This window comes from Cydia pomonella, chromosome 1 (assembly GCF_033807575.1).
Source record: "Cydia pomonella isolate Wapato2018A chromosome 1, ilCydPomo1, whole genome shotgun sequence".
Lineage (NCBI taxonomy): Eukaryota > Metazoa > Arthropoda > Insecta > Lepidoptera > Tortricidae > Cydia > Cydia pomonella.
This window is the reverse complement of record NC_084703.1, coordinates 33,477,883-33,595,008: the sequence shown is the minus strand read 5'-3', so window position 1 is coordinate 33,595,008 and position 117,126 is coordinate 33,477,883. Positions and strand designations below refer to the sequence as shown.

The following is a 117,126-nucleotide window of genomic DNA, read 5'->3' as shown; positions in this document are numbered from 1 at the left end:
GGTTTGTTTACAAATCCGAACACTACTAAATTTCAGAAAAATAGAAGCAGATATATCGAGTCGTCGTCGTGGCAGTCTCAACAGCATTCTGAAGCTATTATTGAACTTCATATAATTGATCCACAGGTTACAAGTGTATGTGTAAATAGTTTTCTTGACCCCCACACCCACAGTATGTACAGTCAGCGTCAAATACTTTGTAGCAACCAAAGTAGCCAAATAGTTCGGTACAACATATATTTAGTATGGTGTACCGAACTATTTGGCCACTTTGACTGCTACAAAGTATTTGACGCTGACTGTACAGTCAGCGTCAAATACTTTGTAGCAACCAAAGTAGCCAAATAGTTCGGTACACCATATATTTAGTATGGTGTACTGAACTATTTGGCCACTTTGACTGCTACAAAGTATTTGACGCTGACTGTACAACGCGCAACACGTAAGATTTTTTATTTAAACATAAATATTCGGTTTTAAGTAACAGAATGTAAATGACCATGTTAGCTTAAAATCATATACTGCGAATCAATATTATAGCTATAAATGTCAGTGCGCTGTGTTCCTTTTCAATATCCGCATCGTCCTTTAGATTCATAGTAATTATATGTCCTAGGTATTAAAAATGAACACTCTGCTCAAGGCAAAACCACCGAGTGTCACCGGTTCAATTATCGGTAGGATTTCCTGCTCGGAAGATGAGTATCTTACTTTTTTAGTAATATTGATGAGCCAATGAGAATCTGCATACGTGTCATACACCTTTATCATTTTTTTCATTCCACTGATCGACAGCTAAAGAGCACCATGTCGTCGGCGTTACTTATGTTTGCAATTTTTACCACCGGTTGAACAGCCAACCATGGTGCTGCTGAGCTCGACAATCAGCGGATTAACATACATGTTAACAGAGATGTGAAAAATATTTTATAAAAAGTATTTAAATACAAAATACAAATACTTCCTTGATATACTATTTCAAATGCAAAATACAAAATAGTTTTCAAATTTGTGTTTAAAATACTAAATACAAAATAGGTATTTTCAAAATGCTTGCGAAAAATTTTTTGCGATAAAAGGTACTCTTAAATAGTGGATACATAGTCTGAATTAAAAAGTTAGTATGGCTCGGAATTTACAAGTTGGAAAGGCTTTCTGTATTCTTTAAAAATAGTGTGTATATCAGTTCTCTAGAGTGCAAATTTTCTGTTTCCTCATGTTTACCAGTTGAATGGACTTTTAAGTGATGGTTTTTAACGGTCAATTATTAAAAGTATTAATTTAGATTTGTAATGTTTTACAGCTAGTATATACCTCTCGTTAATTGGTAAAAACGCCTCGTTTGTGTTTCACCAGGGCAGAAAAGTTTGTTTAACTCTCGTGCCTTGAAACCCTTGCAACGCTTAAGATTCCACATTTTTAATCTCTCGCTACGCTTGTGGTCATTTGCGGCGTTACTAAACAGATTCACCAGTTCCATGTTAAAATAATAAATATATATTATAGGACATTATTACACAAATTGACTAAGTCCCACAGTAATAAGCTCATTAAGACTTGTGTTGTGGGTACTAGACAATGATACATATTTATAAATACTTAAGTACATATACATAAGGTCGATATTTAAACGATAGATACAATGACAGCTTCGACAGGAAAACATAACTAAGTATGTAATAATAGTATTAAGCAAACGCGGATCGGTTTCGCCAACTATTACATAAACCCTAGAGGTTTTCAATAGTGGCTTATTATGTTAAACCCTGTTTCAAAAAATTCATAGTGAATAAATACACAAAAATGACTCAGGAACAAATATCTGTGTTCATCACACAAATAAATGCTATTACCAGGATTTGAACCCGGGACCATCGGCTTCATAGGCAGGGTCACCCACTAGGCCAGACCGGTCGCCATAAAAGAATGAGAGAGTTGCAAGGATTGTAACGTCAGAAGAGATGTCCTACTTACTTCACCTAATAAAAAGTATTTTGAAAATAGAAAATAGGTCCCAAAAACTATTTGAAATAAAATACAAAATAGTTTTCTTTAAAAGGTATTTAAATACAAAATAGGTATTTTGCATTTTGTATTTGTATTTTAAATACAAGTATTTCAAATAAGTCACATCTCTGGTGACAGTCGTAGAGTAGTCCTCCACACTGAGCTCTTTAACAGTTCGAGACTACCTAACGGAGCTAATATAACAAAAAATTTCTAACGGTGTGCTTCAGAACCAAAATAGCACTCTCAGTAGGGCATTATCGCGAAAAGAAATCTAATCAACTTATTTCTAAAATATGTAAATTTAATGTTTTTTCCTACTCATAATCACGAGCTCCTTCGATCCTACTAGAAGAAAAAAGCGTCCGAAATTTTAGGTTTAGTGTTTGAAATATGGTAACGGATTGGTTACCAGTTACCATATCTCAAACACTGTACGGCGGTTACAAAATGGAGAGTACGTAAAATCATTGAACATTTTGGGACATTTTCTTTCTCCTACCCTTTTTCTCTAAAGAGTTCGTTATTCTGAGTAGGAAAAATATAAATTTTACCTATGTTAGAAAAAAAATCGATTTTTTCTCGCGAAAATGCCCAATAAACACACCAGCTCAAAAACCAAATTATGTATCACCTAACACTGCGTATCTACTGAGGTGACGCTCAAGCACACCGTTGAGAACCTTCGCTGCAATAGGGTTGTTTCCATTTTGAAATGCTTGTATTATATAATATATATATTTACCAAATTATGGCCTAAAATTCAATTTATTTGTGTTGTTCTCAAGTAAAAGGTACCGCATTATCATAAGGACGCTCTTACAGGTTCTTCGTATACAGAGCAAGCAAATTTTATCCTTATGGTAAGCGACTATGTGGTACCTTATACTTGAGAACGACACATTTAATTATTTCTAGTAAGTACAGTTATAATAATATAAGTATTGAATAAAGAAATTACCTCTTTTGATAGTTTACCCTTTTTATTCCAACAATCACCTAATCTTGACAACTCAAAACTTCATATAGGTAAGTAAGGCTTACTTACAAATTACTACAAAAACAAATAAACCGACTACTAGTTGCGATTATGTTCGCAATTTCTCTTGCGATACTTCGCAAGTTAGGGAGTCGAAATGGCGACTCGCTCATTACATAATTTAAGTACTTGTTGCATCGTTTTCCTATTACATTTTAGGGTAATTTTTTGCGACCATGGTAACCCCATATTATGATGTCATGATGACGATTTGATGAAGTCATATATGTCTTTCTCTTACCCCTGGTCGCTCGGCTTGTCTAGTTATATTGTATGTCTATGTATTTCTATGATCAGTCAGGTCTGCCCTCTAGTGGATTAACCCTTTGAACGCCAAGAGCCCCTAAAGTGGTCGTGTGCTGCAAAGAGCATATAATCACTACGTTTTAGTGTGCTGTCGTGCCTACCACGCCAACGACCACTAAAGAGGCCATGGCAGACACTGTCAAAGCAATTTTACTGTTGACAGATAAGGTTTAAATTCGTTTCTCACTAGTTGAGATGTTGGCTTGTATGCCACATTTTGATGCGAGAGAGAAAGCGTTCTAAAGGTTAAAAATGGAAACATGACATAATGCTTCGCGCCCATTAATATGGGCCAAGAGAATTTGAAATAGAGGTGGATTGTCAAAGAAAATTTGTAGCCACAGTAAATTTACTACCATCTTTCGACACAATTAAAACTTTTAGAACGCCATTTGACTTTGATCTTATTATTCCACTGATATGTGTTAAATATCAAAAAAGGCGCCATCTTACCGGGTATCGGCTAAAGGTTGTGGCGCCATACCGTTTTTTTGGTAACAAATAAAAATAATGAGACAATACAACAAACTATTATTTTCAAATATTTGATAAGTATGTAACTGAAAGTAAAGTAAGGTCAAATGCAGCATTAACCCATTCATGGCCAAGACACGTCGAGCGTACACAATACGCCGGGCCATCATACAAACCGTTTTGAGCTAAAACGTATGACTCGGCTAATGGGTCGCTGGCCTGGCGCGCACGGTAAATAAATCGCCGCTTATGAAGCCTGCCAGTTGAACAACATCATGCAACATTTTTACTAACCACCTTTTTTCTATGACTATCAAAAAAAAAAATTGCACTTTGTAGGAATGAACATTTTTATTTTTTACATATTTAACTTATTCATTCATTCATTCATTTATTTCGTTGTAAAATCATGTACATAAAATCTAAAAGGTGTTAAATAAGTAAAAATGTCAGTCCATGACGCCCTGCTAGGGCACACAACATACTTATAACTAATTAAATTAGGCCAAAACAAAACAAAAATATTAAAATAAAAATAATTAAAACAAAATAATTTAAATTAAAGTAGAAATAACACAAAAATCAATAAATGTATAAAATAAATCAGATCAATCATTAATTAAAACAAATTCAGTCAAAGTAAATTTAGTAACTATTGCAGTCCAATTACTTAAAATAAGATTCAATTACGTTTATAATAAATTATTATCATTTAGGAAATCTTTTACAGAGTAATAACATTTTTCTATTAATAATGTTTCTAGCTTGTTTTTAAATACAGCGTGTCGAGGTTCTTGTTTAATGGAATTTGGAATCTTATTAGTAATTACGATACAATTGTAGTGTGGGCTATTTTTATACATTTGTAAATTGCATTTTGGGACCAAGAGTTTATTTCTGTACTGCTCTCTAGTTCTCTGCTTATCTTGCTTCACTTCAAATAAGTGGGGGTTTTCACGAACAAAGATGGCACATTGTAGTATATAAATAGAGGGCAATGTCAATAATCCATACTGAATAAAATATTGGCTACAACTGTTTGGAAAACGCACATTTGCAAGGACGCGGATACACTTTTTTTGCATTACAAACAGTTGTTTCGCTTCGGTGCTACCCCCCCATAGCACAACACCATATCTGAGCCATGCGCATGCGTTTGCGTAGTACGCAGATAATGCACATTCAAAATTAGTATTTGATTTTAGTATATAAAGGGCATATATAAATTTTGACATTTTACTTTTAACTTGTTGAATATGTGCTTTCCAATTTACTCCGGAGTCTATTGTTATACCTAAAAGATTAATTTCCTGAACTTCCTGTACGTTACTTGAGTTTACATCTAGGTAAAGTTCTAAAGGCTTTTTTTGCACTGGTTTGAACTGTATAATTTTTGTTTTATTTAAGTTTATTTCCAAGTTATGGTCGCTAAGCCAATTTTTCACATTATTGAAAATATTTTTAAGGCGATCGTTGCATTCAATGCTATTGTTACAATGAAATAACAGTGACACATCGTCGGCAAACATTACGCAAGTTGTGTTGGTGTCTAGGATTTTTGGTAAGTCGTTAATGTAGGCTATGAACAAGAGACATCCGCATACACTGCCCTGAGGAATAGAACATGTCGTGTAACGCATCTCGGATGTAACGATTCTTACTTCTTTTGATTCAGTGTGAAAATAATTTATTTCTACACATTGCTTGCGATTTTTTAGGTACGATTGAAACCAGCTATAAGCCAACCCCCGTATTCCCATCCCGTGCAATTTGTAAAGTAAAATTTCATGGGAAACTTTTTCGTATGCTTTTGTCATATCTAACAAGAGACCTACGCTATATGATTTATTGTTTATGTCACATAAAATGTTAAATATATATTGGTAAACCGCTAGCGACGTTGAGCGGTGTTTCCGAAAGCCGTATTGGGTTTTATCTAAAATGTGAAATTTTTCGAAAAACTCATACACACGATTCGTCATACATTTTTCGAAAATTTTTGACGCTGACGGTAAAAGCGCAATCGGCCGGTATTGACTCGGATTTTTTGGATCACCGCCTAGCTTTAGGATAGGTTTGATTTTTGATATTTTAAGCAATTCAGGAAAGATGCCTTCAATAAAGGATTGATTTACCAATTGTGTTAAAGGGGATGTTAACTCTTCTACACATAACTTTAAGAGAACTGATGGTATTTCGTCAACACCGAAACTATATTTATTTTTTATGTTTTTTATTAACATTTTAACTTCGGCTTCCGTAACTGGACGTACGAATATTGAGTTCGTGGCGGGGGTATGCACATAACGCGCGCGCGCTGGTATCGCCCCGGCACCTAAGTTCGACTCGCCTACCGATGCAAAGTGTTCATTAAACAGGTTTGATACCTGGTCGGGCGATGTTACGATCGCATGAGTTGTTTCAAGCGACATATTTTTATGCGTGCGGTCCTTTTGTTTCCTTGTTATGCTATTTATAACCGCCCACATACTTTTCATTTTATTTTTTGTCTTTTTCATTCTGTTAGCGTTGTTAATTTTTTTTGAAGCTTTAATACAGCGTCTAAGGATTTTTTCGTAAGTCTTGTAGTGATTTCGAATTGCATCGGTTTTACTTTTATTTACTATTATTTTAAGCTGCCTTTTGTGTCTACATGAAACGCGTAATCCCTTTGTAAGCCAGGGTTTGACGCTGTTCGATAAATTTAATTTTAGTTTTCTAAGGGGTATGTGTTCGTCTAATAGGGTTTTTAATGTAATAGAAAATGAATTGTAATTTGCATTTATATCGTTATTGTGTAAAAGTATTTTAGTCCATTTTTTTTCGCGCAAAGCATTTTTAAAAGATGTCATATTGTTTTCGCTAAATATTCTTTTTTCTATGTAATATGAGTGATGACTTTGTTTTGGTTTTGCACTTAAGTTTCGAATTTTATACAAAATACCCTTATGATCAGATATGCCATAGTCCGTGACTTCAACATTATTTTTCCTCGTATTGGTAAATATTAGGTCTATACAAGAACAAGAATCGTTAATCACTCGCGTTGGTTTGTTTACAATTTGCCTTAGATTATAACTTAACATCAAGTCTGAAAGTCTTCTTGCGACAGCAGTATTCGTTAACATGTTTATATTAAAATCCCCGACTAGAAGTATATTTCTACTCTGTTCTTTTGGTTTAATTTTTTTAAGTATCTTATCCAAGCACTCAAAGAATACATTAACGTCTTTATTCGGTCTATAAATGTTTATGATAATCATATTTTGCTGAGGAACTTCGATGCCACAACACTCAATTATACCCTCTTTTGATATTTCAGTGATATCTCGACGCTCCACGAAATTAACTTGTTTTGACGTAAGTATAGCAACACCTCCGCCCTGGTGATTTTGACGATAGTAGGCTGCTGCAAAGTCGTAGCCGTCAATCGTAATAAGGTCTCTTTGTTTGGATGATATCCATGTCTCCGATAAACATACAACCGGTATATTTTTTTCCTGTAAGAATGATTCTATAATATCAGTTTTGTTTTTTAGACTCTGTACATTCTGAATCAGGATTTCAAATTTCTGCACGAAAGGAACGTTTCTTGTCGATCTCATTTGCGTCTAAATTGTTTTGCTGCACCATTCGCTGAGTAGTTTGTGTTAAGCTCGGCACTGTCGGAGAGCTCGGACTGTTTGTTAATTGATGTGTTTCTCTTGTATTTTTTATGGTTTCGTATACTTACTGTGCTTGTTGTTGTTTTATGGGTCAAATCTCGGAAGTTCAATTTGACCCATTTCCCTTACCTTACCCCTCAGACAAAACAAGATATTTCTGTTTCTAAAACTTGTAAATATTTGTCACACACTATATTATGGTATTAGTATGGTATTATTATACAATATTAGTTAGTGGTGACTGTTTCAACTGCCTTGTTAATATTGAAACGAAAAAAAAAGAATGAATATTAACATCATTGTTAGTAGATAATTGCTAGGCATCGGAGTTTTTATCGCATGGTGAGACTAATAGCAAACTATGGAGTCGACATTAGCAATAAAATTCATCTCATATTCATACTCATTCACTTAATTAATTTGTGTTTTAAAAGGACAAGAGTGTTTGTAAACGATCCTTTGATTTTGTCTTTCAGGATATAAATATTACTAATAAAAAATAATGACCATTTTTATGTATAGATTAATTTACATTCATATTATTTTAAATTAAAGTATAGTATATATTGGTTATAAAATTAAAATCATTTATTAAATAGATGAATGAGTATGAGTATGAATATGCTAAAGTCGACTCCATAGCTGGCTATTAATCTTACCATGCGATAAAAACTCCGATGCCAAATAATTGCCTAAGATACAATACAACGATCACCAAATATAGTAACAAAGGTACAGTGGGAGATTTCTCGTTGCCTTACCCCTCACACAAAACAAAATATTATTATACTACGGTTTGGTAAATGTTGTGTGCCATCATCCAAACGGTAATCGGTTATAAAATGGTACAATATCAAACAGCTTCAATATGAAATAAGCTTTAAAACCAGCCAATAAAGTTTATTTTAGCCTGCTACGGAAATATTTGTGGTTTTTACAAGTAGGTAGTGCCAGGCCACGGCGACCCATACGTTGAGAAAATATACATATTTTTGATATCTTTTTAAATATGGATTTATCTGTTTGCTTGCAATGTGTATGTATCTAGGATTTCAGTATATTTACTTTATTGCACTGATAGTAAACCAAAATTGAATATTCTAGGCTCTATTTTCATTTAAAAAAACGCGTTTGTGCTTTTTATCGTAATATACCTTATTGAAATGGTTGTTAACTTAGTGGATACGTACGTTATTACGTCAAATTACGTTTACGTTATGTTTAAGTCAGAATTCATTCATGACTCACATGTGAGTCACTGGCCCTGCGGAACTGTTTGAGCATGACCCATAAGCTGAGTCGCTGGCCCTGAATGGGTTAAGTAAAATGACGACTAAACATGTATTAAGAGCAGACTTACGCCTCAAATCTAAATTAAAGTCGATATTAACATGCCAAAAATTCATATGTTTAAAGGCAAATGCGTGTTTTCAATTTGACAGCTAATGAAGATAGATGGCTCTGTACATTATGCGGGAACTGTAGATACGAAAATTTGTCGTTTGACAATTCAATTACTACAAAACATGGTGCAGTACGGCGCCATCTACTTCAGTCGTCTACTTAACTAACTATGTCATGATATTTTCCTAACCCTTACATCTTGTCTACAATCAACCACCCTTTGGTATTGCCCGCAGTAAAATAAAGTAGGTAAAACATACAAAGTCTCTAACCATGGTAAGTTTGCAATGATTTGCCACTCTTGACAGCAACATTGTACAGTCAGCTGAAGAGATAGTTGACCCCTTGCAAATAAATTTATATGCATCAGGTTGTTAGTTATCTCTGCAGCTGACTGTACTTACGACTTAGCGTGGACGGACTCTGAAGGGGGTTATTCAATCATTCTGAAAAAAGCTTAATCTAATTTTAAAGTTTATATGCGTGTAAACATTATGTGAGAGTTACACCAATTGAAATTATATCTAATAAAAAAAGCGGCCAAGTGCGAGTCGGACTCGCCCATGAAGGGTTCCGTACCATTTATGACGTATTAAAAAACTACTTACTAGATCTGGTTCAAACCAATTTTCGTTGGAAGTTTGCATGGTAATGTATATCATATATTTTTTTTAGATTTTTCATTCCGTTATTTTAGAAGTTACAGGGGGGGGGGGGGGGGGGGGACACACTTTTTTTCACTTTGGAAGTGTCTCTCGCGCAAACTATTCAGTTTAGAAAAAAATGATATTAGAAACCTAAATATCATTTTTGAAGACCTATCCTTAAGATACCCCACACGTATGGGTTTGATGAAAAAAAATTTTTTTTTTTAATTTTTATGACGTATTAAAAAAAAACTACTTACTAGATCTCGTTCGAACCAATTTTCGGTGGAAGTTTGCATGGCAATGTATATCATATATTTTTTTTAGATTTTTCATTCTGTTATTTTAGAAGTTACGGGGGGGGGGGGGGGGGGGGGGGGGGACACACTTTTTACCACTTTGGAAGTGTCTCTCGCGCAAACTATTCAGTTTAGAAAAAAATGATATTAGAAACCTCAATATCATTTTTAAAGACCTATCCATAGATACCCCACACGTATGGGTTTGATGAAAAAAGATTTTTTGAGTTTCAGTTCTAAGTATGGGGAACCCCCAAAATTTATTGTTTTTTTTCTATTTTTGTGTAAACATCATAATGCGGTTCATAGAATACATCTACTTACCAAGTTTGAACAGTATAGCTTTTAGTTTCGGAAAAAAGTGGCTGTGACAGAATCGGACAGACAGACGGACATGACGAATCTATAAGGGTTCCGTTTTTTGCCATTTGGCTACGGAACCCTAAAAAGCGGCCAAGTGCGAGTCGGACTCGCCCATGAAGGGTTCCGTACCATTTATGACGTATTAAAAAAACTACTTACTAGATCTGGTTCAAACCAATTTTCGTTGGAAGTTTGCATGGTAATGTATATCATATATTTTTTTTAGATTTTTCATTCCGTTATTTTAGAAGTTACAGGGGGGGGGGGGGGCACACTTTTTTTCACTTTGGAAGTGTCTCTCGCGCAAACTATTCAGTTTAGAAAAAAATTATATTAGAAACCTCATTATCATTTTTAAAGACCTATCCATAGATACCCCACACGTATGGGTTTGATGAAAAAAGATTTTTTGAGTTTCAGTTCTAAGTATGGGGAACCCCTAAAATTTATTGTTTTTTTTTTCTATTTTTGTGTAAACATCTTAATGCGGTTCATAGAATACATCTACTTACCAAGTTTGAACAGTATAGCTCTTATAGTTTCGGAAAAAAGTGGCTGTGACATAATCGGACAGACAGACGGACATGACGAATCTATAAGGGTTCCGTTTTTTGCCATTTGGCTACGGAACCCTAAAAAGACACATTTACAAAAAAAAAATGAAATATATGTAACTTGAAATTAATGTACATTTTTATTTATTATTATTATAGGCTTACAGCTATATGTGCAAGTATTTAACAATTATAAATCATATATAACAAACTTGAAATTAATGTTAATTTACACCTGGTTCATACCAATATATAATATAATTTAAATGTACAATCAATGTCAAAGATTATGTTCACATTCATCTTACAAGGAAAGGTACCCAACTGTCCGGTTCCGATTTGATTTATATATGTTATAGAGTAGTCTAAAATAACGGACACGTATTTTTTTTTAGCTGCCCAAACTCAACCTAATGGGAGAAATTGTCCTCCAAAGTACTAAAAAGTTACTAAATCTAGAAAAACTCCTATAGAAAGTGATGCTCAAGCAACTTGCTAGTTAATGGCTGGTTTGAGTATATGTTTGAAAGCAGCAAAAAATAATGAGCACGTGTTTTGTTATATCGGCTAAAACTCATTTTTTCCTTGGAAAAGTTGAGTTTAACTAGCATCACTTTCTATAGGAGTTAGAAGATTTAGTAACTTTTTAGTACTTTGGAGGACAATTTCTTCCAATAGGTTGAGTTTGGGCAGCTAAAAAAAATACGTGTCCGTTATTTTAGACTACTCTATAACATATATAAATGTAAATCAAATCGGAACCGGACAGTTGGGTACCTTACCTTGTTAGGTTTTACAATTTACAAAGGAGTAAGGTGCAACGTGTAAACATATTTTTGAGGTCAACTACACCCCTGTCAAAGTTTCATTGACTGAGAAATTAGTGTAGGACTTACACAACAAAGAATCTAGTTACGATAACTTAATTTTAACATAAAAAAGCAATTATAATATATCTTTCTTGGTATGCAATAAGGTTTATAGTTTATTAATTTCCTTTGCAGAATGAAATAAAAGCATTTTTACGCAACATTGGTGAGCTGCGTTTTTTTATTTTCATTATCATTTTTAACATAAATAATTTGATTAACCTTGACTGTATGGTAAAAGTAAAAGTAATATATTTAAAAACGACATTAATATAATAAAATATTAAGACTGCCACCTATATTTACATTGCAAATCTGATTTTAATGTTTTTCTTGTGGTATACAATAAAGAATATTTTTACTTAAGATTAAATTTTTAATTTTATTGGACTTTGGCAGCAAGTGTAAGTTCAGCTGAAATTTTTTTATATACCCCAAATAATATACCCAAGTGGCAAAAATGAAGCAACATACTAGATAAAACAGTACTTGGGTAAGTGTTCCATGAAAACTCTATAAGAGCCAAAATCAAAAACTTAGAAATTATTGAAAAATGAGTAGACCACAACAAATATGGCAAGCTGTGGAAGTACCATGAGTAAAACTGATAATGAAGACTCCGTGCACACACAATGCCAATGAAGTTTACTAAAAACATGGGAAGTATGAACATTTGAGACAGGATATCAAAGTTAATGTGGTATTTAGATGATTCTTTCACATCAATAGGCTTTTTGTGAGTCTTCTTCCCACTTTTTTGGGAAGACTTCTGCAACATATTCTCAAATGAGTTCAAAAATTCTTCTTGTTCCTTGGTTAATTTTTCAACTTCCAATCCGGCTTTAACTTTTTGTTCTTTTTTCATTTTACTTTTTCTCTGGTTTATTTTGTTTTCTAAATCAATTTGAGGTTGCACTTGTTTTTGTACATACTTTAAGCGACAGTATGTTTGAAAATATTTTGTACACAAAGGCAAAAATATCATAAGAAGTATAACATGTATTGCCAATAAAGTCAAATGAAAGCACTTGCTTTCAAATATATCAACATCCAAAAACCTGTAGTTAACTGTCCAAGTGTGGTTAAAAACTCTACCAATGTCAAAGCTACCTTTTAAATATGCTACTGGATTGCTGAACAAGAATGGTGCACCAAGTAACAACTGGATAAATCCACAAACAGCTAGTTGTTGCATGGTTTTAAACCAGCCTAAATTTATCAAGTAGAAGAAGAACAATCCAGGAGCATATAGTAGTATATTCATCTTTACTGAAACTCCTAAACTGTAGAAAACACTACCCAAGAACCATTTGTCTTCTAAAAACAAATTTAGTGCAGCATAAAGGAACAATACAGCAATTGGATCATTGAAAAGACGCAGTACATAAATGGAATGAATCCTATAAGATGTTAAAATTGTAAATGCCATGACGTATGGCGGGACCTTTTTAGTTTTAATATAAATTCGAAGAACAAGCACAAGTTGCAACAAATAGATAACTATAAACAAATACTGGGCCAGAATAATGTTTGTACCCTGACTTGTAAGGAAATAAAGCAATGAATAAATGTACACAAATCCTGCTGGGTATACCAAGGGGCCGGTGTCACCACGGAGTTGGCTGTAGTCAAAAGTTCCATTCAAGAAACCCTCACATTCTTGCATGTACGCTTTCCAGTCAATCTCGGTGTAGGGTACGCGCTCCACCACTAAAACGTTCACGACCAATTCAGTAGCGATGATCAGTGTGGCCACGAACCAAAGCTGCGTCGGATTCACTATTAGCCCCTTCATGTAGTTCCAAGTGAACATCTTTTTCCAGTCGAACTCCAAAAACATATCTTGTAGTTGGTTATGTTTACTCATTGTATAAAATTTTACGACTGTTTTTTACATGAAAATAGTTCAACTATAAATGCTGCCCACTAAAGAGCTCCCTATTTTTTCTATTTTTAGAGTAGGTCACCGCATGAGTTATTTATGCTCAAGCATTTTTATTTCCTCGCTGTGCCGCCGGTCAAAGATTACAGTAACGTCAGTCGTCAACATATCTGTCAAACAAGAGCGTGTTGTATTTGAGGTATGTTTTTTCACTCTCTTCAAAATCATGAAGAAATAAGGTTTTAACGCCTCTACAGACCATGCAATGCAACAAATCACATGCGATTTTAGATATAGCATTCGATAGGCAACATATATACACAATAGTCCCGTTTAAGCGACATAAAATTTTTATTACGTTCTAGAGCATAGAATAAAATCATCTATTACGACCCTATAAAGACTACGACTACGACTTAGCTATAAAGTTCAAAATATGCTATACAAACTGCCTCCGCCCACGCGCTCCCTACCGGCGCGCTCTTGACAGGTGCGGAGGAGTGGTTTGAGTGCGATTTTATTTAGTCTTGAAAAAATGCCTAAAATGTTGGATATTTTTTTCGAAATCAAAGTGAAAAGCAGAGTGTATTATTGTCACTCAGGCGTAAATGCCCATTTTTATCCTCGACTATATTGGTCTGTCTCGGATAACCCTTCGTGTGCGGAATTCTATTATACTTTCTTTACTCTTTGGCCGAACTCCCACAGCGGGAGGAATATAAAATGGCCACCCAAAGAATATAATACTCACTAGGAGGCCACGACCAAAGAGCATATAATCACTATCGTGAACAATCTGCGAAATCGACGCGAGGGCCACCACACTCGCGTTCGCGGCTTCACGCCTCGCTTCGCGCACGAGTGTGGAGGGCCCTTTAAGGCCAGGTTAGTATTATTTATTCTGTGCCAGTGCACTTCTGTGGAGGTATTATCAAATCGACCAATTTAATCAAGATTGGCATCAATCTCATCTAGCGTCGACATGTACATAATTTAATCACCAAGTTTATATTTAAGGTCCGACCGAGAACGCTTTTTTTGTCTCGGCCGAGACCGAGACCGAGATTCAATGGGATTCTCGGCCGAGACCGAGACCGAGAATTTATAAAATAGAGAAAAAATACGAATTTTGCACTAAAATTGTTTTTATAATCGAAATTCGACAATTTATCAGAAAAAAGTTATATGGCCAGGAACACGCTGTCGGTTTCCTCATGTTACACGCGGTATACCTGCTTATTAATGTTTTCAATTAACAACTATAATTATTACTCTAAATCACAATATTTGGCTTATAACCTATTAAAAATATGTGTATATTATAGTCTTTATAGCATATTATCATCATCACTAAAAATCAATAACTTACATAATAATATTAATGTAACAATAATCATTAAGGTCAACTCGGCGAAGACCGGCATACTTTATTTAAAAAGAACTTAATTGACAAATTTTAGCTATCCTGTTGCCTGAAAGTAAAATTTTCTGAAATTAGTTGATAAAATATTTCGTTGGTTTCTAATTAAACTTGCCAAATTCTCATTTAAGGCATCGGATAGTGAAATAAACACTCGTTTTTAAAACACGTCGCAATGGACGAACTCAGCGCCAATGTCGGCTAAGATCGTCTAATGGCGAATTTACCTACACATAGGCAACCTACGTAATTATAGATGTTTGTACGAGTGCGAACTACAATAACAACTGAATGTAGACTCTAATATGTCAAGAATAGGGTTTATTATGGCTGATTTCATGCAAAGTTTCGTTTGTCGGGTAAGACCGGCATACATCGCCATACAGGGGTCGAAAACACGCAGGTAAGTATTAATAAAACAATGAGATCAAACATTGAGATCAATACAAATGTATTTTAATCAATACAATTCTTAAGTAAAATACTAAACGAGTATTGATTTAAGTACTCTTAAAAATTGAGGCCAAGAATACCACAAAAAGTAGCAAATGTATATTGCATTGAAATGGAAGTGATAACATTCATCAGTGCAATAAACTGCTGATTCATATAAACTATTTCGAGGTAGACAGACACAAAATGCTTAACAGCTGACCAAGGTTGGTCCCTTACTGTTTTCACCTTTAAGATATGGCATTTTTAGTCTCACGATCTTAAATTCCATAGCGGCTGCTCTATCAAGAATTTTATAAGTATGTCCATTGTCCACGACCTTTTCTTGTCACATTTTGAGCAAGTATACTAGTTAACTATATATTATATACTAGTGGCTCTGTGAGCTGTTGACGCGTTAAGTTTAGAAAATGTAAAAATGATAAATATCATTATCACAGTTAAACTCATAATAGTCATAAGCGCCATAGACATTATTGGCGCTTAAGTTCTTTATGAAATTCTACATATAAAAAAAAAAAACTGAAATTAGATCGACAAAAAAGTCTATTAAATCTTAAAATCTGGCCACAAAATTTCACGAGAATCGGTTGAGAGTTGCGACCTGTAGAGGATGCAAAATGCCCGAGTCAAAACGTAGATCTTCGCTAACGCTACGGTCAATAATAAATAAAAAAAAACATATACAGAAAAGGTTGGCAACTTCTGAAAACGGTGAAGACCGGCATATGACGATATTAGCCTCCAAACTTTTGACGGACTTCGACACTACTACATTTTGAGGTTAGTTTTTTTCCACCAGAAATATCTTCGTGAAATAACCAGTTTAAGGTTATTGTAATATAATATTCATATAAATACATTAATAAAGAATAGACTTACCTGTATCGATCTTAAAAACACTTCAGTTTAATCACTTAAAAAAAAATTTAACGACAGCGTGTTGTACTCCCAATACGAGTTGCCAACCTGACTAAACTTGAAAGGCCGGTTTTTCTCTTCATGCTAGAGGTAGCGCTATCTGTGTAAATTTATAAGAACTAGAACTGTTTTATCATTACGTAAATTGTGTTGCCATCCTCGTAGCTGTACAGAATTTGCTGTAATTCTTGCTAGACGGCCTTCGCCGGCAGACGGTCTTCGCCGAGTTGACCTTACGAATTAAAATAAATCACATTAAACTTTCACTTTCAACAACTGATCGCAATCGAACGTGGCACCGCACCGTGCATCTACTCAACTCAACACGGCAACGTTAATCTGCCCGGCGCGCGGCGCAACCTGCGGTGTCCGGTGTGGCTTAAAATGTGGCTATGAAACCAATTTAAATCACAATAAAAACCGGCCAAGAGCATGTCGGGCCACGCTCAGTGTAGGGTTCCGTAGTTACTCTTCCGTCACAATAAGCTAAACTGAAGCTTAAAGTATAGTAAATTGTTAACCAAGGGATGAAACGGTACCTTTCACGCGAGTTAAACAAATAGGCAAATTTGCATAATCAATACCTAATTAAAGTAAGTCTTTTTACTATGAAGGGGAAACTTTTTGCGATAACTTAAAAACAGCTAAACTGATCATGTCCGCTATAGTTTTAATTTAATGTCTTCCTTAAGCTCTACTTCCATGATTTTTTTATATTTTTTGGACCTATGGTTCAAAAGTTAGAGGGGGGGGGACACATTTTTTTTTCTTTCGGAGCGATTATCTCCGAATATATACACTTTATCAAAAAATGTTTGTTGAAGACCCCTATTCGTTTTAAAAGATCTTTCCAACGATAACCCACACTGTAGGGTGGAAGCAAAAAAAAAATTCACCCCCACTTTACGTGTAGGGGAGGTACCCTAAAAAATATTAAATTTTTAGATTTTATTGTATAACTTTGTCGGCTTTATAGATTTATATATCCATGCCGAATTTCAGCTTTCTAGCACTAACGACCACAGAGCAAAGCCTCGGACAGACAGACAGACAGATAGACAGACGGACATGGCGAAACTATAAGGGTTCCTAGTTGACTACGGAACCCTAAGTAGTTGACTACGGAACCCTAAAAAACGTCACACCAACCGGGCGATGCAACCAACGAGTGGCTTAGACCCCGGCGCTCGTGCGCGGAAAATTCAAATTCACCAACGATAATTCATTGCTTATTCTCGGTCTCGGCAAGAATCTCGGCCCATTTTGGCCGAGTGCCGAGACCGAGATCTCGGCTCGATTTTTGGCCGAGAATGCCGAGACCGAGATCTCGGTCGGACCTTATTTATATTTATGGTGCCGCGTATCCGCATGTCTATTTGATCGTTCAAAACAAAATCGTTGCAAGTGGGATCAGCCATCATCTGATTTGACCAGACAATTTAATGAGATTGGGTGTAAATTGTCTTTTCTGGACTAAAGGGAAACATGATAATCGAAATTTCGTTATCTTCCTCTCTATCTTTCAAATATGTAAATGATAACCAATGATAACGGTCGCCCATCGCTCATCGGTGCGTTCGGCACAAATGTAAACGCGCTTATGTTTTGACTATATGATCTGGCTGGCTTCACAATACATGTCATTGTCAAAAAAGCAGCGGTGCCATTGTTGCCGTTTTTACTGTTACTGACATCTATTTATCTAATAACAGTCGCAAATATCGCAATTTTTTTGCGAGATATAATATCAAGATCTTAGTAGGTGTAGCTTCATTTTACTATATAAAAATAAAATCAAGAAAAATAGTAATATAAACTATCAAAATTCAGTTTTAATGAAACCCTTCTGTATTGAATTTCGTTTACCGCCCTTGTCTTAAAATGGCAGGCAATTTCTGGCAAAGTTCGCACCATCAACAGTGGATACTTGATAAACAAGATTTGATAAGAGATCGGCAACATGATCTTGCTATATTGACGGAAGAAGAGTATCAGAAAATATTTAATTTTTTCGCTAGCATAATACAAATCCTTGGAGAGCAATTGAAGCTTCGTCAACAGGTTATCGCCACGGCGACAGTGTATTTCAAGAGGTTCTACGCCAAGAATTCTCTTAAATGTATTGATCCTTTGCTGCTAGCCCCAACATGTGTATTCTTAGCGTCCAAAGTAGAAGAGTTTGGCGTAATATCGAACTCTCGTCTTATAACCACTTGCCAAACTGTAATTAAAAACAAGTTCAACTATGCATACGGCCAGCAGGAATTCCCGTACAGGACAAATCACATTTTGGAATGTGAATTCTATTTATTGGAGAATCTGGATTGCTGTCTTATAGTCTATCAGCCATACAGGCCATTGCTGCTTTTTGTCCAAGATATAGGACAAGATGATCAACTGCTTACTTATGCTTGGCGCGTAGTTAACGATTCACTGAGGACTGACGTCAGCTTGCTTTACCCACCATACCAGGTAACACATATTTGTTTATATCTTCAATCTTGACTTGAATGTATTTGTCAGTCAATCTAACAACAAGTATTGTTTCAGATTGCAATTGCAGCTCTTCATATTGCCTGCGTAATGTTAGGAAAAGAGAACCTCAAACCTTGGTTTGCAGAGTTGAATGTTGACTTGGATAAGGTAAATGCTGAACACTGCTGGCAATCAAATAATTATATGTATTCTTTATCAGGAATATCAGGATTACATCAACTTATTGTTACTGTTATTAGCACTAATATTTTTGGTGTTGTTGCAGATACAGGAAATTGTCAGATCCATTATCAATTTGTATGAAATGTGGAAAAGCTATGATGAAAAAAAAGAAATCCAGAGTTTACTTGGAAAGATGCCTAAACCAAAGCCAGCTCCACAGAGATAATATCTACAATAGATATAACCATATTTATTAAATGACTTTAGATCCACTGATGAAAGAAACCAGTGAATTATGAAAAGTTACTTTGAGTGAAATGAAATGAACACTAGTGATGCACAGTACTTGAGCAGTGATGGCACAGCTATTTAGTTTGTTGGAAAATGTTGCGTTATTCCTGGTGACAGATGAGAATGAAATTCGCAGTTGCAACCAGTGGAAATGAATTGTTGGTAACAGGCAGGAATAACCCAAAATGTTGGTATAAATAACTTTTACACTAAATAAGTATTTTCAGGAGATGTATTAGGTTTACTTAGGACAAGTGTTTGACTGAATCAAATTAATCATGAGAAAAGATGGATGTTACATTTATGTTTTGTGGATAGTTCAATTAAGATTAGGTATGCTTGAGTTGGTAGACGGTATTTTTAAATCAATTTTCCATTGTTTGAACTGTGAGTTGAGACTTATCATGTTGCTGGCCCGATATTACAGAGTTCTATGTTTCACTTTTATCAAACTGAAATTTGAATATTGTCATAGTGACATTCAGTTGAATTTAAACTATCTTGAAAATGTAACATAGAACCCTGTAATATTGGGCTAGCAATGTGTTAAATTTACAAACTTATATTACTACATATATGGTTACATGTTTGCATAAACTCTGTTTTTTAGAAAATTCTATAAAACTGCAAATCAATATTGGCATTATGGACCTTAAAGTAATTAGCTATGCAGCAGACATGTAATTGGTACTAGATATTTAATCTGGCAGCATTTTTTATTTCATTTAGAAGACAGATTTATTTTTGAATTTTTATCCATTAATATCTACATATGTAGTGTTTAAATATGAAATCCATTGTACAAATACACAGCATGAGCTACTGACTACAAAAAGTCATACATAGAATACTGCTGTATATAACTTTAAATAAATATCTAACATGATATACTTATTTCTATCAAATAGCTTTTAGTAAAATATTTTTTACTAAAAGCTAATTGATACAGTTTTAATATTGGTGTAAATCTAGAATCCATTGATATAAAAATTGCACTTAGATTATGTAATGAGTTAGTAATGATCATATTTTTATATTAAATTTAAGTAATTATTCAATTCACTTTTTTTGTGATGTTATCTGCCACATTTTAGTATGATTTAATTGACCTGTACAAGATAATAGTAGCCAAATGTTTCTGATTGTGAATTAGAGTAAAAAATAATATATAATTGTATTAGTAGTATAACTTTAAAGATATCCTTTCAAGTTGTATTTTTAATTCAATCAATTGATAAGTGGAGTTAGTCTCAAATTATGCAGTATAATAATGTTGACGACCGGTCTAGCCTAGTGGGTAGACTGGGTAGTGACCCTGCCTACGACGCCGATGGTCCCGGGTTCAAATCCTGGTAAGGGCATTTATTCGTGTGACGAGCATGGATGTTTGTTCCTGAATCATGGTTGTTTTCCTGTATATATTTAAGTATTTATAAATGTTTATATATTATATATATTGTTGTCTAAGTATCCTCAACACAAGCCTTATTGAGCTTACTGTGGACCTTAGTCAATTTGTGTAATAATGTCCTATATTATTTATTTATTAATTTTATTATAATTAATATCGGTTATATAGGATTATTTTAATCAACCTAAATTGTCCCTGTAGCTGTTTGATTCATATTCTTTTTTAATCTTATGCAATACTTACTATTGTAATAGTGTACTGCCAACTCAGCCTGGCTAAGCCAAATAGCGGTAATTTTATTTTTAAAAGTGATATATTCTCACTCGAGTTAGACACATAAGGAATTTCACACTGTGCACTGCGACCGTGAAGATGAAGCTGTGACCGTGACTTGTACACCAATAACTATATCTTATTTATTGTAAATCTATTCTTCTAAGTTCCAGAAGGTTTAGTTTTGTTTTTAAATTTATAATTATAACCTAGACTTATTTAATAAAAGTTAGTTTTGGAATAAGGCCTTTATAAAAGTACTTCTGGGACTTAGAAATACATGCCTAATAGCACATATAATAACTATAAAAGGTACTCATAGGGCACTTTTATCATTTTTAAATTTATAATTATAACCTAGACTTATTTAATAAAAGTTAGTTTTTGAATAAGGCCTTTATAAAAGTACTTCTGGGACTATAAAAGGTAACTATAAAAGGTACTCATAAGGCACTTTTATCATTACACATTCTATTGAAATTCGTTGTTCACAAACCATATAGTTGTATAAAATCTAAATTCAGTTTGTTATTTCTGTAAGCAAAAATTTATCTAAAAAATTACAAGCGGCCTATTCAGCTCTACAAAGTGAAAGATCACAATAAATTAACTAATGTACTAGTAACTTATCTCCCTTTTTTTACGATTTACACTAAAGTGTCTCTTCACAAGTCAAATGGGTTCCCAGGCATCGTGCAATAAGCAAACGTAAACAGATGCACGTTTAACATTGATCACAGATAGTTTCTCTTCTCTTAAGAATGTATCTCCAAAAATGGTTATATTCCTATCTAGCGCCGCCCCACCGCTGATGCCCCAAGCGGTGGTTGCGCCCTTTGGGCAATATTCATTCCCGAATGTGCATCGCGGGGACAGATGGGAATAGTTACATTCCCATTTTCATAATGTAATTATATGTTGTCACTTCAATATGGAATCGATGTGTTGGCGTCGTTGGCGAGGGTAGCAAAAATAAATAGTTTTGATCATCCAAAGAATCGAAACTGACTATGACTGAGGATGTTCCTATTGATATGACTAGGTATATTAACATCAACTTAAATGTATTAACTGCATGATATTTCTAAGACAGCCATGTTTATTTAAATAAATGAATTTTTCATCCTTTTTTTTTTAATTTGTTTTTAACCATTATCATGTTTTAAAACCGACTTCTACTGGCAGAGTGGTTTTACCGGCTATACCATGTACTTAAGTTGAAGCTTAGTTTGAGGATAGGTAGGTTACCTACCATAAGAAAATTGTACGCTCTAGCAGGCAACTGTTGACACTTATATTGTAAAAAAAAGCGGCCAAGTGCGAGTCGGACTCGCGCATGAAGGGAAGTAGTTTTTTTTTAATACGTCAAAATTAAAAAAAAAATTTTTTTTTCATCAAACCAATACATGTCTGTGGTCTTCAAAAATGATATTTAGGTTTCTAATATCATTTTTTTCTAAACTGAATAGTTTGCGCGAGAGACACTTCCAAAGTGGTAAAATGTGTGTCCCCCCCCCTGTAACTTCTAAAATAACAGAATGAACAATCTAAAACAATATATGATATAGATTTTTTTTTTTATGGTAGAGGAGGCAAACGAGCAGACGGATCACCTGATGGTAAGCGATTACCGCCGCCCATGGACACCTGCAACACTAGAGGGGTTGTAAGTGCGTTGCCGGCCTTTGAGATGGGAGTACGCTCTTTTCTTGAAGGTTTGAAGGTCGTATCGGTCCGGAAATACCGCAGATTACCATGCAAACTTCCGAAAATTGGTTTGAACGAGATCTAGTATGTAGTTTTTTTTAATACGTCCTAAATGGTACGGAACCCTTCATGGGTGAGTCCGACTCGCATTTGGCCTCTTTTTTTATTTTGAGTGCTGTAGTTCGATTTGAATAATTCTTTTTTTTTTGTTTGAAAGAAGTTACTTCCAAAGTGGTCCCATATTAGTTTGGTTCTGATCTGATGATGGCATCCATGAGGAATTGAGGAACTCCTCGTTTTTTATAGGAACATGTTGGGTGTTTTAGGTTCCCTTATAGATTCGTCATGTCCGTCTGTCTGTCCGATTATGTCACAGCCACTTTTTTCCGAAACTATAAGAGCTATACTGTTCAAACTTGGTAAGTAGATGTATTCTATGAACCGCATTAAGATGTTTACACAAAAATAGAAAATAAAAACAATAAATTTTGGGGGTTCCCCATACTTAGAACTGAAACTCACAAAATCTTTTTTCATCAAACCCATACGTGTGGGGTATCTATGGATAGGTCTTTAAAAATGATATTGAGGTTTCTAATATCATTTTTTTCTAAACTGAGTAGTTTGCGCGAGAGACACTTCCAAAGTGGAAAAATGTGTGCCCCCCCCCCCCCGTAACTTCTAAAATAACAGAATGAAAAATTTAAAGAAAATATATGATATACATTTCCATGCAAACTTCCACCGAAAATTGGTTTGAACGAGATCTAGTAAGTACTTTTTTTTTAATACTTCATTAAATTAAAAAAAAAAAAATTATCATCAGACCCATACGTGTGGGGTATCTAGGGATAGGTCTTCAAAATGATATTTAGGTTTCTAATATCTTTTTTTTCTTAACTGAATAGTTTGCGCGAGAGACACTTCCAAAGTGAAAAAAAGTGTCCCCCCCCCCTGTAACTTCTAAAATAACAGAATGAAAAATCAAAAAAAATATATATGATATACATTACCATGCAAACTTCCACCGAAAATTGGTTTGAACGAGATCTAGTAAGTAGTGTTTTTTAATACGTCAAATGGTACGGAACCCTTCATGGGCGAGTCCGACTCGCACTTGGCCGCTTTTTATTTTTTCGGTAGCATTTGTTTTAACGGAAATAAAGAGGTTGCAAATCGAGTAACAGAACTTAATAACCAACTAGGTATTCTGGGCGTATTATGTTTTTGTGTTGTGTTAGTATAAGAGGCTAACGAGACTGAGAGGTGAATGGTAGGAATGGGAGGCGACGACAGAGGGTGCTATTTGAGGGATCAGCATGGGGATTGAAGGGTCTACGCCGAAGGGGAACGCCATTTAATACATTCTATGGATCTGAGGAATTGGAAAAGCAGTATTTCATTTTTTAGGGTTCCGTACCCATAGGATGAAACGGGACCCTATTACTAAGACTCCGCTGTCCGTCCGTCCGTCTGTCACCAGGCTGCATCTCATGAACCGTGATAGTTGAAATTTTCGCAGATGATGTATTTCTGTTGCCGCTATAACAACAAAAACTAAAAAGTACGGAGGTACAAAAGGAGCCCTTATAGTTTCGCCATGTCCGTCTGTCTGTCTGTCTGTCCGAGGCATTGCTCCGTGGTCGTTAGTGCTAGAATGCTGAAATTTGGCATGGATATATAAATCAATAAAGCCGACAAAGTCGTACAATAAAATCTAAAAAAATATAATTTTTTAGGGTACCTCCCCTTTACGTAAAGTGGGGGTGAATTTTTTTTTTGCTTCAACTCTACAGTGTGGGGTATCGTTGGAAAGGTCTTTCAAAACTAATAGGGGGTCTTCAACAAATAAAAAACTTTGAACTATAGGTCCAAAAAATATGAAAAAAATCGTCGAAGTAGAGCTTAAGAAAGACATATGAAAACTATAGCGGACATGATCTGTTTAGCTGTTTTTGAGTTATTACAAAAAGTTTACCCTTCATAGTAAAAAGACGTATATCCACAGCTCATCCCTTGGTTAACAATCTACTATACTTTAAGCTCCATTTTAGCTTATTGTGACGGAAAAGTAACTACGGAACCCTACTCTGAGCATGGCCCGACATGCTCTTGGCCGGTTTTTTATTTAATTTTCAATAACTAAAAACTATAGGAAATGCCCAATTTGAAGAGGGGGCAAAATTTCAAAGTCTAGTGACTCGGTCAAGTGGGGTATCATTTGAAAGAGCTCAAATTGAACATTCTGAAACAATTTATTATTATTATTCATAGTAGAAATGATTTATGAAGGAATAAGTGAAAAAAAACCACCCCCCCTTAAGTTTACCGATGAAAAGTTATGAAATTTTGACTTAATATTAACATTACTATACATTTTACAGGAAAATTCTTTTTTTTTATTCGTTTTTGGTTACAGAAATACACTTAAATTGTAAAAAAAAGAATGTCATTTTTTATTGTAAAAAAAGATATCACATAAGTATGTTTTAAGTTACAGCCAAAAAACTCAGTGGCCCTTATTTTCTTTTGAGGAGTATATATTGTTATCTCAAACATTAACTACATTTTTTTAAACCTATCTAAAAACAATAAAAATTAAATATAAACTTGAACATATAAAAAAAAAACAAGTTAGTCACCGGGCGGGATTCGAACCCGTAACACTGGTTCTTGCCGTCCGCGTCTTAACCCGCTGGACCAGACGGACAATTGCCGGCATTACGAAATTAGCGACCATATTTTGCGTCTAAAGAAAAACGCATGAAAACTAGAAAACATGCGTTTTCCCAAACATAAGACTAATCTAGATCGATTATTTACCCCCATAAACCAAATTTCAGCAAAATCGTTAGAGCTAGAGTTTATATATATATAATATTTCCATATAATTATAAATTGTTTAATAATTTTTCACCACATCAGCTTGTAGTCTCTTTAATTGTTCAATAATTGATGAAAAAGTTTCATTTTATCTACAAGACTAGCAAAGTAATATTATGCAATTTTTTAGTTGTTATCCTATGTTGGCTGGTGGAATTGACTTTTATAAATGATGTGTTTTAATGACAAATATTTAATAACGTTCATTTGGATTTGATATTGTTTGTTTTACGCAGCGGCTTACGTGAGCGATGACTCGCGAATGCGACGCGGCGCGACGGCCTAACGGCATTCGGAAATCGCCCACGTAGGACACTTCCATAGGTATCAAAGGTATAAATTCACCCGCGCCGGGCCGCGTATGCGAGTTTTTCGCTCACGTAAGACACTGCCTTACAGTTAGTATTTTTCTCGCGTTTGTGTGATAAAAATGTTTGAAACGATGGCAAATTTGTTTAACCCTCGCAATCGTGCCTTGGAACTCTCGCAATGCTCCAGATTCCACTTTTCGTACCACTCGCTATGCTCGTAGTTCAATTTTGAATTCTTGATCTTGTTGTCAAACAAACTTTAGAATTATAAAAGAATTAGTACTAGACTAGAGTATGTACCTATCTAAGAACTTTGAACATTATCAGGATCTGATCGATGATGTTATCCTACAGAAATAGAAGGCACTATAGTGATTTCGGTATTTTACTTTGGTTTCATTGAAAAACTTACAATGATGGCAAAACCGTACTGTGAAGTTAGTTATTTATTTGCACAAGTTACATATTATTGCGTTATACTTATTTTGACGTACATATAAACGATCTGGGGTTCCAAATGGCTCCACAAGACGGTTTAACTACCAATAGTGGAATAATGGCTTCCAACGTGATACCATCCACACTAAGCGTCGCATGTTACCATCGAATTACTTACACAAGTGCAGAAATAGCTTATTGTACCGACTGGCAAGTGTAATCATAACACGTTCTCGGCTCGTATGGAACGAAAACATGTAGGTAGTGAGCCGATGCAACAATTACACCTGTTAATTTGTGTACCTACAGTTTGAGTTACAATAATATCTTGGAATACGTAAGTCTAGGTAATAACCACGTACAATAATCCGGCCGATTTTAACCATCGATTCTACAGCCTATATGGAGTAACATTGTAGTCCAATTATACCTATATGAATATCGCATCATTGTTGAAATGAAATATTCATGATTAAAAACTCAACTTGTTTATTTTAGTTATCCATGCGGGGTCACTGCTGGAGAGGGCAGGGCAGAGAAAACAACTATCCGACAGACTAGACTTAACAAGCAAACCGTTTGAAAGATTAACGGTTAGGCACGTTACGAACATACTTTTTTGAACCTCGCTAAGACGAAATCCTTTTTAACACGAAATAAAATGCCTTTCCCTTCCCTTCAAAGCCCAAAACCTCCTGAATTCGAAATGACCAACGATTCCCTTCACGGCTAATATCCAATATCAAATCTAACCTCGATAACTCGTAGAACGAAATTTGACCTCTATAACTCGACGTATTCTTATATCGCCTCGACAGCCCCGACAGTGCAAGTCTGCAAGTGTTATTTTAAACTTCTTTGAAATTGTGAGATTTACTTAATACTTGAACAGGCTGGGCTATCAAAATAGCTGCCAACTTAGCTTGGTCTGACTCTATACAATTTATGTTAAAATGTTTACCAGGGGTTGTAAGCTCCTGCATCAGGGCCTCCGTTAGCTGACGCGGACGCCCGCCGCGTGCGCACGCTCACGGGTCCTGGGGGCCTACCGCGAAAATCGAAGTTCGTCAATTGCGGGCATTTGTCTCTGTCACTCTCATTACGTCTTAGTGAGAGTAAAAGAAAAAGATCCCCGCAATTAGCGAATTTCGGTTTTCGCGGTAGCCCCTGCTCCCAGGCGAAATCCATCGCACGCGCCCGCGCCATGCCAGTTAGCGCTGTTCATACAATTTCTTATAAGATAGGGCGTCCGTTCCGGATAATCCGCGTTAGCTAGCGGAGGCCCTCAATGCAAACATCCGAAAGGAAATTAATGTAGTGACCAGGGCCTGTGCATTTCATGCCGTTGACGGAAAAATGACGTCACGCTACATAGAGTATGATTCCAATTAGTATTTTCGTAATGATTAAAATCATTAAATTTGTCAACCTCTTTTAGTTAACTGATATACGTCTAACTGACTGATCTTATTGTTACACAACTAAATAATACTTAGATGATTAGTTTATTAAATAATACATATTTTTTTATTTTAACAGTGTATTTTACGCAACAAGTATTTCTTTTTCCACGCGTCAATAGGTAAGTTATCTTAATTTGTAATGTTGTAAAAAACTCCCTGTATGTTAAATTATGTCATTTTTGTCAGTGGCATGAAATGTACGGGTTCTGGTAGTGACCAATTTTATTTCATTCAACCTGGCTATCTTCTTATAGGTACTTATGCAAACTATGATAAGTGAATCTTCCGAACAATACAAGTAGGTTGGTTATACGACCTCAAAATTTCGAAGGTTATCAATTCGTCGAGGTTTTTTTTTAGTAAGTACCTACCTATTTTTCCCGATTTCTCGAAAACGGCTGGACCGCTTTCAACAAGGGCTTCATAGCTAGTCATTGTCAATAAATCATGATGAGATCCTGGAGAAATCGAGGGATCACATTAAATATTATACCTCAGTGATTTAATTCGATAAAGACTTTTTATACCAACATTAGAATACTTTCGGAAAGCATAACATGGAACTGCAGATGAACACCATACAAGGATGGCATTTGAAACTGTTTTGTGAAGGTGGTTCATCCTTTAACACCACTATGCTGCATAGAAAATGCTACAAATTTTACGATGTCCGTTCTTTCGTGATAACAAAGACTAGTATATTATGAAGAATTTAACTTCATTCGTAAAAAGAGGCTTGTACTGGTCACAGGCGCATAAATGCCCGTCTATAAGTATTCATTAAACTTTTGGATTGTTTTAAGTAGGTACATATCTATTTGTAGTCACTAGTGAGAATATTATTTAAATCTACTAAAGAAATAGTACCGCCTAAATGGTGGCACCAAAGTTTTAGTTGAAACGGTTCACCTTGCGTCCAGTCAGAAAAAGACGCACACGCCGCATTACATCAATTATTTGTATACCTCAACATTGTAAAACATTAAACATATCTTGCTTAACAGTTTAACAGAAGTTTGAAATCACCGCCTTTCTCCGCAGCTCGAACACATGCACTTTAACCGATCATCTCTCTTGAAATTACATGTACCGATTCCTTCATTTCAATTACGCTGCCACAAACCTGTATTAGATACTTTATAACTATAATATATTATAATATACCTAATACTACTAGATATACTATTGCTGCTGCAAATATAAGTAGGCTGACGACCACTATTTATTTCCTCTATTTTTAAAAACGGATTTCAAAGCTTCGACATCAGAATAGTACGTAGCCACACAATGATTCATGAAGGATTATTGGTTAGGCGAAAGATGAATGTATAGCCCTGTTGCTTAAAGGGAATAATTATTCCACATGGCACATGACTTCATATGGAGTACTGCTCTCATCTCTGGTCTGGCGCTCCACAATACCAGCTCCTTCCTCTTGACTCCATCCAACGGCGGGCAGTTCGTAGTGTCGGCGATCCCGAACTTACTGACGGCTTAGAACCTCTTAGTCTTCGGAGAGACGTTGGCTCTCTTTGCATGTTCTACCGTCTGTACAATGGGGAATGCTCCGAAGAACTTTTTGAATTGGTGTCATCGTCATGCTTTTATCATTGCACCTCCTGCCAAAGGCGCAAAGTTCATCCTCACTTCTTAGATACATGGCACACCAAGAATAAGCGGGCATCTCGCTCGTTTCTTCCTAAAACGTGCGGAATGTGGAATGACTTACCTCCTGAGGTATTTCCTTTGCGCTACGACATGGGATTCTTCAAGGAGCGGGTATTTAGGGTCCTCAAGGGTCGCCAACGCTTAAGTGGCTCCTATGGTGTTGCTTATGTACATGGGCGACAATGACCGCTTCCCATCAGGCGGCTCGTCTGCTCATTTGCTGACTATGCTAACATAAAAAAACATGACATGGAGAGGACAGTATCATACCTACAAGAATTAAAAAATTATAAATTTATGGCTGATGGCTGTCCTGCACAGGGTGAATGGCACGGCATGTACGCAGACATGTGTCCAGAATTGGATAGTATCAACTACAATTCTAAATATCAGTAAGTACCTGATACAAGGAGCGTGGATTCGCATTCCTTATTATTCTTCCGTCTCTGAGCATTAGCGTTCACAATGAGTGTTAGTGTTATTTCGGCATAAGGTATCGAATGCGCCGTGGCGTGGTTATAAAGCCAGCTCGCGCCAGTACTCGGCAGTGCCCGTCCGCCGCCGCCGCCACCATGTCCTCAACCAAGATGTTTCTGTGCGACGCCTGCCTTATTTTACTGGTCGGGATCGCATTTGCCTTTCCTGAAGATAAACTTGTGGGGTAAAGTTAACATTTTGTTATTTTTAAAATATGCTCAAAAGGGCTTCTGTAGGAAATAAGGAACCGGAAGTACGTCTGTATGCCCGCTTGTCTACAGCTCAGACCCCATCGGTGGTGCGCCAGATCCATTTAAAACCGCCCCATACGAGAAATAGGGTTCGAGATATAATATATCCTCGTAAGTTCCAGGCCAATGTATGCGCTTTTGAATTTGAAATTTTCTTCTATTGCTATAAGAGTTTAAAACTAGTATTTGTACAGTCAGCATCAAAAGTAGCATTCTCAAATAGCAAATCAAAAATAGGTATAACTATCTATGTAGAACAATTAGGCTGTAACCATATAGGCGTTTAGCACACTGGATCCGATTCGCACATCGCTCTGACGTGCGAGCGGGATGTTGCTATAATACGCGCATATCAAACATCGGAGCGACGTGCGAATCGGATCCAGTGTGCTAAGCGCCATACATCGGAACTGTAGAGTTCTAAATCTAATCTATTTGGAAAAGTTATCTAGGGTAGCAGATACTTTTGGCGTGTTGTTTCATTCGCTACTATTGACGCTGACTGTACAAGTACGTCGGGGCTTACAAGGTTAACGTACAACGGGGCTCACGCATGTAAATTCGTGGCTGTAACTTTATTCTAAAAAAATAAAATCGTTATAGAAGTACAACGGGCTTACCAGAGCCGTTGAAGGGCAACTGTACGTGCGGAGGGTTCGACTCGCGTGGCGGCTCAGCGCCGCTGCTGGCGCACTCGCCCGGGCTGGCGGTGGAGTGCGCTGCCGCGGGCAACGCCACCTGCGGCAACCTGTGCGTGGCGCTCGCCACCGCCACCCGGGCCAAGGGGCCCGAGGTGCTGTGCAACCGGATCAAGGACTGTGACGAACTCATGGTTGGTTCATCATTTCACATATTACCCAACTACAGTGAAAAACTATGAATTAATCTATTTTTTATTAGTGTTATACCATGATAATTCTGCAGCGATTTTGATAACTCAGACTGTGCATGTGTTATTTTAAACTTCTATGAAATTATGACGTTTAAATAACACTTGCACAGTCTGTGTTATCAAAATCGCTGCAGGGTTATCTTGGTCTAACCCTAATAGTTTCCTTTACCATTCAGTGGTGTGAACTGTGAACGAGGGTAACCAAAAGCTACAATCAATAACTCTGCATAAAGTTAATTACCTCACCTATAAATTACTAGATGGTGCGTTTAAGATGTACGGGTGTACGACGCCATGTTTTGTGTCAAATATACAGAGTAACCCAACAATGCACGGAGCCACACAGCTCCATAATATGTACGAAATATAAGAAGCCTGCCTCCCGAAATATTATGACCGAGATATGACGTCATAAGCAGGTCAATCAAATAGGTCTCATAATTTTGAGAGATCAGAGGGACAAATATAACGAATGATGAATGAAAAAAGTGCCTACCTAACTGCCAGTGACGTTTTAAATTAATGTTGTTTGTATTTTGCATTGAAGCTCTCCGTATTCTACAAGATCTGCGACGGTCCGTGGGTGTCCGCGAACATGACGGCTGAAGAGGCGCTGTGCTGCGAGAACTCTAAACCGAAAACGTGCGCCTCCGCCGCGTCCACCCCTGCGGCTTCCAGCCCCGTCAGCCCCGTCAGTCCCGCCACCGGCGCCCCCGTGTGAATCTACTGTCCCTCATTTGTCTTTCCTGTTTCTGAAAGTCATCGACACGGGAGAATCATTTTAGGAACGATTAATTTGAAGTATAAGGTTAAATAAATAAACTTTTTTAAAAGACCATTTATCATGTTGCTTTTAAAAATACGGCGATGTATACTTAAAAACAATACTACGCAACAATTGCTAACATTATTATCTATTAAGTTATTACATTGACATATTCTTTTAAAAATACATAAACTAAGGATTAAAAAAAATCTTATTTGCATTTATAATATCCTATTACATAATTCATTAATTGTTACATGTTTAAAAAAAACATCAAATAATTCGATTCACATTTGTATGAAATACTTAGGGATGTTAAAAGTATGTATTCATGTGCAATTTGCTGAGTTTCTAAAAAGTAAGAAAATTTCAGAAACTATTCATTCATATAATAACGGGTGATAACAAAAAAATTAGAATTATTTCAGAGCTGTGAAAAAATACTCATAGAACTTTGTACGATACCTTGTTATTATTAGGCAATATATACATGATAAATTTTTACAATAACATGAATGGATGTTAGAATAGAAGCCTGTGGTCAGCTTTTTGAGGTAGTTTAGATAAAAAGTTCGAATAAGACCTTTGGACACCGTTTTTGTCCATTTTCGGAATACATGTCTTAGGCATTTTTATTACCTGGGCACAATTTTCAGCTCTCCAATTATTTTTATACACTCAATTACTCAAGCAGCTAAAAAGTAAAAAAAAATACTATCAATCAGCCGACATTGTGGAAGGTTTGTGGGATTTCGGACTTTCTTACATACAAATGGTATGTCATTGGAGTCTAAGACTTGTAATGTATGTCTGCTCAAACTTGTCCATAATACTTGTGTTTCATATTGCCTGGTATTGTAGAATTATTGCTACTATAGTATCAACCGTTTCCAGATATATCAGTTTTGCTAAAAGGAAAATAACTTCCATCACCCAAACTTAACGATTTCCCTTTGTAATTTCGAGTCATCTAGCGACATAATGGTCGATTTTTACTGATCAGTGTATTTCGGGGCTCTTACCTCCTAGCAGCATTCCAGACCTATCTTTTTTAATGGCCGACAAATGTACGGTTGGTAACACTTAAAAAATTGTCGGCATCTCGTTAGCTCATGGTATTCATATAATTAAAAGTGCTATGGAATCAATTCAGGCTTGCCATGGGTATTATCTTCGCTGGCCAGCCAATACCACTTTTGCGATTTATAGTCAAGGATGTAATCATTCTATATATAGTAGAAACTGGTACATTTTCTGTACTAAAATGACCCACTGTGTCCCTTTTCCCCATGTTTAAGTTAGAATTTTTAAAAATATGCAACACATTTTCGCAGAGTTTCTTGTTTCAATTCCATTCTAACAAAAACAAATGTTTGAAAAATAAAACATTTGAAATTCAAGAATCTCAAAAGAACTAGCAACAACTTTATTAACATCATTTTTAGGGTTCCGTAGTCAACTAGGAACCCTTATAGTTTCGCCATGTCCGTCTGTCTGTCTGTCTGTCTGTCTGTCTGTCCGAGGCTTTGCTCCGTGGTCGTTAGTGCTAGAAAGCTGAAATTTGGCATGGATATATAAATCAATAAAGTCGACAAAGTCGTACAATAAAATCTAAAAATTTAATTTTTTTTAGGGTACCTCCCCTACACGTAAAGTGGGGGTGAACATTTTTTTTTGCTTCAACCCTACAGTGTGGGATATCGTTGGAAAGGTCTTTCAAAACTAATAGGGGTCTTCCACAAACATTTCTTGATAAAGTGAATATATTCGGAAATAATTGCTCCGAAAGAAAAAAAAATTGTGTCCCCCCCCCTCTAACTTTTGAACCATAGGTCCAAAAAATATGAAAAAAATCTTGGAAGTAGAGTTTAAGAAAGACATTAAATGAAAACTATAGCGGATATGATCAGTTTAGCTGTTTTTGAGTTATCGCAAAAAGTTTCCCCTTCATAGTAAAAAGACGTACATCCACAGTTCATCCCTTTGTTAACAATCTACCATATTTTAAGCTCCAGTTTAGCTTATTGTGACGGAAGAGTAACTACGGAACCCTACTCTGAGCATGGCCCGACATGCTCTTGGCCGGTTTTTTTGATTATGTAGACAGTTTTGTTTATAAGACTACAGAAAATCATTCTTATTTTTTTGTTATCACCCGTTAGGAATTAATTTAGTAAATGGAAAATTACGTTCCACATTCATATATGAGATGTGACTTTTTCATCTGAATTTGCAATTCGGAAACAGTCCAATAGCACATAAGTAGCAAGTTACAAGTACTTGGCTTCTCCGCGAGAGAATCTCGAGTCCAGGAGTTGAGCTTTTTTGATGACGGACTGCTTCTGCGCCTCGTCGAAGCGGTTAACCTGCAGGTCGACGTCGCGACTGAACGGCCGCCGCTCCTGCTTCTCCTCCTTCTCAGCTTTCTGTAAAAAAACGCACACACACTTTTCATTTTTTAGGGCTCCGTAGGCAAATGGCAGAAAACGGAACCCTTATAGATTCGTCATGTCCGTCTGTCTGTCCGTTTATGTCACAGCCACTTTTTTCCGAAACTATAAGAGCTATACTGTTGAAACTTGGTAAGTAGATGTATTCTATGAACCGCATTAAGATTTTTACACAAAAATAGAAAAAAAACAATAAATTTTGGGGGTTCCCCATACTTAGAACTGAAACTCAAAAAATCTTATTTCATCAAACGTGTGGGGTATCTGTGGATAGGTCTTCAAAAATGATATTGAGGTTTCTAATATAATTTTTTTCTAAACTGAATAGTTTGCGCTAGGGAATGCAAACCGGTTTTATTTATTTACCTAAGTTGCATGTTTTATTCATTATAAGGGTATAAATCGGTCCGGTTGAATCGACATCAAATCAAATAATGTGGTGTTGTGTTAGTTTGATTATTTTGGCGATGACCCATCTATCAAGTCAAAATTACAGAGCCTTGAGCATCGCCGTCGAGTCGCTAGCCTATCGGTGTTCTATCGGATACATTTCGGGGAGTGTGCACAGGAACTGCACGATCTGATCCCACCTTCCCCTTTCCATCATCGGACGTCCAGGCGTGGGGAGCGAATGCACCCGTTCGTGGTACACATTCCATTTGTTCGCACTAAATGGTTTGCCTCCTCTTTTTTGTTACGGACGGCTAAAGAATGGAATGCGCTCCCGCCCTCTGTATTCCCTGATAAATATGACCTCGGTCTCTTTAAAGCAAGAGTGAATAGGCTACTACTGAATCGGTGAGCTCCATCTTAGGCCCTGTCTTCACTTTCCATCAGGTGTGACTAGAGCCAATCGCCGATCAGTTTTTAATAAAATAAAAAAAAACATTTGTAACGCTAAATGATTTATTACGGTACAAAATACAAAAATACGCAAGATTTCAATAATTTAAAGTATTGGCAGTGGCAGGACATCCGTGCTGGTGTACGAATTGTATAGTAGTACTTTTTAATAAAAATGGGTATAAAAGGTCTTATTTATAATTTTATTATGCAATGCGCTATAGAAAAATTCCACGTAATCAATTATATCAATGGCAGCTTTAGAGTCTTTTGTTGGTTCGGTGATAACGACTTACCGACAACCTTTTTTGTCTCTTTCGCACTAATAGAAAAGGGTAGTTCAAACCCTAAAGAATGGAATTACTTGACTACCTGTGTTTGCCCAGTTTAAGCTAACACTATCAGTTTCTACTCGTAATATACTAGAAGACAGCGAAAAACTTAGAGCAAGATTTCGGATTAGGCCATTTGATTTAAGACAAATAACATTAATTTATAAATTGATATTGTCATATATTTAAGAAAAAATGACAAATGACAATGTCTAAACAACAAACCAAAAAAATAATTTAATAAAATTAGTTTGTTCCTATTCCTAGTTACAAATAACATTAAGTCATTTGACAATTCCCATACAATACAATAAAATAGTCAGATATTCTGTCTTTAATTTCGTGATAAAATCGTGTATATACTATACTAGCATTCTTTTTTACACGTGAAGCAATATTTTCTTTATTCCATGGCGATGAATTTAAGAATTGTTCATTCTAAAAACAGAAACCGGTTTTAACCGGTTTCGGTTTTTTTTTTGTAAAACCGAAGAAAAAACCGGTTTTTGCATTCCCTAGTTTGCGCGAGAGACTTCCAAAGTGGTAAAATGTGTCCCCCCCCCCTGTAACTTGTAAAATAACAGAATGAAAAATCTAAAAAAAATTATTGATATACATTACCATGCAAACTTCCACCGAAAATTGGTTTGAACGAGATCTAGTAAGTAGTTTTTTTTAATACGTCATATGCATCGCTTTTCATGGCAAACGAAAGTGACGCAAATAATATGTGAACAGCAAAATAGAACTTTGATGAATAAAAAGTTTACATAAAAAACGGCCAAGACCATGTTGTCGGGCCATGCTCAGTGTATAGAGTTCCGTATTTACCTTTCGTCAAAATAAGCTAAACGGGGGCTATTAGTAAGTATCATGTTACATTATAATCTTAAGGGACTCCTTCGCAAGCTATTTGTACGTCTTTTTACTAAGAAGAGAATACTTTTTCCAATCATTCAAAAACAGCTGGGCCGATCATGTTCACTATAGTTTTCATTGAAAGTACTTGATAATCTCTTGTTTCAAGATTTTTTGAACCAATCATTCAAAAGTTAGGGGGGGGGGGGGGGGGGGGGGCACTTTTATTTTTCGGAGCGATTTAGAACTTTATCAAAAAATGAATGTTGGAGACCCTTATTCGTTTTAAAAGACCTATCCAACCACACTATTGGGTTAAAGCGCAAACAAAAAAATCATAACAAATCTTTTTGTAAGGGAGGTATGAGTACCCTGATTTTTTTTCTACTTTTTATTTTACCATTCTGTATCCATGCCAAATTCCAGCTTTCTAGCACTAACTTATATAATTGCAGACTATATTTTTCTTTTCGCCAATATACAGGGTGTAACTTAACGAAAAGCAACCGTTAATGTTTAGGTCATTCTAAGAAATTTTTACTATGGACCTATACAACCCCGAAATAGAAAAAAATTTTTAGCTGTTTCATACATTTTGCTGATGGTCTGATGTTGAAATTACCTACGGGAGAATCGTTATTTTTTTTGCGATTCAGGGGTTGGTCCGATAGAAAAAGTTGCTCAGTATACCTAAACATTAACGGGTTTGAGTAATTGCTTTTCGTTCAGTGTATCAAGTAATTCTAGTAATTTTAAAGTGGTTCCAGTAAAGGATAGTACGGCAGTGTTTGCTTAGCGCTCGACTTGGCGGGGGCACTGCCGTGCCCCCAGATGACTCAATTCGACGTTCGAGTTCCTTTTGACTGGATGAACGAATAAGCTACATTTGAAGCCAGTAAGCGGAATAGGTGTATATACAACGTGTTTTTTAAAACACTGTTAACTTCGTGGTATGGCTAAATACATTTAAGGAAACTGTATGGCATAGTTAACTTAAGATTAAAAAAAACCTATTTTTTTTACAAGCTTTTATTTAATGTTGGTGTGGGTCAAGTCTTGGAAGCTACAATTGTCCCACTTCCCGATTACATCAGATTGAGCTGAAAATTTGTCCATCAAGCTGATTTGATGATGGAGACAGGAGGTGCCCATGTGAACGTGCAGGTGAACTTTGTGATGAAACAACGTAACCTAATTGTCGTTGGGGTTTGTAGAATTATCTCTATTAGTATTTGTTAACTGTGGTAAAAAATTACAGCCAGCTATAAAAGCTTGTACCTACAAACATGAATCTATTGCCAGAAGCTTATTAATTTTTCGTTAAAATTGAATTACTAAATGACGCGTATAGCGCTGCTGTAAGATAGGCATGCTATTTAACTTAAACAAAGGAAAACGAACTTATCAATATAATTTTGAACATCGATCGTCCGAGATAGTACTTGCGATTAGCGGCAAATGTATAATCTCATACTAAACACTAACCACTATATAAACAAGCCCTAAGGCTCGTGTACACGTTCATAGGGGCCTTATTAGATAAAAATAATATTGATTATCTCCGAAATTGAGTTAGTTAGAATACCGGTACGTTTCTTTGAGAGAGTAACTTAATTGAAGCTCAGGATTCTCAGGAATGCACCTTTGAAATTAGTGGAATTAAAAGAAAAACACGGTGTAGACGGCTTTGTGGGAATACTAACAGAATTCCGGAATTTATCCGCAATATGTTATATTGCAATATACTCTGCTTGCTGTGCGGAATTGGTATCCTGTACGCTTAGTCACTAATGTCGACGATGGACAAATAGATGGCATGGAATTCTTAACAGCCATAATAGAATGGATAAATCTAGAATTAATTTGTTCTGTGGTATATTTCCTCGTAATTATAAAGATGACCAATATTTGCAGGTTTTAAGTTGCCTGGTAAGTATAATTTGTAGTTGACTTTAAATTCATGCAGTGCAACTATCAAGATACAGTTTCAGTGACTGTGGGCTGTAGACCTCGCCTGAGGCTTAGAAAATATAAAAGTGAAAAATACTTAGTTTGTTGAGTCGTTATCACAGTGAACTCACAATGGTCTTAAACCTTTGTGTCACAAATTTTGTTTATTGAAATAAAGGTGTAATTTTTGCAATAGTCTGTGGCTTATGACTACAACAAGAGAAGACACTAATAAAAACGTCAATTCTTAATAGAATGTATGTAAAGCGGTGGTTATTATAGATGGCTTCCAGGACAAAAAGAGTTAAGCGCCTTAGACCCTATTGCTATGTAGTCCAGTTCAGTATATAGTCCTTTATGTCAATTATCGCATTTTTACAAAAAAATCTATTTAATCATAGAATTTGGTCACAAAATTTCACGTAAATGGGTTAAGAATTGCGACCTGTAGAGGAGAATATTTGGACATACAAAAGCAAAATACTCGAGTTAAAATTGAGATGTTCGCTAACGCTTCGGTCAAAAATAGATATGGCAATTATAGAAATGTATATACAAGCAGGTAGTTGTGAAAACTCAACTACGTACTTAACTCACAACACTACACTTCTTACCTTCTTCTTCTTTTTTATTTTCTTTTCATGCATTTCAAGTAAAGACTCTTCTCTTTTGTGCTTCTTCTTATGTTTTCTATAACAAAAAAACATTAGTTATTTTCAATATGCCAATTAAGATAAATAAGTTAACAAAGTCAGGATGTGTAGGTAATATTTTCATAAAAACAAAAATAAAAACATATTGTTAATTTGCACAAAAAGGATTTGCTTAATGCCAAGTTATATGTGATAAAGTTGTAGGAGTATACAGTGCCGGATTAAGACATTTTGATGCCCTAAGCATTTCTAGACCATGGTGCCCCCTCATCAAGATTACATTGAATTTTCTTGGTAAAGTGAGTGACGTTTATTGCCGCATTACTGCTGAGAATAGAATTTTTTTAAATCCAACACATCATTTTATCACGGAAATTGACAGTACTGCAGCAGTAATGTTCCAACAGTATGTAAGGTCAAGTGTTCGCAAATTGAAGATCGTGCTTCGCATAAGGCCGGCTGCGAGCCAACCAATGTCCAAGTGTGAGAAGATATAAAAGGCATAGGCCGTACTCCGCACAGGGTTTTGCAACCTCTAGAGCCTATATCCCGTTTTCTTAAGTAATAATGTGTTACAATTAGGCCAATAAAATTAGTTTTTTTAGAATTTGGTCCTAAAAATGCGTGTAATCCGAGTTTGCTCCATTCCAGGAAGTGTGCATAAATGTTTCCTCTTTTTCAGTTATTTTTGCTTGAAAATCGAAAACGGTACGTCCGGCGGAAAATTTGTTCTAATTATGATTAAAACTGATATCTGAGGATCCGAAATGTAATTTAACTATGTTCTTGCAATAAAACATATTGATTTTTTGAAGGTACCCTAATATGTATTCCTAGTCTAAATTGTATAAAAAGGTCGATATTTTTTATTTTTGGTAAAATCATGTTAAAAATCCGAAAACGCCTTCTTACCAGTGTCTAATCCACGAACTGTCCTATGTCCTTCAAAATCAAGTGGTTTCGAAAGGAAAAAATTATCTCCTAAGAATCCCAAAATGTATGCATACCACCTGGGATGCAGCAAACTTGGATTACACGCATTTAGAATGAAATGAAAGTATTAAAACATTTTCCAGCTTGCTGGGAATTAATTCCTCAAAACGCTATTTGGATCTAATTTGATTGGCCTAAATCGTGAAAGTTTAAATCAGTGTTTTTAAAGGCAAAGTCTAAGGCTGAGCTTTTCATAAGGCTGAACGCGCGGAGCGTTCGATCGGCGCTTATGGATGAGGCATGGATGAGCCCAAAGGTCGAGCTGGAAGAAAGCATTTGAATTTGACCACTGGCGAGGTATGAATGGCTGAACGTCCGGAGCGTCCGATCGCGGTGGGTTATCATACAATACAACTGATGGCGAGGTGTGAGCAAGGCAGAAGGCCCAGCTTCGAGAGAGGACAGCTTAGATTTGGATCCATGTTAAGTGAAAGTAAGGCAGTTTGCACAAAGTAGAAGGCCTAGCGTCACATAAGACCTAACGCCGAACTGCAAAAGAGTGGCTTGAAATCGAACCTATGTAATCACGGTTCTCCTACTGCTCGGCCTTTGGCTCAACTGGAAACCGAAACTTGATAAGTTGCTTTTGGTTTTGTGCCTTCGTCGCGGGGCCCTTTATAACAGTTTGACAATTAGGTCGCAGGATCGTGGTTCTGCAGCAACTCGGCCAGGCCGACACATCTGGCGTGCAAGAGAGCAAAATTCGCTACAAAATCGGTAATCTACGTCGAGAAAATCGGTTGGCCACAAGCCCGACGGTAAGATATTTTGGCTATGAGCTTATGGCCTCCGCGAAGGGTTGGAGATTTGCTTACGTGTCCTCACTCTATTACGACCCTTCGTTATTAGATGGGTACTTGCACACGTCAAAGTCGACAAAAAGTTTCGTGTACATAAGTACTACGTCTGCGATGCAGCCTGCGCGTTTTTTTCCTACGATTTTGGTGCCCCCCTAGACGTGGTGCCCTAAGCAAGTGCTTATTTTGCTTAATGGTTAATCCGGCACTGGGAGTATAAAAACTATTTAGTTAGTTTCATAAACTATAACTATCAATGTGCAAAAATAACTTCACGGTTCTTCGGTTTAAGAGTTATGTCATATATCTAATGTTTATCTTTACAAATAAAGCTAATAAGGCCCTCCAAACGCTTTGCGGAGCCTCTATCCACGTTCTGAGGGGTAAAAGGTAAAGCTAACTAACAAACCCACCTCGCTAAAGCGCTGTTCAGTTTTTACTTACAAATCGTATATGACCCGCTGAAGAGTTAAATTCATATTGTATACAAGCAAAAAAAGGTATGAAAGCTGTTTTTTTTAGGGTTCCGTACCCAAAAGGTAAAACTGGACCCTATTACTAAGACTCCGCTGTCCGTCCGTCCGTCTGTCACCAGGCTGTATCTCATGAACCGTGATAGCTAGACGGTTGAAATTTTCACAGATGATGTATTTCTGTTGCCCCTATAACAACAAATACTAAAAAGTACGGAACCGTCGGTGGGCGAATCCAACTCGCGCTTTGTCCGGTTTTTTTTAATGCTTTAATCGTGATACTAAACTAAGTGTATATTATGATAGTAGAGATTAGTCAAAATAAACGTTTTAGCAAATGTTCATTATGCATATATTTTATAATTGTTGATGTGCTTGTTTTTGCTTGTATGTAAATTCTATGTTGACGTCTAAAAGTGCTCTTGTGGCCTATTTGCTGAATAAGTGTTGAAGTTGAAGTATTCATACTTGAAATTATACTATTTATTTGTCTTCTTGAAATTGAACAGCACCCATATATACACCGTGGGTTCGAATAACCCATCAGTTTATATAGGTCTGCCACACTATGCTCCTCGCGCTGCCGCGATGTTGCCCGCTTTGGCCATACACTGCTCTACTCACTAGTTAATTTCGACACACTGAACTCGTGTTACCGGCCCTTTGACTCTAGCCAAAAACACGACAATATAGGGAGTGGTGGCTAGACGAGGAGCATGACGATGACGTACGGAATGACGAGTAACATGGCCACACTACGTCTCCGCCTACTATCCTCGCTACTTCCCATGCCACTCGAGTGTGTGGGAAGTAGCGAGGGGTATTAAATGTGTATTCTTGACCGCATTCAATTCACTTTTCACTTAATTGTCATACAAAGTTTTCAGAAATAGGTCTTGACAATTCTTTTTTTCGCCGATAAGAGCAGAAAAATCGTTCTCAGCAAAAATATTATTAAAAATTCGGTCAGGGTCCTTATAATACACAGACGAAAGGTTAAAGTTTTTCTAACCTAAAATTTGTCTAAAAACTACTTATTCATTGTAATGTTTTCTTTTCGCTAAGATGTAAAAAGAAATAACGTGTCGTGTGTAGAAAACACACGCACACACAATTTTTTTGTCGAATTTGACCAACTCGTATACTACTATTTGCTCCTCATGACCTCAGGAATGCTTGGTTAAAATCTGTCGAGTTATTTGAGCCCATGGTATTATATATGTTTATCGTATCCGTATCGTTTGCTTATACATGCAATGCATGCTTCTGCTATACCAAGATTCGCATAGATTGAAAGAAAACTCTTACTTTACAGCCATCTCTTGTTCCTCGTCTCTGCTGGCCAGCTGGCGCGACCTCGCTTCCCTCTGTAGAACTACATCAGGGTCTTCTTCCTTTTCCAGACCTGCTTTTTTTCGAGCCTTTTCTTCAGGTGTATCAGTCCAGCTCGATCTGAAATCATAGGTGGAAAATAAGGTGTGGTTTAGAACGATACATTTAAGTTGTGGTGATATTTGATGGGTTACTCGTTAATCCGTAAAATACGCTTGATAGGTTATTCATATAAGGATACAAGCAAATTTCGCCCTTATGGCAAGCGACAAAGTGGGACGTTCTGCCGGTTTCAGTCACATATAGAGAATTAAAAGGCTGACTGTATTATTCCAAAGCAATGTTGGCCAAGAACTGTTGCTACCTGTTAGACATGTCAGGACCTTCCTTGGCTCTAAATGTACGAGCTTCAAGACCCATATACTTTGCTTTTCCCTCAGGTAGCTCTAGCATCCACTGTTCTCGAGATTTGACCTTGGAACTTTGCGAGTGTCCATCAATATTTCTAATCTTTATGTCTAAAGCTCTTTCCTCGAGGCGCCGATGAGCATCTGACCACTTGTGCTCTGCTCCTGCAGGCAAAGGCCCTATGCCATCGTCATCAGAACTCTCACATTTTATAATTTCGCAATCATTTTCGGCTAGTTCTTTGCGCATTTGATCTGGTATGGAGGGACCTGTAAAGAAAACAATCTTGAATGATGGATGAGTTAAAAATAGAAGTAAAAATACTGGTGTCACAGCAATAATATTTACCTATTTTTCTATCTCCCTTGCGGAGGTGGGGTGGTAACATAGGCCCTTCCGTATTTGATGGTATGTATCTGCTGGATTGTGAAACCAAGTGTGGAGGGAGGGCCGGACCACATACATCAGTCTTTGAACTCATTTTTCCTCCCAAATCTATTAATTCAACAGGCTCAACTTTAACAACAGACCTTTTGAGCTTATGCCTCAAATCAGTTGGATCAATATCAAGGCCACTATGGGAGTCATCTTCACTTAAGATTTCACCCTCTTCATTGCTTTCAACTTGATTACTTTTCTGTGTTGATGTAACTTCTGTAGCATCAACATCAATGCTAGAGTCTGTTGTCACTTTATTTTTTATATCAGTTGTGCTGCTTACCTCAATAGAAGTATGAGTTTCATGATCTTTTTCTTCTTTACTGGATCTTCCCTTTTTCCTGTGCTTCTTCTTGTGTTTTTTCTTTTTGGCTTGATAGAGTTCCTTTTCTAAGTTTAGTAGTTTAGCACGAAGCTTTTCATCATCAGAAGAATCAATTTCACTAGTTCCATCAGATTTTTCTTTGACGACTGTTGGCTTCATGCTGTAATATGAGCCAGGTTGCACATCCTCAGAATTATTACTATCACAATCTTTGGCAACCACTACAGGACTCTCACTTCTCTTCTTCCTTTCCATGGAAGTAGGTTTATGTATTTCGGACTTTTTGATTTTAACCTCTGGTGATGAAGACTCTTTATCTCGGGTCCCTCTATCAAACTTACTTAAACTTTTAGGTTTTGTTGATAATTGTGCATTCTTTTCTTCTCTTATTGTTAGATTACGTTTTATCTCCTCTTTGATATCCCTTTTTTGCTCTAGAGGTCTGTGAGTTCTAGATCTGGATGAATAATGTCTGTCTCGACTACTACTCCTATGCTCTTTTGTTTTTGACCTCTCTCTAGATGTTCTTCTAGGCAAGTGCCTTTCTCGAGATCTTTTCCTGCTCGGACTTCTGTCAATAGAATGTCTTCTTCGTATAGGAGAATTTTTAGACGATCTATGTCTTTCTCTTGGTAGTCTATCAAATCTATCTCTCTCCTCCCTTCTTTTATTAGAATCTCTATGGAATCTGCCATGATCTGAATGTCTATCTCTTCCTGAGGACCTTACATTGTTATCTCTTTGACTGGAGTTTTTATTTGGTTGGTCTTGTCTTTCAGATCTACCTTTGAATCTACCTGTCTCAGAATCACTGCTTGATTCATCAGAAAGCATATTGGTACCTAGAAGCAAAAATGGTTTTTATTAAAGCTAAGAAGGTAAAAACAGACTACAATTGTTTCAAATATGAGCTTTATTACATTATATATTATATTATGTACTATTATAATTCTATTATTGAAGGTTAAACATAACAGGTACTTTTATTTAAAACATTTTTGCAATTTTCTTTGCACTGTACCGGATGGATTTTAAAAATCCTGCCGTAAGTATTCCCTTTAATGACTGCCTCACACTCGATTGCCATACTAAATCTTTTAGGATTTGTCTTAATATAATAGCACAATCAATGTCATATGCGACGGCACGGAGAACATCTTCCATATCTTGTTGGAGACCCCCATGGTTCCAAAACTTCACGATCCGCTGTTGTGGGACCATGGGCAGCTGCATCAAGTGATGTAGTTTTGTTTCTGGATGCAAATCTTGATGACATTGTGCTTCTCCAGAGGGAAAGTCTACATAGGCATGGAATTGTTGCAAGATTGGTCTGTATAGTTCACGGAAATTAGCTAGTTGAGGTTGCACAATATTCCTCACTTTGTTCTTGTTCTCTCCAAAGGTCATTCTAAAGTCTCCAGCATAACTCAGATTAGAAATGGCAAAGTAAAAGTCATACTCCGAGAAGGTTTCTGGTAAAATAAGTAAGGTGGTATGAACCGCAGAACGTAGATTTGACTGCAAGGCATTTTGTAACTGAGAGCTATTTGTTTCCTTTATGATTTCCACAGGTTTGTGAAGCCGACCAGCTAAATACAAGTCATTCCAATCCAGGAGATCAGCAATCAGGTCTTTTTGTGAAACAACTCCATACTTAATAGTAACATTTTCCTCCTTAAGTTCCACAAGAGTATTAAAATAAACTTTAGCTCCCCAGTTCTCTTGAAATCTCGCAACAAATCCTTTACCTAAGAACCGTAGAGCGGAGTAATGAGAAGGGTTTTGTTCGATGTTAGCTCCATGCCATCGGTGGGAGTTATCGACGCAATAAATAAGGTCTATCATGTTGTGCTTTTTCACATTGCCTATTTGAGGTTTCACAGCTGATCCATATGCGAAACAAAAGGTAAAATTTTGGGGAAATTTCGTGAGGATTCTATAGTACAGTGGTGATACATCTCTTGCTATCCCTGCCACTTTTATCGCAGCCGATGTCATTTTAATTAGATGATTATTTATAGTAAAAAATAGTTTGCTAGCAGCTGACCTGTACTTCGGATTTATATGTGCCGAGTTGTAACTGCTGAACGAAATATCTTGCACGAAGCGTAGTGTTTGAAGCTGTGCGTTTATAGATCGATGGCGAATGTTTCTTATTTTGTGATTTGGTAAAAGTAATATTTTTGTCCTTATAAACCACTTAATGCACGATTAATATAAGCTTGGTATACTGAATAGTCTGGAGTATATAATATAGGATAGGATAAACACGAACACGTTCTTCCACGTTCTTCATGAGCTACCAGTGACAAACCAGCATTTTAGATGAACAGCGCATTACCAGACATTACATTGGATGGAATAGATGTCAATTTATGTGTTATCTTATCTGTAATGTAGACTAAAGTGTCCGTCTATACATTGTCTATACCCAACTAATATGCATCACAGACGCCGGGACCATAGATGTGCTATACCGCGTGCGCCCTTGAGGGATAAGACATACGCAATGCACCAAATTAAAAACATATTTTAACATTCCTGACAACATACCAAAAACAAGCTACGTAATTTGGTCTGGTTTTAAACCATACTAAAAATTACGGTAGTGAATACAAAAAAATTACCATGACAAGGAAAAACCATAATAACACTTTCTCTGATAAATCCATACTAAATATTTGTGGTAAGGAGGCAAAGAATACAATACGCATTTCTGATTTTAACTAAAATATCTGTCTCGATACGCATTTAAAATCGTAAATCAGGCTTAACTTTCGCTAAAAAAAGAAAAACAAACCTAGCATCTAGTCTATGATATTATTTGACATCAAAAAAGGTAGAAGATACCTCTAAGATATCTCTTCCTTCCATAGTACTCGGTTTCTGTTTTTCTTATATTCGTATTTTTTTACTTGAACGTAAGCTATAAATTAGTCTCCTCTTGTAATCGTTAATTTTCACTGTATACATTTCATGACAAGGTCAAAACCTATTGTGAATCATTAGACTGATCACGCATTATGTCGAGTGCGGATCGGATTGACTTTGAAATGGAAGTTGAAGTCGAGAGTGCATCATCGGGGCCCGCGGCGGAGCCCCCTAATCCGACATCGCCGTCAGCACCCATTCCAGCTGCAGACAACAAGAGCGTGGTAGTTACCACCGCAACGTCTGGTTCTGTTACCGTATCCCTTCATCCATTAGTCATTATGAATGTTTCCGAACACTGGACTCGACTTCGAGCACAAGAGGGCTCACCACAAACCGGTATGATGGAAGAAAAGTATTCTGGTTTTAAAGTCATTTCATAATGATATTTATGCAACCTCACTTTTAACCTCAATTTTAACTGCTACATTTAACTTTATAAATTTTATTACAACAATACAGCTTTTGTTATTAGTGCATTTAACTATTATAACTTAATGGATTACTTTGCATAACAAAGAAAAAAAACCATAAAAGTTGGAGTAGCAGGATTCCTATTATTTACTTCATTATTATCGGGTTACCTACAATATACCAGCTTTCCCTCTAATATTGGCCACCACCGTTACCAATGTTACTATGAGATAGGCGCCAGATATTATTTGGAATAGAAGCCTATGGAGGAATCTGGTCTTCAACAGAAGGACATGATGTCACGATCCTCAGTATTGAGGGACCGCCTGAAGCAGAAAGATTATTAGGGTGGTCTAGAGTTTATATTACTACACATTATCTAGTTTTATAAGTGTTATTTTAATACCATTGTTTGATTTTGGTTTTCACAGTAATTGGAGCTCTCATTGGGAAGCAAAAAGGTCGTAACATTGAAGTAATGAATTCATTTGAACTAGTGTTTAGTGTGATTGAGAATGACATTATTATAGAGAGAGATTATTATAATTTAAAAGAAGAACAATGTAAGTAAATTATATTTATTATTTATTTTACAGAAAACATACTGAGTTTCTTAAGCATACAATAATAATAATGGGCTGACATTATTAAACTTGTAAAATTCTTGCGTTTTATACAATTTAGATATTTGAATACAGTTTCTGGCATGAACTGACAGGATTGGTCCTGACTTGAATGAATTATTGCAGTGGCTACCAGGCTGAGATATACCATTCGAAGTGCACACAAAAATTAAATTGTTTAAATATTGTTTACAGTTAAACAAGTATTCTCTGACATGGATTTCCTGGGCTGGTACACTACAGGAGATACTCCCACGGAGCGGGACATTGCTGTGCATAGGCAAATCTGTGACATCAATGAGTGTCCTGTTATGCTAATGTTAAACCCTGCTGGACGGAATGGTGATGTGAGTGTATACATGATTGACTAATGATTATAATCAAGGTCTTTATTAAACGAATGACCCCAATATATAGTTGAAATATCATGTCACAATATTTGTTACATATTATGTTGCTAATGCGAATTATAAGGACTTTTTTTATTAATTTAAGTCTATAATCTTTTTGTACTTAACTTTATTAACATGTTCACCGTGGCAATCAGTGTAACGCATAACAACCATACTTTATATCAAGCCCAGTGCCGAAGTGAGCAGGTTAAGCAACTACAGTGATGGTCTAAATTCATTGGGATCTCTTTAGGGTTCTGTAGCTGAAACTGCAAAAACGGTTTCATCATGTCCGTTCATATGTCACAGCCATTCTACTTGAAAACTATACGAATATTATAGGAAGACATATACATAGTGATGGGGGTATTATATATAATGTCATGCATTTTTCTTGGTTAAGGATTTGGTGCAGTGGAACTGCTGATGAGGACTTTGAAGTGATGAAATACTGTTTTGCTAAATTATTTTTAGTTAAAAGTTATATTTGAACTGCGAAGTTATACTTATTATTCTATCACTAACTGCACATTCTTGCTCTGCAATGGCTTTAACAGTGGTTAATTCACTAATTATTTTTATTTTGTATATTACTGCTTTGGTGTCACGCAAAATAGGCGCCAGTCGTCGAGTTGCGGAAAATCGCCCGTACTACAATACAATACAAATACCGCTTCGGTGGTGGCCAAGTGGATATGACATCTAACTTTCAATCTGGAAGTTGTGGATTCAAATCCTGGCTCGTACGAATGAGTTTTTCGGAACTTATGCACGATATATCATTTGATATATACTTGTTTGGTGAGGGAATAAATTGTGAGGAAACCTGCATACATCTGCAAAGAAATTCAAAGGTGTATGTGAAGTCCCCAATCCGCATTGGGCTAGAATGGGAAGCCTTCTTGCACATGAGAGGAGGCCTGTGCCTAGCAGTGGGACATATATAGGCTGAATAATTATATTCTATACATATTGTTATAAATTATAATTGTTACATTCATTCCCATAATATATGCCCATATATTCCCATTGTGTATATATATTTATATGTTATACTTACATATATTTGTGCTGTTTTATTTTTTCCTCTGTTCTGGTTCTCCATTTATATTTGCTACCCTTATACATATGTCTTCCTTATGGTTATATCTACTACCTGAAGGTTGTCTGGAAGAGATCGCTTTTTAAGATAAGACCGCCTGTTGTTGCTTAGTTTTTTATGTAAATTGCTGTATTTCATCATGTTTTCGTTGTGCATATTATTATTATATGATATCTCCATATGATCCAATTTATTTGCATCGCGCAATAGCTTTTTAAACCTATCTTGTCGTTATTTATAACCCATTCAATCGAGAATATCTTAGAAAAAAAATTTTGCTTAGTATTGTGTTAAGTGTAACACATTACTAAGCAAATAATGCAGTGGCGAGGTTCATAGCTAATGTGTTTGTTACAGCAACTTCCTGTAGTATTGTATGAGTCTGTGATTGATGTCGTACAAGGCAGAGCTACAATGCTCTTAGCTCCGCTCACTTACACATTAGCAGCAGAGGAGGCAGAGAGAATTGGTGTGGACCATGTGGCAAGGGTGTCTTCAGGAGAAGCAGCTCTTAATAGTTTAGGTAAGAAATTAGCCTTACATCTTTTTAGGGCTCCATACCAAAAAGGTAAAAAGGAACTTTTATGGCTTTTTGTTTCCTATTCATTTACCAAAATTCCTAGATATCAAAACAAAACTGTGTCAAAATGCCTGATTCCCAGAATGCCTCATTTTTTTCTCATAACACCACATTCAAATTATACTTGAAATTTCTATGAGATTATACTAAAAACACCTTCCAAATAAAAGAAAACATGTTGAAGTTGACACTATAAATAATGTTATACACCATGTACGAGTAATTTGATCTTAAAATAAGTAAAGCCACCAGTATTATAATTAACTCTATTTCGGATATAATCAATTATTTATTTTTATCTGATAAGGCCACTACGAGCGTGTACACTTGCCTTCGGGCCTGTTAACATATTGATTATATAGTATGAGTTTACACATTTGTTACTAAACGTAAGTGCTATCTTGGACGGTTGATGTTCGATATGACATTATTTTATTCTATTTATTTTATTTAATCTTTATTGTACAAAAGAAAAACAATCTTATAGTACAAAAGGCGGACTTATACATACATATATAACCTATATTAAAACTATGAAAACAGGATAAAGGTTTTTATTACGAGATGGTATCCGAACTATCTGAGTGCTGAGAATTTGAAACCTGAGGCTAAGACAAGGACAAATGATAATAGCGTTGTCTCTGCTTTTCCAATTGAAAGTTCGGACTTATGAAGTCCGAAATACTAAGTTATTGTTATCTTCTCCACATATATGTATACTACCTGTTTTTAGGACGAGGTAGATTATTACCAAGCCTCTAAAATTATAAATTAATACTCTCTAATCATTAAGCGACTCTTTACCTACCCTTTACCGTACCGTATAACCGTATATTTCATGCTGGGTTAGCATTGTCGGTTAATTTACTATTACCAGAGATCCAGTAGCCTTACCACGACTGCCTTATCAGTGTCAAACTGACATATTTGCTAACGTCTGCGTAACTTACTTTTTGCACATCTCGCTCGCACTAATATGCTAGTACGAAAAAAAAGAAAGTAAAATAATGAGTGTCAGTAAGAAAGTAAGTTAGGGTCACACTAGCGTCAAATTCGTGGTAAGTCTACAGGTGTGACAAAGCCGATCCCACGGCTATAGTGGATACACCCAACAGACCTTCGATGTACGATACTTCTGATGACCAGTTGCATTACTGTTGCGTCTATGTTGTGACATTACTGCGATGGCGTTGATGTCGCCAATTTGTCAATTTCCATGATATAATGAGTGACGTTCGCCGCCGCATTACTGCCGCGATTATGAATGACCTCAATGTTCCGTCACAAATTTCGAGGAAAATGACAGTTTTTACGCCGCTGCAGTAATGTCGCAGCAGGTATGCAGCTGCAGTTGATATCAAAACGTCACCTTTATGGGCTTTCATTTTGTTTTCGCTTTTTAACTTTTCCCAGATTTTAATAAAATTTGGTGGATACCCAGAGAGTATTCTGTACATTATAAGCGCAATTTCAAAATCAAATTATAAAATCATCCACTGAGTTACGAAAACGTATGGAAGTTTCTTAACTCAATGGAAAAATGCATAGAGTTTTTTGTCCCAAATTTGGAATTAGCGTTCATTCCGACCAAAATACGGAGCTCTGACAAAACAATAAATTAAACATGGCCCTTCTGCTACGAGTACTACTTCACTCGTAAGTGCTTTTTCTCAGGCTGCTTGAAATTGATACTTACATTCGAGAATCCGTCCATAGACGAATTTAAATGCAGCTTACCCACTTTTAAAAATAAAATACGTAAGCTGACATCAGCTTGTTCCCACTTATCAATATGCCGAAATAGTTTTCTATGTTACTTATATTTTTTTTTAATATTCCCAGTAGTTAACGAAACCAAGTTGGTGGACCACTGGTAAAAGGTGGGATTTTTTTCCCAGTAGTTACCACCAAAATTTGGTTAGCGTTCAACTAATAAAAACAGAATAAATATAGAGTACCTCAATCAATAATAAATTAAAAGTCGAATTAATTATAAGTTAGTTAGTTATTAGTTTGATTATAAGTCGATTACTGTTTCAGTACTGCCTTAAATGTGATAAAAAATAATCGGCCTTTGACTGATTTGTTTGTTCGTTCGTATAATTGTGACGTTTTTTGTTGAAAGCGACCTTATTGTCGATGGCGCTCACGCCATTATCTACGATGCTTCTATATAAATACAACGCTGCGCTACGCTACGCTACCTACGCTAAAAGATGGGAAAAATTCCCAGTAAACCACTGGTAACAACTTGGTGGTAATCTAGTGGGAATAACCCGAAAATTTCTGCACTTATTTTCCTACCCCACTATATGATGAGTGACTTTTTATGAAGTAGGTATTCATTGCCGTCTTGCCATAATTGAGAAAGTCTGTAGAACAAATGCAGTCGAATCAAGCTCCAGCCCAAACGGATGTTTGAGTACCTAAGCATTTATTTTGAACTACATATCTACTACAATAATTAGTAGAAAACGGTATTTATGACTCATTCACACATCACATCACAGCTTCAACGAAACCGTGGTGTCGGGGCTATATGTAGCGATGCGCTGCGCATGATTATGTAGGTATTGAACGCAAATTCTCGGGGGAAAGCGGGCATTTCGCTTCTTCTAACATGAACTATGTAAGTACATAACCTGTGGATGTTTTTAAGGTAGGTAGGTGTACCTGAGTTAACAATCCATAACATCAACCGATCTTCGTGGATCGGAAAACGGAACATTGAAATGTCTCCTTGATAGTTTGGACATTTTTTATATGCACATTTCGATGGCATATTCGCTGATGTTGGCTTTGCAAAATAAAGTTACAATCAACTGAAAAAAGGATGACACTTTATGTCTTAGTGCCTAACGTCAAATTGGCCAAATCTTATTTTATAGGTTTTTTTTTTTTAACATAAATATGTATCAGAGAAGCCAATTACAGGTGTCCACAGACAGGATACAAAGTCATATTACAGGTTAGCACAAAATTAAAGACTTTACAAACTCCAAAACATGCTATGAGAAAAGAAAGAAGTAATTTGTTTCTTATTTAAATCAATAATTAAATTAAACCTATGCTAATCTTCTGCAGGCAGGGGAGCAAAGAAACTAGATGCCATATGGTTTTTAATTATAGCAGGTTTCATTAGATGTAAATCCATGAAATCGGTTCACATTTTAAGTTTAGCGCCATCTGCAATTAGTTGTTGCCAATAATTAGTTGGGTAAAAAGCTACCGTAACGTAGTGAATTCTAAACATGGCGAAAGAGTGTAAATCCATAACGATTAAAGGCAAAAGGATGTAACTCCATAAAAAAAGAACTACTAAGGACATCTAGTGAACTAAGAGCAAATTAAATTGTTGACTACAAAATTTACTTTGACGGTACAGCTCTATACCGTCTATTCTCTTTGCTGATATGGTAGGTGCCTTGTCCCCTAGGAAATGTACAGTACTGGATAAGCACTGAGTAAAATTGTTACAGTGGCCGAGCACCTAACTGCGCAGCGGTCAGCTATAAAGATGTTGGTGTCCCGGGTGCGCGCGGTGCTGGCCACCGTGCGCGCCATCCGCGACGGCGCGCTGCCGCCGCGGCCGGGCCTGCTGCGCGAGGCGCGCGCGCTCGCCAACCGCCTGCCCCTCCTAACCTCGCAGCAGTTCCGCACTCACTTTTATCACGTAAGTATTTCCAGCGTTCTACGCTAACAATATTGTTATCCTGCTAACTTGATTGTAATAGAGAGGTATAGACTAAGGAAAAAACGTGCCCCTTAGTTTGGCATCTAAAACAGATGTCGCTGTACTGCGCCATATGTTTTGCGGTACCTGAATTGTCGAACGTCAATTTTTGACAGTCAGTTACCCCAAAATGTACAGCGCCATCTCGTTTCGTTGTCAATTTCGAAGCACGAAATTTCGCTATTATTAGGGTGAAAGATTTAAGAGTTTGAGCACAGCCAGCAGCAATATATGATCTATATGTGTTTTAAGTGTATTGATCTGTAAAAGCTAATCATTGTGTAGCAGTGCTGGCTCAACTGCAGCTACAGATAACGAGAGAGATATAAAACTGCCTCGCCATACATAATATTTATTAGATAACCCGTCAGCCGCCCATTACAGATACCATACAAGTGGCTCTAATTCCATATTGTTCTTTTTCAGCAATGTAACGACGTAGCTCTTATGACTTACCTCGGCACCATCACGAAGGGATGCAACGCTATCAACCAATTAGTTAATCGATTTAATGTACTTTATGACAGACAAGGAATGGGTCGTCGTATGAGAGGACTCTTTTTTTAAACAAAAACAGAATGTAATATTCTTGCAATGAGATCAACAGTAAGTGGTGCGCATCAGAATGTCCAAATGGACTAACTGGCGACTGTCAGTGTAAAAAGAATTGTATGTTTTATATGCATATGCGATATTGTTTTAATTTTTTAATTGTTATAATGTTCGTACCAGGCTGTCATTACAAGAAATGTCCAATATACAGATTAATTGTACATCAGAATGGTTGTAATGTACCTAAAAAAAAATATCGAACTATTTGAAAACGGTGATGAAGTAAAACACCGATGAAGTGATCAGTGAACAGGTTTAGTGAAATGTACTTAGTCATTTGTATAGTAGGCGAAAAATAAAGTGAGCCGATGAATGCTATCTCGAATGGCTCTCTTACAATAGGATAATAAAACCGCGGGGATCTTTCTCTTTTACTCTGACTAAGGGCTTGTGCACAAATCACGCGAGGTTCGATATAGAGGGGGAGGGGGACTAAGAAAAAATATCTACCATATACTTTTTTCGGTTTTATTAAACATAAATCTTCACTTGGCACTTCAAAATAGCGAGTCTAAACAAGATTTACTCTATACAATACTATTTATCTTAAAATAAATTCGAATAAAAACAAATAAAAAAAATACACGTGAGGTTATGTGGGGGAGGGGGGGTTCGCCAAGAACCTCACCAAATATCACCAAGGGGAAGGGGGGGGGGGGAAGATAAGTAGCCAAAAAAACCTCGCGTGATTGCTCTAAGACGTAATTACAGTGAGAGAGAAAAATGCCCGCAATTGACGAACTTCGATTTTCGCGGTTATAGCCCAGAGATCGCAACCGGTTTTTTGCAAAAACTTCAAAAGAACTACTTATAATACATTTCCGTTTTAGTTTATACTCCAAATGTAGACTCAGTTGTGTTTTTAGATGACGATTTCGCATTATTAGATTGCCCAGAAATGAAATAATTACCAAATTACGAAAAAACTGTTTTCGTTCCCATACAAAAAATACCGGTTTCCGATCCCTGATTAAAACAATTAACCCCCGGTATTGCTTACGTACCTACTTGGGCTAAACAATCTTAATCCCACTTAACAACATTTTAATTTATATGTTTTACTAGTATTTTAACTTTTCAATGTGAAGTCTATTGTTTTAAAATAATATTTATGTAAAGACACATTAATTTCAAAGTAAAGACAATTTGTGGCGAAAAAAGTTTCATTTACCTAATAACGTGTCGATATTATCCTAGAAACACAGAGTATCATTACTAGTTATTCTCGTTATATAGACTACTATGAGCTTACTGAGTTTAAGAAGCACCCGTTGCACAATACATCGTTATTGTATGGATCACGTAAACTTAGGTAGGGAAAAAGGGCAAACATTGATTTTTTTTGGAGTATTCCGATCTGAAAATGGAAATGATTCATTCCCACGTGTCCCCGCCGCGCCCAAATGGGAAGGATCTATTGCTATCTGTGACCGCCTCGGTCTCTTCCTGTTTTTTTTCATTATACAAATGTCGATTTTGATAGTTTGTATATTGAACAGTTAAAATTCGAATTCGTGGAATACTTTTACTTTTAATACTAAAATACTGTACCCCTAGTGTAAATAAATTCGATTTCCAAACGTGACGTACGCGTTTGCGTTTAGTCTCATTTTGTATTGGGTTTCGAAAGAGCGCGCCAAGCGGGACGTTTTGGAACCTCAAAATCCTATACAAAATGAGACTTAACGCAAACGCGTTCGTCACGTTATGATGTCGATCAAAGTTACACTAGGGGTACTGATCAAATCTGCTATAGTTTCTATTTTCCTCCGTGAGCTTCTACGGGTTATCGTCTTATCTATTGTTTAAAAACCGCAAAGGCGCGTGCCACTATAAAAAAAATGGTTAGGCCGCATAGGTAGCGTTTATTGAATTACTACTCTATTGAGCACGGAATAAGATTCATTATGAACTAATACAGAATTCTAACAGAATAGCTGTCTGATCTCTATTGGTGCGTCTAAGGTAGGCGACTAAACGCTCTCAAACCAGCTTAACTTGTGACACTGCGATCCGAAACAAAGATACGTATTCGAAGACCTCGCTTGCACTGGTAATGCGAGCGCACGGCTAGCTAGCGCAAAGGAAGCAATGTTATGTTTCTCGAGGAGCAGGTAAAAAACAGGGCCGGATTTTCACACAAATATATTTGGGTGGTTTTACGTTGTTTAATTTAAAGAGATAAAACATAACACTATTTAAATAGTAGGTACACATCTAACAGAATGGGTTTGTGTAATTACAATAATAACGAGATATACTCATTTTTATAATCAACTGTTTAAACAGTTGTTTGCTAATTTTAAACTTTAAACAGGCTAATTTTAAATAAACAATAAAACAATGGTAAAATAGTAATAAATAAGTCTGAAGAGTTAGCGTTCTTCAGACTTCTAACAAACTGACACTGTTTGTATGGTTTGCTTGAAAGAGTTAGCGTGATTTGACTCTAAACGATATGCATATTTTGTTTTATATTTATTTATTTTATGCATACACTATTATGTATATGTTACTTATTTTTTTGTTGACTCATAATATAAATTTGTATAAATGTTTTACTAAATGTGTACTCTATTGTAAATAATATCTTTATTTTAGTGTACATAATTATAACATATAGGTCTATTTTAACATTAGTAGTGCGGGATTGTTAAATGGATATACATATTTATTACTATTTTACCATTGTTTTATTGTTTATTTTTGTGAAAAACCGGCCCTGTTTTTTACCTGCTCCTCGAGAAACATAACATTGCTTCCTTTGCGCTAGCTAGCCGTGCGCTCGCATTACCAGTGCAAGCGAGGTCTTCGAATACGTCTTTATAATAATAATATCTTTGTTTCGGATCGCAGTGTCACAAGTTAAGCTGGTTTGAGAGCGTTTAGTCGCCTACCTTAGACGCACCAATAGAGATCAGACAGCTATTCTGTTAGAATTCTGTATTAGTTCATAATGAATCTTATTCCGTGCTCAATAGAGTAGTAATTCAATAAACGCTACCTATGCGGCCTAACCATTTTTTCATAGTGGCACGCGCCTTTGCGGTTTTTAAACAATAGATAAGACAATAACCCGTAGAAGCTCACGGAGGAAAATAGAAACTATACAAATACTGTTAGTAGTGATGTGATGAAACCAGTAAACATTTTTCACATTTATAATATTATGATACATTATTTAATGCTGAACCGCATCAAGTAGGTACCTACATTATATGATTTTTATTTCACGAATTGGAATTTTAACTGTTCAATATAGCAACTACCAAAATCGACATTTGTATAATAATAAAGACAGGACGAAACTGAGGCGATCACAGAAGGGAAAGATTCATTCCCATCTGTCCCCGCCGGCCACAGATGGGAATGGCTCCTTCCCAATTGTGCCCGGCGGGGACAGATGGGAATACACCATTTTTTTTAGATAGATAGATAAACACTTTATTCATTTCCACGACATACATGGTAATTACAAGGAGATACTTATTAAACATTGGCATGCAGCTTAAATTAAAAGATAAACTAACGATTTGAACAAAGAAATAAAAACATAAAAGGATATAACCATGTGTCGTGGCCGAGAATAGGGTTGTTTCCAAATTTTTGAAACGCTTGTATTACGTTCTATATTAACTAAAAGTTGTCCTAAAATTCAACTTTTATACTAAAAACGGCTTTAAATATGTTAAATTAACAAAATATATTTTGAAGGATGCTTTCGCGCCCAAAACGCTCTTTGAAAATTGTGTTACGTTACAGTTTACGGTACTCCTCTACTGTTATCTGTCATTTATGCATTCATTAACACGAATATAAGAACATACATAAAAGGTTTCAAGAAAAGTCTATATTGTCTATTCCTCATAAAAGCTCTTGTGCTTTTAATCGCTATAACGTTACTGCGATTAATGGCTACCAACCTAACAAAACCAAAACGAATACAGTTTTAAACTAAGTGCATTGCTGCCAACTTATTAAATATTCATTTGGTTGCATAGTAAAAAGAATTACTTCATAAGTCAGAAACACGCATGTGACACCCGTAATATAGCAACACCCATAGACTACGAAGACCGCTTAGCGTTGCTTGTTAGTCTCCGTAGGCTACGGTGGCCAAAATTGAGAAAAAACTGTTCAAAAATTTAATTTAGCAAGTAGCAAGTACTAGGGCCTCATGACTCTCATGAGTTACGAGAAGGTGTCGCTGACCGGCCGGCCGCGGCCCGGGGTGGGCCGGGCGCTTAACAAGGTATGCTCGCGTGTCTTGGCTATACACTTTTACTTTGTTTACCTATTAAGATTTATTTTTGTTGACTCGTAGGAAAAGTATTGTATGCAACATTGTATAAGTAGGTCAAAAATGCTCAGATTTTCAAGTCATACTGCCACTCCAAATCAACCACACCAAACTTTCAAGTAGTTCTCCAATCCCTTTGCCGCCCGTCACTCGAACCTCCGCCGACGAACGGCTGCCAAGGGCCTGGTACCAGTAATAACGTTTGCGGAGTCTAGGTATTTGATAAGATTACTGTGTTAGGTAATTTTTTTATATATCTAATACTTTTATTATCTTTGGCGTTCAAAATAGTATCGTTATCGGTGTATCAACCAAATAAGGTATCGTGCACGATTTTTAGTGATCATCATTAGCAAGTTATTCTGTTGTCGGTGGAATACCTATCCAACTGTTTCTTTGCCTCTATTACATACTGGTCTACATTTTCCAACTACACCACTGACAAACAATTTAGCTGTAGAGTAGTGTGAAAGTAACCAGCTGCGATTGAATGGTTAGAATGGGCGAAAAGTGACTAAAAAAAAAAAAAAATACCTTGAACAAATAAGAGGTCTAAGGTAAATATGAGCTTCCATTTGATAGCTACAGTAGATGTCGCTGTTGCAACGGTGCACTGTGGGCTGAAATTCGGCTTTCATTGACATAGAAACCGAAGTTGTTATTTTTACGTTTTTTTGATTAAAATAGGTTTTGCCCAGCATTGTTATGGTAACCTATGAATTTTAGACGATTTGGAATGAAAATTGTGGAGTTACGATTTTTTTTCAAAATAAATGTATGGAGCAGGAACAAGAAATCATCATTACTCAAGAACCGCAAAACAAACCGTAATATCCTCGCAGGTGGTTATACTACGAATTATTTGTGATTTTTTGGCATACTACATATATCCGCCACGGGTGCGGTTTTTTTTTTTAAATCATTAATTGTTTCTATGGAAAAAGCACAAAAACCAAATTCAACATTTTAAGATTTTTTTGATTGAAATGGGTTTTGCTCAGTGTGTTTATGCTAAGTTATAAGTTTCACACGATTTGAGTTGAAAAAGGTAGAGTTATGATTTTTTTTTCAAAAAAAATGTATGGAGCCGGAACAAAATATCAAAATATCTCATGAACCGCAACAAATACGGTAATATCTTCGCAGATAGTTATGCTACGAATTATTTGTGATTTTTTGGCATACTACATATATCCGCCACGGGTGCGGTTCTTGAGATATTTTGATATTTTGTTCCGGCTCCATACATTTTTTTTGAAAAAAAATCATAACTACCATTTTCAACTCAAATCGTGTGAAACTTATAACTTAGCATTTAAACACACTGAGCAAAACCCATTTCAATCAAAAAAATCTTAAAATGTTGAATTTGGTTTTTGTGCTTTTTCCATAAAAATAATTAATGATTTTTTAAAAAAAAACCGCACCCGTGGCAGATATATGTAGTATGCCAAAAAATCACAAATAATTCGTAGCATAACTATCTGCGAGGATATTACCGTATTTGTTGTGGTTCTTGAGATATTTTGATATTTTGTTCCGGCTCCATACATTTTTTTTGAAAAAAAATCATAACTCTACCATTTTCAACTCAAATCGTGTGAAACTTATAACTTAGCATTTAAACACACTGAGCAAAACCCATTTCAATCAAAAAAATCTTAAAATGTTGAATTTGGTTTTTGTGCTTTTTCCATAAAAATAATTAATGATTTAAAAAAAAAAACCGCACCCGTGGCGGATATATGTAGTATGCCAAAAAATCACAAATAATTCGCAGCATAACTATCTGCGAGGATATTACCGTATTTGTTGTGGTTCTTGAGATATTTTGATATTTTGTTCCGGCTCCATACATTTTTTTTGAAAAAAAAATCATAACTCTACCATTTTCAACTCAAATCGTGTGAAACTTATAACTTAGCATAAACACACTGAGCAAAACCCATTTCAATCAAAAAATCTTAAAATGTTGAATTTGGTTTTTGTGCTTTTTCCATAGAAACAATTAATGATTTAAAAAAAAAACCGCACCCGTGGCGGATATATGTAGTATGCCAAAAAATCACAAATAATTCGTAGTATAACCACCTGCGAGGATATTACGGTTCGTTTTGCGGTTCTTGAGTAATGATGATTTCTTGTTCCTGCTCCATACATTTATTTTGAAAAAAAAAGTCGTAACTCCACAATTTTCATTCCAAATCGTCTAAAATTCATACGTTACCATAACAATGCTGGGCAAAACCTATTTTAATCAAAAAAACGTAAAAATAACAACTTCGGTTTCTATGTCAATGAAAGCCGAATTTCAGCCCACAGTGCGGTGCCACGTGGTGCCAAGTAGGGCATCTTAAGTCGGGTGTCGTACAGTGGCCATCAGATATATCAGAGCGGCCAAGGTGCTCAAACATATCTGAACACGCAATCTAACGCCTTGACAATAGAGCCTTGGCTGCTCCAATATATCTGATGGCGCCTGTACTAGAGGACACTATTAGGTAGAAGACTGAAAGAAGAGGTGTTCTTCTAACTATTAGTGTAGGGTCTTCAGAACAGTGTCGTAATTATTTGACTGGGTTTCTTGGAACACCACTACAAGGATCAGAAGTCATATTGCGGTCTAATTATTATCGATACGACACAGTTCTAAAGACCATGCACTATATCAACAACTCTGCCTTGCAGTAGACATTGGGTAAGTAAGTAAAAAAGAAACATTACGTAGAAATATTTAATTTTACTTTTCATCACCGAATTAGATACCTATCGTTAAGCAGTAGGTACATTTCCAATTACAAAATTACAATAACGATTAATTTTGGACACATTTGAGATGCGAGCAATGGAAGACCACCGGATTAACATTGTGTGTAATTATGGTTATGGTATGATTATGGTTAGCTATTATACTTAACATGCCTTACGCTTTATTGTTAGTATCAATATCAATGAAGCTGCCTCCGTTATCTCGGCCTCAATTAATTACTAATATTGATTTAAAAGGTTATTCATAAATCCAGTAGGTGTCTTTTTATGATTCATTTTCTGTAATCATTTAATTATGACTTAATGTACCTACAATGTCCGCTAGAGATCATCGGCATTTACGTACTAGTCCTACCGTAATGTATTTATAAAAAATACAAAGTCGATATACCTATAATTTTCTAATTTGCATGTATGTATGTATTACCAATATTAATAGTAAGTAGAGTAAGTCTGTATTTAGATCCTTTGAAGGACATGTATGTTCTTACTTGTTTAGATATAATACAGGAATCGGGTTCTTACAATTCGATTAGTTGTCTATTCTGAACTAAGGCAAAAATACCGTAACATTTTAACACGAGTTGCCACGACTGGTGCGATACCATTTATGATGTCGCGCGACTTAAATGTCAAGTTTTAGGTGTACAGACGGAGACATAATAACAAGAGGATTCGTATTTATTAGATAACAAAACGTTCCACAACACAGTATCCTACTACACATCGCCATAACACGTATATTTCGGGTTCAACGGTCGCTTTTGTGCCCAAAAGTCCGTTCAAGTTTGTTATGAGGTTGCGTTGCCGCGATGCTTTCGTTTAGGTATTGAGAAAATAGATGCAGCTAGCTCAACTCAATAACTACTCTAAATAACTGTCAAGTTAGTTTTAAGTGTAACGGTACATTTGTAGTTACATGGGGATTACGAGCCTCCAGAGTTGGGACACTTGGTTAGTTTATATAGCGTGCGAGTATTTTCAAATTAAAGAATATTCTTTAACTAGTAATATGCGGCTTACATTATATTAATATTGCTTTACTTGTACTATAATAAGTATTAATAAGTGATATTATTGATGTTACCTTGTAACAAACATGTCGGTATTATGCGTTTAAGTTTACTTATTTTATTGCAATCATGAAACTACAGTATATTATAGGTAGGTAAAAGGTATGTCGAAATTGTAAAAAAAAATATTTACTTATAATTACAGGTTCAAATCGTATGCGGTATTGCAGATATAAGCAATATTGGTATAAATCAATCAATCACAAATTGTGTTTGCCAATAATTGGGTGAATACTCCGGTATGATTTTTGTGGTTATTATTTAAGTCCAATTGTATTTGTATTGGAAAACCTTAATAAATAAATAAATAAAATAAAAAAAACAAACATACCATACTGATGATATAACCAGACTGATGAAATCATGATGATATTCAATTTGACACTTGTATCGATATTTGACGGAAATTTCTACTTGTGACCCTGGGTGACACTGCATGTCGTAATAGTACATTACGATACAAGTGCGAAAAATAGGAAATTCGCAACGAGTGGGGATAAATTAAAACACGACGGACGGGACTGTTTTATATCGACACGAGTGGCTAATTGCCAATTCGCACATGTATCGTACAACATTCTACAGTACATATGACTCTTTAAAATTTCGACATAGTGACGTAATGTGCGGTTAAGTAGCACTATATGTACTGTAAAATATATTACGTATAGTCGTTAGATTTGTAGCTGGCCCCCAACGGCTTATCCTTTGTCTATTGTTAACTAAAACGGCGCGTGCCTCTACCTGCAAAAAAGGGCCAGGTCACTTTTACCGGTTATTTAATTACAACTCCTATGGTCATTGAAATAAGATACAAAATGAACAAATGGTAAAAACATTTGTGATTTCTTGTGTGATCCCTACACGGTAACTGAGTGCCAGCGAGTCGAACGCGAACGAACTAGTCTAAAATGTGTCCTCGATATGCGTAACAAAGGCGCGTTATCGGAGAGCACACCTACATTGGTTTTTTGAGCGTTGGACTAGCCCGCGCTCTGATGCCAATTAGAATTATACGACCCTTTTATTGCAGGTAGTGGCACGCGCGGTTTTAGTTAACAATAGACAAAAGATTAGCCGCAGATTCAGTGTCACGGTAGGCTTGCATCAGGGATCGGCTCTGAGTCCCTACCTCTTTCTACTTATTATGGACGCTCTGTCGTCGGATATACAGGAGGAGGCACCCTGGTGTATGCTTTTCGCTGATGACATTGTGCTTGTGGGTGAAGACGGACTCGAGGTACTGAGCAGACTTGAGGAGTGGCGGCGGAAACTGGAGAATGTTGGCCTGAAGATCAGCAGATCTAAAACTGAACATATGTTCTGCGATTTCGGCGGTCTCTCCGGTTTCGCTGCCATAGACCTCGATGGCGTTACATTGCCGGTCTGCTCCGATTTCAAGTACCTCGGTTCGCTCGTGCAGTGCGATGGCGATATTGACCGTGACGTGAAAAACCGGATTAGCACAGGATGGATGAAATGGCGACAGGTCACGGGAACAATTTGTGACGCCCGGATGCCCCTCCGACTGAAGGGTAAAATTTATAAAACCATTATAAGACCTGTCGTCATGTATGGATCAGAGTGTTGGGCCCTAAAAGTGACGGATGAAAAGAGATTGCATGTAGCGGAAATGAGAATGTTAAGATGGATGTGTGGTGTTACAAGAATGGATAGGATAAGGAATGAGTATATAAGAGGAAGTCTGAAAGTTGCACCCATAATAGAAAAAGTAAGAGCGAATCGCCTAGCGTGGTATGGGCATGTGATGCGGAGGGATGAAAGTCATGTGACGAGAAAGGTATTACGAATGAATGTGGAGGGATGGAACGGCAGAGGAAAACCTAGGAAACGGTGGATGGATTGTGTGAGAGATGACATGAAACGAACGCGAGTGAACGATGAGATGACGGGTGACAGAAAGATATGGAAGGAAAAGACATGCTGCGCCGACCCCAAATGAATAGGATAAGGGCAGGCGAATGATGACGATGATTAGCCGCTTCGGGCCAGCTTCAAATCGAACGACTATACCTCCCTACACCTACATCTAATGGCTAGGTTGCGTCGCACAGTGTGATTCTGGGAAAGGAAACACGCCCAATTTTTTTAGTCAGTATGGTAAAGCCTGAACACACGTATCGGTTTCCCCATATTATGTATAGTTTAGTCCCGATGTCCTTTGAAACAGACAAAAACAAATCGAATTTTGAACTAAGTAATTAACGGAATTTATCGATCTCGTGGTTGTGGTAAGTGAAGAGACAGCTCGAGAGCTCGAGAATAAGTACCCGAGCCTTGGAGGATTTAAAACTGGAGACGCCTTGACTGTAATTTTCTGTACAAATCAGTCTGCCGATTTTTGGGGGAGGGGCACGTCAAATGTATGGCTATTTCTACATAACGTACAAATACAAATAGCCATGTCAGATAAACGTCAGTCCATACAATACATATGACCATTGGCCAAGCTTTTCGACAGAGGGGTAAGCTCTTAAAGGCGTCTCCAGTTGTTAAATCCTCCAAGACTCGAGCTCTCGAGCTGTCTCTTCACTTACCACAACCATGAGATCGATAAATTAACCCATCGGTATGTCCTGAGTTGTGCCGTCCTAGAGAACGTTCTCCGTTTTCTATGGGGACATTCCCCATAGTAAACGGAGCCCGTTCTCGAGAACGACACAACTATAGGTATGTCCCGAGAATATGTCAAACGTGGCGTGTAAGATGAGAAGTGAAAAACTCAGTCTTATGTCATTATAATAATGCATTGAGCTTATCTAAAACTGTTTTAAATATATAAGGCGACTTTTTTGTGATTTCAGAGAATTGTTTCAAAGTCTTATCCATTTCTAAGTTTATCACGATTCTTTACATGTTAACTGCATGATTTAAGGCGCGACGTTTGAACAGTCATACCGCCGCGGTTATAGCAGCTAGGGGTATTCTTTATACTTCTCCCCAAATAGCGTGAGGTACTGCTGCTAGAGGTCGTCGGGCGTGCGGTCGATGCCGATGAGGTCGTCGAAGAGCGAGTGGTCGGCGGGCGACGTGCGCGGCTCGCGCGCGTACCGCAGCACCGCGCGCGCCAGCTGCCCTACCGACCACTTGCGGTCCACCAGCACGCGTACCAGCGTGTCGCACTGTAACATCGTACAATACATAGCTAACATTATCACTACACCTTATAAAATAAAGTCGCACGCCACGTCTGTGTCATCTGTCTCTTTGTATATATAAATCAATATTATAAGTAGATCGCAATCCAGGTACAGATTTCCATGACCATTCGCCTCCCAGGCGATAACTCGTATAGTAGTTAACGGCTATGTATGATGAACCCTCGTGGACGTCAGCTGCCGCTCCGTGGGTGAATTGAGGGGGTGGCTTAAGTCCCACGGACGCTAAATCGCGTCCGAACAATTATTATTATTATTATTATTATTTAAACTTTATTGCACAAGTACAAGTATGACGTACAATAGGCGGACTTAATGCCTTGAGGCATTCTCTACCAGTCAACCACTGGGCCAAACAGAAATTTGCTAAGGTGGGTGCAGTGTGAATAAAATATTCCAAAATTAGATACTAAGCCTAATACTACTAAGCCAGTATACAAACTAATAGGTAATATATATAATACTTTTATAAACTACACAAATTATCATTATAAATACATATATAAATTAATTACATAATATACTATACAATATACATAAATATACTTCTGCATGTGTGCGGGGCAGGGGGGGGGGTGGGGAAGAGGGGGGGGGGGGTCCCACTAGACAGTATCTAGCAGGTGCTTGTAGAGAATTCGTTTGAAATTCAGCTTGTTTGGGGCTTGTCTAATCGTTAGAGGAAGCGCATTCCAAAGACGGATAGCTTGAACAGCAAAAGAAGACTTTAGGAAACCAGTATGGTGAGGGAGAACAGAGAGTTTAACAATCAAAATTCATCACAGATGTAAAATCTATAATTGTTTTAGCTGACAATTTAGACCCCGTAGCAATTAGGGAGATAGGTATTGTAATATAAAAGATAAGTATTGTTTAGAATGCGACTGTTTTGTTTTAGAGGGTGAACGTGAGAAAATAATCTATATATAATATATATAATATAAATAATTATAGATTCCAATTTAGAAGTAGCTACAGAATTTGAAAATTTTTTCACTGACGTACCAGTTTTCACAACTAAGGATTTAAATTCATCACCCTCATCCGCTGTTACTCTATTAAAAGATAACGCTCCAGAGTGTTGTGGAGATTTTCATTTTGAACGTGTTTGTACCTCCGATGTAGTAAAGGCGTTTAATTCGGTTAATGTCAAAAAAACGAATGACCTCTGGGGAGTCTCTGTCCATGCTGTCAAATCCTTAGTAGAAATTATAGCGCCTGACTTAGTAATTATATTTAACAACAGTGTTGATTGCGGCGAGTTTCCTGATTTAATGAAACATAGTAAAATAACTCCTTTATTTAAATCGGGTAGCAACTCTGACCCCACTAACTTTAGACCGATATCTGTGCTACCAACGTTCAGTAAGATTTTTGAAAAATTAATACTTTCTCAATTAGTACGACATTTTAACGTCAATAATTTAATGCATAATAAGCAGTTTGGTTTTACACGGGGTCGCTCGACAACCGATGCTGGTGTTGAGCTAATTAAGCGTATCTTCGATGCCTGGGAGGAGTCACGAGATGCTATAGGTATCTTCTGTGATTTGTCTAAGGCCTTCGACTGCGTTTGTCATGAAACATTAATCAGGAAACTACACTATTATGGAGTTAGAGGAGCGGCACTGGATTTACTTAAGTCCTACTTAAATGGTAGAATACAAAGGGTCGATGTGAATGGACAGCGATCACCGGGGTCATTGGTCTCTATGGGTGTACCACAGGGGTCAATATTGGGACCTTTCCTGTTCCTTATCTACATAAATGACTTGCCATTCCTTGTAAAGACCCACCATGATATAGTATTGTTTGCAGACGACACTTCACTTATTTTCAAAGTCAAACGACAGCAACAAGCTTACAATGATGTAAACGATGCTATTTCAAAAGTAGTAAATTGGTTCAATGTTAATAATTTATTGTTAAATGAGAATAAGACTAAATGTATTAAGTTTGTCACTAGTAATGTAAGGCATGTAAAAACAAGTGTCATTGTCAAGGATGAGGAATTGGAATTAGTTGATAGTACAGTTTTTCTTGGTATAACTTTAGATTCTAAACTCCAGTGGGGTCCCCATATTGCTACTCTTTCGAATAGACTGAGTTCTGCAGCTTTTGCAGTAAGCAAAATCCGTCAGTTAACTGATGTCAAAACAGCTCGATTAGTATATTTTAGTTACTTCCATAGCATTATGTCATATGGTATTTTACTGTGGGGTGGTGCTTCAGATATAAATACCATTTTTGTTCTGCAGAAGAGGGCTATTCGAGCAATATATAAAATGAACCATAGAGACTCACTGAGAGATAAATTTAAGGAAATTGACATCATGACAGTGCACTGTCAATACATTTATGAGAATATTCTGTATGTGCATAAAAATATTGCCGATTTTAAGAAAAATTGTGACATTCATAATATTAATACTAGAAATAAACATAAGTTCGCCGTGCCCTTCACTCGGCTCCATAAAATTAAAAAATCATTCATGGGTAATTGTGTGAGATTTTATAATAAACTTCCAAACCATATTACTGAGTTACCAATTAATAAATTTAAGAATCATGTAAAGCGTAAACTTATTTCTAAAGCTTATTATACCACACAAGACTACATGAATGATAAAACAAAGTGGGATTAATTGAGATTCGAAATGATTAATTATTTATTATATTTGAATAATGATGATGAAATGGATATTCCAATGCATGTATTTCCTTTGTTGTTTTTATTATATTTGTTTGACATTTAGAATTTATTCTAGAAACAATCTAGACTAGTATTTTTTATACATTTTTTTTTTGCATGACTATATTTTGTGAAAGTTTTAGTATTAAATTTGATCTATGAATTATATTCATTAGTATTATATATGGAATAATATTTACAACATCAATAAATTGCTCAGATAATTAGATTAAGATAATTATATGTAATACTGTCTTACTATTCATAAGTGCTTGTTGCTAGGCCTACATGAATAAAGTATATTTGAATTGAATTGAATTGAATTGAATCATAAAATTTCCTTGGAAAGGCTCAAAATCAAAAGGCACGGATCCGTTTTATAATTCCTACTAGTTTCCCGGTGACCATCAAGACCGCTGCACTGAGCTGTGGTCCGTGGTCGTTAGTGCTAGAAAGCTGAAATTTGGCATGGATATATAAATCAATAAAGCCGACAAAGTCGTAAAATAAAATCTAAAAATTTTTTTTTTTAGGGTACCTCCCCTACACGTAAAGTGGGGATGATTTTTTTTTTGCTTCAACCCTACAGTGTGGGATATCGTTTGAAAGATCTTTCAAAACTAATAGGCGTCTTTAACAAACATTTTTTGATAAAGTGAATATATTCGGAGATACTCGCTCCGAAAGAAAAAAAATGTCCCCCCTCTAACTTTTGAACCATAGGTCAAAAAAATATAAAAAAAATCGTGGAAGTAGAGCTTAAGAAATACATTAAATGAAACTATAGCGGACATGATCAGTTCAGCTGTTTTTGAGTTATCGCAAAAAGTTTCCCCTTTATAGTAAAAAGACGTACTATCCACAGTTCATCCCTTGGTTATTATCTACTATACTTTAAGTTCCAGTTTAGCTTATTGTGACGGAAGAGTAACTACGGAACCCTACTCTGAGCATGGCCCGATATGCTCTTGGCCGATTTTTTTGTATGGAGTTGGCGTTCTACTCCTAGTGAGTATTGTATTCTTTGCTTGCAACAGTCCTGCCTATGGAGATTGTATTCCTTACCTCTACCTTCCATATTTAAACTGGGTTTTGACAAGTTTTCACAGATAATAAAATATGACATTGATTCATCAAGGCGGTTTGTTTACAAAGGGCCTACTGGGAAACGCGAAAATCGCAATTTTGAGGTCTGCCTCATTTTCGCTTGAATATCTATGTAAGACTGATAGAGCGGTTAGATAACGAATTTTCGATTTTTTTGTTTCGCGGTAGACCCTAAGATTGTGATGGATTGTGGTTGTGGCGCCCTCTACGCAGAGTTTCGCGTAATATTCCTTATTGAGAAACCTCGTCTTTTACACTTTGAAGTAGGTTTAAAATGGTAGGTAATCTCTATACCGTATTTTATCTCTTTCGTTAGATCTATGAGCCAGCTACAATTAACGTAACGTAGCTAACACGTATTTAATAGGTATACTTAACTAATACCAAAACGGCTGATGCAAAGACCTAAATGCTGCCTAAATGGTACATATACACCACGCTCCAAGTTTAGCCATAGGGATTAGTTTTTATAAACACTCTTGAAAATTTGTTACCTTGAAAAGTTTTTCATTGCCGTAGGTGTAGTATATGAGCGCGGGCACGCCGGCCACGCTGGCGGCCAGCCACTGCAGCAGCAGCTTGAGCTGCGGGTGGCCGCGCCGCCGCCTGCCGCAGCCCCAGTTGCCTGTCGCCACCGGCCGGCACGACCCGCCAGACACTATCTTGTGGGCCAGCTGACTTAGCTGCAGACAAGTACAAACCATTGAAATCCACTAGTGTACGTATCCAGTTTATTAAACACGTCCCACATGACGATTTTGGCATCGTGAAGAGTTGCACTTTCTCGAATATTGTTCAGAAGAATTGCCGTGTGCGATTATACTCTTATTAGATACCATGTATGTTATATTCTACAGGTCAGGTATTTGTCTCAGCAGCCAACTATACTATAGGTAACTCAAAGATTGCCTTCATGTTAAAAGTTGGTTACTTATAGTAAAATAACTCAAAGAACACTCGAGTAGCTAGGTACAGATTATTGTTTTAAAGAGAACATCGTTTTACTACATAAGTTAGGTAGTAAATATGTTACCAGAACAGAAGGATGACTTATAGGACATAGTTCAAACATCATTTAATTAATAACTGTTAAGTAGATAGGTACCTACTTTTGACGGTAGGTAAGTAGGTAGTGTGCGGGACGAGTGTTGGTGCACATGCAAACAGTGGATAAGTATTAGCAGTAACAAAAGCGAAGCCTGGTGGTAGGTGTACTGTGTCAGAACGACGATCGATATTACGCGAGGAAAATCGTGTTACTGAAATGAATTAATTAAAATTAGGCAACTTGTTCAGGGATGACTCGTTTATTGACAGCAAAGACGTAGAAAAAGCCTGACCTTAGGTTTTTTTAGCTTAATCGTCACCGGCTCACATTCTACGGTTTCTTCGATCGCTTCGACTATCATGTTTATCATCCAATTTAATTTTTTCTTCCTAACGTTCTGGTTCGACAGTTGCGTAGAATTCGTCTCTGTCGAATTACTAACAGACGCCAATTTGCTATTGTCTGCTTCTGTATCATCATTGAAACACCTAGCTTCCACATTTTGCATTATCTTCTCCGGTATAGATTCTTTTATTTTGCGTCTCTGTCAAAAACATTTCAATTTTAGATCAGATTAGAAAGGCATTATCTGTCCTTTCGGGTTATTTCCACTAGTTACCACCAAGATGTTACCAGTGGTACTAGTGGGATTTTTTTTCTCAGTAGTTACCAGTGGCAAAAGGCGGGAAAAAAATCCCAGTAGTTACCACTGGTAACAACTTGGTGGTAACTAGTGGGAATAACCCGTCCTTTCAGGAGAAAAAAGAGTCAAGGTGTAGGTGGGAGGTCTACATGCTATGTATTTGATTTAATATAGTATGTAGGGGAGAGGAGCCTAAGGCAGTGTCTTACGTGAGCGAATAACTCGCGAACGCGAAGCGGCGCGGGTGAATTCAATCCTTTGATACCTATGGAAGTGTCCTACGTGGGCGATCTCCGAATGCCGTTGGGCCGCCGCGCCGCGTCGCATTCGCGAGTCATCGCTCACGTAAGCCGCTGCGTAAAATGGGTACCGCCGCGAGTAGGCGCTGTTTTATTGCGAAATTAAAAGTGAATTTCAAAGAATGCATTTGAACCGTCCTGAGTTTTTGTAAGTATTGATAAGTTTGTTAAAACTACGAAACGTAAAAGTTCGAAAACTAATTTCACAACCATAAAATTGAAAATACCATAGATAAAAAAGCGACAATAGCATATCGGACCATGCTCAGTGTAGGGTTCCGTAGTTACCCTTCTGTCACAATAGGCTAAACTGGAGCTATTAGTATACATTCATGACATGTGAGCTGGACTAGTCCCTGCACAGTCAAAAATTGTCAATCTTGCGTGAGCTACGAGTTTTCAAAAGTAACCAGACTGATGAAATCATGATGATATTCAATTTGACACTTGTATCGATATTTGACGGAAATTTCTACTTGTGACCCTGGGTGACACTGCATGTCGTAATAGTACATTACGATACAAGTGCGAAAAATAGGAAATTCGCAACGAGTGGCGATAAATTAAAACACGACCGAAGGGAGTGTTTTAAATCGACACGAGTTGCGAATTATCTATTCGCACATGTATCGTACAACGTTTTACAGTACATATGGCCCTTTAAATGTTTGACACAGTAACGTAATATGCTAATTTGCGCACTAGTGCGGTAAAGTAGCAACATATGTACTGTAAATAAATAAAACTCTTTTTAACACGACAAAAAAGAAAACGTCAATCTCACTAATACGAAACAGTTGCTTATATTTATTAAATGCGCAGTGTTGATCCTGCTCACGTCTCCTGAATCAGAATCACCAGTAGTAGACTGTTAACCAAGGGATGAAATGGTGCCTCTCCCTAGAGGAAATCAAATAACACAAGGCAAATTTGCATAATCAGTACGTACCAAAGTAATTCAAGTAATATACGTATGACCATGAATTTGCATGTAGGTCATAGTCATAGTCATAGTAGTCATAGTATATATAAATTAGAAAGTAACCGATTGTGAAAAAAAAATAGATAGCAATATTGATGAAAAATTTCATATTTTAGGAAACTGCAGTAATTTGCAAAATATTATGAAAATCAGCAGGATTGCCTCTTACTTTTTAATATTTGACTTTTAACAATTTTTTATAAAATTTTATTTTGCAAATTTATCAGATTGATTGATTTATATGTACATATATGTAAATTCATGCCAAATTACAGCTTTCTAGTACTAACGATTACGAAGCAAGGCCTCGGCCTGACAAACAGACAGACAGACGGACATGGCGAAACTATAAGTTGACTACGGAACCCTAAACGTTAGAGGGGCTTCCTATTGCGAGTAGTTGTGTACAATTTAGAAAAAACAAAATTTATTAATGTTGCAATAGGATACGCATAAATCTGCGTAGAGGGCGCCACTACCACATTCTGAGGGCTTACCATGAAACACAAAAATCGAAATTTCGCTATCTGCCTCTCTATCACTCTTGTATATTCGAACGATAATGAAGCCAGATAACGAAATTTCGATTTTAGCGTTTCGATGTAGGCCTCTGTAAACAAACCGCTTTGATGCATCTAGTGCAGGTGGTAACATTGAGAAACTGAAAAAATAATGTGAATTGTATACGTTTTTTTCGTGTTCTATACTTAAATAAATAACAATGCTATTATTTACAGTCATAAAACAGTCAAGGATTCTCTGATAGAGTAAATTCCCAATATTACCGGTAATATTCCCAATACTACCAGGTATCTATCCAAAGTTACTGGGAAGAATACTATCTGGAAATAATGATTAAAATAATGCTTGACTGTACAAAATAAAATAAAATATGCGTAAAAATCAGTTTAATAACGTGTGTATATGTATGTTAATGACTGTTTAAAAAAAATCAATTAAATTGTTAAAAATGAAATAAACTTTTTTCACCCCTCGACTGTTATGGTTGAATTAAGATTTCGCATACCAAACTATAATTGCGTACTTTTCATGTATGGGCTCCCAACTCAACTATAAAATTTTCTTTCGATACGCTGTAGACAACTATAAAATAAAATTACCAATCAGGTGCCGCCGCGCTCCCATAGACCGGGGACGGGGACTTAAGTCTTTTGCAAAAAATATCTTGAATAAGAATACAAACAAATGTTATTCTTATTCCAATCGTGTTGAATAAGAATAGTTCTTGCACTGGTTATTTTGGAATAAAATGAATGTGAATAAATCATGTGATTTTTATTTTAAATAAAGAATAAAAAATGAATAACATTTTATTCAATTAAAATGTTATTATGAATTGTTTTTTGTAGTACAATCGGTTATAGTTTGTATAATGAATTTCACGTAAGAATTTCAATTGCGTTTCGTTGTCGTAGCGTAAACGATTGGCATGTTCGCTACGCACCCAGGATGCCTAGCCAAGATGCCAATTGTTTGCGCATATTAGTGCGATAGAGAGACAGATAGAGTTTCATTGTCGTAGTGTAAACGATTGGCATGTTGGCTATGCACTAGGGTGTCTAACCAAGATGCCAATCGCTTGCGCATATGAGTGCGACAGAGAGATAGATAGCATTTCGTAGTCGTAGCGTAAACGATTGGCATGTTGGCTAAGCACCCAGGGTGCCTTGCTGAAAATCATAAGAAAACAGGCGTTGACGTAGGCACACATTAAAATAGACTTTAATTATTGACCCATTTATTCAGCTTTTCAATTTAGGTTCAAGCTAATTTGGTTGTCAATACTAACGCTTTGACATTTTCAATGTAATGTAAACCCTAAATGGCTCAACAATTAAAGTCCGTATACATAACTTGTGGTACCTACTAAGAAAATAACTTCTGAACCTTATTCTTTTGCGAATGTTACTGGTAACATTGGTAACTTACTAGTAATATTCCCAAATGGAAACTTACTGGTAGCGGGAATGTTTCCGCAGCCCATCACCGGATGCATCAAAGCATAGTAAACAATTCTCAAAAGTTGTTATAAGTTACTCCATGGTTTAAGGATGTGATAGTTGCTGCTCTCTCTGGCGTAAGAACATTGCAGTAATACTCCCTATTCATTGGAAATGGGTTAGCAACTTAAGTACCAATTACATCCACATTTTATCAGGTCAGATATCAGACCAGATTTCAGGCCCGAGCACGAGTATTTTTCCGTTTCAGCAAATATCAGCACACTTTACAATATTTGAAAAGTAAAAAAATTAAAGGTTCATATGCAAAAATATCAAACATTGTAAATTTTTGGCAATTAAAGACAAAGTGGACGTGGTTGACGTAACTGGTGACTGAAGAACTGGCGGCTTCCTCGCACAACGTATCAGTATTGCAATACAATGAGGAAATGCCGCCAGCATCCTTGGTACAATGCCTCAAGGGCCTTGTTGCCGACGAGTACCAAATGCTGCTCGGGATGAGGGCGCGCGGGGCAAGGACGACCCCACCAACCAGAGATCAGAATGCGAGTCATACCGAGCGGACGTTATTTTGCAAATCTATTTTTTCTTTTCTCTAAAATTCCTAGTTATGTGCTGTGTTTTGTTCTATATTTCCAAATAAAAGTATAGTGCATTATTGGACCATTTTTATTGGAAAAACCACTACAAACTAAGACAGGCCTATTTTAGATATCAGCTAGTAATAGTAAATAGTAATCCTCTGTATATATCGATTATGTATAATTAATTGTAAATAAATTATGTGTATACTTTGTCTGTCAAAGTATTTTTTACATTTCAAATATTGTTAACGATGTGCTGATATTCTGTGAAACGGTTTGCACATTTTTTTTAAAGACATGACTAATTATAAAGTTTTATCGTATTTCTAAAGGGTACTTCCAATTAACTATTTAGGCAAAATTATCGTTGTTTATGGAATGTAGAGTTAAAAGTGCGTTCTATTTTGCAAAAGGAACTTATTGGTAACGATTAATAGTTACCATCCATCAGGAGCATACTATCCCTGCTTTGTTTTGGCCCTCATTTGACAGGTGCAGCACTATGCTGGTCAGACAGTGGATCGAATGAATTCAAAAACGAGTGGTACGTAGGTACTGGGTCAATGTAAAGGTAAACTTAAGAAATGATAGGCGAGAAGCTAAAAGATAAGAATAATTTAAACGAATGTGAGTTACACATTTTCGAAATGCGTCAAAGATGTATATGCAGGCATGTATGCTGGCTAGGCTATTTAGTATTTACATTCTGAATATGTCAATGAAATCCATTGTTCCATCCATCCATTTTTATCAAATAAAAACTAAAACTTTTAGGCCTTCTCCGTTAGCTTACCCATTTTAGGCCTCCCTCCCCTACATAATACGTAATATATTAAGCAGACATGCGAGGCCATTTGAAGCCAGTGACTAAAAGGTGGATCAAATCGCTAGACTAGTCAGCTTGCAAGGCAAACGTTGTTATAGGTAAAAAACTTAAGTAAGTCACCTGTTGTATGTAGTTGTGACGTGTTCGAATACGAGTAGACATTTGTTTTGTTTGTCTGTGTCTTTTAAACATGTATTGTCTATTCGAACACGTCACAACTACATACAACAGGTGACTTACTTAAGTTTTTTACCTATACCATGCCTATACCCCTTTTCCCAAGACAGCTTATACTATACCGAGTGTGGCCTGTAACACGAGCAATAAATTTAACTGTAGGCTGTACTCCTCACACTTACCAACATTTGTTCAGCGATTTTTGAAAATTATTAATTCCCTAGTCTTCCTATTTTTCATGCAAATTAAATATTACTTTCAATGTACGCTGTCATTAGTGTAATTGACGTTGATTGTCATGGTTTAAACATAACAAAATTCGCAATACATTGCGTCTTAGAATAAACTTTGAGGTCAGTTTGAGGAGTACAGCCTACAGTTAAATTCTTTGCTCCTGTTACAGGCCACACCCGGTATATTATACTTGTACCTACCATATATTCATTCTGAATTCGATCCTGAGATTTTGTAAGATGCGAATTTAGGTGCTCGATCATCATACTAGGGACGAATTTACATCTAAGAACACAATGCTTTCTGAAAGCGGCTTACCAACTGGGCGGCGAGTCGGTGGCGATGGCGTGCCAGCTCGAGAGAGAGCGACCGCGCAGCAAGCGCAAGGCGGCGAGGCGCGGCGCGGTCGCGCCCGTCTCGCGGGTACAACTCAGCCGCCTCCGCTTCGCCTGCCGCGCCCGCGCCCGGTCCTCCAGCGACCGACTCGCTCAATGTCCGCTTCAACAGCGACCCCGCGAACCTTAATGAATATACAATTTTTATTTATGCTTACTTGCCGATGGGATCATTCATACATTTAGAATTAGTTAGGTACCGTAAAATAGGGTGAGTGGGCATTGCGAGAGGAATATAATATAACGAATACAGAATTCCTTTTTTTCAGTAGCTATTACTTTAATTTTCAGGCTCAGGTTGCCCTTAAAGTAATTTGATTGTACTTTTAGACATATTTTTTCGTCTTTCGGCAACACTAACTTATAAATCATACAATTTTGAAACACAAATTTACTGTCAAAGTTGATTCTCGAAAGCGGCGGATTTTTGTTTGAGTTTAACTTCGTTTACAGTACATATGGTGCTACTTTTCCGCACTAGTGCGTAAATTAGCACATTATGTAACTATGTCTAAAATGTAAAGGGTCATATGTACTGTAAAACGTTATACGATACGTGTGCGAATAGGTAATTCGCAACTCGTGTCAATTGAAAACACTCCCTTCGGTCGTGTTTTAATTTATCGCCACTCGGTACGAATTTCCTATTTTTTGCGCACTTGTATCGTAAATAACTATTTTATGTGAATTTTGACAAAGTAAGTGTTCATCAACTTTTCGGATATCGTTTATATACTTACGATTACGAGGCTTATTGAAAAAAGAAAAACATAAGTTATATTTTCCTTATTTATAATGGTTTTAACATAGAAAACGATTCAACCGCATTTGACGATTTTTATGCGGTGAGTCGGCATGTATTGAGGGGTGAGTTGGGACGACAAAGGGGGCAGTTGGGTCATGAATGGGGAGAGTTGGTGTTACGAACGGGGTGTACCGGGATTATAAATGGGGGACGGGGGATGGGATGATGATAATTGGTGTTTGTAGTTCAGGGTTGTCAATTTACATGAGTAGTCCAAAGTTACATTATGATAAAATGGTAAATATTTAAAAAAAAAATATTGAAGTATCTGAGAAGTTGAAGAAATTGCAATTTAAAGAAACATGTTATATTTAAATATGCCTTTTATTTATTTCAGGCTATTACTGAGATTTAATTCAACTCGTGAGTTTACATATAATATTTGAAAGGCCGGTCATTTAACCTCCCCGCGACCTTCCTCGCACTATCGCCGACCTTCTTCCCTCACCCCACTCGCGATATTTTAGTTCGCTGCTACGCCTCGATGTCGCTAGCCGTATAAACGAAGATTTGAAAGGGGCATATTTTATTCCAAGTATGTAGGTAGTTAACCTTCTTCTTTAAATTCTTTGGTTGACAGTATCTAGACAATGTTGTTTTTATTTGTTGCGGGTCACAAAATAGTGAGTGGAAGACGTAGGTTGAATAATATTTAAACGAGTTTTTATGCTTGACCAATGTTGATGGTGATATGAAACTAGATATAGGTCAGAGGTTTATTACTATTTTGACCCTTGTTGTCATATCAAGTAAGTATAATTTATAAGTTAGTACTTTGGTTTCAAAATATACTAAGATATGATTCTATGGCTTTATATTATATCCATTGACGAACGAATGTAATTTTTATTATGTAGATACGAGTATCAATACTCTTGTCGGCGAAGTCGATAAAGTTACTAATTGTTAATATTTAAACTTGGCTGTCATTCATTTCACGTTTATGTTTTTGATAGGATACTAATTCCATATAGACCAAAGTAATTTAAAGAAATGCGTCTAAAAACATAAAAATAAAGGCCACAACTTACAAAAAACATTAAATCCTTTTATGTAGGAGCATAAATAAAACAGAATTTTGTTACATAAATAAAATATTCTCTTAACAAGTCAAGCTATTGGCATAATCCGAAAGTGTCAACCCTAGCAATTATCCCATCTCACCCCGTTGCTATCCCTTCTAACCCCAACTACGCAAAGTACAAAAGTCATTCGTTGGGCAATGCATTCATTTTTATAACAAGTTACCTGACGATGCTTTAAGATTACCCTTGCCAGCTCTTAAGAATTACTTAAGAAAGTAATTGATTTTAAAGGCTTATTACAGAGTCGAGGACTATTTGACAAACAAACATGCATGGTCCAAACCAGAAACTGTAAAAACAAGTAGCAATTAAAATCATTGTATTATGTGTATATGTAAAATCATTGTATAGGTGACATAGCTTAGGTAAGGAAGCACATCAAATATTTTTCTTTCTTTTTTTTTTCTCCCTTTGTAAGAATTCGATATGTTTTCTGAAACTTTTTTTTTATCAAATTCTATAATGAAAAGTAGCTACTGTATGTAATTGCATGATTTCTATAGTAATCTAAATTGTATTTTTTCTTATTCAATGCATGTTAATTATAAGATGTAATGTTTTGCAAAGATGTGTCCCGCCGAGTTTCTTGCCGGTCCATATTGGGATACCCTCCCAGGGGGGATTTAAATCTTCTCGGGTCAGAGGTGTAGGGTTATTTGACGATCATAAGCGCATTGTAATAAGCGTACTTGAATAATACTATATCTTTATCTTTACGGGGTGAGCTGGGATTGCCTACTGTTATGTGTTTATCGTTGAAACTATAAAATAAAAGAACAATTTATCATTGATAAACTAAAATTTATACATCCGGAACACTTTTTTTTGTATATGATCAATGTGCCACTGCCAAATATAAAAATTAACTTATATCCAGGTTTGAACTTTGATTTCGTCCCTACTCACCCCATTTTACGGTACCCTTATGTTTCGTAGTCGAATTATACGTGATTATACAATAGGTACCTAATTATAAATAAATTCAGTCATAATTATCAAGTGGGTGTAGGTACCTAATTACAAGTACAATTTTTTATTTTTACCGTATGACGGCTAAATCACGAGAGTCCATTTCACGTTTATGTTCACCACCTTCGTTATCAATAATTGGGTCATTCAGCCAATTATTGAATTGTTCGTACACTTCTTCTAGTTCAGACCTGAAACACAAGCAAAGATAACCACTTTAAAAAAAGAAACTGACTCAAAAATGATAAAATAAAATATTATCTTTTTTAGAATATACTTTTACCAACTGATATGTTTGAAGTTGGTGCCAAGTCAAAATTTGAAGCGTATATGACTCTGGTGCGATTCGATAAGGATGCGGCTGTATGTACGTTGTTGTTGGTATGTACATACGGCATCCTTACTGTCTTATCTTACACGACGGCAATTAATATACTTTCTGTAGGTGCCTTTAAACGCATGGTCGAACCACCTTGATGCAGTCCGTCCCATGATTGCCAGTACGTTAGTATAAATCTTATACGTTTATTGCCGTAGCAATTCTTACTTATTTTAAATCTGCCCATACCACGCAAGCGTGGGATTGTGACAGAGCTAATTTCCATTCCGCATGCAGAGGACTTGATTTTGCAATATAAAAATTCAAGGGCCGTCAACAGGGCTTAAAATTTTCACCTTCATGCCAAATTTTCCTTAATTGGTTTAGTTGTTTGGCTGTAAAAAGGTGATAAAGGGAGAGAGTAAAAGAAAGAGATAGAGCTACTTTCACGGTTATAATATTTGTGCGTTTTAGTCATAAAGCTGATTTTTTTACGGGTATTGCTACTATTTGACTTGGCACCGACTTCAAACATATCAGTTGGTAACGTATATATTTAAAAAGGATATTATTTTACCCTCTGCCTTCATCCCTCACACCTACTCCTCACCTCGCAGTCTCTTTAGTACATTCAAAATACACCCAATAGCTGCGATATACACGCATCAGCTCCAAGAGCTGCTAGTGTATAAAAAAATAATAATAATAATTATTATTATTATAAGAAGGAAGTTCAAATATTGTCCGTAGTCTTCATCATCAGGTCCACTCCATCAAATTTGTGGTTTTTGAGAGGAAATGCTTGAGTTGCTTAAGAAAACACCCAATTCACTATACACGTGCCTTTACAAAGTTCCCTCAATTCCTCCACCACAGGTCTCGGAATAATCGGTGAACAAACATAAAAAAACACCAAACCGAATACAGAAAACCTCCTCCATCTATGCAATTGAAGTCGGTTAATAAAACCATAAGTAATCATTACAATACTTTAGCACGATTGTGGTTCACGGTAATACCATAGAGGAATACTGTATTTATGTTGTCTGAATATAGAGCAAATAATGAGCCCTTTTCTTTGAGTTTAATATTAAGGTGCCTTTAGAGGTATTTTGGTTTGGGGTTAGATACTGACGTGTACTCCGTGCTGAAACTGCATTTAGAGCTATTCCCGGTCTCCTTCCGCCCCAATGCGCAGTGTCGTGGTGAGGGATTGCCATTGCTCGTTTCCTTTTCCGTTAATACGAATCCCACGGAACCTCCACGTTTGACTCTATAAAAAAATGTATTATAAAAATAAAGCAATGCACCTACTATTCTGAGCTAGCTGCAACCTACACTAGACATGTAGCCATTTAGGTGGTGGGCAACCTCTGTATGTGAATGTTATATATCGATAATCTCTACGTAGCGGAACGGAATAGCGATTAATTGAAGCTTCGATATCTCTACTAAAAATTATCATCATTGAAATACTAATGGATAATGAAAACTTTATGATATAATTAAATAACTCAATTATTGTGGGAAACATATTGTAGTTGGTTTTGGCCGGTGTACAATGGATTTCCGCCATTGATTATTGTAATATCGAACTCACAAAATCATACTAGTTTATATGAATATGTAAAGTTGTGTTATAATTATAAAAGTTATCTGTTCATTTTAGGTAGTTGAAATCCTTTCAAGTAAAATAAAAATAGTAGAAAATGCAGATGGTTTATCGATATGACTTTATCGACATGGCCACGTCTGGTTACTCATTGATAATCGTACATAAAAATGTGGGTGTCTGTTTGAGGCTACGGTGACAGCTGGTTCCATCTTTAGGAGTATTATATCTATGTATATAGGCAGGTACATAAACTATAGGATATAATAAATGACAGTTGGTTTTATAATTTGCAATCAAAATCACAAAGATTTTGTCTCGATAAAAACTAGTTTACTCTTTGTAATATATCCAGTGATAATGAAACTAGTATGATGATACCTGCACGCAGGGATCGGAAACCGGTATTTTTTGTATGGGAACGAAAACGGTATTTTTTCGTTCTTTGTTAATTATTTCATTCCTAATCGGGCAATCTAATAATACGAAGTCGTTATCTAAAAACACAACTGAGTCCTACATTTTGAGTATAAAATAAACCGAAATATATGGTTATTACGATGTTTTTGCAAAAAACCGGTTCCGATCCCTGCCTGCACGTATGTTATTGAAGAACATATTTTAGGGAGTTCGTCAAAAAAGTGAACTCTGTGTTGTTCACAATATTGAAGATTTAACATACTGTGTGTACCGGTTAGTGAGGTTTTAATATTTTATTAACTAGGTGGGTCTGTTACGTTACAAGTGGTACGTTTCACGGATGCACGTTAGCTAACGTGCAGTAGGTATAAGTATGATTATGAATTATGATATAGGTACTCATGATGGACAGTACGGAAGGTACACTAGGAACCTTATATCGTTGTCGTTGAGTTCGGCGCCGGAGATGCTGATGCCGACGGCGTAACTGGAACTGTCGCTGGACCAGTCACCGGTACTCGAGGTGCACGAGGGCTGTGCTTCCCGTTGCAGCGCCTCCCTTAATTGTCCCGCGAAGTTCTGCCGACGCTCCTCGGTGGACAACTCTTTAGAATACTGGAATGAGTTGGGGTGAGCACTTTCACCTCTTCCTTCGTCTTCGCTCCCATCTGAAATTAAAACCTAATTTTATTCCTGGCTCTCTAATATGTATACCTACCTATACCTATACACCTAGTATTAGTCCGATCCGAGACGCAAAAGAGTAGCTTAAAGCATATTAAGCGTATTGTAGCTTATAGTATGTATGTGTACTGAATGTGACAAGACTGAATCAAGAACTGCGGTGGCAGCATGGTTCCATTTTTAGGGTTCCGTAAATCCGTAGTCAACTAGGAACCCTTATAGTTTCGCCATGTCCGTCTGTCTGTCTGTCCGAGGCTTTGCTCCGTGGTCGTTAGTGCTAAAAAGCTGATATTGGGCATGGATATATAAATCAATAAAGCCGATAAAGTCGTACAATAAAATCTAAAAATTTAATTTTTTTTAGGGTACCTCCCCTACATGTGAAAGGGGTGGGGGGGGGGATTTTTTTTTTGCTTTAACCCTACAGTGTGGGGTGTCGTTGGAAAGGTCTTTCAAAACTAACAGGGGTCTTCAGCAAACATTTTTTGATAAAGTGAATATATTCGCAGATAAACGCTCCGAAAGAAAAAAAAATGTGTTCCCCCCCTCTAACTTTTGAACCATAGGTCAATAAAATATGAAAAAAATCGTAGAAGTATAGCTTAAAAAAGACATTAAATGGAAACTAAAGCAGACATGATCAGTTTAGCTATTTTTGAGTAATCGCAAAAAGTTTCCCCTTCATAGTAAAAAGACGTACATTCACAGTTCACCCTTGGTTAACAATCTACTATACTTTAAGCTTCAGTTTAGCTTATTGTGATGGAAGAGTAACTACGGAACCCTACTCTGAGCATGGCCTGACATGCTCTTGGCCGGTTTTTATCTATTGTCACGATACCCGTCACTTTCGCGCTTACATACTTGGTAGAACGTGACAGCCATGGTGACAAATGATAAAGAGCCGACCATCTTAGCCCTACTGGTTGGAATTAGGCTAATAAATAAGAAAATTGAGACAACTTTAACTAAGGCAAATGCCATACGCGATGTTATTTTATTGGAAAAAATATAAATAATCCACTGTAGGTAAGTAATATCAACTGTTTGAGCTACGTTTATGAAATTTTGTAGTTTAGACAAGCTAAAGACGCTTGAATAACTGTGCCATATTTCATGTGTGTAGGTTAAATAGGTTTCAAGCTATGAAGGGGTCAAAAGTAGCTCGAAATAAATGGATCGTGTAATATTTCACACGGTTGCGTCGCCAGTTCCATTTATTAGAACTTGGCTGAACAGGCTAGCGCGTGTCTAGACCTACTGACTTTTCAAAATGATAGCGCAGTGAAAAAGGCATTACATTTATAATTTCCGTAGTCGAAACTATTATTGGCAGAGTAGTATTCCTCGTCGCTCGAGGTGCAGCTGGAGTAGAGGCTGTCCTCCTGGTCGCAGCCCGGCACAGGCGCGCGCGTCACGGGCAGGCACTCGCCCGACGAGCCCAGCACGATGAACCGGCCCCGCCTGTTGTTCAGCGTCGCACCGTCGGGTGCCAGCCAACGCTTCCGCTTCAATATTCCGACGCCTAACGACAAAATATGCATATTGATTAAAGTGGCATCAAAACACCGGCACTGTGGGACTGTGGGTAGTGTGGGTAAAAACAGACAGCTCATTTATGCCATACATAGTGGAAACGTTGCGCTGCGAAAAGTATTTGGATGTCAATTAAAAATGCTGGTGCTCACTTGGATCGTTCAGGTTGAGCGTGTTGGCGCAGTCGCGACGGTCGTGCTGCTGTGGCGAGGGGCTGCGGCTGCTGTAGCTGTTGAGCGTGCTGCACGACGACGCCTGTTTGATCAATACGCTCGCTTCTACCTCGGGCGGTGTGTGACTGAATGATTCCCCTAAGGACAATAAGTTTGATAACATTATTTGTATATTTTTTGTGGTTTGCTGGGCTGCATTTATTGCATATTATAATTTGCAAGTGTTATCTGAATCGGACCAAATATATGGAAAATTAACATATACCTTTAGTTATAATAATTATACTTTAAGAAGAGGCTATCCATCGCAATTCAACGCGTTAACGCAGCGAGTGTGATGGGCACCTTTGCGCCGGGAACAACTCGCGGGGCCTCTTTGAGTAGTTTGTTAGTTTAGTTTAGCTTCAGCTTAATTTGTAATGAATGACATAATTATCTATTGACGTAATACGAGTGTATTGTTGACTATTGTATTCCTTGAATAAATTAATTTTGCTTTAAGAAAATCGCAATATATATCTATATAATAATAAGTAACCTATTGGCGACAGCCTCCTCTCATGCCTCTGAGAGTCGCGAGTTTGCATGGGAGATTGCTGGAAGGCGAGGAGACACTTGTTTAGTTCACGCAACACGTTGTCTTCTTCCCACTGGCTCAATGGCAACGCGCTGTAGTCCTCGGCGTCCATCAAACACACCGTGACCTGAAAACATTTTTTTATTAACTATAAAAAAAACTGTTAGCATCAATTTGTTGGCCCTATTTTTTTTGCAGGCACATCGGGCCAAATTATATTCAGTTTGTTTAACAATAAAGCATATGTACTTATTATTGTGGTAGATGATGCTAAACGCCAGCATAAGGTATAATAACTACGATTAAATTTAATTGCTAGACGTATGTATCTTTTAGCACAAGTTTTCTGAGTTATGTACCTACGTACCGGTTTAGGTTCTTCTAACAATTCTACATTTGATTTGTTTTTCTTATCGGGGATTCGGCTAACCATTCTGACGTTTTCTACTTTTAACACCTCGTTATCTTCCAAAGCCTCCACTGACAATATAACTGGCAACATCTCGGGCATCATGAACATAGACAGAGATTCCTGAAATAAAGAAACAAGAGTCAGACGGACTGTGGAAAACTACAAAATTAGTCAAAGTCACATCAGCGACCGAGTCTTGCAAGAGTTGGAACCACTGCCATATCTATGACTACCATCTCTACGTCGTCGCCCAAGGAATTCTGCATGTCGCACTATTAATAATCGATAAAGACTAGTTTGTAACCTGTGAATCTCCGTCGATGAGTGCGTCACCGCCTACGCGGCTAGAGGCGAAGCAGATGCGGAGCGCGTCCTCTGCTTCACAGCGCTCGGGTCGGCCTTCGTGCCGCACCTGCACCATAATACTTTTTGATAAGTTACGCGTCAAATCCTAGAGTATGAGTACATGAGAATTAAAAAAATATATTTTAGCTCATTGCAACCCCCTCTGTTGTCTTTGCTGTATGTGCAGCTATCATTAGTGGTACCTCCCTACATTTAAAATGTTCCAGTGGTGGTCATTTTCTTACAGTAGCACCCCTTTAAAAAGTCAAGCTAATTTTTGTATAGAACAATAGCCAGGAAGCTTTAGAAACTACATATTATTATGACGAACCTGCAGTTTGCACAGTGGAAGTGTGCACTCTAACCAGTCTTCGATAGTCAACCACTGCTTCGAAGTCATTACCTGAAATGTGTTAAAGAGCTTTAAGTATATTATTTTCCCGCGTGCCGGGGTAGATTAGGTTCATTTTAACTAGGCATTCTAATACAGCGTGATTTATGGTATTCCTATACTTATTGATTTATTTATTTTCGGGTTCTCGAGTTTATCATGTACTTAAATAGAAAATTTGTTACCTGTCGGCTTATCTTGATACAGCCTTCATTATTATTCTTATCTATCCACTCAAAATAATGGAGTAAACTTTTTAACTTGTTTATTTGTGATTTTCTGAAAAAAAAAAACACTATAACGTTAAGTACTTATAAGGTTATAGGTAAAAAAGTACTTTAGAGGGAAGTATACCACGTAATCGTCCATACAAAAAGAGAAAACGTTTTTCCACTTCTAAATATTTTCCATTCTCCGTGATTTTTTGGAATGTTATTATCTCAATGAAAAAATATGAATCTGGATTATATTATGCTGAAGCAATCGACATCAAAATAAAAGTGATTTGTTATGATTTAGTTCGTGGAAAACGTTTGTCCCAAAATGGATTTTCATAGAAAAAATACCGTTATTTCATTAGATTCGAAAAGCTATTCTATCTTCTTAATAATAAAACAATAATAGCCTAATATAATACCTGTGTAAATTCTTAAAAAAGTGAGTAAAGTTGAAATCCTGTAACGTTGGGTGTGTCTTGAGCGTTCTTTTGGGAAGGGTCGAGAAGAAAGCATGAGCAACCAGAGATGATACGAAATTGTAATCTAATTCAGTCACGTCACCTGTAAGTAATTATTATTGATAAATAAGTATTTTGTTATGCGCCTGTTAGTGTAAATACAACAGTTGTTTCCTACCGTTGCTACTGTCCAAATTTATGCAGGTATAATAAGGTACTTATACAAGGAAAATAATTATATTAAGATACTAACTCTGCTGCTGCAAACTAAACATTAATCCCTTGGGCGGTCGCCAACGTTTCAAATGCAACGCCCTGTTTACCATTATTCTAATGGTATTGTCTAGGAAGTGTCGACGTTCTTCTGCTCCCATTTCTTCAGTAAGGAATTGTTCTAATCCTTTCATTAAGTCAGGATCCTTGATATCGTCTTCTGGGTCTAAGCCAATGCTGAAAAACAATGATAATTATTTTTGCATTCATTCGATCAGGTAGGGACTTTTATCATTGCAATTATTAATCGAGTCGAAATAGATGTTTTCACCCGAGTTAAACACTCTATTTTTCATTTGGAATACGAGTAGGTACGTACATAGTGTATTTTACAAAAGATACTAAGTATAAATCTTGCAGTAAGTATTTCTTATACCTACATTATTATTATTATTTGGAGCCTGTCGTGTCCCACTGCTGGGCAAAGGCCTCCCCCCAATCTCTCCACTGATCTCTGTCGAGTGCTATGTCTAGACCTACATACTTATTGCTAACTTTCACCATCGTGGGATGGAAAAGGATCGTTAACTATGGAATATTTTACAATAAGTATTTGACGTTGTTAAAGTGCACGCTGTATGTACAGTTGAGTAGCTCTAGGCACAGTAGGTAGACGTGGGGTTACTTTTGAGCTCTGGTTAGGCTTATATACACAATTATTCTAGTCCGTTAATGGTTTCAAATTATACTCACTTGCATATCTCGTGAATTTTTAGCATGCTGGCAGCGAGCTTCGATGGCGACGAAGCTACCTGCAGGTGCTTCAGGTGGCGTTGCACTGAGGTCCACCATGGCAGGTCGCAGGTGAGCATGACAAGCGCCATCCTGATGTAAAGGTAATAAATACGGTGTTAGGTAATGAGTGGATAATCCGTAAAATAAACCAGGCACTTACATAGGTCGTTTAACAAAATAGTTAAAACATTTAAGTCAAAAGACGTTGCTACTAGTAATAACATAACTAGATTTTTTTGTTATTTGATATTTGAAATCCAAAACGAGAAATACCTGAACCGTTTTTTTAGGACTTTAATTGGAATTATGTTTGGGGGTTTGAAGAGTTAATTAACCTTTTAAGTAAAGGTTGATGACCGATGATGACTAATAAACATTGAAATATTGTTTACAGTACATATGGGGCTACTTTATAGCACTAGTGCGAGAAGTAGCATATTATGTTACTGTGTCGAACATTTAAAGGGCCATATGTACTGTAAAACGTTGTACGATACATGTGCGAATAGGTAATTCGCAACTCGTGTCGATTTAAAACACTCCCTTCGGTCGTGTTTTAATTTATCGCCACTCGTTTCGAATTTCCTATTTTTCGCACTTGTATCGTAATGTACTATTTTAGGCTTTATATACATATAGTCCCAATAAGTCCTAGTTCCCCTCTTGGAAAGTCAGACGGTAGTCAATTTCGTAAAAACTAGTGCCTACGTCAATTCATGGGATTACGTTGTTGAGCGGACCCCTAGCTCGCCAAGTGAGACGTGGCAAAAGGGTGTTACTACACCAATCGATCGATTATCGATTGATGCCATCGATCGACATTGATTGGTGTAGTAGCGTTGGCTGATCGACGGATAGACCAATCGATCGATTGCTGCGGTGTAGTAGAACCTATCGATCGACGTCGACTGTTCCATTCCACCATCGATCGATTGGTCTAGTAGAAACTATCGATCGATGATTGATTGATTGGTGAGGTACTCGTAACACACAAAACCGGGACAGATCATGAGATGTTTCTGGTATACCTACGAATAATTTATTCACTGCCGACTTATTAAATATTCAGTTTAATTCCCTACCTAATAATATTAATACCTTTGTGCTTTTTATCCCGCTTTTATGTACTTAACATAATGGACCCTGGAACGGTGTAGCAAAACATGTTGTTCACAATATCTATCTTACTTAGATAGTAATTATTACCAATTTTCTAAATTGCACTTCCAATCAAGTAAGCAACAATTTTTTTAAGTTCTAACAAATAACGTAGATATCCTCTTTTAATTATAAGTATTAACATAGTCCTAGTATTTCATTTTATTTGGGAGCGCGGCATTCCAGTAACTATGGTAGGTCTTTAGTAAGTAGATACGAAATAATAATAGTTCACCCCAGGCAGAGTTGATTTGTTTTTAGACACGCAGCCGTGTTCGCATCTAGCGGTCAGCGGCACATTACGTTAATCTTATCTTACGCCGGCTCCACACGTAACTATATATCGTAGCGATTAATCTGTACAAACCGATTTGCGCAGCTATATCGATCGAGTGTATGCAAAATCGCTGGAGATTATCGTTCATCGGTGGCAGTTTTAATTTATATTAAACCTTCGATTTATCGGCACAGTCTGAAATCGCTACGATATATGGTAACGTGTGGAGCCGGCATTAGTCTACTCGACCACGCGTTGCGCTGCAGTTGTCAAAATGATTGCTTTCCACTTTGACATTTCAAGTGAAGTATTTTAAAGTTTGTACCGCACTGTACTTTGAACTCGCACTAAATTCAAATTTTATTACGCTCCAGTTAATATGAGTTGTGAAATGTAAATTATTGTGTCGTTTGTTAAGCATATTATAAACGGTGATATCGAAATCAAGTAAACGAATTAATTCCATGGCTTTTGGCGTTGACCCAAGATACAATGCATAAATAATAATAAGCATTGATGCTGTAAGTTTTGTGAGGGACTCATTTTCTCTTATCTACAATTCTATATAAGTAAGTGATAATACTGCTGCAAATACTTTTATGATATCAGTAATTGTTGACTTGTATGTTGTCAAGGTGCGACCGAGTGAAATACCATTGTTGTGTCACATTAAGGTTATTTCAAAATCATGATACTGAAAGGCAAATTATTAAAGGCGCTAATTTTGGGCGCCCCAGCATCGGGAAAAGGTACTATTTCATCTCGCATTGTAAAAAAATATAACATTGCACATGTCTCCAGTGGGGACAAATTGAGAGAACATATAGAGCATCAGACAGACTTGGGGAAAGAAGTGAAAAAATATTTAAATGAGGGAAAATTAGTACCAGATGATTTAATAATAAAGTTTATGATAACAGAACTGAAAAAAGTTGAAAATAAACCATGGTTATTAGATGGCTTTCCTAGGACGGTTGCACAGGCAAATGCATTATGGAAAACTCAACCCGTGGATGTAGTGCTCAACTTGGTGGTGCCATTTGATGTAATCATTGACAGGGTCAAAAACCGCTGGGTGCATTTGCCTTCAGGAAGAGTCTACAATATTGGGTTCAATACACCAAAAAATCCCGGTAAAGATGATATCACCAATGAAGACTTAGTTCAACGTCCTGATGACAGGCCAGAGGCGGTGAGGCAGCGTCTTGAAATATATGATAGCATTACTCGCCCTGTTATTGATTTTTATAAAAAAAAGGGAATCCTTAAAGAATTTGAAGGACGATCTTCTGATGAAATTTGGCCGAAGGTAGTGGCCTATTTAGATCCTATATTTAGCAAGAAGTAGTGCTCTACAGGACTAGAAGATAGCTTTAAAAATTGGTGCTAGAATTTTTGGAAAGTTTTTAGTATGTTTAAGTAGAAGTGAACTCATTGTAATTATTTGTATTTGAAGAGAAGCCATTTTTGAATAAATTTAGATTAAATTAAAACAATAGCTGCTAATAATAATAGATTAGTAATGACTGCTCTAGCTTATATAGTTTGTGGAAGTATAATGAAAAAAATCATGTAAAAATATACTTTAAAGTTTTTTACAACTTACATTTAAGCAAGTATACAAATTCTCAAATCTGTCTTCCACATTTGTGATTATTTATAGGCAATATACATGTGTACTTATATTTGATTCGTTTTAGACAGCATAAGCATTATTTTTGATGTGATGGAATTGCAGCAATGTTTACTTTTTAAGCATACATGGCAGTAGGTATACAAATAATATGTTTATTATTATTAGTTAGTTGTTAAACTTATAGTCAATGTAACCAAATTATATTAGACAATTTTAGTATAATTATATTGCTGTTGAGTGTGAAGCATTTTGTTTTTTCACTTTGTCTTACATAATAACATATTGAGAATGTTGACTATAAATCATACATCACTTTTCACATTTCCTTACTTATTATTACTTAATAAATAATAAGTTGTATGGTACTGGCCGGAAAAAAGAACAACAATGCAATATCAAATGTGGATATCAAGGGGTGAGGCTTTTGCCCAGCAGTGGGACACTATACAGGGCTAAGAAAAAAAAGCGGCCAAGTGCGAGTCGGACTCGCCCATGAAGGGTTCCGTACCATTTATGACGTATTAAAAAAAAACTACTTACTAGATCTCGTTCAAACCAATTTTCGGTGGAAGTTTGCATGGTAAAGTACATCATATATTTTTTTTTGGTTTATCATTCTCTTATTTTAGAAGTTACAGGACACACACACACACACACACATACACACACATTTTACCACTTTGGAAGGTCTCTCGCGCAAACTATTCAGTTTAGAAAAAAATGATATTAGAAACCTCAATATCATTTTTGAAGAGCTATCCATAGATATCCCACACGTATGGGTTTGATGAAAAAAGATTTTTTGAGTTTTAGTTCTAAGTATGGGGAACCCCCAAAATTTATTGTTTTTTTTTTCTATTTTTGTGTAAAAATCTTAATGCGGTTCATAGAATACATCTACTTACCAAGTTTGAACAGTATAGCCTTTATAGTTTCGGAAAAAAGTGGCTGTGACATAAACTGACAGACAGACGGACATGACGAATCTATAAGGGTTCCGTTTTTTGCTATTTGGCTACGGAACCCTAAAAAGGAGTTGTGGTAAAACTATACTATTATTAGTAAGTTTAGAACTCACTTAAAAGTTTATACTTATTAAGCTTAAATCTTATTACAAATACGCTTTCAAAAACCATGCTATAAACTTATTATTAATGGGTTTTTATGTATGTATGCAGTGTTTCTGAATGCTATAAGTCCACTACTTACCTGAAATGGTTTATGTAAATTATTTGAGTGTTCCTCAGTAAGTAATAATTTGATAGACAGCTTATATAAAGTACACCATGCATTTTCTATGCAAGAAACAGATCCACATGATCACCGGGCACTTGCAAACGGGGCCCGATGACTTAGAAGCCCTTATGACTTAATATAATTTTAGATATCGTTATTGTTTTCTATTTCTATTTATTTACTTAGTATCAGACAAATCATAATACATTTTTTCCCGAATGCAGCAGAAGCAGGGTAATATTATCGAGCGTATGTATGTATATCCATTTTTTTGTCACCCCCTACAGCCCAAGCGGCTAAACGGTTTTTGACATATGAGGAGTGTCTTTTCAAAAGGGCTTATTTTGTCGTATAAAGATCATGTTTGTACTCGTATGGTTATCACAGAGAAATAAGCCTTTTTAATAAATAAACAAATATTATAGCTAATTATTACACAAATTGAGCCACAGTAAGCTCACTAATGCTTGTGTTGTGGGTACTTAGACAACAATATATATTTATGTATATATATAACATATAAATATTTATAAATACTTAAATACATAGAAAGCACCCATGACTCAGGAACAAATAGATATCTATGCTCATCACTCAACACACATATATGCCCTTACTGCTCCTATTTTAAAGATTGTATGATGGCCGGGAGGAGGTGGGTCCGACATATCTGCAGCTCCTAAATTTGTACTTAATTTCAACAAAATAGGTATGAAATTTAAAACGACATGGTATCGTCGTCGATTTAGACAAATTTCTTTTTTGCGCCATCTAGTGAGTTCTAGCTTATCTAATAAGAAGCGTCAGCGTGTATCATGTTTATCAAAAATCCGCCAAGTCATTTTGACGACAAAGTATGACCACATTAATTCGAGTGACCAAACCGATACAAAAAACAAATAGCCCCCTCATCCCAAATGCATGCATCTATCGTCTGCGTTACTGCCTACCAGGTCGCGTTAAAAACGATTTCGACTTAAGAGGTAAGGGTATAGTCGCTTCGCCATACATCCTCTCTGGATATTATTTTTATTTTATTTATTTATTTAATCTTTATTGCACATAAGAAAACACTGTACAATAGGCGAACTTAATGCCGTAAGGCATTCTCTACCAGTCAACCTTTAGGCAAAGCAGATAAGTTGTAGGCGGTGCAAAAACATGAGGTATAGGTGATACAATTGATACATGTACGAACACAATACAGTCATAAGAAATACACAAACATAAACATACATATATATATATAAATAATATTGATACAAATACATATACATACATACACATACAAATTGGACGTTATGAAAAATATTTGTACATAATTTGATGTAAGTATATTAACCATAGCTATGCCCCTACTTTTGACTTTTTTCGATTTTTGATTGCCTATTGTAAAATTAGGAGCGGTAAACAATTATTCATACAAATTTTTAAATGCTCTTAATTCTTGAAATAATTAAAAAACAAAAAAAAAAAATCATACGGAGGGGCATAGTTGTACTTGATATACAACAAATTGTTTCAATAATGTTAATATCCCGAGAGGAAAATGAGGACCCCGGTTGTATGAAAAGGCGAGTTTGAGCGGGCCCTCTACTTTCGTCTTAAATTGGATTACCTCTAAAACTAGGCCAGATCCAGAAAACTTTAAATCACATGTAAGTCTTTAAATATGAGCACACCGCACATTATATTTGTTACCACTTCACCCCCGTAGTGGTAGGTAAGTGGTAATAGGTAACAAAAGATAATCCCAGTGGATTCCTGGTAACTAGGAATCCACATTATTTTTTACATACATCTTTTTCCTCACACTCGCTCGGAGAGTCTCCTTATTCTCGCTTGATGGGCAAAGTTGCATTTTTGGGCGAAGCTTGCTTTAGGGTAAGGCTACTAAAGCGATGGATTAGATTTCAATTGTTTTAGCTAGTATTTTCTATCATTGGCGTGGTGAAAAATCTTGTGTTCCATTCGGCAGCAAAATTTGTTTACCTCTCGTGCCTTGAAACTCTCGCAAATCATTATTCCAACCTTTTTAAAAATCGCCCGTCCGTCCGTCTATCTGTCTGTCTGTCAAGACCCTTTATCGCGGAAACGCGTGGAGGTATAGAGTTAAAATTAAAACATTTAAAAAAATTGTGAAAAAATTGAAACTTCTAAGTTAAGGTAAAAAAAAAACGCAAAAAACGTATATTTCGATACTCAAGGGAATCAAAACTATACTTGCACTTTCCGTTGATTTAGAAATATAAAATATGGCAAGTATAGGTAGCTAGCATCGTCTTATACTACAAGTATAGGGAAAAATCTGAAAGTTACTATTATTTCATTACTACTACCTTTCTAGCTTCCTATTTGTATTATTTCCGTGTCAAAGACTATGATAATGTTTGGATTGCGATACCCAAGAGACAATCGTTTACGGAATAAGTAAGCCAATCGGAACTTAAATAACGCATGGGAATAATCACGTGACTTCGTTCGCATCTGTTGTCCCGATACTTTAATTTTTGATTCGCGTTTGTCGCGATTATTGATTGTCGTCTTGACTATGGATGGACCCAGCGCTCCAGGGGCAGACCGATCCAGATGGACGTCTTGAAATGTCGATATTCGTGGTGTGCCCGCATTTCTTACACCAAAATGCTTGTTTGTATGCAATAGGTAGGCAGGTCCTAATTCAATTTGATATCTCTATCACTTCACTCGCAGCTCGTTTGCTATCATAAAAATTGGGCAGACGTTACCATATATTATAATATAAATTAAATCATCCTGTTGCAGCGATTTTTATTTCCGGACTTCAGTGATCTGTGCTCACCTGTCGAGTTTTACTCTAAGGAGTCAGTAAACATTATACACTAGAGCCACTATCAATTCACGACCTTGTCACGACACTCCTTTTTACGCACTTTTATCATTGTCTTTAAAAGATACAGAGTTTGCAAATCAACATGTTATTCTTTCTTATAGACGGAAATAGTGTAGTGAGTGAAAACGCGAACCGGCCGCGGGCGAGCTTGAGCGCGCGAACTCCAGTTATTTTTAGCCGCGTTCATGCATCGATGCTGAAATTAGATTGTAAATAAAAATTTTGGGTTACAGGAGTGGTAGTCCTCATTTCCACGCAGCTAGGCAAAGTTTTTTCTCGTTTACAAAACTAAATGCTCATCGCTCATTTAATTAAAAATCACTGAGAGAAGAACCATCTTTTTATTGTGCCTGGGATTTAGTAGGTATTAGATGAAAGTTTAGTTTGCGTCATGTAGGTATATAGGTCACGGTCAGAAGTGATCTAGCGACTTTGTTTTAAAGTCTTTTTGTATTTATTCTTAAATAAAGAAACTATAGAAAAGTAACATTGTTAAATATATGTTAAACAATTTCGCAATAGGCTTATGAATAAATATATATAAATAATATATGGAAAATATGGACACATAATTTGATCATAGCTACATATGCCCCTACGTTTGACTTTTTTCGATATTCGGATTATTGTAATAAATAGGAGCGGAAAACAGATTTCATACATATTCTAAATTGCTCCTAACTCTCATAATAAATAAAAATTATAAAAGTAGTCAGCAAGGACTCACTAAACCTCCTAGGGTCACCAATTTTCGAAGAAGCCAATTTCAATTTCAATATTTATTTGCAACCAAAGTAGATTACAGTAGACAAATGCAACTTAATGCTAGGTACATACATATCTACTAGGACCCGGATAGGGCTTAGCAAAATACAGAATATTCCTAATCTAGATTTCATACATACATAATTCATTTATATTTTTAGGTAAACTAAAATTATTCGTTAAAACTCATATAAATCAAAATGAATGACGCACAATTCACTACAATTACGGTAATAATAATGGTAAAACATTACCATTCCAAGCCATTCCCAGCACTATTACAAATGCGATTACTAAATTCAAAAACTGCGCCTATCGCTTGCTCGACGTTAATTCTCATTCCGCTCTGACGCTCTGACTATTTTAAAATTCTGCCCTTTTGTACCAAAATTTACTTATTTGCTCCGCTGCTGTCCATTTTGGAAACACCAAAACTCCTTGTCACCGATTGACAACCTTATTAGATCTTCCCTAGAATACATTCTAAATATACAGCTTAGCGAGCATTCTTGGAACCAGGCGTCCCTGCCCATCACATTCGGCGGGCTGGGTACGCGCAAAATTTCTAGTGTTGCTTTGCCGGCGTTTCTATCTTCCGTCCATGGCACTTCCTCCCTCGTAGGAAAAATATTAAAGGCCTGCACTTTAAAGTACGAGACGGCGTGCTTGACGGAGGCCAGAAACGCCTGGCTGACGGCTTGTCCGGGTCAAAATGTACCACCAAAATTAAACGTTCAAAGTTGCTGGGACGACACGTTGTGCAAAATTAACTTTGATGAACTACTTTCCAGCTCAGATGGTCCTACACGTGCGCGGCTGCTCGCAGCTGCTGAACTAGAATCCGGCCAGTGGCTACATGCCTACTCCTCCCCCCCACTGGTACATATCTAGAGCCTGATACCCTCCGTTTTGCCGCAAGCCTTAGATTAGGGGTAAAGGTCTGTGCCCCCCACAGATGCCCCTGCAGAGCAACCGTCGACGTGCATGGACACCACGGCCTTTCTTGTCAATTAAGTGCCAGTCGGTTCTCCAGGCACGCTGCTCTAAACGATATCATCCGCCGATCTCTTGCTACCGTCAACGCGCTGGCTATCCTTGAACCAAACCGCGTTCCGAGGGACGATGGCAAGAGACCGGACGGTATGACCCTGGTCCCGTGGAAGATGGGTCGGGTGCTAGTCTGGGATGCCACATGCGTCAATACACTGGCACCGTCCCATCTACCAAGAACTTCGACCAGGGCTGGGGCAGCTGCCAAGACGGCTGAAACCAAAAAGATTTACAAATATCGAGGTCTCGGCCCCCAATACCACTTTGTGGCATTTGGAGTCGAGACACTAGGGCCGTGGGGTCCAAGCGCCAAGGTACTATTCAATGAATTATGTAAAAAGCTCATCGATGCTACTGGTGACCAGAGAGCTGGCAGCTTTCTCTCTTTCCGATTCTGTCTTTCCGAGGCTTTGCTCCGTGGTCGTTAGTGGTAGAAAGCTGAAATTCGGCTTGAATATATAAATCAATAAAGCCGACACAGTACAATAAAATCTAGCCACTCCAACATGAAACTGTTTACATATCCGCATAACAAACCCTAATGTTTTACTCGCCTGCTTACTAATATTAATGACATGTGTGTGAAAGTCAAATCTATCAACAAGAACTAAGCCCAAGTCGTGGATTTCACTAACTCTTTCCAAGGTGGCATCGGCTAAACTATATTGAGTTAGGAGTGGCGAACGTTTGCGTAAGAAAGTTATCACTTTACACTTGTTCACATTAAAAGGTAGCCGATTTAACACACTCCACTCAGCTGCAGCATCAATATCAGCCTGCAATCTCGCACTGTCAGCCATACTACTGATACCTAGGAACAGCTTAAGGTCATCAGCAAAAAGAAGGCATTTAGCGCTGCGAGTTACATCAGGCAAATCATTAATCATAAGGAGAAACAGCGTAGGCCCTTGAGTACTGCCCTGACTTACTCCAGACTGGGTGTAGTAATCGCTTGATTCAAAACCGCTCACCCTGACATACTGTTGCCGGTTGGACATGTAACTAGCGAAAAAATTTAAAAGTTTTGGCGTAAACCCAGTTAGCGCTAGTTTCCCCAACAGAATGTCGTTGTCGACCAGGTCGAAGGCCTTCCTGAAATCGAAGTACGCAGCATTAACCTGGCGTCCCTCATCCATCTCTTTACAGTACAGACATAGTCAGCGAGAGCCACGAGATTAGGGATTGCAAACCGGATTGATTTTCAATCCGGCCGGATCCGGTTTGGTATAGGGATATCAAAATTAATTAAATGACATATTTTTCTAGTTTTTTGCGTAATACGTATTCCTAAATCTATAATTTGAAGTTAATAAATAACTTCTTAACAATAAAATAACTCTTAGTAGTAAAAAGTGTGACCTTGTCAATATCACTTAAAAACCCAAATATGAAATCGGTCATTTATTATATATAACCAATATAACCATTCACAAGTGCTCAAATTTTCGTTTACAATTATAAATTTTATTAGTTTCCAAAGCCCGTAATGGGATGTGGGGTGGGAATTGGAACTCCTTGAAATGACAAGTTTTCGTGACTGTTCCTTGATTGAATTCTTTGTAACGTTGACATCCATTCTAGTAAGAAAATAAGATATTTTACTATTAACCAAAATGATATTAAATTTTCCCTAATTTTTTGCCCAAGAAAGTAGTAGTTTGTATGATTTAAAAAAATTACCTTTTTTTTATTTACAGAAAAGTATATTGGTCAAATTATAGGGAATGGAACATGACACGACGATCTCATGCGAAAAATAATAGAGTATAGGATTGAAATCCATCGAGGAAAGGGACTCCTTAAGAAAAGTTACTTGGATGAAATAAAGAATTGGCTAGACGTAGAGTAGAGTAGAGTAGAAATTGCATAAGATTGGATGAAATTGTAAATACAAAAGATTCTCTCTCAAATTTGAATAGAAAATAAACAATATTTTATCATTATATATATAAAATCGAAGTAAACTAAAGATTATCAATGTTATCATTTCATTTCATACATTCATTTTCAGTACAAACTTACAATCTTATATTCATTCACACATGTGACACATATTGATTAGCCCAGCTCTAGTCGGTTGAGTACCGCCGACTTAATCCTGCTCATTTGTTTACTTTTAATCTCCTAACACAACATTATGACACTCTTTTCTTCTCTTTAGCATAAATTACAAATGCCTTCCATGGCATCTCCATCGTTTAATTTTTCCTTCTATTACAGTATTTATGTAATCGTCGTATCGTGCCACCAACATGAAATGCAACTTCTGTTCCCAGTCATCGTCATAATAAATATATTTATATTTAACTAAATTTAAACTTTTTCATTCGTTTTATGCTCTGTTCAAGTTCATACCTCTCATCCGTCGCCTTTCCCTCATCACGCACCGCACAGTGCGTGCTGTATTTAGGCGTTTTTTTTATTTGACCGGATCCGGTCCGGATCCGGTGATTTTTACCGGATCCGGTAGCTCCTGAAAAGTGCCGGATCCGGCCGGATTACCGGATCCGCCGGACCGGATTGCAATCCCTACACGAGATTAGTTGTTGTAGAACGGGACTTACGGAAGCCGTGCTGGCTAGGGTGCAGACGATCAGTCACCTGACGACTTATGTGGCGATTAAGTATCGTTTCGAAGACTTTCCCGAACACTGGTAGAACTGCTATAGGTCTATAAGAGGTAACTTCAGTGTCCGGTCCTCCCTTAGGAACTGGCGTAACTCTGGTAGTTTTCCAACAATTTGGATAGATGGACTGATTTAACGAAAGGTTGTACAAGTGCAACAAAGGAGCTTTTAAGGCAGAGGCACAATCTTTAGCCAAGAATACAGGGATACCATCTGGCCCTCCAGATGAGCGAGGTTTAAGGCTCTTAATAGCCATCATGAAATCTTAAAGATTTCGAAACCCTTATGGACACCGTTGGTTTCAACGACACGGCGTCGCTACGAAACACGATGTCGTATTATGCTACGACACGATATCGTATCGTCCCACGACGCGACGCCGTGCCGTGACACGCCGTCGTATTGTACCGTAGCACGACGTCGTATCGTGCCACGGCACGACGCCGCAACGTTACACGACGCCGCAACGTGACACGACGTCGCATCGTCTCACGACACGACGTCGTATCGTGTACTTGTGTGGTGGACCTTACCAGTCAACATACAGTCAACCAACAAATCAACGGGCAAATCTGAAATGTGTCAAGGTGGGTGCAGTGACAAAAAAAAAGTTCCCTTCTTTTCTACATTAGGCGTAGGACGATGTCTTTTTAATTTCATTGTATGAATGCCAAAATCAACAATCTTTCTTTCTCCCTCATTGAAGTCGGTTTTTTTCATAAAAATGATGTATTTAAGTACCTTTTGAATACATCAAACTAGTTTTTACGTCGCTGGATTCGTGAGTCTAGGCTTCCAAAGTTATAACGGCCGTTTTTGTTTTGAGTTCATAGATCGACGAATCCAGCAACATAAAAACTAGTTTGATGTACTCAAAAGGTACTTAAATACAAAATACAGGACGTACTTAGCGGCCTCGTTTTTTAAATATCTTTCGTTAAATTTAAACAAACACAATTATTTTCCAGTGGCGCTAGTGAGCACGTTGATGGGCTCTTAAAGGGGAATTATACCACGTGATTGTCAAATTAAACAGTGAAAACGTCTTTCCACTTCTAAATATTTTTCCATTCTTCATGATTTTTTACTATGTTATTGAATTGACACAATGAAAAACTAGGCTTATACATTTTCCAGTTCCAGTTCCAAAAAAAGACATGTTTTCCAGAAAAGCGAAACTTATAAACCTAGAATATATTACGCTGAAGCGATCGACATCAAAATCAAAGTCATTTTCGCCTCAGTAGCTCGAACAAGCCTACTTTCGTCACTCCAGGGAGTGAGACAAAGTATAGCTATTTGATTTATATAGTGAAGGCTATGAATAGTCGCTTCGCTCGTGATTCAATTATAGAATCTTTCACTTACTCGGGACTCAAAATCAACACTCACACGGAAAACCAACTTTCGTCTCTTGTTGCACATATAACTATTGTTAAGATTTAGTTAGTGGAAACCGTTTTCTACGGAAATCGGATTTCATAGTAAAATTATCGTTATTTCGCTTTTCTACCCTCTTAAAGTTATTATTATTATTATTTATATAAACCAAATAAAGGCAGGCAGACAGGCAGCTGATGCTGGTACGTCTAAATCAGAGTTCACTACACGAGACGTTCACGTTTGGAGTTATATTCACTTGATAATAAGTAATATTAATAACTGCATCTAACCAAAAGTAACTTATGTAGACAATAGATCTCCGTCCAAAACATATGATTAAGCTTTTTATACACGTAGGGTAGATACACAATAAGACAAATATGTATTTACCGGTTCGAAAACGAATTGAAGAACACGTTTGATTAGGTAAATACTAAAATGATCACTTACTTAAAACTTGAAAACGGAGACCGGCGGTCTGTATTAAACTAACACAAATACTTTCTTGTTAATATAGCGAGAAGATGTGATAGTTGCAGGTTATTTTGCTCGGAGCATGTAGTAGTATTGAAGAGCAACGCGTGAGGTTCGGTTAGCGAAGCGGGCCGTACTGACGTCGTCGAGTCGACTTTCACTAGGGGATGGCTACACTACCCTTGCCCTGGCGGCGGCTGAGCGCCCCCACCCTCGCAGTGACGTCACTCGCGCCGCGTCACGACCTACGATGCCGGCGACGCAAACACCCAGCGTACTCACTGTAACCCACCGCACGTCAACTATACACTTGTCTACTTATCTACGTCACCCATTTGCAAAAAATGTAACTATGTACCTACAATTTTAAGAGGTTTTAGGTCTGCAGACGGTTGACGAAAGTATTTGCGTAATGTTTTTTAGGGTTCCGTACCAAAAAGGTATAAAAGGAACCCTTATGGTGCGACTCTGTCCGTCCGTCGGTCCGTCTGTCACAACGCTAAATATCTCGAGAACCACTTAAGCTATCGATTTGAAATTTGGAATAGTTAGGAACAACGGTAACCCAGACTCATTCAAAGTATTATTTTGTTATTTTATTTTTAATAGCTATAGGAAATGCCCAATATGAAGAGGGGGAAAATTTTCAAAGTCTATAGTAACTAGGACAAATGGGGTATCATGTGAAAGAGCTCAAATCGACCATTCCGAAACATTTTTTTATTATTTTTTAGTACTGGAAAAAATTGATTTATTTTTAGAGGACAATGTGAAAAAAATACCTCCCCCCCCCCTTATCTTCGAAGTTTACCGGAGAAAAAATATGTTTTTTTTTACATAATATCATCATTACTATAAATTTTACAGTAAAAATATAATCAGACCTCTATCTTGGTAATTTTTTTTAATTGACAAAAAACATTTTCGAATTCAGTTTGCAATGAGATTACATTAAAGAGACCTTTATTCAAATAATAATTTTAGGAATCGGTTCACATGATAGAGAATTATCTAATTTCAGTTGTTAATTTTATCTACGCATATCACAATCGGATTAGGACCAACCTCGAAATCTCTGGAACAGTCATGAAATTTGGTATGTATATCAATTAAAGGCCACTTTTTCATGCCCACACTCATTTGACATTTGGGGACTTCGAGAAATCGCAGCCATCTTGGAAAATGTGTACTATCCAGGAGCAATTTGGGTTTTATTCATAATCTACATTCTTTATGAAAATGATATTATCTTTATGAAATCCGCTTAATAGTTTAGGTGCTAGAAGAAAAAATATGATTTAATATTCGGAGTCCTCTTAAAGCGGTTCGTTTAATTTTTCTGTAATAAAACAAGTGTAAACAGGTTGTGAGTAAGAAAGAAGAAAAGAGTAAGAAAAACCTACCGATACGCCCCTAAAAAAACCGTCCAGTATCTTAAGCTACATGGTGTACTGAATCATTAGTACTTAAACACATAACCCTATTTTCTGGTTAAGTCGCAGTCGAGTAACATGTTAATATTGGGGTAGAACACGTACAAATGTATAATTAAAAGTGGAATTCATATTCCTCCGAGTTTCCTATTAAGAGAATGTGTATAAGAGTTAAACTTAGATTCAGCAAGTATTTTCAATAACAAGATGTATTTTTTCCGCAATGTATCGAATACTTTTTTGTGTAGAATTTAATTAGCTTTAAGAGGCCTTATTCCTACAGACGAGCTTATTTCGTAAAATGCTTCCTTTTTCATTCAATATTACGACGTAACTATTAGTATTTATTCAAAAACTGGTAACGTACTTAAATAATCATTTCCTAAACTAGGGGCTTGAACCGTTCAAATTTTCATTTTCTCTTTTAAACCTCTTTTTTAGGGTTCCGTAGCCAAATGGCATAAAATGGAACCCTTATAGTTTCGCCATGTCCGTCTGTCTGTCTGTCTGTCTGTCTGTCTGTCTGTCTATCTGTCTGTCTGTCTGTCTGTCTGTCTGTCTGTCTGTCTGTCTGTCTGTCCGAGGCTTTGCTCCGTGGTCGTTAGTGCTAGAAAGCTGAAATTTGGCATGGATATATAAATCAATAAAGCCGACAAAGTCGTACAATAAAATCTAAAAATTATTTTTTTTTTAGGGTACCTCCCCTACACGTAAAGTGGGGGTGAATTTTTTTTTTCGCTTCAATCCTAGAGTGTGGGGTATCGTTGGAAAGGTCTTTCAAAACTAATAGGGGTTTTCAAGAAACATTTTTTGATAAAGTGAATATATTCGGAGATAAACGCTCCGAAAGAAAAAAAAAATGTGTCCCCCCCCCCTCTAATTTTTGAACCATAGGTCCAAAAAATATGAAAAAAATCGTGGATGTAGAGCTTAAGAAAGACATTAAATGAAAACTATAGCGGACATGATCAGTTTAGCTGTTTTTGGTTTATCGCAAAAAGTTTTCCCTTCATAGTAAAAAGACTTACTTTAATTAGGTACTGATTATGCAAATTTGCCTATTTGTTTAACTCGGGTGAAAGGTACCGTTTCATCCCTTGGTTAACAATTTACTATACTTTAAGCTCCAGTTTAGCTTATTGTGACGGAAGAGTAACTACGGAACCCTACACTGAGCGTGGCCCGACATGCTCTTGGCCGGTTATTAATGAGTTTTCTTGGAAGTCTTTTTCTAATTTTGCAGTGAGAAGTGTCGTTTCGGTTCTCATTTTTGCAGTAAACAAGAATCATTTGGTACATGAATCATTTCAATTTGATTTAACATATCTTGTACGTGGGGCTGGAACGATTTAAAATGGAAGATTCATTTGAAAAATTTGATAAAATACCTTCCGAGTTTTCTTCATTTTTTTGGCGAAAAAAGGGTTATATTTTTTACCCGCAAATTGTACGTATATTTAGCTTTAAAAATAATATTATAGCAAACTGTAACTTTATGTTAACCTATCAAAAAAAATCATAACAATGGGACCTACATTCCGGTAAAATAATATTTTTTTTAAAGACGTATAAATCACGCTGCATCGACGCGACGCCACGCCGCGCTCTCATTCTCCGCGGAGCTCGCTTAGAGGACGGACCTGTGCTCGATTGTCAGGCGTTCGTTGCGTTCGTAATCAGCTACGGAGTTCCGAGAAGTGCTGTATACTGCGATTAGAAAATCTTAATACGAGTACATTTTTTACACTATGCTTAACAACCGACTCTCACTTATTGATAGATTTTCAGTGTTACTTGAAATTACATAAGGGTTTGCATTATTATTTTTGACCCGGATGAAGTCCAGGTTCTCATGATGGAGTCAGGAGTTTGTCACCAGAACTTCTAATCAATCTACTCATTATAATTCCATCGTGTTTGGGCTCAAAAGATTTGCCCCGACGAGCACCATCGATCTAGATGAGGTCCAGGGTCTCATGATGGAGTCAGGAGTTGGTCACCAGAACTCCTAATCTACTCATCATAACTCCATCATGTTTGGGCTCAATAGATTTGCCCTGACGAACACCATTGATTTAGATGAGGTCCAGGGTCTCATGATGGAGTCAGGAGTTGGTTACCAGAACTCCTAATCTACTCATAACTCCATCGTGAACATTCTAGAACAAAATAAAAGAAAAACGGACAAAAGTGAAAAAACAAAATATGAACTATGGTGAAAAAAATACTAAAAATACGAGAAATAAACAGTGAACAAACAATATTTACGAGGTTTCAGTGCATAAAAACGATAAATAAGCGTATCGAGTACCGCGAGAATAATAATTTAGTGAATTTCGTGAAAACAGTCGGCGTTTCCGTGTAAACATCGGTGTAAACAATGGACATAAAACAATGAAAATACTTACATCGCGATTCGTAATAATTTCGAAGAAAACGTGTAATAAGGAGAAAATCTACGAAATTTAGTGTTTTTGAAGCAAAAAGAGTGAAGATTCGAGATATTCCGTCGTAAGATTTTACTACATAACCTACAAAATGGATACATACGTGTCGGAACAAGAAATCACTTACGATTTAATAAGAAAGATCGGAATAAACTTCAAGAAGCAAGGAAAAACACGCATTACGAAAGGCTATGTACAAGCGAGAATTGATACATTGAACGAGTATTGGCAGAAATTTCAAACAAACCATTTCAAAATCTTGAAATATGCAACAACGGCACAGAAGAAGGAGCATAACTACTTCACAACCGACTTGTATTCTGCCGGAGAAGAAGATTATTTTACGATTAAAGGAAATTTATCGGATACTATCGAGCTATTCAACAAATCCGTAATTTGGAGTGAGCAACCGCAACCGCATCTTCAAAATGAAGACGCAAGAGGTGAAGCTTCCTAAAGTTATCCTGCTCAATTCTCTGGAGATTATCAAGAATGGACGTCATTTAGAGATATATACACGTCACTCGTTCACAATAAAACATCGTTGAGTAAAGTACAAAAACTTCATTATTTTAAATCAAGTGTGAGGCTGAACAATTATTAAAACATCTACAAATAACCGAGAAAAAAGAGGTACAACAACAAACGCATGATAGTGAATCTATTCATGAATCAGAAGAAAGTGTACCACAGTACATCTAGATCTATAAGAGAACTACTCGATACAACTCAAGAATGCCTGAACAGCCTTAAAAATGACGACGTGAAGATTAACGAGTGGGATACAATCGTGATTCACATTATACTTAACAAATTGGACGACGAGACTCGCAAACAGTGGGAAGAGGAGATACGAGCGCTACCTGTACAAGAGTTCCCGAAACTAGAGAAGTTTACAACGTTCTTAGAGACACGTTTCATAGTGTTAGAAATGGTTCCATCTACAACCTATTCGAAGGACAGAGAGAGAGAGAGAGCTATTGTGAGACAAAGATCGTTTCTAACAAGCCCCGCTACAACAACAGTTCCTACTGCAAACAAAACCATTTGACTTATCTATGCAAAGAATTTGCAAACCTAGATGTCAAAAACAGAGTTCAACGTTCAAAACGAAAGACTTTGCTTCAACCGCCTGTCATCGAAACATAATGTGAAAAATTGTAAATCCAGAGTATCTTGTCATCACTGTCAGAAGACATCATTCATTACTGCATTTTGAGAATAAACCCGCTGAGGAGAGAGATAATCCAGGACAATCTACATCGAGAGTAACCGCAACAACTTCAAACTACGTAGTAAGAGAAGAGACTCCGGCAAAACCTTCAGATACACCAAAAATGAGAAATTATCTTGTCACTCAGAGTCATATTGCGCTCATGGCTACCGCACTAGTAAACATCAACACTGGCCATGGTATACAATTACTACGAGCACGCATTGATCCCTGTTCCCAAGAATCATTTATAAGTGAGGCAACTATCAAAAAACTACAGCTGCGAAGAAAACCAGCTGATGGATTAGTTACTGGAGTGGGTCATATTTCCACAGGAATTAAGTTCGCTACAGATATAGAAGTTTACTCAAGGTTCAACGACAGCTTCAAAGTCAACTGCACAGCCTACATTGTTCAAGATGTCACCGACATAATGCCTGAAATCCTAATCAATCCACAGAAATGGAGTCATCTGCAACACCTGTCACTGGCAGATCCAACTTACCATAAACCGGGCAATATTGATCTATTACTTGGAGTTCACATCTACGCACCCATTTTGATGAACGGAGTGATTAAAGGAGAACCAGGTACTCCCATAGCACAACAAACTCGCTTGGGATACATCCTGTCAGGAGGTCAGTTGAACAACAACCGCATGAGAGAGTTCAAGAGTATGCATCTAAACATCACTTTAGAGGAGATGGTAGAGAAATTTTGGGAGACAGAGAGATTAGAGTCAGAGGAAAACGACACTCTCACCCCACAAGAACTTCGAGCTGAGAAAATCTATCAAGAGACAGTAACCAGAGATACAAACGGAAGATTCATTGTGGCACTTCCATTCAAGAGTAACAAACCTACTTTACCAGAGAATTCGAGAGAAATCGCACTGAGAAGATTCATGAGCACCGAGAAAAGATTAGAAGCAAACGCAAAATTGAGAGAATCCTACAATGAAGTCATGAGTATATATGTATATGGCGCGCTGCCGCCGCCGGGCTTTTTTGCCACGCCGCCGCCGCCGATAAATGATCGGCGTGAAATCGGCGTGACCTTGAGTGTTGTTAATTAGGTATTCCAAGTTGGTATTTGGATTACAATATGGATTTTTTTGTATTGTATATGTTGCAGTTGTCAAATATACATCAATTATTAATTTAATGAAACAGAATAGCCAGTTGCACAAACTATTTGTCACACCGATTAAAGTAACTGCGTAATTCTCAGTATTCAGTGTCAAGAAAGATGAGGGAACGATATACCTATGAAGTAGGATTTTATACTGTTAATTGAGAATTAACATAGCCTCACAATTTATACGAAAACAGAATGCTCCGTCATGAAATGACTTACAATTAATTAACAACGAAAACAAAGGGCTCATGTACTATGGGACCTCAAGGTGGAACAGAAAAGGAAAATTAACTGACTAATGTTGCGACCATCATCCTTGATTATTTGCTTGTGTCTTAAACTGTAAAAAGTCGGCAACTATGTGGAGTCCAGCAAAAATCTGAGAACATTGATGTGCGGACACTCTCCAGACCCTGAGATTCCTAAAAAAGTCGTGTGCCAAAAAATAACGAGCAATAGAAAAAGAGGCTACGGAGACTGCTTATCAGGCTTGCTTGCCACCGACGTAGTATAAAATAACCGGCCAAGAGCATGTCGGGCCACGCTCAGTGTAGGGTTCCGTAGTTACTCTTCCGTCACAATAAGCTAAACTGGAGCTTAAAGTATAGTAAATTGTTAACCAAGGGATGAAACGGTACCTTTCACCTGAGTTAAACAAATAGGCAAATTTGCATAATCAGTACCTAATTAAAGTAAGTCTTTTTACTATGAAGGAAAAACTTTTTGCGATAACTCAAAAACAGCTAAACTGATCATGTCCGCTATAGTTTTCATTTAATGTCTTTCTTAAGCTCTACTTCCACGATTTTTTTCATATTTTTTGGACTTATGGTTCAAAAGTTAGAGGGGGGGGACACATATTTTTTTTCTTTCGGAGCGATTATCTCCGAATATATTCACTTTATCAAAAAATGTTTCTTAAAAACCCCTATTAGTTTTGAAAGACCTTTCCAACGATACCCCACACTCTAGGGTTGAAGCGAAAAAAAAAATACACCCCCACTTTACGTGTAGGGGAGGTACCCTAAAAAAAATTAAATTTTTAGATTTTATTGTACGACTTTGTCGGCTTTATTGATTTATATATCCATGCCAAATTTCAGCTTTCTAGCACTAACGACCACGGAGCAAAGCCTCGGACAGACAGACAGACAGACAGACAGACAGACAGACAGACAGACAGACAGACAGACAGACAGACAGACAGACAGACAGACAGACAGACGGACATGGCGAAACTATAAGGGTTCCGTTTTATGCCATTTGGCTACGGAACCCTAAAAAATACGACACTGTAGATTCACTGTCAATCTGGCGTACCGCGCAAACGCTTGCCCCACGGAAATGTGCAAGCTGTAAATGGGTGAAGCAACATTTTCTTGTTACTCGTTGCTAAGGTTACAGTCACCTGGGTGACCTGGGTTACTGAAGTTTTCAATTAACCAAACATTTATAAACAAAAGGGATTATAACGCCCTCTCCATAATGGGCCATCTAAAGATAATGATAATATGACTTTGGTACAAAAGTTCTTCTAACAAACTGTGTTAGTATTGTCGCCTACCTGCTTGAATAACAACAAGAAATACATCGATATGGCAGCTTTTCTGAAGAAAATTGAAGATGAAAGTTCTAGAGAGGTCTTAAGGTCATCCATTCCAAGACAAAATTAATGGTAGTACTCATCGTATCTTTCGAATAGAACTCAGCGAGTAGTTATTAATGGAACTCAATCGGCTGGGTCCCCGGTAGCCCTCGGAGTGCCGCAAGGTTCAATTCTTGGTCCCTTCCTGTTTTTGGGGTACATCAATGACCTACCAAAAGTTGTGCAAGAAAGACATGATATAGTGTTGTTTGCAGATGACACTTCCCTTATATTTAAAGTGAACAGAAAGGAAAATAGATTCGAGAGCATTAATGACGCGCTATCTACCGTATTAAACTGGTTTACGGCAAACAATTTGCTTTTGAACGCAAAGAAAACCAAATGCATCAAATTTACGCTACCTAACGTCAAGCAGGTAAATAACAGCAAGATTAAAATAAAAGGTGATACGCTGGAATTTGAAGATCGAACTGTTTTCCTGGGAGTCACTTTAGACTCAAAACTGCAATGGCATGCACATATAGCCACTTTAGCCGGCAAACTTAGTTCAGCAGCCTATGCAGTGAGGAGAATCAGACAGCTAACAAACGTAGAGACGGCCAGGCTGGTATACTTTAGTTACTTCCATAGTGTTATGTCGTATGGAATTCTGTTGTGGGGAAAAGCGGCAGACATTCAGACAATATTTGTACTGCAAAAGCGAGCTGTACGTTCCATCTATGGACTGGGCGCTCGAGTATCCCTAAGAGAGAAATTTAAAGATGCAAGCATTCTTACCGTTGCATCTCAATACATACTTGAGAATATTATGTATGTTCGGAAAAACATCAACGAATTCAAGCTTAACAGTGATATCCATAACTATAACACTAGAAACAAGCATAAACTTGCTGTGCCCGCCCACCGCCTCCGTAAGGTTAGTACGTCTTTCGTCGGGAACTGTACACGTTTTTATAACAAAGTTCCCACTGATATAGTAAATTTGCCTCTTAACAAATTTAAGTCACACGTTAAGAGCTCTTTGTTAAGTAAGGCGTATTATGCTGTGAATGATTTCATAGATGATAAGGATGCCTTTAAGCCAGTAGTAGGGATTGCAAACCGGATTGATTTTCAATCCGGCCGGATCCGGCCGGATTTTGGCCATAACCCGGCCGGATCCGGCCGGACCGGATCCGGTTTGGTATAGGGATATCAAAATTAATTAAATGACATATTTTTCTAGTTTTTTGCGAAATACTTATTCCTAAATCTATAATTTGAAGTTAATAAATAACTTCTTAACAATAAAATAACCCTTAGTAGTAAAAAGTGTGACCTTGTCAATATCACTTAAAAACCCAAATATGAAATCGGTCATTTATTATATATAACCATTCACAAGTGCTCAAATTTTCGTTTACAATTATAAATTTGATTAGTTTCCAAAGCCCGGTAATGGGATGTGGGGTGGGAATTGGAACTCCTTGAAATGACAAGTTTTCGTAACTGTTCCTTGATTGAATTTTTTGTAACGTTGACATCCATTCTAGTAAGAAAATAAGATATTTTACTATTAACCAAAATGATATTAAATTTTCCCTCATTTTTTGCCCAAGAAAGTAGTAGTCTGTATGATTTAAAAAAAATACCTTTTTTTTATTTACAGAAAAGTTTATTGGTAAATTATAGGGAATGGAACACGACACGACGATCTCATGCGAAAAATAATAGAGTGTAGGATTGAAATCCATCGCGGAAAGGGAGTCCTTAAGAAAAGTTACATGGATCAAATATAGAATTGGCTAGACGTAGAGTAGCATGTACCATTAAGGAAATTGCATAAGATTGGATGAAATTGTAAATACAAAAGATTCTCTCTCAAATTTTAATAGAAAATAAACAATATTTTATCATATATATATAAAATCGAAGTAAACTAAAGATTATCAATGTTATCATTTCATTTCATACATTCATTTTCAATACAAACTTCCAATCTTATATTCATTCACACATGTAACACATATTGATTAGCCCAGCTCTAGTCGGTTGAGTACCGCCGACTTAATCCTGCTCATTTGTTTACTTTTAATCTCCTATCACAACATTATGACACTCTTTTCTTCTCTTTAGCATAAATTACAAATGCCTTCCATGGCATCTCCATCGTTTAATTTTTCCTTCTATTACAGTATTTATGTAATCGTCGTATCGTGCCACCAACATGAAAGGCAACTTTTGTTACCAGTCATCGTCATAATAAATATATTTTTATTTAACTAAATTTAAACTTTTTCATTCGTTTTATGCTCTGTTCAAGTTCATACCTCTCATCCGTCGCCTTTTCCTAATCTAAACCGCACAGTGCGTGCTGTATTTAGGCATTTTTTTTATTTGACCGGATCCGGTCCGGATCCGGTGATTTTTACCGGATCCGGTAGCTCCTGAAAAGTGCCGGATCCGGCCGGATTACCGGATCCGCCGGACCGGATTGCAATCCCTAGCCAGTAGCTTGATCTTGATAGTATGATAAAAATGTAAGTAATAGTGTTTTCGTTTTCTTTCTGTGAAATAACCATACTAGCGTCCAGTAGAACTGACACAAGAGAACATCATGTTCTCGTTTGATTGTATTATTTTAGTTTTGGACACTTAGAGACCTTATACACCTCTAAGATTTTATTTTATTTTAAATTTTATTTTATTTTAAATTTCATTTTATTTTAATACCTATTTTAATGATTTGGACACTTAGAGACCTGTACATCTCTAAGTCAATTTAAATTTATAATTTAGTTTTATAGGTAGGCACTCCATATGAATAATATGTAGTCGCGTTTATGTGGCGCTATGCCGTCTTTAATGTAACTTACAAGCACAAATGTTGTATCTCACAATTTTTTATTATATTTTTATTAATACAACCCGGCAGCTTGAACATGTCATGCTCGCTTAAAAGTCTTTACTTACGGTGGCGTCGTTGATCGGGTCGCCACTTTCCCGAATGAAGGTTGAGGGAGGCGATGGCTGAGATACACGTCATACTCGTGAACGGGTGCTGTTTGTGGAGACCGGTCTGTTTAAGCTTACACGGGGTACAGGTTATGTTAAAGTATGTAACTTTACTTTTGAGTGACATTAACGTGAGACACTTCATTCGGTTCTTGTCTGTTTTAATTTTTTTGTCTTTTAATTATTTATATAAGAATTCAAGCCTTGGCGACCCTCTACATCTCTAAGGATAATTTAATATATTTTTTATATTTTATCTCTGACACTTAGAGACTTATACATCTCTAAAGAATTTTAGTATTTTATGGTTTTATTTTTTTATCATAGTTTTTTTTGTGTAATTTGACATTTAGAGACAGTATACATCTCTAATAAAGTTTTTATTATTTCATAGATTCGATATTTGTAATTGTTTTTTTTTTTAATTTATTGTTTGTAAAAATGGACATGTAAAAGTGCCCCTGTGGCCTATTTGCTGAATAAATGTTTGATATTTGATATTTGATATTTGAGTAGACAGAGCAAACTTACTTCCTATACCTTGGACAGCTTGAAGAACAAGCCCCTCCATTCACAGAGAGCTCAATATCGTCACTCAGCTCTTCAAAATATGTTATGGGTGAGCCCTTAGATTCTTCGGAAATATTATGCGGTTTCCAACGCATGATGTGGAGAAACACATAAATTTAGGCCGAATGAATGGTATGCTCGAGTTGGAGCATGTGTGAAGAGCTCGCGTGGCGGCAATCTGCACTGTGCAGTCCACACGGCTTATGACCGCACGAAGTGGAGACAAATTACATGTGGTCACGATCCTCAGCAATGAGAAAACGAGAAAGAAGATACGACAAGAAAACATTAAAAGGAATGAAGTATTATTAGGAGGAAGCATATTTCAAGGATAGTTGGAGTTCTGTTTTGTTAACATCCGTCTTTTTTAATTACGATAAGCCATGGAAATCATGAGAAAATGGAGAGTTATGGATCGGATCCAAAGGAACCAGGTAACCCCTTAATGCAAGCCAGTTACTAGGGAAATCAAATTATTATACCTATCCTATATTCATGTATAAACCCTATTTCACTCACAGTCTATTCGAAACTATACGTAGTTCACGGTCTAGCAACCTGCATTGATAATATTTTTTAGAAAAACAACAAATTAATTATCTTTCTTAAAAAACCTGAAAGTCAAGGTCACGCCGATTTCACGCCGAAAACACGCCACCGCCGCCAATTTTTTGGCAAACGCCGCCGCCGATCATTTTTTAATCGGCGCACACGTCTAGTCATGAGAGAGTACATAAAACTACCACATATGGAATTAGTCAATCGAGATGAACCTGTAAGAGAGCCAGACAGATGAGTATACCCGTCACATCATCCTGTGATCCGTGAAGACAGAGACACTACCAAGCTTCGGGTTGTTTATGACGCTTCCTGCAGATGAGCCAACGGAGTAAGCCTCAACTCAGAACTGCTAGTTGGTCCGTCACTTCTGGGAGATCTTCGAGACATTCTTATGAGATGGAGAATGCATAAAGTCTGTTTTGCCGCAGATGTCATAAAAATGTACCGTCAGATCCTTGTAAGAAGAGAAGACACAGACTTTCAGAGAATACTTTGGAGATTCAGCCCTGATGAAGACATAAGAGAATATAGAATGCTAACTGTAACCTTTGGAACAGCATGTGCACCATTCTTAGCAATCAAAACCCTGAGACAGATAGCAATCGAGGAGGCAAACACAGAAGAGTACATCCAGGCCCAACATTTTTAAATCAAAGAGAATGGAGAAGAGAACCCTGTGAAATAGAAGATACAGATCTAGAAACCAGAAAATCTATTAAATGCGCAACTACTACAGTGTCAGAGAAAAGAAGATTTCATTCTTACCATTTCAAAGAGATATTCATCATTGAGAAAACTCATCCCAGTGATAGAGTCTGGCTAGCCAAATATTGTTGACAGATATTTCCATGTGGCATCACCAATTGTCTATGATTAAAAAAAAAGCTAAAAGCCTGTTGTCAATTTATGTCATTCGTTCAAATTGTTCGCGGTTTATAAGGGGTTTATTTTAAATAATATTAATAATGACTATACCGAGTGAGGTCCGGAAACTATTATTTAACCTCATAAATAATTACGATAATGTGCGAAGTCGACGTGAAGCATTCTATAACGAAAAATTGCTATGTTTACAAGTCGTAAACAATTTAGTAGGTTGGTGCTCTATTAATATTTTGATACTTTAAGTACTAGTTCTAACATTTGCCTATAACTTTGGTTAAGTACGTGAATTTATTAATACCTGAATCTCATGAACAGGACAAGTGTGCAAAGAAACGGATAAACTGGAAGTTCTGGAAAATATCAATAAAATCAAAACATTGGAACGTAACGAGTTACTGAAAACTAATATTTAGAAGAAATCTGTGGAATGACTGGTCAGTAATAAATTGATATAAACATATAAAATATATAAAAATATCTAGGCGAAACATGTCTCTACATAATTTGTATATGTCTTTGTACTTTACATAGAGGTAGAAATTACGTGAGCTGACTTTGAGTGCACGTCAACGTATATTAACTTATTTCCTTAGGTACCTTAAGTGTGCACAGAAAATCAAAAATATTTTCGAGTATCAAAACTATAAATCCTACTAGACACAGTGTGACCAGCCCTAGATTTTTTGAATTTCCCGCCAAAATATTGTGTAATATTTTAGTAGCCAGACTCTAGTCGATTTGTGTAAGAATGTCCCTATAATATTGGCCGTGACTTCTTTTTAAAAAGTGTTTTTCAAGAAAAAAACGCGTCAAAATTGCTTACCTTCTTTCTAATGCTGAAAGAGCGGACTGTAGGCAGCCCGTTGTTCTCAAAATTGTAATGAACTTATATCTTTTTCCGGGCTACGCAACCCTTTCCGCAGTCCGACACGTACTTGGTAAGTTTCTTTGCTTTATAGTAGATACACACAGACGGATTAGGCGAAACTAGGGTTGCCTACGAAACCATAAAAAAGTATGTAAAATTTTATGGTAGGTACCTAACTATAGCTGTTTTGTTCAGGTGCGAATATTATACAAAATATGAAAGACATCGCGTGAATACAGTCGAGTTCAGAAATATGTACACATTATTTCACCTGTGATGGATTAACTCGACCTGTATGTAACTCGACTGTGTCAACTTTGTGAGAAAAAGACCTTTAGAAATTTGGAAAGCCAATTAGTAATTGGCACAACCAAATAATTCTTTCTCTCTATAGTCTGTTCTTTTATTCCGTAGACTAAAATGACAACCACAAATGTCCAACGCAGAAATAATGTGACCAGCTTAAAACAAAAAGTGAATAACCGATAAATATTAAATTAATTTTAGATCCAAAATAAACCATTAATGAGGAATTAGTAATTGGCACAACCAAATAATTCTTCCTCTCTATAGTCTGTTCTTTTATTCCGTAGACTAAAATGACAACCACAAATGTCCAACGCAGAAATAATGTGACCAGCTTAAAACAAATAGTGAATAACCGATAAATATTAAATTAATTTTAGATCCAAAATAAACCATTAATGAAATCTAATCACTACATGATAGGAAGTAAACAATAAATAAAATCTACTCACTACTAAAAACCTCTCAAACATTTAAAAATTGCATTATGAGCTTCGAGGTGACCGTTATCTTACAATAAAATCGCTTTTAAATATTAGACATATTGTGTTTAGACCTGGATACAAACTTTCTAAATGCCTCAAAATGGTGTTACATGCCCATATAAGTAACTCCCATTAGTTTATTTTCGGTTAGTACTTAGTATCAGTTGTAGCACATCACTATTTATAAGACGTAAAAAACCAGGAACACATGAAATGTCATTTTACTCTACGGGATAAAAAAATAGACTATAACAACGCGAGAAAACAAGGCACTAGAAGGAGAACGAATGAATAAGATAATTTTGGTGTGTTAAGAGTGGTTAATTGCTATGGAGATGGAAGGGCCAATAACTATAACGGTCACCCTATCAATTTTCAATGTTTATTTACTTAGTTAAAACAAAAAATATTACTTTGCTTATCCGCGAAAAGATAACGTGCGAGTCAATAATTGCTAACCCTTTACTTACTTGCGTATATTTACATGCAATTAATGTTCCCATTTCCACCCTGCTACCACAAAACAAAAATAAGCAAAGTAATATTTTTTGTTTTAATTAATATGGATTTCCGCAAAATAACGCCTGATTCTATTCATTATTTTTTCTTTAATTATTTAATCTTTCTTTTTATACATACGCATATATCTCAATACCATGCCTGTATATTGCTTACATATAGGTTGTTGTTAGTTGTTAAAAATAAGTACACTCGTAAGGTCCTTCGTCTAAAAATCGAACCAGCTATGAAGATCTTTATAATTTTCACATGAGAGCGCACTATTAAGGCTAAAGGAAGCCATTTCAAACTACCGTAACATATATTTGGCTTTCCTAACTCCTACGAAGCCTTAGTAAGCAATAAAACCGCGATGCAAAGTATTCGACGTTTGTTGTTGACTAAAGAGCCATGTTGCGTTGTGAGTATCTACATTTATTAAACTACTAGCTGCTTCCCGGGACTTCGTACGCGTGGGTTTGGCAATATATTTGGCATATTACGATTGTCCCCATTCGTCCCCGGCAGGAACAGATGGAAATAGTTTCAGGCCCATCTGTCCCCGCCGCGCACAAATGGAAAGGATCCATTCCTATCTGTGGCTGGCGGGGACAAATGGGAATGAATCCTTAATTTCCATCTATCATCGCCTCGAATTCTTCCCGTCTTTGTTATTATACAAATGTTCATTTTGATAGTTACTTACTATATTGTTAAAATTCCAATTCGTGAAATAAGTCATATTAGTACAGCGGCCCGAGGGTCTCAAACACTATTCGATGTGACTGTACAGTTTACTACCGACAAGTGGTATTATAGTTGTGTTCGGTAGACTTTACTGAGTACGAAATAAAGACTTGTCACTTTCCAAGAGTGTGGGGGGGTGGGGGTTCTTGCTGTATAACCAAAAGTGTAATTTAATTAATTATTTTTTTATTTTTACAGCAAAGCCTGTCCTGTAGGTAGCCAACACAGTTACGAGTATTCAAACAACATGACGCGCGCATAGTTAACACAATCAGACACTTTATAGATTATTTTAGGCAATAATTATTGAAAAGAAACTTATTTAAATAATTTACAAAATACGTACCTAAACTACGATGATTTTACCCAGACGCGGCGCCGGAGCATCGTACGGCGCGCTCTCATCTCGTTCCCTAGCAGGCGCGCGCGACTGAGAACGCTGTATTTAGTGTAGATTAAAAACTGCTTAGCACTTTTAGACAAATGATATACCCTGAGAAAGATGATTACATTCGCAATAAAATATTCATGTTATTTAATAAAATTGATTTCAGAAGGAAAATAT

The 117,126-nt window shown here is 36.7% G+C and overlaps 8 protein-coding genes across 9 annotated transcripts; 4 read left to right on the top strand and 4 right to left on the bottom strand.

Annotated features, from left to right (window-relative positions):
• Window positions 1-10,879: 10,879 nt before the first annotated feature.
• Window positions 10,880-14,707, bottom strand: LOC133520457 (lethal(2)neighbour of tid protein 2). The gene has a single exon (XM_061854890.1). It carries the CDS (start codon window positions 13,492-13,494, stop codon window positions 12,010-12,012), a length of 1,485 nt encoding a protein of 494 aa, XP_061710874.1. The 5' UTR covers window positions 13,495-14,707; the 3' UTR covers window positions 10,880-12,009.
• Window positions 14,708-16,737: 2,030 nt separating this feature from the next.
• Window positions 16,738-22,061, top strand: LOC133520404 (cyclin-C). The gene is made up of 4 exons (XM_061854800.1): window positions 16,738-18,775; window positions 18,854-18,946; window positions 19,065-21,248; window positions 21,376-22,061. Exons 1-3 carry the CDS (start codon window positions 18,185-18,187, stop codon window positions 19,185-19,187), a joined length of 807 nt encoding a protein of 268 aa, XP_061710784.1. The 5' UTR covers window positions 16,738-18,184; the 3' UTR covers window positions 19,188-21,248; window positions 21,376-22,061.
• A 7,830-nt stretch (window positions 22,062-29,891) lies between these two features.
• Window positions 29,892-31,864, top strand: LOC133520425 (uncharacterized). Its single transcript, XM_061854824.1, has 3 exons — window positions 29,892-30,067; window positions 30,738-30,966; window positions 31,574-31,864. The coding sequence occupies exons 1-3, from the start codon at window positions 29,907-29,909 to the stop codon at window positions 31,745-31,747; spliced, it is 564 nt and encodes a 187-aa protein (XP_061710808.1). The 5' UTR covers window positions 29,892-29,906; the 3' UTR covers window positions 31,748-31,864.
• A 1,966-nt stretch (window positions 31,865-33,830) lies between these two features.
• Window positions 33,831-45,999, bottom strand: LOC133520370 (protein split ends). The gene is made up of 6 exons (XM_061854754.1): window positions 45,692-45,999; window positions 43,230-44,486; window positions 42,838-43,150; window positions 42,450-42,593; window positions 38,840-38,915; window positions 33,831-34,218 (listed from the first exon to the last, which is right to left on the bottom strand). The coding sequence occupies exons 2-6, from the start codon at window positions 44,476-44,478 to the stop codon at window positions 34,063-34,065; spliced, it is 1,938 nt and encodes a 645-aa protein (XP_061710738.1). The 5' UTR covers window positions 44,479-44,486; window positions 45,692-45,999; the 3' UTR covers window positions 33,831-34,062.
• Window positions 44,539-45,693, bottom strand: LOC133520394 (phosphatidate cytidylyltransferase, mitochondrial). Its single transcript, XM_061854788.1, has one exon. It carries the CDS (start codon window positions 45,640-45,642, stop codon window positions 44,632-44,634), a length of 1,011 nt encoding a protein of 336 aa, XP_061710772.1. The 5' UTR covers window positions 45,643-45,693; the 3' UTR covers window positions 44,539-44,631.
• Window positions 46,000-46,519: 520 nt separating the features above from the next.
• On the top strand, window positions 46,520-55,191 carry LOC133520386 (COP9 signalosome complex subunit 6). The gene is made up of 6 exons (XM_061854778.1): window positions 46,520-46,914; window positions 47,421-47,552; window positions 47,808-47,959; window positions 49,464-49,629; window positions 53,166-53,359; window positions 53,846-55,191. Exons 1-6 carry the CDS (start codon window positions 46,668-46,670, stop codon window positions 53,984-53,986), a joined length of 1,032 nt encoding a protein of 343 aa, XP_061710762.1. The 5' UTR covers window positions 46,520-46,667; the 3' UTR covers window positions 53,987-55,191.
• A 5,860-nt stretch (window positions 55,192-61,051) lies between these two features.
• On the bottom strand, window positions 61,052-99,817 carry LOC133520355 (uncharacterized). 2 transcript variants are annotated; one of them, XM_061854735.1, is made up of 18 exons: window positions 94,462-99,817; window positions 87,292-87,423; window positions 86,579-86,775; window positions 86,287-86,428; window positions 85,835-85,928; window positions 85,590-85,661; window positions 85,218-85,325; window positions 84,869-85,033; window positions 84,463-84,628; window positions 83,904-84,062; window positions 83,516-83,740; window positions 81,965-82,199; window positions 80,635-80,772; window positions 79,255-79,371; window positions 76,245-76,446; window positions 70,489-70,740; window positions 69,643-69,831; window positions 61,052-65,316 (listed from the first exon to the last, which is right to left on the bottom strand). In XM_061854735.1, exons 2-18 carry the CDS (start codon window positions 87,420-87,422, stop codon window positions 65,158-65,160), a joined length of 2,751 nt encoding a protein of 916 aa, XP_061710719.1. In that variant the 5' UTR covers window position 87,423; window positions 94,462-99,817; the 3' UTR covers window positions 61,052-65,157. The 2 variants fall into 2 exon arrangements, with proteins under 2 accessions (XP_061710719.1, XP_061710727.1); XM_061854743.1 differs by lacking the exon at window positions 70,489-70,740 and having other exon boundaries at window positions 94,462-99,815.
• On the top strand, window positions 88,534-90,648 carry LOC133520415 (GTP:AMP phosphotransferase AK3, mitochondrial). The gene has a single exon (XM_061854811.1). It carries the CDS (start codon window positions 89,457-89,459, stop codon window positions 90,114-90,116), a length of 660 nt encoding a protein of 219 aa, XP_061710795.1. The 5' UTR covers window positions 88,534-89,456; the 3' UTR covers window positions 90,117-90,648.
• Window positions 99,818-117,126: the final 17,309 nt, after the last annotated feature.

Excerpts from the sequence above, each read along its gene's own strand:
- LOC133520457 (XM_061854890.1), bottom strand. The coding sequence starts at position 13,494 with ATGAGTAAACATAACCAACTACAAGATATGTTTTTGGAGTTCGACTGG.
- LOC133520404 (XM_061854800.1), top strand. The coding sequence starts at position 18,185 with ATGGCAGGCAATTTCTGGCAAAGTTCGCACCATCAACAGTGGATACTT. Across the intron at positions 18,776-18,853 it reads TGCTTTACCCACCATACCAG|ATTGCAATTGCAGCTCTTCA; the intron begins GTAACACATATT and ends GTATTGTTTCAG. Across the intron at positions 18,947-19,064 it reads TGAATGTTGACTTGGATAAG|ATACAGGAAATTGTCAGATC; the intron begins GTAAATGCTGAA and ends GTGTTGTTGCAG.
- LOC133520425 (XM_061854824.1), top strand. The coding sequence starts at position 29,907 with ATGCGCCGTGGCGTGGTTATAAAGCCAGCTCGCGCCAGTACTCGGCAG. Across the intron at positions 30,068-30,737 it reads CCTGAAGATAAACTTGTGGG|AAGTACAACGGGCTTACCAG; the intron begins GTAAAGTTAACA and ends AAATCGTTATAG. Across the intron at positions 30,967-31,573 it reads AGGACTGTGACGAACTCATG|CTCTCCGTATTCTACAAGAT; the intron begins GTTGGTTCATCA and ends TTTGCATTGAAG.
- LOC133520370 (XM_061854754.1), bottom strand. The coding sequence starts at position 44,478 with ATGCTTTCTGATGAATCAAGCAGTGATTCTGAGACAGGTAGATTCAAA. Across the intron at positions 42,594-42,837 it reads GGTCCTGACATGTCTAACAG|ATCGAGCTGGACTGATACAC; the intron begins GTAGCAACAGTT and ends CTATGATTTCAG. Across the intron at positions 34,219-38,839 it reads AAATAAAAAAGAAGAAGAAG|AAAGCTGAGAAGGAGGAGAA; the intron begins GTAAGAAGTGTA and ends GTTTTTTTACAG.
- LOC133520394 (XM_061854788.1), bottom strand. The coding sequence starts at position 45,642 with ATGACATCGGCTGCGATAAAAGTGGCAGGGATAGCAAGAGATGTATCA.
- LOC133520386 (XM_061854778.1), top strand. The coding sequence starts at position 46,668 with ATGTCGAGTGCGGATCGGATTGACTTTGAAATGGAAGTTGAAGTCGAG. Across the intron at positions 46,915-47,420 it reads AGAGGGCTCACCACAAACCG|TAATTGGAGCTCTCATTGGG; the intron begins GTATGATGGAAG and ends TGGTTTTCACAG. Across the intron at positions 47,960-49,463 it reads CTGCTGGACGGAATGGTGAT|CAACTTCCTGTAGTATTGTA; the intron begins GTGAGTGTATAC and ends TGTTTGTTACAG.
- LOC133520355 (XM_061854735.1), bottom strand. The coding sequence starts at position 87,422 with ATGGCGCTTGTCATGCTCACCTGCGACCTGCCATGGTGGACCTCAGTG. Across the intron at positions 79,372-80,634 it reads AGTTTCAGCACGGAGTACAC|GTCTGAACTAGAAGAAGTGT; the intron begins GTCAGTATCTAA and ends CTTGTGTTTCAG. Across the intron at positions 76,447-79,254 it reads CGTGATTTAGCCGTCATACG|GTTCGCGGGGTCGCTGTTGA; the intron begins GTAAAAATAAAA and ends ATATTCATTAAG.
- LOC133520415 (XM_061854811.1), top strand. The coding sequence starts at position 89,457 with ATGATACTGAAAGGCAAATTATTAAAGGCGCTAATTTTGGGCGCCCCA.